This window comes from Cydia pomonella, chromosome 2 (genome assembly GCF_033807575.1).
Source record: "Cydia pomonella isolate Wapato2018A chromosome 2, ilCydPomo1, whole genome shotgun sequence".
NCBI classification, from domain to species: Eukaryota; Metazoa; Arthropoda; class Insecta; order Lepidoptera; family Tortricidae; genus Cydia; species Cydia pomonella.
Window position 1 is genome coordinate 28,200,765 of NC_084704.1, and position 144,179 is coordinate 28,344,943.

General features: G+C 36.6%; 11 protein-coding genes across 12 annotated transcripts; 6 read left to right on the forward strand and 5 right to left on the reverse strand.

Moving 5' to 3' along the window:
* The first annotated feature begins 3,513 nt into the window (after window positions 1-3,513).
* LOC133534827 (large ribosomal subunit protein uL4m) lies at window positions 3,514-4,816 on the forward strand. The gene is given in 3 exon segments (XM_061874116.1): window positions 3,514-3,787; window positions 3,790-4,309; window positions 4,552-4,816. Coding segments are annotated over 3 exon segments (855 nt in total). The 5' UTR covers window positions 3,514-3,669; the 3' UTR covers window positions 4,769-4,816.
* Window positions 4,814-8,532, reverse strand: LOC133534828 (uncharacterized). Its single transcript, XM_061874117.1, has 4 exons — window positions 7,857-8,532; window positions 7,355-7,690; window positions 6,912-7,099; window positions 4,814-5,684 (listed from the first exon to the last, which is right to left on the reverse strand). The coding sequence occupies exons 1-4, from the start codon at window positions 7,972-7,974 to the stop codon at window positions 5,652-5,654; spliced, it is 675 nt and encodes a 224-aa protein (XP_061730101.1). The 5' UTR covers window positions 7,975-8,532; the 3' UTR covers window positions 4,814-5,651.
* A 336-nt stretch (window positions 8,533-8,868) lies between these two features.
* On the forward strand, window positions 8,869-20,022 carry LOC133534824 (aminoacylase-1-like). The gene is made up of 9 exons (XM_061874112.1): window positions 8,869-9,180; window positions 11,283-11,452; window positions 12,854-13,025; window positions 15,003-15,149; window positions 15,914-15,984; window positions 17,059-17,175; window positions 17,740-17,835; window positions 18,237-18,370; window positions 18,971-20,022. The coding sequence occupies exons 1-9, from the start codon at window positions 9,099-9,101 to the stop codon at window positions 19,173-19,175; spliced, it is 1,194 nt and encodes a 397-aa protein (XP_061730096.1). The 5' UTR covers window positions 8,869-9,098; the 3' UTR covers window positions 19,176-20,022.
* A 1,909-nt stretch (window positions 20,023-21,931) lies between these two features.
* On the forward strand, window positions 21,932-58,637 carry LOC133534819 (U4/U6.U5 tri-snRNP-associated protein 1). The gene is made up of 16 exons (XM_061874106.1): window positions 21,932-22,242; window positions 27,711-27,843; window positions 29,465-29,637; window positions 29,867-29,999; window positions 30,835-30,940; window positions 31,503-31,637; window positions 32,692-32,805; window positions 34,846-34,971; window positions 35,574-35,651; window positions 36,032-36,160; window positions 36,363-36,450; window positions 52,902-53,035; window positions 53,305-53,463; window positions 53,686-53,963; window positions 56,985-57,216; window positions 58,173-58,637. Exons 1-16 carry the CDS (start codon window positions 22,104-22,106, stop codon window positions 58,296-58,298), a joined length of 2,283 nt encoding a protein of 760 aa, XP_061730090.1. The 5' UTR covers window positions 21,932-22,103; the 3' UTR covers window positions 58,299-58,637.
* Window positions 46,579-50,303, forward strand: LOC133534820 (uncharacterized). The gene is made up of 2 exons (XM_061874107.1): window positions 46,579-47,053; window positions 47,141-50,303. Exon 2 carries the CDS (start codon window positions 47,884-47,886, stop codon window positions 49,885-49,887), a length of 2,004 nt encoding a protein of 667 aa, XP_061730091.1. The 5' UTR covers window positions 46,579-47,053; window positions 47,141-47,883; the 3' UTR covers window positions 49,888-50,303.
* A 188-nt stretch (window positions 58,638-58,825) lies between the features above and the next one.
* On the reverse strand, window positions 58,826-66,095 carry LOC133534829 (ubiquitin-like-conjugating enzyme ATG10). The gene is made up of 2 exons (XM_061874118.1): window positions 65,696-66,095; window positions 58,826-59,062 (listed from the first exon to the last, which is right to left on the reverse strand). Exons 1-2 carry the CDS (start codon window positions 65,989-65,991, stop codon window positions 58,861-58,863), a joined length of 498 nt encoding a protein of 165 aa, XP_061730102.1. The 5' UTR covers window positions 65,992-66,095; the 3' UTR covers window positions 58,826-58,860.
* A 5,364-nt stretch (window positions 66,096-71,459) lies between these two features.
* On the forward strand, window positions 71,460-79,029 carry LOC133534826 (spermidine synthase). The gene is made up of 5 exons (XM_061874115.1): window positions 71,460-71,849; window positions 71,999-72,217; window positions 72,559-72,684; window positions 76,576-76,874; window positions 77,244-79,029. The coding sequence occupies exons 2-5, from the start codon at window positions 72,014-72,016 to the stop codon at window positions 77,476-77,478; spliced, it is 864 nt and encodes a 287-aa protein (XP_061730099.1). The 5' UTR covers window positions 71,460-71,849; window positions 71,999-72,013; the 3' UTR covers window positions 77,479-79,029.
* A 2,152-nt stretch (window positions 79,030-81,181) lies between these two features.
* LOC133534822 (interleukin-1 receptor-associated kinase 4-like) lies at window positions 81,182-89,370 on the reverse strand. The gene is made up of 4 exons (XM_061874109.1): window positions 88,994-89,370; window positions 88,641-88,807; window positions 82,903-83,864; window positions 81,182-81,948 (listed from the first exon to the last, which is right to left on the reverse strand). Exons 1-4 carry the CDS (start codon window positions 89,155-89,157, stop codon window positions 81,559-81,561), a joined length of 1,683 nt encoding a protein of 560 aa, XP_061730093.1. The 5' UTR covers window positions 89,158-89,370; the 3' UTR covers window positions 81,182-81,558.
* Window positions 89,371-92,956: 3,586 nt separating this feature from the next.
* Window positions 92,957-98,259, reverse strand: LOC133534830 (uncharacterized). Of its 2 annotated transcripts, XR_009802087.1 has the most exons (3): window positions 97,976-98,259; window positions 94,866-95,478; window positions 92,957-94,831 (listed from the first exon to the last, which is right to left on the reverse strand). XR_009802087.1 is itself a non-coding variant. In XM_061874119.1 (2 exons), exons 1-2 carry the CDS (start codon window positions 98,184-98,186, stop codon window positions 95,207-95,209), a joined length of 483 nt encoding a protein of 160 aa, XP_061730103.1. In that variant the 5' UTR covers window positions 98,187-98,259; the 3' UTR covers window positions 92,957-95,206. The 2 variants fall into 2 exon arrangements, 1 of the variants encoding a protein (XP_061730103.1); XM_061874119.1 differs by having other exon boundaries at window positions 92,957-95,478.
* Window positions 98,260-112,796: 14,537 nt separating this feature from the next.
* On the reverse strand, window positions 112,797-121,593 carry LOC133534832 (protein apnoia). The gene is made up of 3 exons (XM_061874120.1): window positions 121,028-121,593; window positions 114,268-114,443; window positions 112,797-113,800 (listed from the first exon to the last, which is right to left on the reverse strand). The coding sequence occupies exons 1-3, from the start codon at window positions 121,131-121,133 to the stop codon at window positions 113,639-113,641; spliced, it is 444 nt and encodes a 147-aa protein (XP_061730104.1). The 5' UTR covers window positions 121,134-121,593; the 3' UTR covers window positions 112,797-113,638.
* Window positions 121,594-133,751: 12,158 nt separating this feature from the next.
* LOC133534815 (uncharacterized) lies at window positions 133,752-141,221 on the forward strand. Its single transcript, XM_061874102.1, has 2 exons — window positions 133,752-135,029; window positions 139,998-141,221. Exons 1-2 carry the CDS (start codon window positions 134,606-134,608, stop codon window positions 140,483-140,485), a joined length of 912 nt encoding a protein of 303 aa, XP_061730086.1. The 5' UTR covers window positions 133,752-134,605; the 3' UTR covers window positions 140,486-141,221.
* The last annotated feature ends 2,958 nt before the right edge of the window (window positions 141,222-144,179 follow it).

Sequence of the window (144,179 nt, forward strand, 5' to 3'; positions counted from 1 at the left end):
TAATGATCTTTGTGCCGTGGTATTTATCACGATGTACAATAAGTGCTGTGTTGAAAACTGTGAGAGTAAACGGCAGGACAATATTAAGTTGCACCGGTTTCCCACAAAAGAGATAGGACTGAAAAAGTGGTTAAATCGTATAAGAAGTGGCCAACTTTATAATCTGAGTCCGAACGACCTTCGTAAGAAGAGGTTTGTGTGCCACAAACACTTCGAACGACGGTTTATCACGGATTCAGGTCGCTTACGTATCGGGTCTTACCCGACGTTATTTTCTGAAAGTGAGATTGCAAGTGGCTCACCATCGGTCTCTGAGGATAGTGAAGGTAAGAGAGTATTGTATTTTGAGTTATATTAAACTTACTAATATATTACGCGTATGGTAGAATATATAACGAACTAGCAAAGCTGTTAGCATATCTCTGTATTAAAATTAGTGCTCTTGATCTTGCTTACAAAAAAGCTTCATTCATTTTTTAAATACCATGTGGTAATTAATTAAACTATGTCACGTAACAGGGTCCCTTTAGATAAATACCACATGATTCATACAATTTATTCTCCTTTTAAAATATGCATTTTTTTTTATAGTTATATTAAAATAATAGTTTATGAACTGTAAAATCAATGGGAACAGTTTTAATTTGAATCTGGTTCAGAAATTATATATATTATTTTAAAAAAATACTTTAATCACAGAGGTGGCTTAAACCATTGTGGAGCTCTGGGCAGCAGATTTATGCAAGGCCCACTGCCTATTGTGTTGATTAAAAAAATATTCTTCTTGGGTTGTGTGATTCGCTGCAATAGCAAGGCCTGGGCGACTGCTCTGTTCGCTACCACCTAAGAACAGGGCTAACACATCATACTGCAAAACTTGCACACTTATGTGTGCATGGGAAGTCTGTACACATTTCAATGAGTGTGAGAGTTCCTAGGGCTTTGTCATTCAATTATATTTCAAGTTTCCGCTGTTGTAAATGATGTTTGACAATACACCAACATTTTGCATTGTTTACCTACTAATCTCCTATCAATCAGCCTCTGCAGAGTGAGACATAGCATGGCCATTCTGTATCAAATAGGTACTATTATTTATTGTGACCTAAGGCTACCGGTGTTTAAAAACATGTAATATTTTATATGTCCTAAATTTAACAAGCTAAGACTATCATCTTTTTGCTAGATTTTATGTGACATGCTATTGCTCTGTGAACGTAGAAATCATAAAACATTTATTTTACATCTATAGACTGTGCTCTATGGAGGTTCTACATAGAGTGCTTTTAGAAATTGGTTTTTATAAATTTCTATTTCAAAATTTTCAGTGGGCACATGGACTGATCACTGCTATACTAAGAAGACTGAACATGAGGACCATACCTACAATAAACCTGCTAGTGAGTTTATAGTAGAAATAACTACAATTTTATTACCTTCAATTGTAATTTGTAGCTTTATAAATGGGCATTGACTTACAATGTCTATACAAAATCGCGATCCTGTAATTCAGGCAAATGCACTAAGTATAAAAAAAATAGCCCCTATTATTTACTTACTACTATTTCACTATTAAGTTAAGGAATAAGACAGTATAACTTATTTAACCTTATTATTATTATTTCAGCTCATTATTCGGATGGGAGAGAAGTCAGTGATACGCTGAAAAATACAGCGGAGATCGTATCATTTTTTGACGACCTTTTTGATTCGTGCAACGGAGCGGCTCTTAGAACCAAGGGAAAAGATTTAAGAAAAGCTGTTACTAAAAAATCAAGCCATCACGCCTTTTGGCAAAAGGCTATTGACAAACTTAAAGACATGAAATTTGTTGACCCGCATACTGGACAAGTCCCTCGGGTGCCTCCGCACACCTTACAGAATTGGCTAGTGACTCTTAAAAGTATGCAAAGGTTGTGGCAATTTTTTGAGTCTAAAAATATAAAAATCATGCGCACCAGATATTTTAATTCTGACCCAATCGAAAACTTTTTTGGGCAAGTACGTGCCTATAATTTTAGAAATAATGACCCCAATTGCCACAACTTTACACAGACATTCAGGTCGCTCCTCATAACCAGGTTTATTAAATTTCATTCAGAAGGTTTCAACTGTGAGGATGACTCTGGATGTCAAATAATTAAGATTAAGCCATTGTTCGAAAAGACAGAAGTGCCCGAACCCCAAAGAAGTGTCGCTGTGACCGATAGTGTATTGGAGGATTATATGAGGCAAGAAAACATTCAGCTGCAAGCTCGGCGTGAGCGTTTGCATGTACACTCACGCGCATACTCCGCGGGATGGTTGGTTGGTAAAATATTAAAAAAGGTAGATTGTCCAACTTGTCGGGAAAATTTGACGACCGAGGAAACTTCAATCCATCGCTGGATTAATCATAGGGAATATAAAATTGCTAATAAAAGATAAAACTACCCCTCGGAGTATGCGGTGAGACTTTTTGGGCTTATTGTAAAGACGACGAACGAATACCTGGACAAGGAACCACATCGAAGTTACATAACTCAAAATATAAGAAAACTGGTCCTTGACAGGTATTCGTTCAAGTTTATAAAGTGTTGTTTACACAAAAAGCTTGTAGCTGAATTATTCCTGGCCATTACTATCCGATTTGCAATATACAATTGGTGCACGACCATCAACAAAATTTTAAACGGCAAGGATATTTTAAGAATAAATGTTAGTACTTTAACAAACATGCAAAAAAAGCTTTCCATAAATGTAAGAAAAAATCAAAAAATAAATCATTATCTAAATAATAGCACTTGTTTTCTTTTCTTTAAATCAACCTAAAAAAACAATGAAGCATTATAACATGGCGGAATATGCACGCCTTTGCCTACAATTTCATGCTTCAATTAAAAAAAAAAGTAGCTGTCACTTTCTAAAGTCGAAGCTCCTTATTGGCTAAATCCCTAGTACAGGAGTTGTCCGTCTGATGCGTAGCATCTCTATATAGTTTGTGGTTATGAAGGCTTCAATGTTTTGTTCGGGTATTTCGTGCAATTTCTTTATTATTTAGTGAAAATATCGAAAATAGTGAACCGTCATCAGAGTAAAGAGCGACTTTGTTATAATGCCACCGAGAAAATGGTTTACTAAGTGTGAAATATGTGGCAAGCGAGCCACTCGAGAAAATCACGAAAAAAGGGATTTTATGGCGAATTTTCCCTTGGATAAAGACCGGTACGTATTGCTTTAGATACTTTTGACCTTATTTTGGTGCAGCAGGCTTTAAACACATCGAAAATTTGATATCGATAAGAATGCGTTTAAAACAAGCGTGTAGCGTACTACACTATTTAAATCGATATATTTGAAACAAGCGTGTAGCGTACTACACTATTTAAATCGGTTATGTTGGTATTATGGTTCCTTGACAGTTCTTTGTCGTAGATTTTGGTAATGATTTGCGAAACAAATTGAGTCCACTCGCTAGTATGGAAGTCCCGTCTCTTAAAACGTAGTGATTATATGCTCTTTGCAACACATATTTATCGTATCTATGGTTGTAGTTACATTTAGCAGTGAATTTTTAGTGTTGAGGTTATGTTATTTAATTGATTTGATTACTTTGATTAATTTTAGCATTAAAAGCGATTATGGTGTACACTTTTTGATTAAAAGACTTACTCGCTGCTGAAACTTACAATGAATTCGATACTGTTAAACGCATTGAAAAACCTTCATATAACAATAAAGCCGCAAATACGAGCCTTTGCTTCGGCCAATGCTTCTATTATAACATCTAAGGATAATTCGTTAACGGTGAGCAAAAAGAGTGGAAGGTTTCCCCCCAATATACCAAGCCTCGCGAAGTATGGATTGAAAACTTGGATACGATCGAGGAACAGAAATTGGGATTATTCGAGTTGCACCCTTCGGTATATGCAACGGTGCCTAGAATAGATATAATTCATCGTAATGTGGTGTGGCAAAGGAAGTACCGGTGGGTGTCGTGGGCTCACACGAAGACCAGAGCAGAGGTGCGTGGAGGAGGTAGAAAGCCTTGGCCTCAGAAAGGTCTGGGCAGAGCCAGACATGGCTCGATTCGCTCGCCTTTATGGCGTGGAGGCGGTGTAGTCCATGGACCCCGCTCGGGCACAACCCACTTCTTCATGTTGCCCTTTCATCTTAGACTGCATGGTCTGACGTCTACACTATCTGGTAAATTTGCCCAAGATGACCTACACATAGTTAGAGACCTTGAACTGCCCACAGATGAACCAGAATATTTCACTGAGCTTATTGAGCAAAGGAATTGGGGACCGTCAGTCCTAATTATTGATGAGTAAGTAATTAATAATTTGTGATCGAAATGTCCCACTTTGGCGCTTGCCATAAGGATGAGATTTGCTTGTATCTTATCTGTCAAGGCCTCCTTATGGCAAGCAACAAAGTGGGGCATTTTGCCAGTTTCATTTATTTAATTAAACTTGATTACACTATACAAACAAGCAGGATGAGGGTATTGAGTTGCATTGTTAAAATTAACACTATTATTGATTTTTACTAATTTTATATCTTTTTCAGCACTGATTTTGTATCAAGAAATATAACAGTGGCCACTGATGCTATGCCACATGTCAATATTATGCCAGTTTATGGACTGAATGTGTACTCCATGTTGAAACATGACACATTAATTCTCACAATGTCTGCAGCTGAAAGAATTGAAGAACGAATTCTAACTCACTTGCACGGCATTACCACTGAAAGGCAGTCCCGGTATAAATTAGATCAGGTTTAAATATTTAAGGTAAAATGTTAGTATAGAAATAAAAAATAACAAACAGAAGGTATTGTACATTTTATTTTTACAGCAGGTGTGGTTTAGCTTAACTTGAAAGAATTGGTTCAATTAATTATTAAAAATCATTGAAAATTGTTACTTAACTTTACTGCCATTATACAAAGAGAATATAGACAGAAGCCAACTGTGTACAATAAATCGCAAAGATATGTTTACTTTACACTTTTGCACTTTACTTCTTTGTAATAAGGCGAAAAATGTATACATATCTTAGACGCCGACTGTGCATACTCAAATGTGTGCAACATTTTATTATGAACACAAGTCATATTTTTTTATGAAAATATGCTCCAGAAACTAACCAGAAATAATAACAATTTTATTTATGAATGTTACACCAGTCACTTAAACAATGGGCCTATTTACACATTGATTAGTGTTACACTAAACATTAATCAAGGTGTAAACAGGCAGGTAAACCATATTAGCAATATATATTCGACGACCGGTTTGGCCTAGTGGGTAGTGACCATGCCTACGAAGCTGATGGTCCCGGGTTCAAATCCTGGTAAGGGCATTTATTCGTGTGATGAGCATGGATATTTGTTCCTGAGTCATGGGTGTTTTCTATGTATTTAAGTATTTATAAATATTTATATATTATATATATCGTTGTCTAAGTACCCTCAACACAAGCCTTATTAAGCTTACTGTGGGACTTAGTCAATTTGTGTAATAATGTCCTATAATATTTATTTATTATTATTTATATTTGCTACTTTACATCAATTTCATTGAAAACTCTGGATGCCATTCCCAAGTTCAAATATCTATATCTTTTAATGTGATCCACTGATACATTGATGTTAAAAGATATTTGTCATTTATCAAATACTTTGGGATTATCCGGAATCTAGAACAAGATAAAAACAAATAATCAAATTAATAAAAATAAATATTATGTGGTGTTTACATGCACAGTAAAACATATGTTTAAATAGGCAGGTCCAGACAGAATGAGCAGCATCAAGACACACAAAGCAACTAAGTTTATGTAAAACTGTAGACATACCTCTCACAAGGTAAACACTTATGCAGCCTCAGGTAAGGCATATTGAACTGCTTTGCACAGCAAGTTCCTTACTCACTCTGCCTTAAATTTTTAACAGTATCACAAACATGATCAAGTGTAGAGTTGTGCCCGCTCGGTCTTTAAAAAGAGCGCTCCGATCTCGGTCAATCGGTCAAACGAACTAGTTCGCTCTTTTAGGTCCTTTAGTTCCTTTAGTTCACGAGCAAATCTCGAGATCTGAATGAGTATGACTAGGTTATATCTTGCTCTCGCTCGCAAATAAACAGAGCGAGAGCGTGAGAGAGCGAATTTCTTGACCTTGACTCATTCCGATCATTCGCTCCCGACCGATTTGTTACTTGTTACTGAGGGCCTACCGCGACGCTACACGTTCGACGTGTTGCCTCTCTGTCGCACTTGTAAATTCGTACGTAAGTGTGACAGGGAGGCAACCCGTCGAACGTGGTTCGCGGTAGGCCCGCTGACATACCGACTACTGAACTAAAGGACCGAGACCGATTAAGAGCGCTTAAGATGAACTAGTTCCTTTCGGTCTGTGGTGGGATTTCATTCCTTTTAGTTCTTCGGTCCTGACCGACTCAAGCCTAATCAAGTGCGAGAAAAGAATTTATTATCTCTGTCATTGTATGATGAAGGAAATTGATTTTCATTTTCCATTTGGTAACTTGTCACAATGACAATAGTATGAGGTCCCTAGCGGCTTTCATACTGACTGCCATTGAGATAATGATAAGGCATGAACTAGTAATGAAATCAAATTTCTTGACTTTGTTATTTACTGCAGTAGCTGCTAGCAATAAGCAGATTATATCTTAACTGCTAACAAACATATATGGAGACTTAAGTCTGTGCGGAAAGTGATGAGTAGTGAAATGTATTGGTTCCCTTATAGTCTATGACACTTATCTTTCCATGCAGACTGAGTGGATGTGGTATGTTGATACAATATCATGTCACACAGTATAAAGCTCAAACCTGCTACCACATAGTTCCATACAAACTGACTTATTTTCATTACACATAAATGTATTAAAATGTTAGTCTCACCTTGCTTATTTTATTATGTGTTTGGCTGGCACTACCTGCCATTTTCTGTCTCACACTCCACCTCAAGTCTGACCAGGTATTTTCTCCTGGAACATTAGGCTTGTACTTCTCCCAAAGTGATGTGTAATAATGATACAGGGATACAGGATCACATTTCTTCATTGCTGGTGGCTTTGCAACTCTTATAACTGAAATGAGCATAAATTATTACAAGGCATAATAGCAATTTTTGAAATTGCAGTCTGTGAAATTTCCACTTTGCTCCTATTTATTTAAACATTAATTAATTGGCTTTAAAGAAAAAGTCTAAAAGGCAATGTTGGAGTCTAATATGAATATCCAACAACATGTAGGTGCAAAAAATTGCTTCAAAGTATATTAGGACTTAGTGTCTTTAGATTGGTCATGGTATATTTTATTTATTATGTTATTACACTACATACTATTATTGTTTGATGTGGTAGTAGTGGTTTTCATTTGACTGGATGTAGACTCCTTCTTCTCAACTCTGACACAAGAGCAAGCCCTTCTTAACGGTTTCTCCTCTGGCACTGTCTGCCGAATGTTAGGAGCAGACTGTATATTGCGTGTGTGCAATGCCTTTCTTCTAGTCAGGCAATCTCTATTACATTTTAAATCTGTGCTATCTGACATTCGAGATCTAATCCTGGATGAAAATGTACTAGCACTATGGAGCCTTTCCGGACCTTGTGTTGGAATGTTCTCATGATCAGTTGCATATTTCTGCTGAAGATCATACTTGATTAATTTCTTTAAATCTGTAAAAGCAATAACAAAGAATTATAGTATTCGAAATACAAATTTAAAGTTATTAGGGTGCCGCCATAACTTTAAAACAAACTAGTCAATTACTTTATTAATTTATACCAAGCACTACCTGCAATACTTCGAAAATGTTTCAGTACTCAAATAATAGCACCATACCTGTAATAAAGTGTTTCAAAACCTCTCCGCTTATATTTTGAATTCCTAGATGATTTAAGTATTGCAGTACTTCCCTTGCGTCAAGTTCCGCGGTTAGCTTATGGTATTCGTCACCCATAACGGAACTATTATTACTACGATTTAAAAGTGCGTCATAAAATTTCGCCGAAAACTTGTGATTCGCAAATCTAGTAATGTAAATTACGCTGTTTAACTGCAACGATCAGGAACAGGAACTCTGACACTGACTACGCAAAGCCAAACGCGATGCGTCTCATGTTCTTAAATGACATTGACAGTAAATTTGACATTCGTCGGATTTTCGGATAATGGCTAGTCCAGACGGGATCGCTCGATATGATCAGAAAATAAATTGGCGCCTATCTCCAATTGAATCACCAATTTCAGATTTATGGTGATATTTGCACGCTGTAAATTTAAAAATGCCCCCAAACGTGTATACTAGCGTCACGAATTGATATTCTAGCGTTCACACTTCAATTTTATCGGTCGAAATTATTGGATTGGGGAAGAAGGAATCTCGTATGGACTGGCCTTAAGGCCGTGCTACATGCACGCTACATGATGGCATACAAGATGGTTTCGGTTGAACTTGAAAATGGCAAGCGCCAATTACGTCCACTCTAAAGATATATTAATCGCTATTCCGTTCCGCTGTGTAAAGATAATCGATATATAACATGATTAAAATCGACAAGTTGCCCTTGCCCACCCACCACCTATATAAAATTTTGTACTGAGAACCAAAGAGCATATAATCACTATGTATGTAGCCCTTAAATCAGTCAATGTCATTGTCAAGAGCTTGTTTCGTGGTACGTCAAAAATCTAAATCATAATATATATTATATTAAGTATCAAAAAAATATCAATATAGCAAAAGAGTTAGTATTAATTATTAAGTAAAAAAATACCCCTATTTAATGTAAAAAGATGAATTCAATATGAATATAAAGAATATGAATGAAAAAGAATTTTTATAGTGTTGAAATTCTATTTAAATTGATTGAATACACACGATTGGTTACGAAAACCTTACATGTTTGCTTTATTGATAAACTAATGGAACATAATAAAAAACAGACATTTATTACAATTAGAAGCGTATCCAATTTGTTATCTCACAAGACGACGTAGGTCGGTATATAAGGTGCGGGGTTTGAATCTGCTATCATTTCTGCCCTAGATAGAGCTCTGAATGAGTACAGTGCACCTACAGTCATGTCGTATGCCAGTAATCCGGCCATTGCAAATTTTGTGGAATATCTGCAGATACCGAGTGTGCAGCCAAACATCAATTATGGTAAGTAAGCTATATCACAATATTTAATTTTTTTATTTGAAGAAAAGCAAACGGAAACAAATGAGTGGGAGATAAGGTTGCAAATATACAGTTAAACATTCCCTTAATGGTTCTCACTAGTTTAAACAATATATTGTATATTAGGTATAACATAATAAGATCACATAATTATTTTATATTAAGACAAAATTCATGAAAACTCCTATAATTTCTTATAAGAAACATTGACAGGATGACAATATCTCCATAATCTTATCTAATATTTTTATCAATGCTTAATGTAAACTATAATTAGTTTACATTAACCTTAATACTACTATGAAATATAATTATAGATGATTTTATCTTGTAGTGCAGCCAGGACAATACAATTTGTTATATGATCAATTTGAAATAAAGTAAGCTTGAAACAAATACATTTTACATATAAAACTACAAAGAAGCAAGAAAGGAAAATATAACTAGGTAAGAAAGAACAGGCAGACTTATTGGCTAAAACGCATATGATTGACAAAAGGAAGTTATTTGTGCCTTGTTTATTATAATAAAAAAAGGTATTCCAAATTATGAGAATGGTTAGAAAACCTATCAAGAAAATAAGCTATTGAAAAATATGTGAATAGTTAGATATGCTTTCAGGAAGAACACTATAGAGAAACATTTAAGTATAAAAAATTTTGAATGGCAGAAATCGCAATCTAGAAAAAACGTTTTCCGAAAAATACCGTAAAAAAATAATCTGGAACTATATACTTTTAAACAAAAATATGATGAGAGTGAGATGATGGAGTTTAATTATTAAAAGCGCCCAATGTTTGGAGAAATTATGATAACAAACCATGCACAAAGTGAATAGATAGCATTATAGATATATCTTATACCTTTAAACAAGCAATTCTTGTGTATATGTATATTTATATATTTTGGGGATCTCTGAAACAACTCTTATGATTTTGATGCAGTTTGCTATATGGAGGTTTTCGATGGCGAAAAATAGATCTAGGTAGGTGCTATCTCTGGGAAAATGCGCATTTTTGAGTTTTTATATGTTTACTGAGCAAAGCTCAGTCTCTCAGATATTCTCATTTATTATTGTCAATAATCAAGGCCCAGTTAGATGGCAGTAACCCTCAGGATGTGCACCATTTGGCTTATACGATATAGGGCTGGCATGCAACCAATTGAGTCCATCCTGGTACCTACAATTGAATAATGAGAATAGTGCCCACTTTTGTTACTGTTTAGATAATATCTCAATGTTTTATGCCACTTCAAATGACGACATCGCAATCCATGTAGTGTCTACAATTTGGGCAATGCAATGTCTTATAAGATTATAATTTTTTTTTTTATACTACGTCGGTGGCAAACAAGCATACGGCCCGCCTGATGGTAAGCAGTCTCCGTAGCCTATGTACGCCTGCAACTCCAGAGGAGTTACATGCGCGTTGCCGACCCTAAACCCGCCCCCCCTCGTTGAGCTCAGGCAACCTTGCTCACCGGCAGGAACACAACACTATGAGTAGGGTCTAATGTTATTTGGCTGCTGTTTTCTGTAAGGTGGAGGTACTTCCCCAGTTGGGCTCTGCTCTAGATCTGGAATGACATCGACTGGCTGTGCCCTACCACACAAAGCGAGATGACATTCACAATGCCCATACCTCTCTTATGGACGTAGTTTAAGGACGTACCCGGGTCCAATTTACAAACACAAGAACCAGTCCGCGTAGCCAAGTGCCAATCGTTAGTTCTCCGTAGCGTATCGTAGTCATCTCTCTTTATCACTCTCCCATATTAGTGCTTAGTGCGACAGTGACAGTTGCGTTTCGTTAACGATTGGCACGTGGGCTACGCGGGCTGGCCAGCCGCCATTCAAGGAAGTTACGCTCTCATTTTACTGTAGGTATGCTCTCATATTCTTAGCGACAAAAAGCATTAGTGTAGGTATTAACCAGCCATAGATATTTTGTTATTTCACGTTATATCAGCATTTCGTTTCAAAATGAGAGCTTCTTGGCGGCGGGCTTAGGGATCTCCAACAACGACAGAAACTATTTTCATTATGAAAACTTGACATTACCTTATTATGTATTGTTCATCAGATGCCTGCGTAAGTTTCCTGAAAAAGCAAGCGTCATCGCTCGGTCTGGAATTCGTAGTTCACGAGATCGTACCGAAGAAGCCAATCGTCATTTTAACATGGCGAGGCTCGGAACCGGCTCGTCCTTCGATACTGCTGAACTCGCACATGGATGTCGTGCCTGTGTTCGAAGTTAGTATTCTTTAAGTACAGTCGACGTCAAATATATGATTACACTTGTACCTTATTCCTTTCTAAATAAGGCGAACAATGTAAACATATCTGACGTCGACTGTAGCAGGGTCAATAAAATTTGGCCAATAGAAAAATTACCTTAAGGTTTTTGATTGTCTTTTTTGCGTCCGTGGGACTCGGAGGGTAAGCACCATATTTGTTTACCACAACTCCCAAGGGTCTAAATTTGCTGAAATTCGAATTGAAATTTGATTATTTTTACTGACCCGATATTGCATCGATTGAAAGCGACGGGTTAACGTCACTATTGGAAGGAAGGGAGAGAAACTGTGTCATAGTTCATGATCCGACCACGGGACGGTAATAAGGTTAGTGATATTTGGTGCCATCCCAGGAATTTGCAGTAGGTAGACATTTAAGGTTCCTCCTCCCGCAAAATACCGTAAAACTGAGTTACTCTGAACCATTTTTTATATTAAATATGACACTTTCTGAGCAAAAAAAAATATATAACCATCTACAAGATATGAGAAATGATATGGTTTTTCTGGAAATCTATTTTAATTTAAATAAGTTAAGAAAAATAATCTTGAAGTCACTCCCATTTCTTTCAGTTGTGGTACTGCAACTTTTACCGAAAATATATGAAAAATTAATTTTTAACAAGCAGAAACGTCTGCGAACGATGCTATTAAGCTGAGAATAAATTTAAAAGTGGAAAAATTACTGTCTTGGGTGAGACTTGAACTTTGCTGCCTATGGATGAGGTCTTGGTGGCTCAGATGCGCTGTAGTATCTATCCAGAGGCCGTGAGTTTAAGTCTCACCCAAGACAGTAATTTTTTTTTAAGTAAGCTTATACCTCGTCTAGGCTCCTAGCATTACCCCGCTCTCGTGTGCGGGGCAAGTCGTGCGTGTTGCTAGACGGACCTGTGATACGTTGCGCGCGCGAGCAAGCGAAATTCTATTTCGAATTTCTATCGAACATAGGGCGCTGCGAGCTCGATCTTCTGCAGCGGGTGGTGCAGTGATAGGTATGAGCTCCACCCGCACGCATGAGGTCGTTGACGTCGGGTGCAGCCTTAAGTTATCGCAGTACATACTATAATTCCCTACTAGTTATGAATTGGGAGTTTTTCCTCGCGATTGTGATGAGAGCGCAGCTGCAGTGTGAAATTTAGATGTGGAAGCAAGAGATACTCAACTATTATTCAACAGTCGTGGTCAGGCCAGGATCACACAGTGGAACTAGCAATAGCTAATTAAGTTGCTTTAAGCTTTTAAAGCACTCATCGATTTTTTTCGCTGTTGGCCACTTGTATTCTAATACTACTTTTATTTATGATAGATCTAGCTGTAAACTAGTAGTAGTAGTGGTAACCATCTGTTATTATTGCAGAAAAGTTGGTCATACCCACCCTTCAGTGCCCACATCGATAAGGATGGAAAGATCTTTGCCCGTGGCTCTCAAGACATGAAATGCGTTGGTATACAATACCTGGAGGCTATTCGTAAACTGAAGGCTACCAAAGTGCAGTTGAAGAGGACTCTTCACATCTCATTCGTTCCAGGTAAACAATAATAAACCCAACTTTTCTACCTAGTAAACCTACTGGCACCTAAATATATAAAATATTACGCGTACCGTAATATTTTATATACTTTACGGGTACCTAACTCCCACAAAGAACACAACCCGTGATTTTTATGATGCCAGAAAGCAATAGATAATTTCTTAACCCTTTACTAATTACTTAACCTACCCGGGTTAGGTACCTGTAAATATAAAGTTAGCATGATCGTGTTAAATTAAATTCTTTTTAACTTAACCAGCTACAATTGACAACACATACTATACTTCCACAGTCTAAAAAGTGATAATTGTGATAAATCAAGATTTTTGACAACCATTTATTGTATTAATTTGATGACCAAAATAAATGACTTCATAAAAATTTTAGACGGATAATTAATCCAGTTTATATTTCCTCATCTCCGAATGTCGCATTTTGAGGGTAAATGCACTAATTACATTTAACTTTGAACCCTAAAAAAGTCAAATCGCTTTAGGTGTGCCTATATCCTATACAAATAGAACTCTCGATCTCGCTAGAATCCGCCATCAATTCTCACTTGATGATAACTACACAACTACAATCACAATTTTGGTAAACTACTACAATCTGTCCCGCTAAATGTGAAAAATCCTACAAAATATACAAGTAATATTCCATTGAATTGAGAATTTGATTTTGAATTAATCGCAAACCCCAAACATAGGTATTGAAATCTGAGGGTTATTGTTATAAGTTTCATGATTTAGCAAGTAAAGTAGCTAAGAAAGTAAACTGAGTTGAAGTTATCATTTCCAACATACGAGTATGTTTAAAAGAAAATGTTATTATCTACATACTAATTAAGATACCGTCTCTGTGTGTTTACTGAGCAATGATTAAATGCGTACTTTCAATGTTTGAACAAATATTGTTTCTTCGAAGATAAATAATTTATCTAGACATCTTATAAAACAAAGTCTCCCGCCGCGCGTTTTTTTGTATGTTTGTATGTTCGCGATAAACTCAACAACAACTAAACGGATTTTCATGCGGTTTTTACCTATGAATAGAGTGATTTTTGCGGAAGGTATAGGTGTAATGTTGGTTGAAAAATTACGATATTTGCTAATGAAGTCGGAAAAAATCACGCTGGCATGGAGTTTTATTCGAAAACGCTGCCCAATCCGTTTGAGATATCGCTGGCCAATATTACAGGCTTCTCTGTTTCACTTTTATCGTACTGAAATTTGAACATTTTCATAGTGATATGGAGTCGAATTTCAACTATCTTGAAAATGTAACATAGAACCCTGTAATATTGGGCCAGCGATAAAACAACACAATGCATGGTGGAATTGTCTCTCTTACATTGCGCTACAAAAAGTCCGCGATGGTATATGTCTACGAGTATCTTTTAAGGATAACATTCTATACCCATTCTAAACTTCTTAAAAAAATATCACATATAATGTGATATTAGCAAAGCTATTTACAATATGAATCATTATCAAATCAAACACGTTACTTTGAGAATTTCATACAGATTATAATGGGTTTTACACCATCTCAGAAGTAATCGCAAATAAAAAAATTCGCGCAAAAAATTTAAGCTTTCCCACACCCACTGGCCTACACCTGGTGAAACGCGCAGTTCCCAAATAATAATAAATTAATAGACAATAGACTTTCGCGGTGATGGTTGTTACTTGAAGTATGTTGATGACTGGATTCAGAGGCATATAGATCGTGTCATGCATGAAGACGCGTGCTTTGACTCGTATTGTCATCTAATTAAAGGTTAGATTTGACAAATCTGCGCGTCATCGTGGATGACACGAACTATAAAATGTATTTTATTGTCTTTTTGAGTGTTGTGTTGTTGGAAAGTGTAATGTTTTATTACGCTTTACTCCCCGTGATGCGAACCCGGGGCGGGTCTGTATATAGTCTTTAATAAGACCACTGTATATACTGTACTGATAACTTTTGCAGATGAAGAAATTGGGGGCCATGATGGCATGATGAAGTTCGTGCATACTCCCGAGTTCAAGGCGTTGAACGTGGGATTCGGGTTAGATGAAGGGATCGCGAGCCCTGATGAAGAATTCATCTTGTTCTATGGCGAGCGAAGCATATGGCGTAAGTTTTTTAAGTCTAAAAATGTGTTATTACCTATATTAAACATAAACGCCTTAAGTTGTTATAACTTATAACATTATAGTATAATGGACATTGGTCCAAGAAATTAGATAGGTGGAATACCACCCGTAGACCCAATGAAGGTTGTATTTAAAATTTTTTTCTATGAATTGGTTGAATTATCAACCTGTATGTACCTACCTATGTACGTGTGAAAATCAAAATCCTTGGTACAAACAATTACTTTTATTTTACTCCAAGTTCTTACTTCAACAATCTTAACTAACAGTAGCCTTCGTACTAAATGTTACTGGTTCAAGCGCCATAGCGAGAATGAATCTTCCACCCCATGTCGTACATGGTACGTTATATTTATACTTTCTCATGATTAGAATTGGCGGGTACGAAGGAAGGCTCATTTTCGCGAGTACCGACAGACTAATTAACAAATATTCGGGTAAACGTAATCACATTTGTTATCACTACTCACTGAATGCCATTAGTTTTACATATCTCAACACTAAATAATTATAATTTATTCTCGAAATCTTATGAAATATCACATACGTAACTCTTTAGTAGCTTTTAGATTCGTCACAGTTGTGAGAGAGATGCATAAGCTTTATTCAAATTACTTGCGAAGCCTAACCGCAGTCGAATATTGTAATCAACTTGTTTTGATTCACTTTTTGAAGCACGAGAAAATTAATAATTATTTCTACCTATTGTAATGCCCCAAATAAAGAAATATTGTGTATTTTCAGAAATTCACGTTCACTGCCCTGGAACGCCCGGACACGGCTCCCTCATTCTTCCGAACACGGCTGGTGAAAAGGTGAGGCTGTCACAGAATATACATCGCCAGCTGATGGGCTAGGGGCATACATTTAGTTAGAAAATTTGTTGGCCCCTTTGGCGATGCCCATGGATAATAGTACTACCTCTACGTACTCCCAGTCCCAGTTACAAAATTGCATACCTACGATATACGATTAAAGTGACCAGTTGAAATGTTTAACTGGACTTATGCGTCAGAGAGGGACAACGCGATTCATTGTCAAACATAGGTTTCTAAACAGTGAGAATTCCGTTGGTACATCGAGGTGAGAAAGTGCATACCCACTTTTTGAATGAATTCCATTCCTAAAATGTCTGTGCAATTTTGCAGCTCACTCTATCCGCGAACCTTGTTATGTAGGTACTTTTGTGTGTGATAACTGAACTGAATAGATAACCCTATTCAGGGAACATATTTGAATAATCTCTGTAATTATTATTACAGGACATATGGTCCTACTTTACTGCCCTAGTGCGGTAATGAGCACAATACGTGCCTATGTCGAAAAAGTAAAGAGCCACTTACTGTACAACGTACAATACACGTCCGAAAAGGTAATTCGCAACTCGTGTCGATTTAAAACACTACCTTCAGTCGTGTTTTAATTTATCGCCACTCGTTGCGAATTTCCTTGTTTTCGAACTTGTATCGTAATGTACTATTACAAGCTTTTATTTAACTTGCCCTGTTAGAAGGTATGTAAGTTTGTTAGTTAGTGTGGGTCAAATCTTGGAAGCTAAATTTGATCCACTTTCCGATATCCGTATGAGCTAAAAATTTGCATACATATGTGAGTTGGGTGACAATGCAATATTATGGTACCATCTAGCTGATCTTATAATGGAGACAGGAGGTGGCCTTAGGAACTCTGTGATAAAACAACGCAACCTAATTGTGTTTGGGGTTTGTAGAATTGTCTCGATGAGTATTAGTTGCCTGTGGTAAGAAAAGTACAGTCAGCGACAAAGGCTTGTAACAAAAATGAAATTTTTGCCAAAAACTTATTCATGTACCTATGTATAAAAAAGAAATAATTAATTTCTTAACACTAATGAGTGATGTTTTTTACAGCTGAGATATATCATCGATAAGTTTATGGACTTGCGGGAACAACAAAAACGCATCCTGGAAAGTGACCCCAAACTAACAACTGGAGATGTGACTACGATAAATATGACGCAGATCTTTGTAAGTTTATATCATTACCTTTGGTGTATAATAAATTGGAAGTACCGTAAAACCACGCTACTATACTCTTAATTTTCTCAAATATGGTCTAAAACTAACTCTAATCTTCGTTTAGGCGAAACTTATTTCAAGGACGCAGTTCTAACGCAGCGTCTTACGTCAATGCGCCGCGACGCATCGCTCCGCGTTCGCGAGTTGTTCGCTAACGTAATAATTAAAAAAAAAAAAGATGAACCGAAAAGTTTCATATTATATTAATTCTTAATTACGTTTTGAACCTTTGGACCATAGTTAGTTGGAGTAAGTAAGCAATACAATTTTATTTTTATTGTTGTTTATAGTTTATTAAAATTTAAGTCTTCATTGGAAATTATTGAGCAACGTGCGATTTATTTTCAAGCTGACCACTTAATTGAAAATGGTAAGTGGGCAGAAGCAATTAATAAATTTGCACTCCTTTTGAACCGTTTTATTTCAATTCAGAAATTATATAAAGAACTGCCTAGTAAATGACAGTATTTTCGTTACATTCAAAAGCTGATCAAATTGTGTTTTCTTCAATAGGGTGGTGTGCAATCGAATGTCGTTCCCGAAAAACTAAGTGTGGTGTTCGACATGAGGCTGGCTATTACCGTCGACCATGTGCAATTCGAGAATATGGTAAGCTCAGTAGATGTTTCTCATTGTAAATGAATGTAGAGAATGATTGAAGTCTGTAAAATTGGAAATGTTCCACAGTAGCGGATTGCCGCTAATTAGTATTGATTAATGAGTTAATTTTGATGTACGAGTATGAGCTTTTAGGTGTCGATTGAAATCGTTTTTACGACGCGTTCTACATAGTCGATAATTTAAACCCACTTTGCGCCAAAATTGGAAATTTAATTTTAAATTTTTATAATAACATATTAAGCTAGATATGTCTATAAAGTAGTCCATCTACTATAATTGTTGTACTTAATACTTAAAAACTGTTGGGAGTACAATTACCCCCTGGGGAGCAAAGTAGGCACATTTCAAGGTATTAGTTTTTTTTTTCTAACGTAAGGCTTATTTTTTAGATCAAACAATGGTGCAAAGAAGCTGGGGAGGGTGTAACTTACGAGTTTGAACAGAGAAATGACAAAGTGGAGTCCACCAAACTTGACGCGAGTAACCCTTACTGGGTAGCATTCAAAGCTGCCGCCGATGAGATGTAAGTTACCAGTATGAATTTTTTAATAGGTACTACGTCGGTGGCAAACAAGCGTACGGCTTGTCTGATGGTAAGCGATCACCGTAGCCTATAGACGCCTGTAACTCCAATGGTTTTACATGCCCGTTGCCGGCCCTTTGTTTTATTGTCACTGAGAACATGCAAAAATTATAATTACACATGAATGAATGTATACTAAACTGTGACTAAACTAGATACTGTCGTTATCACTTTGTAATATCCAAACAATTTGTTTCGTATGTGAGATAAAGGTCAATGTGATTATTAGGAATATTGACCTGCTTAAAATTTTAAATAGAAATTAATCAATTTCCCTACCGTTTGACTATTTGGTGGTTGGTTATAGATCCCGATAATAGTATTTTATTTGTTAATCAAAATTGACTCTTATCACCGAGCAATACAAACTAGAGAACACGCGCACGAAAGAGAGAATCAAACCAGAGGAATGTATCACTCACACTAGTACTATTTACATAAATTGACATATTGACTGACTGTAATATTGTCATTATTGTCTCGTTTCGGTTCGATCACACTTTTTGGTCGCACATATTAACCTCTTTGGTAAAATTTCAGGAACATTAAACTGGACTGCAGAATTTTCCCTGCTGCTACGGACAGTAGGTACGTTCGCAAAGTTGGTATCCCTGCGCTGGGGTTCTCGCCGATGAACTATACTCCAGTGCTTCTGCATGACCACGACGAGTTTTTGAAGACCGACACATTTTTAAAGGGTATTGATATCTACGTCAAGCTAATAACAGCTGTCGCTAACCTGTAGAGTACTTTTTACAAGTAATTTAAGAGTAAAGGCGTAAGGCGTATACCTAAGGTTAATACCTAACAATGTCTACAGACGGCCACACCGGACCGCGACCTTGGTGCGGCTCGGTGTACGTTTGATCGTGTGTAAGATTGTGGCGTCGTTCGTCCGTTAGGGACGCAGCTATAAGTGAGAGCGAAAAAGAGATATATAGACCGCACCACGGTCGCGGTCCGATGCGGCTGTCTGTACAAACTAAGGTAAATAATGTTTACAATGTGCCTTATTATCATGTGAATTTTATATCATTTTTTAACTACTTATATTGTAGTAAAATATTATTTAGTTATATATTATAATATTATTGGTGAAAATTATTGTTATTTTTTATGTTGTTGAGGTATGTAAGTTGGAAATGTTTTTGCTCTATGTTAAGAGTTTTGATATCCGGTAGGAGTCATAATTTAATGTAACACTGACATGTACAGTAAGATGCAGATATAACTGACAACCCCTAGTGCAGAAACTTGTTTGCTAGGAGCTTACTGTAAATATTTCGTACAGAAGTATATTGATATACTCGTAGTTTAGGGATCTTCAAACTACGGCCCGTGCAGCCTGCCAGTCTGGCCCGCAAATAGTGCCAAATTCCTGGCCGTGACCCTGGGGCCCTCAGTTCTAAATGTTTGGAGGCCCCTAATATATTTGCTAATTCATAATTATACATGTTATGTAGTATTACGTGGTTTGTTTGTAGCCGTATATAAAATTATTTTTTTAATATAATTAAAACAATTCTATCGTCAAGTTTTTTGAACATATTTTAGTCATATTTTTTGTACAACATTTTATATTTGATTCATCTAATCTACAAGAATGCTGAGTTAATTCTAAGAAAAGTTGTTAAATAGTTTATTACAGTACATATGGGGCTACTTTATAGCACTAGTGCGAGAAGTAGCATATTACGTTACTGTGTCGAACATTTAAAGGGCCATATGTACTGTAAAACATTGTACGATACATGTGCGAATAGGTAATTCGCAACTCGTGTCGATTTAAAACACTCCCTTCGGTCGTGTTTTAATTTATCGCCACTCGTTTCGAATTTCCTATTTTTCGCACTTGTATCGTAATGTACTATTTTATGATTTATTTATATCTTAATTAAACTAGAATGTTATCTTATTACTATTATGTCATTGTTTGTTCAATGGTCTTCCATAATTAATTTTATTCCACGTTAAGTTGGATATTTTTGCAAAGAATTTATTTGTTAACAATTTAAATTTTATTAAACGACTTGTACACCCTCTTTGAATTAGTTTGTTTTATATGTATGATGAATTACCTAAATTTAATCTTATCAAGTAATCACACGAATAGGTAGAATATAATACTTACCAACGGCAACGGTTTAAATCTTTAAAATAATACGTATATTTTCTACATATCAAGTCGAGACGAATGCGGTGAGGTAACAAAAAGTGATATCGCGCATATTTATGATATTTAATATAATTTGAAATGTTAAAAAATTTACAGGTCACATTTAAGTTAATTATTTTTTGTGGATTATAATTTACATTCTACTTGAAATATTACTTCACTCATGATTCCAAACTCATGATCTCATAAACTCCTAAATAAATGACTACTGGGATAAAATATTCAATCACGCGCGTTAAAAAGTGTTTGAATCCGTCCGTACACTAAATTCGATCTATCGGCCAACGCTCTAAGTCGAAAATCCAACAACGCTTGGCAAAAAAGCACCACTGCCATCGTATAGAATAAATACACGGGCATTGGCATAATTATTAATAGTTATTTGTTTTACAAGGGATCTGATTAAATACTTTGCCTCGCATGTGGATAAAATGCAACCTTCTCATTAGTTTTTGAACAATGAAGAGGGTCTTTAAATTAAATTATCATTTATTTCAGGCATAATACACCTGTAACCCATATATGTGTTAGTAACTTACATAACTTATAAAAATAATGTTAAAAACTACAATTACAGGATAAGCTAACATGCAAATTAATTACTATTTACCGGTTGGTGTGGAGAAAAAGAAATAGACGCCCAATGCCAAAGAAATATGTCAACAAAATATATGGAGCAAGCAAACTGACATTAAATAAATTTTTTGATGACACTTTTTGGTACATGGAGATTTAATTCCTTACGTCCACCTTCCATATAATTGTCCTTGAATCGCTGTCAAACTTCGGTCTTGTAGGAAGTGTCATTTCTACGGGAGGTGGAGATAAGGAACGAAATCTCCATGTACCAAAAAGTGTCATCAAAAAACTTTAAATAGGTGGCGCTACAATACCTAGAGTACTTGAACAAAAAAATCAAATCATAGACAGCGCACTTCACTCTGTGAATAACGCCTCATAGACATAGAATATATAACGCCTAGGTTCTTAGCTACTCTAGCGCTACTCTGGAGAGATTTTGAACTATTATTTATAGCTGACAGCTGGACACTTTTGCAACAGTTCTACCATAAGAGATGCCACTCCTCTTAATTCCACACTCAATAGTCATTTCATTTCTGTACGGTAGTGCATAGCATACTATAGTCTGTCAAACAATATTGTCAATAGAAAAAGGCACGAAATTGAAATTTTCTATGGGACAATAAACCCTAGATCACTTAAAATTTACCGTATTACCTACTGATGGAAAAGGCGTGACAGACTATATTATTTATTCCGTGGTTGTACGCGCTCGTGCGTTTGAGGCCTTATAATTCCGGATTTGTGAGTTTGTGTATAGTTTGTGATGTCTGTGGTATTTTCAAATTCAAAACAAGATGGCGTCATTGTATTTGATAAATTGACAGATGAAACGTGTTGTGTTTGAAGCTGTTTAATTTAGTGTTATTATCAGAAAATATAAACGCATTGTGTATTTAAATCGAACACCTTAAAATGGGTTCCAAAAAACATAAGAAGGAGTCAAAAAAGAAGAAGCACAGGAGTCGGTCACGGTCTCCTTTGGAAGGCGAAGAACGTGAACGTAAAAAGCATAGAAAACACAAGGATCGCAAAAAGGACCGGTCCCCAGACGGTTAGTTTCACCTCCAATATTTTATTTAATTACGTCTTACGCCATTGATCATCTCCTTTTTTGGGAACCATTTGTGTTGTGCAACCATAAGCAACTAAACTATTACTCTTAATGCGTTGTTTCTGTTAACCTGTGTAGAGATGATAATTGGCGGGACGTCTCCCCCGTTTGACTTGATAATGGCATTGTCTGCTCGTTATTTCAGACTCGGTGGCATTCGCGTCGGGCCCCTGCGCCCCGAGTGCCGGTGCCAGCAGGTGGGTACTGTACAATAGTTGCCTTTTCTCCAATGCAATTGAAACATTAGTTCCTTCTCTTCAAAATCACATTCACACAGTTTATACTTGTAAAAGCAAAATACAGCAGAGACTGGACTAAACAACAAAACCAGCCAAACAACACATCAACCAATAAATAATAATATTAAATCTAACAATCTTAGATGATACAGCCTAGGCCCATATAATATATATATATATATATATGAAACTAAGGCTTGGTACTAGATGACAATACATATAATGTTCTTGTTGTCCTAAGACACCCCAGAGGTGCAAAGGGCATTGACAAACTCGCACCACACCTTCCTATCTTTAACAACCCTTCTGGTTTGGCTCCAGCTCAACCCAGTAAAATCAATATTTTTTTAGATAGATCCCTACTAATATTTTAAATTTCCTGAAGACTGGAGAAGACTCTCAAAAAACCATGAGGAGTGGCACCGCCTGGAGGACGCATATGTTAAAGACAGCCTGACAAAGAAAAAGAAACACAGAAGGAGTAAAAACATAAATAAATAAATAGGTGGATACTTGTGTAACTTTAAAAGAAAATGTAAAATTAAGTGTCAGGAATAAAGGCTATTTTAATTTAATTCAAAAATATTTTGAATGTGAATGTAACTGTCTGTCTTTCCGTTACCTATCTGATATTGTCCGACCATCTGACTCGTGGTTTTCCATCACCTCTTCTTCCCAGTGGAGGTCTCCAGAACAGTACTCGCTGGCCCCATCGGTCATCGCCACTGCGACATATATTGCCGGCCCATTCCCACTTCAGCTGCATGATGTCGGTAACTTTTGTGATTGGTATATGTCCACGTTCTGAATTCTGTCTCGCAGGGATATCCCGAGCATCGCGCGCTCCATAGCTCTTTTCCAACAGTCAACGTCCATGTCTCGCATGCGTAGGTCATTACTGGGAGGATGCATTGGTTTTAAACCCTGGTTTTCAGTGACTGTAGGATTTGGACCTGAAAACATCGCCCAGCTTGGAAATGTGCCCCATCCCAATTGAATGCGCCTAATTTCAGCATCCAAGAGTTACCGTCTGGCGTTATTTTCTGACCCAAATATACATAATGGCTTACTCTCTCCATTGTTTTGCCTTCCAATGAAATGGTTGCCTTTTCAGCAGTGCTCATCCACTTTGTTTTCTCCATATTCATTTTTAGACCAACTTGCATCGACTTCGAAATATTTGGGATAAACACAAATTAATCTCTTTAACAGGATTGAAGCCTAGGGTCCAGCTTTATACTGACTAGGCTAAACACAATCAGCGGCAGAACAACAACCAGCCAATGCATTTTGTTCCTTTTGTTACTTAAGTTGGGGTGACAGGCCTTACATTTATCTACTCACATATCATAAACCCTATATGATGCCTTCAAAATCCGTAAATAAAAATCAATATTAACGTTTTTCTTATCTGTGAAAATTTTGTAATTGTAATTAATTACTACATCCAAATCGATTTGGTAATGACATTCAAATTTAGAACATGTCTGAAAAAAAAAAACAATTCAATTTAACTTCTAGTCTAATATCAGTCGAGATGCCTTTTTGTTCGAAATGAAATGTCAATAGGCGGGTATGCTCGCTCTGTATGGACCCGCCTAGTTGCATACAATTTCGACAAATCTCTGTTAGTTTGTATGGAACTCCTCCGACTCTAGTTTGTCTCTGATTGAAAAAACTACGTATGCGTGAAAAAGGTTTCATTTACCGCCATTTGACGTACAATTTATCTTTTAATTAGTTTTAAGTATACAATTAATTGTGTTTTGTTTTGTTGTTTTTAAAGTAACTATAGAAAATGTTTCTTGCAAAATGAGTGATAAAAATATTTCGGAAACGCCACTACATATTCGCGAGTTCCGCCAAGAGATCAACGATGCCCCAATGTTGGCTGTAATTTGGGTTAATGCATATATCATAGAAAGTTTATAATATGTGTGTAAATAGAATAGTGTATGTAACTACATAATTAGGCATTAAAACACTCATGTAGTCCTTTTAAGAAATTCACTTCATTCATTTCTTAAACCCACACTCGTATTTTAATGCCTTTCATTATCTCCTCCTCCTAACTACTACTATGTTAAGTACTAGTAAAATGCAGGTATACAGTAATACATTAATTTGCATTATATTTATAAGATAAATTTTAAAATTCTCTTAGTAAATATATCATAAAATACAGAGGATCTACCTAATATAATACTTTTAGAATCTAGAACCACAAACAGTATAAAACTCTTTGCCATTCTCTCTGTTAAAAGATCTACTTGTGGTCTTAAAAATGTTTACAAAAATAATCGTAAACAAAGAACCGACTTCCTTGTCCTCATTGGTCTTTATACACAGTTGTACTTCACCGATTGGTTATTTCCAGAAGTAAATGCACAAGTTACTATTAAAAATACCCAAATAACTATATAGGTGTACTTATAGTATTAGAAGATTCACGATTCCTCCATCGAATCCTGACTATGATTTTAATAGAACCTACTATAAAGCATACCCTTTCAAACAGAAAAAAAACTGTACCATAATATTGCATTATCACCCGACTTACATGTATGCAAACAATGAATGCAAATTTTAAGCTCTGATGCTGGAGCTGATCTGATGGAGACAGGAGGTGGCCATAGGAACTCTATGATGAAATAACGCAACCTAATTGTGTTTGGGGTTTTTAGAATTGTCTCAAAGTACCCTAGTTTAATCGAATTGTCGTTTTCACACGATTTTAATAAATTCCCAAACAACTTATGCAATTGTATCTGAAAAGATATATTATATCATTTGCCGCTACTGTAGTTTGCAAAACTTTTTTATTATCAAATTTCCCCCTGAAAGATGGGCTCCGATGTTTAAATTTGATTATTTACTTACATTACATAATAATATAATTCTATATTAATTGTTATTATGTTATATTTATGTAATAATATAGTTCGAATAATATTGATCATTATTAGGTATATTTATAGTTTGTATTCTATAAATATGTGGTAGTTTATATGTATATTGTTATTATTTATTTATGTAGTTATCATAAACTATGGTAGTATGGTTTGCTTTTTTTTATTCATTTAATATATTTTTTCTCTGCACCAATTCTAGGTATCTCTGTTTAGCCCTTTAGTTGACTGGTAGAGAATGCCATTTGGCATTAAGTCCGCCATTTGTACATTGTTATATATATATTTTGTGCAATAAAGTCTAAATAAACAAATAAATAATAGATATCCGTCTTTGGGTCACTTACATGTGTACCGAATTTCAACTCCAGTACTTTCAGACGAAAGGCCGTGTGAGACGATGGACAGACAGATAAGCGTGAGGTCCTAGGGTTCCGTTTTGTTTCTTTAGAGGTACGGACTCTTCATTTTAGGAATGACCCTGAAACGCAGACGCCTCTTTTTCCCGTAGCCCTTATTGACTGGCGATTTTGGGTTCTCAGAGAATTTATATGGAATTTGTAAGGTTTGTTAGGTATAGAGATTAAAGTTTTTTTTACATAAATATTCATTCAGGATATTTTGATATAAATGTTCTTTCAGGTTTTTTTATTGCTGTCATAGGAATACTCAGAGATGTTAGAATCTTCTGATATACAACTTTTTTGTCAGTCCTTTTACTAGCCGCACAACAGTTTATCAACTTATGTACATATTACTGATTTTACAGTTGTATACAATATAATAGCAGTACATAAAAAATCGTCCGATTTTTTATGTAACTACTTGGTCTGTCATGGGCGGCACTATCATTTAGAGCCTTAAGAAAACTAGCAAAACCAAGTATTTCGTCAAAAATAAACAACAAAGTCCGAATGATGGACCACTTATATACACTGCGACGAAGATAGAAAAGTTTATTTTTCTGCATAACATGGGTTTAGATGTAAAGGTTTGATTGGATGTAAAGGTAAAGGTTTGATTGGAAATAATAGGCAAGATACAACATTACATTTTACGTTTTTTTAAAAACCGCGAGTGAGTAAAAAAGCCGGTTTGCATGTTTTTTTTTACTTTCAATATTATTTAAGTAAAGGTTACAGTTAATTTTGAAATAATGACAAAAGTGATTAAATTTGTAATACTAACTGCAAACAGTGGTACAAGAACTAGGTTTCATTGGTAAAAATGTGGTAATAATTGGAATAACACTACGTAGGTACAATTCAAATTGCCAGCAATCTCAAAATACTATAATGACAGCCGAATGGAATGTACCTCAAAAATATTATAATGACCAAATTTTTTTTTTGGTGTATTTTTTATTTTCACGGTTTGTACCTATACCTCTTTTTAATCTCAAAGTGGCCCATCCTAAGAAATTATAAGAAATATGAAAACATTTGACAATAAGAGTAAATCATATAAAATAATATTCAATTGCAAAACGATTTAATTAGCATTCTTTTTGTATCAGCGCTCTGCGTACACATTTGTCCCTTCCGTACGTCACGCGGGCCTTGATCTATAAAATAAAATTTCAGGGCATATATATGCATTGTAAATCACAAGAAAAAGAATGTACACGCTATGGAAATATGTTTTAATATAGTTCTTTTTCAAAATATAGCGTCTGATTGTCTTTATTTACTTGGTCATTTCAAAATCGAAAGTTAAAACCGAAAATCGAAGTTCGTCAATTGCGGGAATTTTACTCTGTCACTCTGATTACGTCTTAGTAAGAGTAAAAGAGAAAGGTCCCCACAATTTGTAAATTTCGGTTTTCGCGGTAGGCCCCCTGGTTTCCAGAGTGCGATAAAGGAATACATACTTATATAGACGAATAAACAAGAGTAATGTGCTGTCTATGTCCTTTGCGTTGCGCTCTCGGGTAAAAAGGAATATTCCGTATTAAATGCCAATGCTAGTCATATAACGCACTCTGCACTTTCAATCTTAGCCAAGCCTGACTCTTCTTCTTCTTCCTTCTTCTTTTTACTTTAACCCCAAACTTTGCAAATTACTCAGGAAAACGTAGCGTGACGCAAGAACCAGCGCTCCCAGATCAATGCAAACTATTCGAACCGTTACGAGCGGCCTCCGTGCCCGCTGCTGAAATCCCTTGAAAGCTCGACGCTGCATCCCCCGACGAACGCGACTGGGGCAGTACACGTATACTGCGAAATGTAGGTAACCCTAATACTGTGTTTATTTGTTGCAGTTGAGGAGGTGCCAGTGGATTCGCATTTGACGGAGCGGTACGAGCCCGGTTTCGAGTCGTCACCTAGTAGCAATGGCGAGCGCGAGCGTGAGCGCAGCTTGCGGAGGGAGCGCGTGCGCGATGATCCAGTCAGGTATGCTGTAGTTTTGTGGGGGTTTAGATATCTGCCACTTTTTACGCCGAGCCAAGACCAGCACCTACGGCCTATTGATATTTATATATACACAGAGTAGATCTGTCCTTGCCTGTATCACGGGACTCTTATTTTATCTCGCTGAATCCAGAGCAGTTAAGTAATCTCGCCGAGTCTACCTTAGCGTCAACATCAATACACATTTACATATTTTTCGTGGATAAAGTAGGTTCCTTAAGGCATTTTCCTACTCCTCTACTGTTATCTGTCATTTATGCATTCATTAACACGAATATAAGAACATACATAAAAGATTTCAAGAAAAGTCTATACTGTCTATTCCTCATAAAAGCTCTTGTGCTTTTATACGCTATAACGTTACTGCGATTAATGGCTACCAACCTAACAAAACCAAAACGAATACGGAAAACTAACTGCATTGATGCCAACTTACAAAATATTCATCAATCAGAAACACGCATGTGACACCCGTAATATAGCAACACCCATAGACTACGAAGACCGCTTAGCGTTGCTTGTTAGTCTCCGTAGGCTACGGTGGCCAAAATTGAGAAAAAACTGTCCAAAAAATTAATTTAGCAAGTAGCAAGTAACAGGGCCTCATGAGTTACGAGGAGGTGTCGCCGACCGGCCGGCCGCGGCCCGGGGCGGGCCGGGCGCGTAACAAGGTATGCTCGCGCGTCTTGGCTATATACTTTTGCTGTAATTTGTTTACCTAAATTAAGATTTATTTTTGTTGACTCGTAGGAAAAATATTGTATGCAACGTTGTATAAGTAGGTCAAAAAATTCTCGTGGCGTATTCCTTTACAATGTTCGCCTACGCCTTCGGCTCCGGCTCACATTGTAACTCACGCCACTCGCCTTTTTTGACCCTTCTTATAAAACTGATGCATAATAGTATTTTATACGCCACGAGAATTTTTTGACCTACTTATACAACGTTGCATACAATATTTTTCCTACGAGTCAACAAAAATAAATCTTAATTTAGGTAAACAAATTACAGCAAAAGTATATAGCCAAGACGCGCGAGCATACCTTGTTACGCGCCCGGCCCGCCCCGGGCCGCGGCCGGCCGGTCGGCGACACCTCCTCGTAACTCATGAGGCCCTGGTACTTGCTACTTGCTAAATTAATTTTTTGGACAGTTTTTTCTCAATTTTGGCCACCGTAGCCTACGGAGATTAACAAGCAACGCTAAGCGGTCTTCGTAGTCTATGGGTGTTGCTATATTACGGGTGTCACATGCGTGTTTCTGACTTATGAAGTAATTATTTTTACTATGCAACCAAATGAATATTTTGTAAGTTGGCAGCAATGCACTTAGTTTAAAACTGTATTCGTTTGGGTTTTGTTAGGTTGGTAGCCATTAATCGCAGTAACATTATAGCTTATAAAAGCACAAGAGCTTTTATGAGGAATAGACAATATAGACTTTTCTTGAAATCTTTTATGTATGTTCTTATATTCGTATTAATGAATGCATAAATCACAGATAACAGTAGAGGAGTAGGAAAAATACTATTATAAAGGCCAAACGCTTAGGTCGCGCAGCACAGCCCGCGACAGCTTTGGACAGCTTTTCTCCTTTTTTGCAGCACGCGCGAAGTCAGTTACCCGCGGGACAGCCACTCGCGAGAATCGTCACCTCGCGCAGGTGGGAGTGCGGTGGAAAGCTCCGGCGCTGGGGAGAGCCTTTCCATTGAGGACACGAACAGATTGCGAGCCAAGCTCGGGCTAAAGCCTCTAGAAGTTCAGGAGAAACCAGATGGTAAGTAGTTGCAATGCAAGGCATAAGATGTTTGTAAGTTATTGCTTGTTATTAAATCGCGAGTATAGAAAAGAGGCAACAGTCTCTCCATATCCAAGGCCCAAGATCCTTTTGGTAAATTATACACCAGCTGCCTGAGCTTATGGCAGATCTATTTAGAAAATTGTTATTGCTCGAATGCCGCTTTATTTTATTGTTAAATAACTATAGTGATGCTGTACTTCCACAGATGACGGCAAGTTCAAAGATGATTTGGGGGAGTTCTACCACAAGCCGGCCACGAACCTCGCGCAGCAGCGGCGCACCGAAAAACTACGCGAGCGGCTGGAGGAGCGCAAAGAAAAAAGACAAATGGAAATGAAGTAAGTTTAGCTTTGTTTCTATGGATCAAGTTTTCCCGACAGATTTATTGCTGACTGACTTTTGTACCTAGGTATTTTATATATTGTAACAACTGAAAGGTGAAATGGGGAAAGGATTGCTGACCTTAGATTTTATTTTTGCACCTAAACTGGGGGTCCAAACAAAAAAAACTTACGTGGATTAAGCTTATATTTAGATTGTGACTGTAGAGCTGAATTACTGCTGCAGCGGAAACAAGGCGATGTCACTGTCCATTTCATATACTGCGTTGTTGGCGTAGCCGCATCGTTGTCGGCATTTGATCGTTCAACTCCTTCACTGATGTAGTCACCGATATTAACATTGGCGTCGCGTCGTCCTCTTTCCGTTGCTGCAACGCTGCAGTGGTAGAGTCAGACCAAGATAAGTTGACAGCGATTTTGATAACCCAGCCTGTGCAAATATCAATTAAACGTCATAATTTCATAGAGGTTCGACGTTTAAAATAACACTTGCACTGTTTGGGCTGCCAAAATCGCTGCCAACTTATCTTGGTCTGACGCTAACGCCGCTGCAGTCGCTAACTGACTGTGAGGTTAAACCTTTTGAACGCCACGGCTATCGTGTGCGGCGCGTCATCGTGAATCTTGTCGCAATGCACGAAAGTTGATATTGGTATGCAGTCATGCGCGTCAGTTGACGTCTTTGGCGGCCAAAGCGATAAACGTACATATCTTACAAAGTATTTACCTGTATATCTACGTCAAAATGCATATGACGACTTGACGATACATGAACGACACACTTCATATATCACTTTTGCCAGTTTTGGTATACATAATAATAATTTTTCAGGCTGCAAACAACACTGCTGGCAGAGGGCTCCGACGATGAAGACGCGTCGGCCTGGGTAAACAAATCCCGCGACATTGAGAAACAGAAACAAGAGGCTGCTAAGAGGGTAAATTAATACTTTCTTTTGTTCATTTTTTAATTCTCAATTTATTTATTTTATGATAGAGGAGGTAATCGAGCAGACGGATCACCTGATGGTAAGCGATTACCGCCGCCCATGGACACCTTCAACACCAGAGGGGAATGTAGTATTTATGATGTCCGAATAATAGGAAGGAAGAGCTCTTAAGAAACATTCGGGCACATTAAAATATTCCAATTATAGATGGAAGGCTAGAAAAATATCTAATGTACAGTAAAAATTTAAAATGCACCTTAGTTAACCTCAAACATATCAAATTGATTTAACAAACCAATGCGTCATCTTATTTATCAATACTCATTATTACAGTTTTAATAACATCTTCAAGCAATTTTTTCAAAACTCATTAATCACAGACCCTTCACAATTTCTCTCGCACCCCTGCCACTCCACTTTGAGAGATATACAGTGTATGATAATCTAGGGCTAGGGTTTCTGAACGAGGCTTCCAATAAGCGAGTAAAAACCATATTCACTTTTAAAATCTGGACAAAAATATTGACAAATAATTGTTTGTTGTCACCAGGCGGCCATGCTGGATGAGATGGACGCAGTCTTCGGTGTTTCAGCCCTGGTCGAAGAGGAGGTGCGTGCCGACCGCTCCCAAGCCTACAGTTCCTCTGCGCTGACGGGGCTGCGGGTCGCACACGACCTCAACTCGGTAAGTACACACTTTGGGTCGACAGATTATGCAAACAGGGCTCCCTAAGGCGTAGTTATACTTTACATATGCAGTTACCTAAACAATTGAAAAGCTGGATAATTAATTTTTAACTGACTTCCTAAATATGTATTTTGAAAGAGAAGCTTCTCAATTTGTCAGTTTTTTTTATTAATGTATGTTGTACTCGAAGATGCCGGGGCCAATTATAAAAAAAAATATATAATTATTGGTTTAAAAGGTATATTTGGGTCCCTTATTCGCATAAAATGGATTGTAATATTTTCACATAGCATAACACAGTTGGCATATCGCTACTTCGCATAAATGTTACTATAATAATGCTTCAAATCGCCTAAAAAGCTGTGTTGCTAATATATTATGTGCATGATATTTTTTGGCCGTATATAAAAATGCCTAATGTTGGATTTTTATAACATCAAACTTCATAATACATTACGCATTATATTTGGGTTACGGGCCCTATCTTCCCAAAATCACGTGATTCATTTATTGTCATATCAGCAGGTTAGGTTAGAACTGCGATCCCCACAAAGATGGACTGTATTTAGAAAAGCCGTTCCGGTTAGGTTAGGCTTGAATTTATGCATAAAGTAAACTACTGTCAAGAAGTTAATATTGGGTAACTTACGCATCAGTAATATAAGTTTTAGGATATACGGGTTATGCGTATAGGAGGATTCGACATAAGAATCTTATGACATTTAACCTGTAGGATGGAAGTTTATTAGACAAGACAAGTGTATGTGCATAAAAATTAGGATATTCGAATTTTGGCTATACAAGTTATACATAGAGAAGGATTCTACATAAGAATCTTATGACATTTAACCTGTAGGGCTAAAATCTTTTAGGCAAGACAAGTTTATGCGTATAAAAATTAGGATAATCAATTTATTCGGATCAATAGTTATGCCAAACTATTTTATGCGAAGTGAAAATAGGCAAGAGAAATGTATACCTTCCAATATAGACCCGGTATACTTTGATGGTAGTTTGAATAGTGACAGTAAAAAAGGTATTTGTTCATCAGTTAGCAGACGAGCGCGACACCGTGCTGACGTTGGCCGACAAGGACGTTCTGGCCGAGGACGCGGAGGACGTGCTCGTCAACGTCAACATCGTGGACGACGAGCGCTACAAGAAGGTACGTCACGATACAGTTACAACAGGCGTTGGTGGACAAATATCAGTTGGCGGACGACGCGGTGCTGACAGTGACCGACAAGGACGTTCTGACCGAGGACGCGCAGGATGTGCTCGACAACATCAACATCGGTGACGACGAGCGCTACAAAAAGGTACGTCACGATACAGCTACGACAGTCGGTGGTGGACAGTTATCAGTTGGAGGACATGCGGTGCTGACAGTGACCGACAAGGACGTTCTGGCCGAGGACGCTGAGGACGTACTCGACAACGTCAACATCGGTGACGACGAGCGCTACAAGAAGGTACGTCACGATACAGTTACATCAGTCGTTAGTGGACAACTATCAGTTGGCGGACGACGCGGTGCTGACAGTGACCGACAAGGACGTTCTGGCCGAGGACGCTGAGGACGTACTCGACAACGTCAACATCGGTGACGACGAGCGCTACAAGAAGGTACGTCACGATACAGCTACGACAGTCGGTGGTGGACAGTTATCAGTTGGAGGACATGCGGTGCTGACAGTGACCGACAAGGACGTTCTGGCCGAGGACGCTGAGGACGTACTCGACAACGTCAACATCGGTGACGACGAGCGCTACAAGAAGGTACGTCACGATACAGTTACATCAGTCGTTAGTGGACAACTATCAGTTGGCGGACGACGCGGTGCTGACAGTGACCGACAAGGACGTTCTGGCCGAGGACGCTGAGGACGTACTCGACAACGTCAACATCGGTGACGACGAGCGCTACAAGAAGGTACGTCACGATACAGCTACGACAGTCGGTGGTGGACAGTTATCAGTTGGAGGACATGCGGTGCTGACAGTGACCGACAAGGACGTTCTGGCCGAGGACGCGGAGGACGTGCTCTCGACAACGTCAACATCGGTGACGACGAGCGCTACAAAAAGGTACAGGACATATACACAACACGTGCACTCTGCCGTTGCGGGCAGGCAGTGAGCGGCGCAATGTTACCGGAAATATTTCTGCAACTATGCTATAGCGCCGTCGTCCTTAACTGGTAGTTTCCGTTAGGAAACAGCTGAAGTGGTGCGCTCATTTATAAACAGATCAACTATCAGTTGATTTTATTCGGTCTTGTAATAACAAAACAGGTGGTCCATGGCGACCCTGGCAACAAAAATCGATAGGTCTCTTTAGTCCCTTATCCCTTATAACCACAGCATAGCATGAACGAGGGAGAGTTTTTCAACTTTGCTTATATGTTCCTTCTGCTGCCGCAGCGACCAACGTTGTTCAGCGTCAAGGTGTTTAATGTCCCTGCTCACAGCCCTTCCCTCGACAGCAAACTGTAAATAAGGCTTAAATGTTACGAACAGATTAAGGCCCTGATTAATGATAGCAAAAAACTCCTTATTATATTATTATTCATAAATTTATGTCATGTCAGTAGGTGTTCCAGATGCAGTAAAAAAAGTCTAGCACAGAATATACACAAAACATAATACTATGCAAATAAAAGTAAAATAAATAAATATATATATATTTATAGCCTCATATCAGTAAAATTATATTTATCTATATATTTATTTTATAAATACATTTTTATAAAATAAATATATAGATAAATATAAATACATATACATATGACCGGTCTGCTCTAGTGGGTAGTGTAGCTGACTATGAAACCGATATGGTCCCGGGTTCGTATCCCAGTAAGGGCATTTTTTTGTGTGATGAACACAGATATTTCTTCCTGAGTCATGGATGTTTTTTATGTATATAAGTATGTATAGTAAGTATATCATCATCTAGTACCCATAGTACAAGCTTAATGCTTAGTTTGGGGCTATGTACATCTGTGTAAGATTGTCTCTCTCTCTTCCTCCTGTTGTCCTGGCTTTTGCCACGGCTCATGGGAGCCTGGGGTCCGCTTGACAACTAATCCCCAGAATTGGTGTAGGCACTAGTATCCTTTGTTTTATCCCCAAATATTTATTATTTATTTATATATTTTATTCGTACGCAAACATATATTTCAACATGATTTATTTCCATCCTCAGAACATCGAGTCCCGCAAGAAGGCCAAAAGCGGCTACCAGGCGTACGACGACGAAGCGGACTTGGAAGCCGCCGCCCTGGGCTATCAGAAACCCGTGCTGTCCAAATACGATGAAGAATTGGATAAGGTAACCAAGAGGATGATGGTGTATCCCCATTGGTCCCCGACGGGCACATTTGTCCCGGTTTGTCCTCGATTCATGTATGGCGGCGGACACGAGGGGCGGCGACAAATAGGAATACACTAGTATGATGAAGGAGCATTCCACTAAAGTTTAATACGTTATGTCAAAAAATTTAACGTTTATTTGTCCTACAAAGGTACTGAAGCCCGTCTAATCTAACTCTGTACCGTGTTTGATAAGATAGTGTGTGGAAGTATTTAAACGTCATCATAATTTCATAGAAATGGAATACTTGCATCTTTGTGAGCTTACGCTTAGCTTGAGCTTAGCTATGAGAACCCCCTCCTCCCCTTGTAAGCAAAAATAAGACATGTTCTTCCGTGTCCCCCCCTCCCCTAAATCTTCTAACGTAATAAACGAATGGAGCCTAATTGGAAACGAAAAAAGATGTCAAATTTCCGAAATTTTAGTTTCCAGAAATTATTATGACAACATTATACGCGCTTACTAACATTGTAATTCTTATTTGGCCATTGGTGGAACCTGTCTTTGAAGTAAGAGTTATCAATGGAATCGTCAGTTTTACAGTGTGGATAATTTAATAGGAAGCAGCGGAGAAACGTCGCGGCTTCGTTCTCGGTGACCACGCGGGCATCGAGGCGCAGCGTTTCCGAGACATGATGGTGAGCACTCACTACTTCTACTATAATCAATAGTACATCAGATGCAGATGCTGAGAATGGGCAATTCGTGGATGAGTTTCGATTTTTTCGGACGACAAAGGAAACGAATCCACGAATTGCTATTCCTGCCGAGGCCTGCATATGTAGTGCAACGGTCTTGTAAGAACGAGACATGTAAGGTCGTTTATCTTACTGTCTCACTCTATCCTATAGCTTGAAAAATAAAACAATACAGTAATGAACATCCCGTCCGCTAAACACGACAATAATGGTTTGAATTTTTTCTAATAACGGGCATAACTCTTTAAAAATTGTGCCGTGGTCGATATTGTGGCTTGTTTACTTCCATTTGAAGTAATGCCAATTACATATTATTCTAGCGGCAAGAACGGATGCGTGGCGGGCCAGACAAGAGGCTGGAATCGCTTAAACTGCCTGAACTCAAGCTCGCCTCCGACTACCTCAGCGAGGCTGAGTTAAACACCAAATTCAAGAAGACCAAGCGCAGGGTAAGTGCTTTTTTTGTAAATAAGACGTCATGATTTAAAAAATACGCGACATTAGTGCACGTACTCGGTAATAAAAACATGATACAAAACACAGTGTGTAAGCTACGCCTAGCGCTGTCACGCTCATACACCGGAGCGACGTTCATTAATTTAAAAAGTATGCATTAATATAATAATAACAACTTCTGTGTGTGTTCGGCAGGGTAAGATACGCAAGAAGGCGAAGGAGGAGCCAATAGATGTGGACGATTATGACGCTGCCGCTACACCTCTCGAAACCGACGACACAGGTACATTCGCAACTTCTTTAACTTCATTTTGATATTTAATAAATTTAACAATGGCGTTCTAAAAGTTTTAATCATGTGTCGAAAGATGGCAGTGAATTTACTGTGGCTGCAAAATTTTCTTTGACAATTAATTTCAAATTCCCTTTGATATTATTAAGGCTCCGGCCTCAAAAATAAAATTACGCATTTTTAGAAGCAATTATCAGGTTTTTTACTTGTGTACATAAATGTGCTTTATTTCATTTCAAGCATGGTGTGGAAATAACTTATTTTAAATATAATGAACATCCCTATACATAACGTTGTTAACATATTATTGCATGTGCCTATCTAAAATAGTGCGTGTTATTTAACTTAAGAGCCCTTAATCCTTGGAGCGTTCTCCGATTTCACGAAATAACGCTCGATAGATGGCGTTGGCGCTCGGTACGCGAGCGCCGGCAACGCGACGCGCGTTTCAATGCAGACTAGAATAATCTTGATAGTTTTCAATATAATTTCAAGCAACATTAATTTTAGTGTCATATGATATCATATGGGCACTCTTTCTTTTATTGTATATGCACAGTAGTTTTTTTTTATGTACACTACTCATAGAAATAGGATAGTATAGAACGACTGTCAAACTTCGAAAGTGTGACCAAAAATGAAATGTAAGTGTGTGCGTAAATTGTCTATGTGCGAACAAATATAGTGATGTCATGTTACAACATATTAATAATCTATCGATGTTTAACTGCTTTATCGACTACTTTTTTAAATATGTTTGTAAAGTTGAAAATGATAAAGTTGAAGTTGTTTGAAAATGTGTTCGGAAATAGTTGACTTTACCAAAGAAAATTTGAATTTCGCGCCTTTTCCTGCCGACAAGCTGGGTTGGGTGTGTATACGCTGTGTACAAGTATACGCTGTCTTGTGTTTCCTTGTGTTGGCGGCAAAGCCGTTGAAAAGTGGTTAAAATGTAAGTACTGTGTTGGAAAGTGAAGTTTAAATTTATCGCTGAACATGTGCACCTTCAAAAAAGGTATTATAACAATCGTTATTATTTTAAGTCGGCTATAAAGGTAATATCTTAATGATATCTTGTGAACAACTAATTCCATACCTACTTATATACCGACAAGTTATCGATACAGTCATATGAACATTTTGTCAAGCCCTACCGTAAAGTAACAGTTTAGGTTTTTACACAAAATATTCTAAATTATTGACTAATATGATGAAATATTAACACACGATTGAAGAAAAACTTATAATGAACTGTATAAATTGGTTTTTTACACTTTTTATGCTGTTAATTTGATAAAATATCGTTACGAAAATTTCGCTAGGAATATCAAAATTACCTGTGAAATGAGTATTTTCCTGGGTTTTTTGGCCTTGAAACACTACAACCCGGTACACAACATGACACCATCGTCACTAAATTACTTAATATATATTTTTCTTTATGATTCTCTTATATTTTTCACGTTAAAAAATACGGCAATATGATTTTGGCCGCCTCGGCCGCCTTCGAACTCAAAATTGGTTACGTTTTCTCATATGTAGTCTGCCTCTTTCGCACTTATGGCTTGTTCATATACGTCATGGCTTCCCTTTCGCACACTTCATCTGTCTGTCAAGCGAAGCGACTGACATGTCTCTGACACTACTACTAAGTGTACAGACTACAGAGTGTACTATAACCCTTGCTCTTTATTCTGTCTCTTTCACACTAATGGAAAATGAAGAAGTTAGTAAATGACTGCAGGTATAAATAAAGTATATTAGTGCGATAGAGAGACAGATAGTGTTTCGTTGTCGTATCGTAAACGATTGGCATGTTGGCCACACACTTGCTTAGTGCCTAGCCAAAATACCAATCGTTTGCGTATATTAGTGCGATAGAGAGAGAGAGTAGTGTTTCGTTGTCGTATCGTAAACGATTGGCATGTTGGCTACGCACCCATGATACCTAGCCAAGAAGCCAATCGATTGCGCATATTAGTGCGATAGAGAGACAGATAGTGTTTCCTTGTCGTATCGTAAACGTTTGGCATGTTGGCTACGCACCCATGCTGCCCAGCCAAGATGCCAATCGTTTGTGCATATTAGTACGAGAGAGAGACAGATAGTGTTTCGTTGTCGTATCGATTGGCATGGTGGCTGCGCACCCATGCTGCCTAGTCAAGATGCCAATCGTTTGCGCACATTAGTGCTATAGAGTTTCAGTGTTATTTGAAATCACGTTAGGGTTTGTATTATTATTTTTGACCCGAATGAAGTCCATCCAGGTTCTTATGATGGAGTCAGGAGTTGGTCACCAGAACTCCTAATCTACTCATTATAATTCCATCGTGCTTGGGCTCAAAAGATTTGCCCTGACGAACACCATCGATCTAGATGAGGTCCACGGTCTCATGACGGAGTCAGGAGTTGGTCACCAGAACTCCCCAGAACTCCTAATTTACTCATCATAACTCCATAGAGTTTGGGCTAGATTGATGAGCATCATCAATCTAGATGAAGTCCAGGGTCTCATGATGGAGTCAGGAGTAGGTCACTAGAACTCCTAATCTACTCATTATAATTCCATCGTATTTGAGCTCAATAGATTTGCCCTGACGAGTACCATCGATCTAAATGAAGTCCAGGGTCTCATGATGGAGTCAGGAGTTGGTCACCAGAACTCGTAATCTATTTATCATAACTCCATCGTGTTTGGGCTCAATAGATTTACTCCGACAAGCACCATCAAATTACCATTATGATGAATAGATTAGGAGTTCTGGTGACCAACTACTGAGTCCATCATGAGACCCTCGACTTAATCTAGATCGATGGTACTCGTCAGGGCAAATCTTTTGAGCCCAAACACGATGGAGTTATGATGAATAGACTAGGAGTTCTGGTGATCAACTCCTGAGTCCATCATGAGACCCTGGACCTGATCTAGATTGATGGTGCTCGTCAGGGCAACTCTATTGAGCCCAAACACGATGGAGTTATGATGAGTAGATTAGGAGTTCTGGTGATCAACTCCTGAGTCCATCATGAGACCCTGGACCTGATCTAGATTGATGGTGCTCGTCAGGACAACTCTATTGAGCCCAAACACGATGCAGTTATGATGAGTAGATTAGGAGTTCTGGTGACCAACTCCTGACTCCATCATGAGACCCTGGACCTCATCTAGATCGATGTTGCTCGTCAGGGCAAATCTTTTGAGCCCAAACACGTTGGAATTATAATGAGTAGATTAGGAGTTCTAGTGACCAACTCCTGACTCCATCATGAGACCCTGGACTTTATCTAGATTGATGATGCTCGTCAGGGCAAATCTATTGAGCCCAAACACGATGAGGTTATGATGAGTAGTTTAGGAGTTCTGGTGACCAACTCCTGACTCCATCATGAGACCCTGGACCTCATCTAGATCGATGGTGCTCATCAGGGCAAATTTTTGAGCCCAAACACGTTGGAATTATAATGAGTAGATTAGGAGTTCTAGTGACCAACTCCTGACTCCATCATGAGACCCTGGACTTTATCTAGATTGATGATGCTCGTCAGGGCAAATCTATTGAGCCCGAACACGATGAGGTTATGATGAGTAGTTTAGGAGTTCTGGTGACCAACTCCTGACTCCATCATGAGACCCTGGGCCTCATCTAGATCGATGGTGTTCATCAGGGCAAATCTATTGAGCCCAAACACGATGGAGTTATGATGAGTAGATTAGGAGTTCTGGTGACCAGCTCCTGACTCCATCATGAGACCCTGGACCTCATCTAGATTGATGGTGCTCGTCAGGGCAACTCTATTGAACCCAAACACGATGGAGTTATGATGAGTAGATTAGGAGTTCTGGTGACCAGCTCCTGACTCCATCATGAGACCCTGGACCTCATCTAGATTGAAGGTGCTCGTCAGGGCAACTCTGTTGAGCCCAAACACGATGGAATTATAATGAGTAGATTAGGAGTTCTAGTGACCAACTCCTGACTCCATCATGAGGACCCTGGACCTCATCTAGATCGATGGTGTTCGTCAGGGCAAATCTTTTGAGCCCAAACACGATGGGATTATAATTAGTAGATTAGGAGTTCTGGTGACCAACTCCTGACTCCATCATGAGAACTTGGACTTCATCCGGGTCAAAAATAATAATGCAAACCCTAACGTAATTTCAAGTGAAAATGCGTTTTTCAGAAAATCGCAGCCAAATAACACTAGACCTTACTCATAGTGTTGTGTTCCTGCCGGTGAGTAAGGTTGCCAGAGCTCAACGAGGGGCGGGAGGGGGGTTAGGGTCGGCAACGCGCATGTAACTCCTCTGGAGTTGCAGGCGTACATATGCGGGCCGTATGCTTGTTTGCCACCGACTTAGTATTAAAAAAAAAGTAACACTGAAAATCCATCAATAAGCGAGTCCTGTTAGGCATACTGTAAAAAATGAACTTTTATTAAGATTTTCTAATCGCAGTATATAGCACTTCTCGGAACTCCGTAGCTGATTACGATCGCAACGAATGCCTGACAATCGAGCACAGGTCCGTCCTCTAAGCGCGCTCCGCGCGGACTGAGAGCGGGGCGTCGCTGCTGCGTGATTTATACGTGTTTTAAAAAATATAAATTTACGGCAATGTAGGTCCCATAGTTACGATTTTTTTTTTATAGGTTAACATAAAGTTACAGTTTGCTATAATATTATTTTTAAAGCAAAATATGCGTACAATTTGCGGAAATAAAATATAATAAAACCCTGTTTTCGCCAAAAAAATGAAGAAAACTCGGAAGGTATTTTATCAGTTTTTTCAAATGAATCTTCGATTGTTAATCATTCCAGCCCCTCGTACGAGATATGTTGAATCAAATTGTAGTCATTCATGTACCAAATGATTCTTGTTTATAGCAAAATTGAGAACCGAAACGCCACATCTCACTGCAAAATTTGGAAAAGACTCCAAAAAAACCTCATTAAAAAAGAGGTTTAAAAGAGAAAATGAAAATTTGAACTGTTGGAGCCCCTAGTTTAGGAAACGATTATTTAAGTACGTTATCAGTTTTTGAATAAATACTAATAGTTACGTCGTAATCTTGAATGAAAAAGGAAGCATTTTACAAAATACGCTCGTCTGTAGGAATAAGGCCTCTTAATGTCAATTATTAAGATGTTGCTATATGTGAGATCCTATAATTGGCTGTGTCACTATTTATGTTGTTATTAACATTGTAGTTATAGCTGTTGGTTCTCCACGTAATAGTACATTATACACGTAAACGAGCGGCGATAAATTAAAACACGACCGAAGGGAGTGTTTTAAATCGACACGAGTTGCGAATTACCTATTCGCACATGTATTGTACAACGTTTTACAGTACATATGGCCCTTTAAATGTTCGACATAGTAACGTAATGTGCTAATTTTCGCACTAGTGCGGTAAAGTAGCACCATATGTACTGTAAAATAAATAAATAAATTGTAACAAATTTTTAAAGTGTCCTTTAGACTTATGTTCGTATTTTTTTTCTAGTCAAAAATTCAGGATTCTAATCGCTGAAGTCCCTAGAGAAAATCCTCAAGATTGCTAATTAAATCTGTTACCTTTTCACGCATAAATAGCTGGTCAGCTATTTATGATAACTCTACTAAATCGGTCGATTTAGATGAAATTTAGTATGCAGATAGTTTAAGGCTCCAGGAAAAACAGATTTGGATAGTGTTTATAAGATTTTATTCAACTTGCCCTGTTAGTATGCATGTATGTTAGTGTGGGTCAAATCTTAGAAGCTAAATTTGACCCACTTTCCGATTGAGCTGAAATTTTGCATACATGTGTACATCGGATGACAATGCAATATTATAACATGGACTTGATCTCATGATGGAGACAGGAAGTGGCCATGGGAACTCTTTGATAAAACAATGCAACCTAGTTGTGTTTGGGGTTTTTAGAATTGTCTCGACAACTATTAGTTGCCTACGGAAAGAAAAGTACAGTCAGCGATAAAAGCTTGTGCCAAATGTGATATTTTTGCCAAAAACATATTATCATAAATATGAAATCTGAAATCAATCTCATCATTCCAAGCAGACGAAGTCGCAGGCGCAGGTGTTTGACGCACACCCATTTTGCATCAGATAATCTAATGACACTACATTGTTTTACGCGGTAAATGCAGCGGTAAGCGCATTGTCATCTTGGTGAATGTCTGCTAAACATCGATTTAGTTACTTACTACTGATGTAGTATAAAGGTTATTTTAAAATCATTAACCTTTTTGACGCCAGTGGTAGATATATCCGCACCGGGGTCTAACGCCGAAGGTCACAGGCAACAACATAGACTTACGTGCATATGCATAAAGTTTAATTTCAGTTTTGGCATTTCAGTGACGTGGCGTCCGAGTGACAGCTTTTGTGTTTGACACGGCGTCAAAAAGGTTAATAGGTTGAAGTGCTTTTAATAGGTATATTGAAAGCTTTCTAAATGCTGTCATTCAACTTATGCTAATTTGTATTAAGAGCAATTCCTAGCTGAGCAACTTTTCAAATCTCGAATTTTTGAAGCTATGTTTCTGTCGCGTTGCGGTGGGCGGGAGCCAGAGCTATCTAAGTGTGAGTGCGCGCACACAGACGCGAGACTCGTGCGCTCGCTCATTGCGCGCCGTTCCGTCGACATCGCCCGCGAGCCAGACGGAATTTATTCTGCGCTGCCCGACGCAAGTTGTTTTTGTTGTTACCACGTAATATTGTTTTTCATTTTTATATTATACTGTATCTATTACACCCTAATACCAAACACAAGGGCGTCGCCAGCCGATGGCGCAGGGGGGGGCAAGTTGACTTTACCTACCACAATTCATACTTTTCTCATTCTCTATGAATGAGAAATTATTAACTTCAATATCATTTTTGAAGACCTATCCATAGATATCCCCCCCCCCCATGTTTGTTTTGTTTAAATTTTATGACGTTTTTGCCATTTGGCTACGGAACCCTAAAAAGCGCTGGTGGCCTAGCGGTACGAGCGTGCGACTTGCAATCCGGAGGTCGCGGGTTCAAACCCCGGCTCGTACCAATGAGTTTTTCGGAACTTATGTACGAAATATCATTTAATATTTACCAGTCGCTTTTCGGTGACGGAAAACATCGTGAGGAAACCAGACTAATTCTACCAAGGCCTAGTTTACCCTCTGGGTTGAAAGCTCAGATGGCAGTCGCTTTCGTAAAAACTAGTGCCTACGCCAAATCTTGAGATTAGTTGTCCCCAGCTCACCAAGCGGGCTCCCATGAGCCGTGGCAAAATGCCGGGACAATGCGAGGAAGATTTGAGCGTTGTAAAATAAAAAAAACAACGGGTACTCCGGAAGTGCCGGCAGAAGTGAAAACTTGAATAATAACGTTGCGCATTTTTGATATTTTGGAATGGTTAGGGAATAATTTTGCACGAATTGCTTTAATTATCAGTATAAAAGTACAATCATTTATGTGGTAAAAAACAATATTCATTTATTGCGCTGTCGTACACAAACATGACAATTTATATTACATTAAAAATTTAACACTTCAGAACTATTACAGTTATTTAACTTAAAAATACACAACGTTAATATTTAAGTTGCGCCGGCGGTCTACTGGCTTCAATGACATTGTAACAGTTTTTCGATCAGGTCACGTGTCCGTCTTACGAATTTTCAATCTGACGAATCTGTCGGTCACGTCACCTGTCGCGAGTTTAACATTTTTTTCCCCATCACAAAAAGTGCCCAGCGCCGCTAAAGAAGTTTTCACTTCAAAAATACTCAAAAACAAGCGTCACCAATTTGTATTCTTGCGTCCAGACCTCCATTTTATCGGTAATAATCAGTGGTTGAATTTGGCAGCCAAATTGGCATTTGCGTCCGCACGGCCTGGGGCCTGCCGCGACAACCAAAATCATTAAGACTTAATTAGAGTGACAGAGAAAAATGGCTGCAATTAACGAACTTCGATTTTCGCGGTTATAGCCCTGATTAGATCGGACAATTTCATCAGATTGGCGAAAAATTGTCTTGTCTGGACACGGGTTCAAGGGCTAGTAAACTTGGGTGCGATCTTAAATATTAATACGAATTGCAAAACTAAACTTATCCAAAAATCGGCTAGCTTAAAAAGTCACAAAAATTGCCTCAAAATCGTAAGTCACGCACATGTCACACAAGAAGGCGAAAAGTCACAAAAATGTGACTTTTGTGACCATCTGGCAACGCTGAGATAGACGCTAAAACAAAGGCGGCTGTGCGGGGGGGCGCGGGCGCCGCGCGGTTACATGTTGCTTCCCCCCTCCCCCTCTCCGCTTCAACGATAGAGTAGACCAGGCGGAGCGTAGTCGAGCGTTGGGAATATTAGGAGTGGAATTGGTGAATTCATTCGAGTTTCGACGTACGGGAATGATTGTTCAAGGCTTGAACTTCAAGCAAATCAACTCAAAGACTTAGGACTTTGGTTGTATTATATTTGGCAACTTTTTTAGAATCTCTAGGGGGGGGCAGCTGCCCCTCCCTGCCCCCCCTTGGCGACGCCCTTGACCAAACACCCTATCACCTGTACTAAATGTATTTTACACCTATGATGACGAAATAATAAATGATTGATTGATTGATTGATATTAATTACCATATAGGTAAAAACTGCAAAAAAGAATGATGTCTCAGCTTCGGTTGTCGTCGTACAGTCAAGTGCAAAAATATGTATCGAAAGAATCGTCTCATAAATATGGTACTACGCTCTTATTACACTGGAATAAGATGCTATGGGACATATTTTTGAGTAAGATGTGTACACCCATATTTTTACACTTGACTGTACCTATCCGTATCAGTAAGTTGGGAGTGATCATGGTGTGTTGTGAAATTTTGTAAGTAGGTATAAATATACCTATGGTTAAACTACAATCTATTTAACTTGTAGTACGATGGGGCTAAACTTGGGCCGCCTTATTGAAGAACGTATCGCAATGACAATCTGGGTAAAGTATGTTGGGATAATGCCGGACAATTTTGGGACCAATTGAGAGAACTCGTGAAAAAATGTTTTTTCGAGATCTCAACACGTGACAGATTCTTGAAGTACGTAGCGAATCGTTAAATAATAACCGTAGATTCGGCCTGAATTTTGGTAATCTTCAATATAGAACGGTTTTAGTTTTGTACCTGTGTAAAGATGAGACATACTTTTTTTAGGGTAATGAGTGTTTTGCCATCAAGAGAACATAGGATGGTGAAAAAAAGTTGCTTCTAATGGAAAGAGAATAAGGTATCACAAAGAAATAGGTCCGGTGTCTACCCTTTTGTATCCGATCTTAACCCTGATACAAAAATTTATAAAATTGTGGCTCTCAAACTTGATACCTATGTCATAAGGCAATTTGATAAGTAAACAATGTGCTAAGAAACCTCTTATTGTAAGGTTTACCCGAAGTAATAAAAAAAAACCACTAAAATAATAGATACGTTGCGAAGTTTTGACAATTTAAGATTTTGTGAACTGTACAGGTTTAGGGAAAATATAAATGTATTGTTTATTGAATGGAATGTACTGGAAGATATTAAGTACTTAAGTAGGAGGGACAAAAATCAAAATAAAAAATAATTGTGCCCAGTCATTTTTAATGAAGGTCGCCAAAAAAATAAGAATCAAACTTAGAAATCAAAAAGACTAAGTAGTTCTTTAAAAAGGTCAAGGTCACTGAGAGCCCATCTTGAAGTATGGAAAATAATTAAAATTGCGATTTTGTTGGTTTAATTTTGCAATTATGTATATATATAGTTGCTATACAATCTTTTTTTTTTTTGTTAAAATGTAAGGATCGTATGTAAAGAGTAAAGTAAATATATAGGAAAAGAGAGCCCTCTTGAAGCATTTTAAGGAAACTAATTTCGAAGCCCTATCTCTATTTTGTATCCGAAACTAGCAATGTATGTATGCGTGCACATCTACATATGCATCCGTATGTGTAGGTACTTTATTGCGAAAAATTGCTCATTTATTTTACTCGATTTTGTTATAAATTTCAACATGTATCATCATCCCTATACAATATAAATACTCTTTATTGCACACCTCAATAAAAGAAAACAATACAAAAGAAAATTTAAAACCAGAGTTGGACGTAATCGATTCCTTTTGGAATTAATTACACGATTACATTCCAGTAATCATGATTCCTCATTAATCGATTATTTGGGTAATCAAAATTAATGTAATACTGTACTTTGATTACGTCTGTCATCCATTCCTTTGGAATCGGTATTGTAATCCACTACTGTAATATTGATTCCTCGGTAATCAAGTACTTAAGTAATCTGAATTACTTTACTTCAATTCCAGGCTTATTACTTAATTGGCAAACCTTATTTTATAATTTTGTTAATGTCACTAAAATTGTTTTTGGTCTACATGTCATTCTAGCATTTCACTTTCACATTAAATTTTGGTGTTGAATCTTAAAAATTGGGTTAATATTTATAACACAATGACATGCATGATTGATGTGGAGGAATTTCGATGTTTTAAAATGGAACTTCAGGCAAAATTAGAAATAACCAAAATTCGTCAAGGAAATGCCAATTACGGTAAGATATAAAACAAATAATAGTTATTATTTTTAAAACCATAAAAAGGTCATGTTTATTTATGTTAGGTACCTGTTTATTTTACAGAGCCCAATTTATGCTGCTGTCTGCTAAATTTTCGTGAGAGGTGCCTGAAGGTGATGTTCAAACGAAAACACTTTTTAGATTTTGAAGATTGTTGGGAAGAAGTAATGGAGGTATTTCGAAAACACCAAGAAAAGGGCCTTCGTTACAATAAAGACCTAAGAGATGATAATTGCACATGTGTTACACAGCCATCACATTTAAGAAAACAACTATTGAAGATACCTCCACAAGTATTTGAAACATTTTGGTTTGAGGCTGTAAATAAAATTGAAAAATATGCAGACGATTTTAGTAAATAATGTTTTCCCGTCGTATTTTATGGAAATTATTCGTGCCTTGTCAACTATTTCAGGGAGAGTCCTAAAGCAAATTAAAATAGATAGGGTAAATTTTATTAATTTTCATCAATATACGATAGTAAAGTAAGTATAATTCATTACACCTGTACCTGTACTCGAACTTGAAGATTTTCCCGCAGTGAACGTGTTAAATAAACACTTCAGATACCAGATTATAATTCCCAAGGAAGTGTACAGAGTACAGATGTAGTGCATAATGTTTTTGAATCGTCTCTGCCGCTATAATTGTGTTATCAGACCTATTTAGATAACGTTGAAGAGGTCCTACTAAAATATTATAATATGCCTCACTGACAATGTCAATTGAACTTGACAAATGTAACTACACTTCAGCGGGTTTACAATCCAATAGTCCAATTTATAAATCCATCCCATAACTCCACTATGGATTTGGATTCACCAGCTGTCGGCGAAGAAACATCAGCCTCAAGTTCCGAATCTGAAATTTTATTTGATGGTACGTTTTTTTCCAAAATTACGTCTAAAACAACAAATTCGTCCACTGTGGCAGCGTGCGTGAAATGTTTACCATTAAACGTTGAAGTAAAAGGCTATAAAAAATGCTCTTCCAACTTCATTAAACACCTGAAGAGAAAACATGGACCTGACTGTGTTGAAGAATACAAATCATATTGCATACAGAAGAAAAGAAAAAAGCCGCAATCAACATCAGTTCAAAATCGTCAAGTGCTTAAAACTAGCAGCTCTTACTCTCAAGAAGAGTTTGATAGCGACGTAGTAAAATTTTTTTTACATTCGATGATACCACTCAGTTGTGTAGAAGATCCACATTTCATTCGAATCTTAAAGAGACTGCATGTCGACAGTTTGGGATTGACTATTATGAGTCGTACAACTTTGACCCGTCGTATAAATCAACATTATGATGATCAAGTTAAAGTAATTAAAGATTTAATGAGCAGGGTAAATTTTATCTGTGCAACTGCAGATATCTGGTCCAGCCGGAAAAGAAGTTTTTTAGGCCTGACGGCACATTGGATCGATCCTGATACTTTTCTAAGATCATCGAGGGCATTGGCATGTCGGAGATTCCCGGGAGTGCATAATTATGAACGCATAACTAATCTACTAAGAGACATTTTACATGAATTTGACTTAGATTTGCCTAAGATTGTTGCTATTACTACAGATAATGGTAGCAATTTTGTTAAGGCTTTTAAAGAATTCGGAGTTCACCCAGGTAGCATAGAAACAAATGACAATTGTGAGACCGTTTCTAATGTCTCTAATGATGATATCGAAGAAGAGCCCTTGATGATTTCAGATTCAAATAAAGGTTGTATTGACTTTTTAAATGATCATGCACTGCTACCGTATCATATGCGATGCTGTTCCCATACTTTGAATCTGATAGCCACAACAGATTTAAAACATTTACTTACCACTGACACTGCTCTGTCCAACATTCATAAGAGTGTAATAGATAAATGTAATCGTCTTTGGAAAATGGCGAATCGTCCCAAAAGCTCTGAAATCATCCAAAATATATTGGGACATAATCTTAGTCGACCAGGCGAAACTCGTTGGAACAGTATGTATGATGCCCTAAAGCAAATTTTATCGATTAAAGAAAAAAACAGTGTTCTACATGAAGGGCTCGGTTTGGAAAATCCGCTGCGTAATACAGATTTCAATTATATAGAAGAATATCTGTCTTGTTTGAAACCCGTAGCAGCAGTACTGGATATTCTTCAAGGAGAAAATAATACCTATTACGGTTTATTGCTACCAACACTACTGATGCTTAAAAAAAAAGTACATGCCCTACAGCAAAACAATTATCAATATTGTAAACCAATTGCGGTTCAATTATTAAAACAAGTGCAGAGTCGTTTCGACGATTTATTGAAACTTACAGGACCTGCAGCAGAAAAAGCAATTATCGCCGCTCACAGCTATCCCAGGTTCAAGAACTCATGGTACCAATGCGTGGATTCCGAACATCACGCTAGGTTAAAAAATATGTTTTTGACGGCTGTATCGGAGGAATCTCAACATCATTCAAATATCGAGCCTGAGATATTTCAACATACACATGACTTTGATGACGCGTTTTACGATTTCAGTAATTCAAATAGTGACAGCAACACTAGCGGCGGCAGCGGCGGACACTCAATCAGAGCAGAATATTGTATATTAGGATATCTATCAGATACATCACGGTCATTAGATATCCTGAACAAATATCCTGAGATAAAAAAAGTTTTTCTGAAGTATAATACACCTCTGACCTCTTCAGCTCCCGTAGAACGACTGTTCTCTTATGCGACTATGACAAATACTCCAAAAAGCAACCGATTAACAGACGAGAACTTTGAGCGACGAGTTATATTAAAAGCCAACTTGAATAATGAAAAACATTCTTAAATCTAAGAAATAATTCACTTAGCTTTGTACCTGACCGATAATTCATATTGTCAATTGTGTCTGGACCCACCTCACTCTTTTGTAATGAAAGATATTGTACAGTCGAGTTCATAAATATATGAGTATTGCCAGGGCTTCACAAATAAATGTACATGGGAAAGTTCATCATTCATAATTATACTTTAGGAAAACCTTTTTTTTATGGAAAATGCTCATATATTTATGAACTCGACTGCAAGTACAGTCAAGGCGTTACCGTTGCCGTTACCCACTAAAGGGTTAAACGATAAATTTTAAAGCCGTACTTAATTTTAATTACGCATATTTAATTTAAAGCTTAAGTAATAGCGACAAGTTTATTTTAATTTTATTTAGTTGAGTACAATAAATAAAACTAATATTTATGATTGAAGAAACTATTTTTATTTCATACATGTTGTGTGATGGATGTGGAATCAGGAATATCTTGAGTTTCTTTGAGCAATCCTTTTTTTCTCGCCGAGATTTGTATAGTGTTTTCTCAAAAATTCGCATACTTAAGTAGAGTCCGAATTTAGGGTCCATTTTGAAATCTAAGATGGCGGCACGTTTTTAGGGTCACGCAAGTCAACCAGGAACCCTTAGGTCGGCCTTACACATTGTGAATCATAATTCATATTATGAGTTCAGAATGCACGGACGGAATTGCATAAAATATACCTATATTACCTATCCATTTTGTATACGAATTAGTCGAAAACGAGTATAATAAAGAATATTGCAAAAAAATTTGCTGCCATCTTGGATCTTAAAATTGACCCTAAATTCGGATGCCACGTATGCGAATCAGTCAACACGATATTTAATTGTATGTTTGAGAAAACTTCGTTTAAAAGACACTTAACATATAGAAGTAATCTGGAAGTAATCAAGTCAACAATTCCAGTAATTTGCAATCGACAATGATTCCCAATTATTAGTAATGGTAATATTTGTATAGATGATTACTGATTCCATAATATGTAATGGTAATTTACCGTTTCACTTGATTACATTACAAGTAATCTGACACCTAGTAGTAGATTACAAAGTAAAATCAAGTAATCGTGGAATCAGGAATCGATTACGATTTGCCCATCTCTGTTTAAAACACATAAGCACAGGTAAACAACATTCGGTCTTATCGCTAAAAGGCAACCTTTGGGTTGCGGAAATTAAAAAAAATACATTGTCAGTAACCGTCGCGCTGGTAGTGGTACTGGATAAAAATAATGGTAGGAAAGTGTGATCAAGGAAACAATAAATGTGATAATTAAGGTCAGTAGGTAAATTGAAGAAAATTTAAAGTTTGATAATCACTGCTGTTTTTTAAATAGGTAACGATCTGATTGTTTCTGGTCCGATCTTTACCTGGAAGGGTCAAGATCGGATATCGGTCTACAGCAGTGCTAGGTCTGTTAACACAATTACAAAAACAAACACAGTTTCATCACAATACTCAAAATAAATTACAGAGCGAAGATCGGATAGAAGGAAGAATTCGCGAAATTTACCTTGCTCTCTGTGATTGCACATAGCACAAGCCCGACTCCCTGAGCGACGCGGGGACACTGACAGTCGAGGCGCAATGAAATGGCGTCTTACACAATGTTACCAACATTAAAAAATAAAGCCAAATTAGGAGGGAAAATGAATGTCCTACGTTCTTCACCCGCATCCGGTATTTACCCAAATGGCCCTTATTTTGATATCGGCTAGCCGTAATGTAATACGGCGGATTATACAATACGACTGCGATACTTATATATAAATCCCCTCGTCAATGTAATTTCATTAAATTTGCTATCTAGTGGAAAACATCAAAGTAGTTATCTTTAACTTGTGACGCACAAGTGTGAGCAATGTAAAATACTATATTTCTAAAAAAAATTGCCTACTACGTAATAAAAGAAACTGTGATTATTGAATTATAATACGAAAGGTGGTCAAATCGCAAAATGCTGTCGTTTTATTTAAAATAATGAAATAATTAGACCAGTTTCCGAAAGTACCGGGAAATCCCGGTTCTTTAAAACAGTACCGGTTCCGCAATCCCTAATAAGGATTTTATGCCCATCACTATTCCTTCTGTGTACGTATATTTAGAAACTGTCTCCGCCTCCAATTCGTGCGATAAGGACAACTGCAGCTCGGACCGAAATTCACTCGCAAAAAACTCAAAAATCGAGGTTTCGCTCTCGACTGTTTCCTCCTCCAAAACGCAACTAATCATTATGAAATTTTGGAAATTGCAAGAGGAAGAAATAATCTATGCCGCTATGTTTTGATTTTTTAGATATTTTTTGTCATATTTGTATACTGTGCCTTTTTTACAGCCAATTCAATTGAGCCGTTTTTGCGATTTTCGAGGCGCTGTATCTTTCTTCAAAATAAAATAATCCAAAAAAGCAAAACATAGCGGCACAGATATTGATGATATTGATCTTATTTGAAAAAATCACTGCTCTAGGTTAAAAATCCAGGGAGGAATCAGTCGAGAGCGTTTGTATGGAAAAATCGCAACTAGGAATTCCTCTTAAACAAAACCTTTGTTTGCAGGTGATATATTCAGTAAAGATTTTTTTTAGTTTTTAACCGCATAAATAACCTTGATTCATCGTATTGGTTACAGTTATTTTATTTTATTTTTATTATTGTGTAACAAGCGTGCTACGTTGGCCACCACACAATAAGAAAGCCGATGTGTGTAATGACCAATGCACACGTGTTTCATACGATGTTTTCAACACATTTGTGAGGAAAAGAACGAAACTTTCATATGAACTAAATTTTTATTGTTAAAACAGTAAAAGTCTAAAATTTCAATCCAGCCGCTGGCGGCCCGGCCGGCGCCGCGCCCCCAAGTCCATGTTGTAAAATCTTCTCGACCAATTTAATAAGGCTCCGTCTCCATACATATCATCTAGGGTTATGAGCCTAAAAGCGATTCAATAAGTTTCATGTAACGAGCAAGTGTGTTAAATGTATCCTTGCAGAAGTAAAGGTGGAGCAGCTGAAGAGTTCACTGGTGATCGACGAGGAAGAGGTGGAAGTGGATTCCGAGTTACAAACGGCGTTAGCCCGAGCGCGCCGCCTGCGGCAGGGCGCACACAAGCCCATCGTGCCTAAGGTGAGTTATAATAGCACAGATACTCAGAAATGGTTGACCGTAAGGGGGGGTCTTCCGAGTTTTTGCTTGAGATTGAGGAGGAAGATGTGAAACTTGAGTTTCAGTTGCAGGGATCGTCTGTCCATGTACCTAGTGGAAATAAGAGAATTAAGCTGCTCAGCGAGTAGCGACCGAATTTTTTGGCAGTCTTGTTGTTCATCCTGCTCAGCAGACGAGAATACTCACTCTTTTTCCGCATGTGTTCTAAAATTATATGTGATTTTCCCAAGGTGGAGGAAATCCTGGAAAAAGTGAAAGAGGAGCCCGTAGGCGAGGAGCCGGCCGACGGGGTCATGGTGCTGGACGCCTGCGCAGAGTTCTGCCGCACGCTCGGAGACATCCCCACCTACGGCCAGGCCGGCAACCGCGACCACACGCAGGAGATTATGGTACACGAAAATTATTGGCGAAACACTTTGTGGAAATAATTTTAATTACAAGAATAGGAGAATAGTGTCCTTGAGAAGCGATTCTTTTTATTATTTGATACAAAATTCTGTAGGGATCCTTATGTTTGAGCGACAATGGTTTTGTCTCTCGTTTAATTGTTTTAAGATCTGTAACGATTTATATGTATAGTAGTTAGTCAGTGATCTGTACTGGACACGCAGGACTTCGAGCTGGAGCAGGCGGAGGCGGAGCCGGAGCGGGCGGGCGCGGCGGGCGCGTGGAGCCGCGTGGACCTGGCGGAGGAGGCGCCGGCCGACCTGCTGGCGGGCAGCGCGGCGCTGGCCGCCGAGCCGGCGCTGGGCCACGGCGTGGCGGGCGCGCTGCAGCTGGCGCTCAGCAAGGGCTACCTGGAGCGCGCCGGGCCCGCGCCCGCGCCGCGCTCCGCGCTCGCGCACCTGCTCCAGGCGCGCCACTACTCCATCGAGGACAAGACCACGGGGTAACTTGTATTCACTTCTTGACGCACGAATATGCTTCGTTTTTGTTCTCATCTGTTCCTACTGGGAACTGCCACAGTTACCACTGGCACGAGCACCAACAGTACTGGACATGCGATCTTGTGGGCTACATCAGAACAATAAATATCAAATTTACGCCTCTTAATACTTGGTGTGGCCTCCTTTGGCTTTAATTGCCGCTTCCAGGCGGCGAGGCATATTCTTCACTAATGTTTGAAGGTATTCAGAATCAATATGATTCTATGCATCCTGAAGAGCTGCAAAATACGACGCTTTATTGGTTACATTAGATTCTTTATTTTTCCGTCCAAGTAGCCCCAAAGATTTTCTATTGGGTTCATGTCAGTAGATTGAGCCGGCCATTCAAGCAATGTTATTCAGTTGAATCTGGAAAAAGTAATGGTTCTCTTAGCCTTATGCTTTGGATCGTTGTCTTGTTAAAAGGTGTACTTGCCTGTTCTAAACCTGTTTTTAAGAGAGATTCTCTTCTGACTAAATTTCCCACACCAGACCAAGCAAAACACCCCCACACCATAACGTTACATCCTCCGTGTTTCACTGTCTTTTGAATGTTTAGTTCCTTGAGAGCATCGCCAGTTTTTCGCCATACTCTGACCGCCGTTTCTGTCCGAATAACTCAAACTTGCTCTCATCAGACCATAATACTTGTTTCCAATATTTGCAAATATAAGCCTTTTTTAGGGTTCCGTAGCCAAATGGCAAAAAACGGAACCCTTATAGATTCGTCAGGTCCGTCTGTCTGTCCGATTCTGTCACAGCCACTTTTTTCCGAAACTATAAGAGCTGTACTGTTCAAACTTAGTAAGTGGATGTATTCTACGAACCGCATTAAGATTTTCACACAAAAATAGAAAAAAAACAATAAATTTTGGGGGTTCCCCATACTTAGAACTGAAACTCAAAAAATCTTTTTTCATCAAACCCATACGTGTGGGGTATCTATGGATAGGTCTTCAAAAATGATATTGAGGTTTCTAATATCATTTTTTTCTAAAATGAATAGTTTGCGCGAGAGACACTTCCAAAGTGGTAAAATGTGTGTCCCCCCCCCCCCCCCGTAACTTCTAAAATAACAGAATGAAAAATCTAAAAAAAATATATGATATACATTGCCATGTAAACTTCCACCGAAAATTGGTTTGAACGAGATCTAGTAAGTAGTTTTTTTTTAATACGTCATGAAATTTAAAAAAAAATTTTTTTTCATCATACCCATACGTGTGGGGTATCTATGGATAGGTCTTCAAAAATGATATTAAGGTTTCTAATATCATTTTTTTCTAAACTAAATAGTTTGCGCGAGAGAACCTTCCAAAGTGAAAAAAAGTGTGTCCCCCCCCCTGTAACTTCTAAAATAACAGAATGAAAAATCTAAAAAAAATATATGATATACATTGCCATGTAAACTTCCACCGAAAATTGGTTTGAACGAGATCTAGTAAGTAGTTTTTTTTTAATACGTCATGAAATGAAAAAAAAATATATATTTCATCATACCCATACGTGTGGGGTATCTATGGATAGGTCTTCAAAAATGATATTAAGGTTTCTAATATCATTTTTTTCTAAACTGAATAATTTGCGCGAGAGAACCTTCCAAAGTGAAAAAAAGTGTGTCCCCCCCCCTGTAACTTCTAAAATAACAGAATGAAAAATCTAAAAAAAAATATATAATATACATTACCATGCAAACTTCCACCGAAAATTGGTTTGAACGAGATCTAGTAAGTAGTTTTTTTTTTAATACGTCATAAAATTTAAAAAAAAATTTTTTCATTAAACATATACGTGTGGGGTATCTATGAATAGGTCTTCAAAAATGATATTTAGGTTCCTAATATCATTTTTTTCTAAACTGAATAGTTTGCGCGAGAGACACTTCCAAAGTGGGAAAATGTTGAACAAGATCTAATAAGAAGATTTTTTTTTAATACGTCTTAAATTGTACGGAACCCTTCATGCGCGAGTCCGACTCGCACTTGGCCGCTTTTTTTTATTATTCTTACTAATGTGGGGCCGCTTTGATGCCAAACAACTTTTTAGACCCGAATCTTTCAACAGGGTGCGAATAGTAAGAGTACTGATGGTCAGACCAGTTGTTTCTTTAATATTTCTTCACAGCTTTGGGTTTTGCTTGGCCAATCTTATTATCGTCATGTCATCACATGGAGTAGTCAACCGTTTCCGACCATTTACAGACAATTTTGTTACGATTCCGATTGTTTCAAATTTTTTTCAAATGTGTTGTACTGCTCCAATCAATACTTCGTATTTATTAGCAATTTTTCTAAAAGACTCCTTTTTTTCTATCGCGAATGATGAGATTTCGAACATCAACTGAAATTTGCTTTCCTGCCATATTTTAAGTGGTAAAACTTGCGTTGTAATAAAATATTTATTTTATTTATACTTCTATCACTCAGTGAATATGTCCTAGCTCCGAGTATAATTTTTGTGACGATAATATTGATATCACTAGCTTCTATTTTAGAATAAGCCGATAGGAATCTGGACGTATTATTTATATTGTCCAAACCAATTGACAAACGCTTGAAAATACGATCGTTTTTTGATAAATTAATTAGAACGTCATTATTTACATTTCGTAAGTTTAAAAGACTGAAAACTAAATAATCTTTTCACAAGTAAAAAAGTTTCGATATGTTGTAAACTAATTAGTTTTACGCGGTTTTGCTTATATTTGAGAAGTGTATGATTTAATATGTCCAGTACTGTACATAAATAAGACGTGGCTTAAAACTTGGCTCTTATATCCTATCTTTTACCCGATGGTCATAAGAATTTTCAGATGCTACCAGTAATAAGAGATGAGAAAAACCCGATGATAATTTGGCCATCTTCGTAAAAAGATTAGCAAAAACCTGAAATACTAAAATCATGGAATAAGATAATCGAACAAGCCCTCTTTTATCAATAACATCTACGGTAGAAAGAGTTATTTATCAATAATTTGTGTGCAGCGACGACGATAAGCACGGGCGGCGCGAGCGCGGCGGCGGCGGCGGCGGGCCGCTGACGGAGTTCCGCGAGAAGTCGTCGTTCCGGCCGCGCATCAAGCTGGAGTACGCCGACGACGACGGCCGCCCGCTGGCGCCCAAAGAGGCATTCCGCTACCTCTCGCACAAGTTCCACGGCAAGGGGCCCGGCAAGAACAAGCAGGAGAAGCGCATCAAGAAACAGCTGCAGGAGGGGGTCAGTATACAGCTTTTTAGGTCCAATATCATAATTTCCTTGAAATGTTTAAACAAATTCAATTCCCTTTTTAACCGAGTTCAAGACTTCAAAAGGAGGTTATCGATTTCAGTTGTATGTTTTTTTTAAACGTTTGTTACTTCATAATTCCATAATTTCTCGCACGATTTTGAAAATTATTTTTTTGATTGAAAGTAACATTACATCCATTTTTTATCAAATTATTTGATAAAAATTTCTTATTATTTTAGATTGAATGAAATAAAATTTATTATCATTATTCTATTATTATCAACTCTGTTCTTATCATGGAATCCATGAGGAATCGAAGGAACTCTTCAAATCTTATATGCATGCATATAGCATATACATATCTAGAAACTTAAATTTGTACCACTGCCCGGTGTCTAATTGAGCTGAAATCTGGCATACTTGCATATTTCACATTGAATTTAGGCTTATTTGAAATATCTCGAGAAGTACTCAATAGACATGCAAAGGAGAGAAAGTACAGTTGATGGTAATTTATTTTCTATTAAAGATTATTTATTTTCAATTCCAGTGTAATCCAATGTGGATGAAAAAGTTTAACCTTTTGTTAAAAGGTTTATCTAAGCACCTTATATCAACAGTGGAATCATGTAATCATTCTGAATCCATAAATCAGTCTAAATTTAAAATGTATCTTCATGATACCATCAAATTCACTTGTCTGTAAACATTTGACATTAGTACATTACGATACAAGTGCGAAAAATAGGAAATTCGAAACGAGTGGCGATAAATTAAAACACGACCGAAGGGAGTGTTTTAAATCGACACGAGTTGCGAATTACCTATTCGCACATGTATCGTACAACGTTTTACAGTACATATGGCCCTTTAAATGTTCGACACAGTAACGTAATATACAGCTTTCTGGGTTTTACATTTTCTTTATTTTTTTTACTTAACAGCTGATGAAGAAGATGAGCTCAACAGACACGCCGCTAGGCACGCTACAGATGCTTCAGGATAAGCAGAAGGAGACGAAATCACCTTATGTCGTACTGTCGGGTGCAAAGCGCGATCCGCAGCACTAACTGTAATGTAGCAGATATCAGTAAAAGTGGATGTTAACCCTTTAAACGTTTAGCCTAGCGCCTATCCATACTAAAAAACATGTTAAATGTTCCATCATAGCTCCTAATTTAATACAATAAATTGCCCAATAACTCAAATGTTAATATTTTTGGCATTTAGGAAAAATACATGAAGGGCATTCATGTTATTAGTAAAGAAAAATATATATCAAATTCACCTGCCTTTTAAACAAAATTTGTTTGACCACTAGTGTAAAACCATGTATTTCAGTTACTAAAAATATAATTGTGATGAGTTTTTAATAATAGTATTCTGGAAATAAATTTGTTTAGAACACCTATGCGTTTTTACTTTTAATAAAATCTATCCAGACGTATATACAATACTTGACTTACCATTAAGCTTTTTATTAAAGCGCACATTTTTGGATGCCAAGGCAAGGCAGCACTTTCACCGTTTCAACACTTGCTGGATAGTCTATCTTAATAAGGTAGGATTGTTACTAAGGTTTATAAGTAGTGTGAAGTGCATAATAAAATAAACCATATATTAAAACAAATCTCACAGGCCATATTCTATTGGTAAATCTAATTTTATCAATGGAGTTATAAATCCAAGAAATGTCACAATAATGTTCTTTGATTTGTTCTTGAACACTAAGAGCAGTTCTTCAGTGTGACAAGGATGTACCATGAAATATGGACGAAAGAATAATGGGTGCTCCTGTTGGGTTATAATAGAGTAAAAGTCCTTTTCACTGATACTGAAACAAATTTTGAAAATATTACAAGAATCCTATCACAGAAAACTAAACATTGTCATTAGCCGGGTCCACACAGAGCGAGCATACGCGCGAGGCAATTTCCTCACGCACAATACGGTCAGTGTAGACGTGCCTCTGCTTAGGTGGCGCACTCGGGGGAGGAAAACGCGCGTGCCGCCTCGACCGAGGCACGTCTACACTGGCCGTTTTGTGCGTGAGAAAATTGCCTCGCGCGTATGCTCGCTCTGTGTGTTGAACTGTGCCCACCTATTGAATTGTAGGTAGTCAAATAGACTGCAGAAAAATAGAATCATTTTAAGGTAGAAGTACTAGTGCTCGACGCTGCACTAGTACTCGACATGGGCACTTTATGTCAAAGTGACAAGGATTAAGTTCGAATACAGAAAAATCTTCATTCAAATTTAACCTATATTTCCATGAAATAAAGTGCCCATGTCGATGACTTGTACAGCGTCGAGCACTAGTACTTCTACCTTATTAATAGTTTATGTTACAGTGTATTTGTGAATTCACCAGCTCTTACTATTGTAACCAAAAATTGTCTGTCCCAAGTTTTAGTCCCAAAATGTCTGTTCCTTCAGGTCTGTCAAACCAGGTCTTAATTTTTTTTTTGAAATAGCTCAAATGCGTAAGCAAGTCTGTTATCTCTTCCTGCTTAACCTTTTGAATTATTTATGTCATTAACAAAAGTGTCCCTAACACGCCTAGATTACGGGTGCAAGTGAGCTAATGTAAACTTTATTTGAAAGTATGATGGTTATTTTGACAGCATCTGCTATAACACCTATACTGCCCCCCTAAGGCTAAGAACGCACTGCGATTAATTCTTGCGGTTTCAGTCTTGAAAATGCGTGCGCTTATGAAGCATGCCCTACGTTAACACTTTTAGCCACAACCACAAGAAATTAATCTCGGGGATCTCGGGGCACTCTCAGCCAAACATGTAACACCAAGGGCGGATCCACCGTTGTGGGCACGATGGGCATGCCTAATAGAGTGCCCTATTGATTCGCCGAACAAAATTACGCCGATTTTTGTTTCGCAGACGCTTTGGCAGAATTTCACTACGCAGGGTAGTCAGTTGGCAACTTGGCATAACATTGATAGGCAGATTTACTTTTCGTAGAATAATTGTTTGGTAATCGTCACAATTACCTGAGAAACCTTTGGTCAAAATACGATAGGTAGAGTGTTTTTGTATTAATTAGAAATAAGCAATAGGAGTTTTTTTATCGTAGTTTAATAGGTATGTATCTAAACATGGACTGCAATAATTTGCTTGCGATTTTCAATACATTACCTTTTACGCCATAATATGTATATGTATGTAGTATACGAGTAAGTAAAGAGGCCCACTGATTACCAGTTCGCCGGACGATAAAAGCTAAAAATTGCGAATAACTGACAGGCCGATATCGTCCGGCGAACTGGTAATCAGTGGGCAATTAAGTACCTCAGTAGCTAAATTACTAACTAAACTGTTTTTATTATTAATTTGACTGTCACTTACTTCGAAATTAAAGGAAAAAAAAAACATTACTCGAGTAAATGCCTGCGGTAATGATTTTCCAACTCAACAAATAGCATAACAATGTTTTTTTGCAAACCAATTTTTAGACATTTCCGTATTTCAAAAAAATATGTATATTACCATTTTTTTCATCGAATTATTCGATTTATTCAGTTGCTATATAGTTTATAGGTAACCTAATCAAATCAAAACATTACAAGCCTAACAAATAATTTTTTTATTTAGTCATTTTTAATAGATTGCTGTCTTTGTTTGATATAAAGCAAAAAGATTTATCTTTAACTTCAATTAAATAGTAACTTAACCTAACCAAACAGTCTTTTTAGACAACAGTTCGTTTTTGTGGGGGTCGCAGCTCGTAGCTCTAACCTACCCCGCTTTTCCGGCAACAGTTTGTCTTTGTGGGGGTCGCAGTTCTAACCTAACCTGCTTTTCTGGCAACAGTTCGTCTTTGCGGGGGTCGTAGTTCTAACCTCACCTATCCAGTTTTTATGACAATGATTTGTCTCTCTGGGGTCGCAGATGTAACCAAACCTGCTTTTCTGGTAACAGTTTATCTTTGTGGGGGTCGCAGTTCTAATTTAACCCACTTTTCTGGCAAGGTTTGTCTTTCTGGATGTCGCAGTTCGAACCTTATCTGCTTTTCTAGCAAGAGTTCATTATTACGCGGGTCGCAGTTCTAACTTCACTTTCATTTTTAGGGTTCCGTAGCCAAATGGCAAAAAACGGAACCCTTATAGATTCGTCATATCCGTCTGTCTGTCCGATTATGTCACAGCCACTTTTTTCCGAAACTATAAGAGCTATACTGTTCAAACTTAGTAAGTGGATGTATTCTATGAACCGCATTAAGATGTTCACACAAAAATAAAAACAATAAATTTTGGGGGTTCCCCATACTTAGAACTGAAACTCAAAAAATCTTTTTTCATCAAACCCATACGTGTGGGGTATCTATGGATAGGTCTTCAAAAATGATATTGAGGTTTCTAATATCATTTTTTCTAAAATGAATAGTTTGCGCGAGAGACATTTCCAAAGTGGTAAAATGTGTGTCCCCCCCCCCCCCGTAACTTCTAAAATAACAGAATGAAAAATCTAAAAAAAATATATGATATACATTAGGGTAGACCGGGGACAATTGAAACAATTTGCCGTTAACCGCCTGTGATCGTTATATTTTGATGAGTAGAAAGATCTACGCTCAAAATATTTCAAGGTTAGTTATCTGGTTCCTAAATAAAATGTATTTGGATGGTCTATAATCCATAGTTTTTTGACAATAATGTAATAAAGAGAATGGGGCAGTATGGTTCAATTGACCTCACATGAGTGTCAATTGAAACACTATGTGAGGTCAATTGAAACACTCTAATATCTTCGGCACAATGAAAGTACTAATATCTGTTTTAATTTTTTTCATCACTACCTCGGCATACAATGAGCTCATCAAAAGTCCGCAAGCATAACATAAAAATTTCTCAATTTATGAGCATCTGAACATCTCGACTAAAAAACTTGAGAAAAAAAAAGAAAATACGACTTTTAGTTGTCTTTGTCGCTGCTACCTTTTAAATTTACCTTAACCAAAGTAGTTTCAATGCAATTATAAAATATAACGATATAGAATCGCAGAAAACAAGCATAATTATGTTTCATACAAAAGTGCTTGTTTCAACTATAACAATGTTTCAATCATAACCATTCCCACACACTCTGTGACAACGAGTGTTGCAGACATCGGGATGTAAAATGAAATAATAGACGCAATAAAATAATCAGTATAAATTGTTTTATTACGTAAACAAAAACATGGCGATATGCCTATCAAAAAAAAATCCTTAACTCTCTCTGATATAAATTTTAGCAGTTACCTGTTAATAATCATTTGGTCTATACACAAAAAAATTCTCCAGAATATGACAAAAACTTTTCTGAAAACCGCATCAAAATCGGTCAAGATGAACGCGAGATAATCGTGGACAAACATACATACAAACATACGGGTCAAACTGAGAACCTCCTTTTTTATGAAGTCGGTTAAAAACAAATGTTTACATTATCTCGAATAAAAAACTGCAGATTAAAAAAAACTTCGTGTATCTTCGTATATCTTCAAATAAATGTCAACATTAATAGAATAAACATGTGCATCGAATACAGAACCTTATATTTTGAAGTCGGTTACTTTTGGGGACGATTAAAACACGAGGACGATTGAAACGTTTCAATCGTCCACAAGCAAGTTGTTTCTATCGTCCCCACACCACGTTTTTCACTTCAAGGTCAAATATTATGTATAAAAAAGACTCGAACGCTGATCAACGACCATTAAAAACATTCGTTTATTCCTAACTATAACACCAAAATAATTTGATTAGTCAAAATACAAGAGTAAAAGAAGTTATAAGAAAATATACGAGAGCACAAATAATTACTTTTTACCGCGAAAAACTGGTTTGGCTCGTGGACACTCCCGTCTCGCACCGGCGCTCGAGCGCTACTGGCCAAGGATTCAAACATGGCCGACCGCGTGTTCCGAGTGTTACGTCAGACGCGTAGGTATTATAGTTTTCGAGAAATTTGACTTGTTTCAATCATGACGTGTTTCTATTGTCCCCGGTCTACCCTACCATGCAAACTTCCACCGAAAATTGGTTTGAACGAGATCTAGTGAGTAGTTTTTTTTAATACGTCATTAAATAAAAATAAAAAAAATATTTTCATCAAACCCATACGTCTGGGGTATCATCTATGGATAGGTCTTCAAAAATGAAATTAGGTTTCTAATATCATTTTTTTCTAAACTGAATAGTTTGCGCGAGAGACACTTCTAAAGTGAAACAATTTGTGTCCCCCCCCCTGTAACTTCTAAAATAACAGAATGAAAAATCTAAAAAAATATATGATATATATTACTATGCAAACTCCCACCGAAAATTGGTTTGAACGAGATCTAGTGAGTAGTTTTTTTTTAATACGTCATAAAATTAAAAAAAAAAATCTTCTAACCCACACGTGTGGGGTATCTACGGATAGGTCTTCAAAAATGATATTGAGGTTTCTAATATCATTTTTTTCTAAAATGAATAGTTTGCGCGAGATACTTCCAAAGTGGTAAAATGTGTGTCCAAAGTGGTAAAATGTTGAACAAGATCTAGTAAGTAGATTTTTTTTAATACGTCTTAAATGGTACGGAACCCTTCATACGCGAGTCCGACTCGCACTTGGCCGCTTTTTATTTTAGAAACAATTCGTTTTTATAATTATTGTTGTTAAAAATAAATATATATATAAATAAAAATAGACTAAACATTACTATGGAAAAAACATCGTTTTGTAACGTTAGAAGTTTGACAAACTAAAAATTGTTAAATATTTTAAATCAGGTCAAACATTTTGGTCTAATGAATGTTGTTGAATTATTGTTAAGGAAATGATAATAAGTATTGGGTAAAATTGGATTGAAAAATGTACAGCTGGAAAAATATTTGTTGGGAAATGAAATTTGGTTAAAAATATTTTGGTAAAATAGCAATATCCCACAATTCTTCCAATAATGTACATATATTCTGTTAATTTACACAAAAGCGAATTGAACGGTATGTGAACCAAGACTACCAAACTACAAAATACTTATCTGTTTTGTAACCATTTGGTTAGTCGACAAAAAGTTACATCTAGGTACGAATAAATTCCTCTGCGAAACGATGTTCGGCGAAACTTTGTCAGGGAATCGATAATCTACTAAAAATTGGTCGGGGAATCATAGACTCCCCCTTATAGACTTGTGACGTTACACTTTCACGGTCTATCGAGATCGATAGGCTGATGAACGTTCATGAGGGAGATCGTACTCCGTCTCGCACTTGGCCGATTTTCGGGTAGCTGTGACCACAACCTTTCTTGAGGGCTGGATCCGCGCCTGTGTAACACCACTGGAGTTGCAGGCGTCCATAGGCTGCGGTGATTGCTTACCATCAGGCGGGCCGTATGCTTGATTGCCACCATCGTGATATAAAAAAAACTCAGTCAAACATTTTTTTGGAAAATGGAATTTTCAATTTTAAGAACTAAAGTCCAATGTTAGCAATGAATTTTCTTTTGGATAGCAGTATTTTGGCTTAGTAGGGCAGGATAGTTGTCCTTGGCGCTGTGGGCATGCTAGTGACAACGAATTTTGGTGTTCTTGGCATTCAAAAGGTTAAGCTGCTGAATCAATCAAGATGAAATATGGTATGGAGATTGTTTCAAGCCCTAGGAAGGACAAAGGATAGTTTTTGTCAAAAATCATTATTATCATCATACCACAGACAAAGTCACAGAAAGAAGCTAGTTATCAATAAACCTTGAGTAATGGCAAAGAGTTCTGTTAATGATTGAGTTAGGAAGGATGGTGCAAAAAGTTTAAGTTACTTTGGGGACAAGGTACTAGATGGAGGCACAGAATAAGTAATAGTACTACCATACACTAAAGAAACTTCCAACAATGGACCCGGGTACATCCTTACACTATGTCCACAAGAGAGGTATGGGCATTGTGAGTGTCGTCTAGCTTAGTGTGGTAGGGCACAGCACAGTGGATGTATTCCAGATCTAAAGCAGAGCCCAACTGGGGAACTACCTCCGCCTTACAGAAAACCGCAGCCAATTAACACTAGACTCTACTCATAGTGTTGTGTTCCTGGTGAGTAAGGTTGCCAGAGCTCCACAAGTGGAGGGAGGGTTGTTAGGGTCGGCAACGCATATGGAACTCCTCTGGAGACAGACTGCTTACCATATGCTTTTTTGCCACCTAGTATAAAAAAAACTGAAGTTTGACAATGATTCAGGGATGAATCATGCTGTCCCTTTCTTATGTATGGTATTATACCTTTTGGCTATTTAGGGTTGTCAAAATTCAAGTCATTATCTTATCTGTTGTCATACATGCAAAGGGAAGTCAAGTTGTGCCAACCCTAATAATTGCTTGGAGCAATGCTGAGCCCAATGGAGCCGAGAATGACCGAAAGGAACAGTTTCGCCCCCCTGGTGGAGGGTATGATTGTAAACAACCCAACCAAATCAAATTCTAATTTTACCTGATAAAAGACATTTGTCTTATTCTCTCCAAAGTCAGTAGGGCTCCTGTTGAGTTCCAAACATTAAAACTAAATGATGGTACTCCATAGCTATGGTTGTAAAATATGACATATTCAGTTTTTAGAAGAGTGGAATCACCTGTTCCCTCACACACTTTAAAGCTCTCTTTCTTGAGATATGTCTTACTTTTATCTTCTTGTAGTTGCAACAGTTGCCATCCGTCGTTTATATTTTGCGATATTTTTAAAAACTCTTCAGCAGCATTGATAAAATCGTCATAAGATATTGCCCTCATACTGTACAAGTCATAATGAAAGCAAATTTGTTTCAAGAAACTAGTGTTATATGGGGCAAAACTCGAAAACACAACGACTTCGACATAGGGTAACAAACAAAGAGCATATATATATAATCACTACGCAGTGTTGTCACATACAATTTTGCCGAAATGGTAGAACAGGGTGCAAAAATAGGTAGAAATGGGTGGAATTTAAAATGAAAAATAGGTAGATCTACCTCTCAATAGAAGTATAAGTTTGTCAAAGGGCTATCTCATTTCAAACATAGACAGAGGGAGTCACACTATCTTTGTCTTACACTAGTACTAGCATCCAAAAGAAAAGGATGAGTATAGTTTTTTTTGTTCTTATTTACTGACAAATTGGTTCGACCAACTATACATTTTTATGATTAAAATGTTTTGAATTATTTATAAGTTTTTAATATTGTGACGTTAGTACACGTGTTCATTAAAGAAATTGAAACATAAGTTAGGATTTCCATTGTTTGTAGGTAATAAACCTGCTTGTATAATCTGTTTCTTTGGCAAGTTTTCATTAAATCAAATCTAAATTCGGTAGAAATTAGGTAATGTTCCGTCACATGTATTGAAAATTGCTTACAATTGTACCATTTTGAAAAATAGGTAGATTTCAGGCCGAGGGAGGTAGATAGGTAGAACGCAGGTAAAATAGGTAGATCTACCAAAAAGTAGGTAGATGTGACAACACTGTCACTACGTTTTAAGAGACGGGACTTCCATACTGGCGAGTGGAATCAGTTTGTTTCGCAAATCATTACCAAAATATACGACAAAGAACTGTCAAAGAACCATAGTACCAACATAAGCGATTTAAATAGTGTAGTACGCTACACGTTTGAGATTCTTATCGATATCACTAAAATGGGGAGGGTTGAAACATAGGCACCTGTCTACAAATTTTGTACTCGAAATCAGGTTAGCATCGAGTCCACATTTAAGTTGTATGTTATATAGTGGATAGTTCTTTGAGTGGACTAATATCTGGTCGGGCTTAATGTGGACCCGAATTATTTTAATACAGTTTTAAGTCGTGTTTTTTTTATTAAAAGCTTTATTTTCAAAATGATCTGCACATACATGTTTCAATAAATGTAACTTTTCGTTGGGAAGATGTATCAGGTCTTCGTTCCCAACAAATTTGACCCACTGCCTGCATCTGAAAACATACACCCTTGGACAAGCATGACTTTATTTACAGTTTATATTCCAAGTGAGATGATCAACTGATTATTTAGCGCTAATATGCATCTATAAATCATGTTTTTCGGCATCCAGTTATCAACAACCCTTTATCAATGCTTTAACTTTTTATGTATTTATATGTCTGTTAATCATGCGAACCGGTCTGGCTTAGTTAGCAGTGACCCTGCCTATGAAGCCGATGGTCCCAGGTTCAAATCCTGGAACGGGCATTTATTAGTATGAGGCATGGGTGTTTTCTATGTATTTATAAATACTTATATATTAGGTATATGTAAATATATATATATATATATATATATATAGTTGTCTAAGTACCCGCAACACATGCCATGCATACTTCATACTTTAGTACTAAGTAAGTCAATTTGTGTAATCATGTCCTATAAAATTTCTTTATTTATCATAAAAACAGAGATTATTTTTTTACATTTTAGGTTAATTGATTAAATAATGACTAGATAAAAAAATATATGTTAACTAATGACCATTAATGCATAAGTTATTAATAATTTATGCATTATTAATTATGGTCATATTGCATGCAAGTTCTCAGGAAATTTCACATATTTAATTAAATTATTTACAGTGATATACAAATAAAACTACAGTCGATATAGTACATCCCTAGTTCATAACGAAAAAGAATATAAAATATCTAATTTTCGATGTGTTTATAGCCTGCTGACCCAAAATAAGGTCAAAAGTATCTAAAGCAATACTTACCGATCTTCATCCAAGGGAAATTTCGCCATAAAATCCCTTTTTTCGTGATTTTCTCGAGTGGCTCGCTTGCCACATATTTCACACTTAGTAAACCGTTTTCTCGCTGGCATTATAACAAACTCGCTCTTTATTCTGATCATGGTTGACTATTTTTGATTTTTTCACTAAATAATAAAAAAATTACACGAAATACCCGAACAAAACTTTTTTGTTCCTAGTTGCTAGTTGCGTTCCTAGTTACAGTCCAACGTCAAAAATTATACGAATTTCGATTTCATTATACGAAAACGATTATACCCGATTTTTTTAATACTTCAAAAACCGTCTTGTATTTAGTAAGTAGTAACTAAAATCTCTGAATAAGTGCGCCGACACACAGCACAAAAAAGTAAAACACGTCTCACATATTAACAAACACCCAGCATATAGAACACCAAACCGATCAAATGGTGAGTCTAAAGAGAAAAAAAGCGGCCAAGTGCGAGTCGGACTCGCCCATGAAGGGTTCCTTTATGACGTATTAAAAAAACTACTTCCTAGATCTCGTTCAACATTTTACCACTTTGGACACACATTTTACCACTTTGGTAGTGTCTCTCGCGCAAACTATTCAGTTTAGAAAAAAATGATATTAGAAACCTAAATATCATTTTTGAAGACCTATCCATGGATACCCCACACGTATGGGTTTGATGAAAAAAAATATATATATTTTTATTTTATGACATTAAAAAAACTACTTACTAGATCTCGTTCAAACCAATTTTTGGTGAAAGTTTGCATCGTAATGTAATTTTTTTTTTTAGATTTTTTATTCTGTTATTTTAGAAGTTACAGGGGGTGGGGACACACATTTTTTCACTTTGGAAGTGTCTCTCGCGCAAACTATTCACTTTAGAAAAAAATTATATTAGGAACCTAAATATCATTTTTGAAGACCTATCCATAGATACCCCACACGTATGGGTTTGACGAAAAAAATTTTTTTTTTTAATTTTATGACGTATTAAAAAAAACTACTCACTAGATCTCGTTCAAACCAATTTTCGGTGGAAGTATGTATCGTAATGTATATCATATATTTTTTTTAGATTTTTCATTTTGTTATTTTAGAAGTTACAGGGGGGGGGGACACACTTTTTTTCAATTTGGAAGGTTCTCTCGCGCAAACTATTCAGCTTAGAAAAAAATTATATTAGAAACCTTAATATCAGTTTTGAATACCTATCCATAGATACCCCACATGTATGGGTATGATGCAAAAAAATAAATTTTTAAATTTCATGACGTATTAAAAAAAAACTACTTACTAGATCTCGTTCAAACCAATTTTCGGTGGAAGTTTACATGGCAATGTATATCATATATTTTTTTTTAGAATTTTCATTCTGTTATTTTAGAAGTTACGGGGGGGGGGGGGACACCTATTTTTACCACTTTGGAAATGTCTCTCGCGCGGGTGCGTCCTATAATATATACGCACTTTTGGAATAATTTCAGTTTACAAACGTTAAAAATGTATACTAATCTTATGTATAATAAAGTAAACGTATACTTTCAATTAGTATAACATAAAAATAATATAACATACGACATACATATGGCTGTTTGGTATAATATACATATAAGTTAAGCTCATTTCATATAACTGTCATAATATATACATATTAAAATATAAATATCATCTTATATAATTAAGTACTAAAATTAGTAGGATGACCTAGAATTTCAAACCTCATAGAACACACTACTAGAAAAAAAACTGCTAAAAGTGGGTTAGGTTAGGTTAGAACTGTGACCCCCTAGATAAATAAATTGTTTCCAGAATAGGTAGCAAGTTAGGTTAGAACTCTGAGGCTTCGGAAAAAGGAACTGTTAACAGAAAAGTGGGTTAGGTTAGGTTAGAACTGTGACCCTCTAGATAAAGAAATTAGCACCAGAATTACCACAGAAAAAAGCTGCAATCTGTAATAGATAAATACGGAGCAAACTACGTTGAAATATAAATTCGCATAGTATAGATGTTTCAAATACATTGCTCATTTCATAATAATTTAAAAACTGTATCTGTTCATTAACTAACACACAAAAATATATTTAAATAATGTAATTTCGGTAGTGAGAAAAAAAAACAATCGATTATGCAATGAAAAGTACATTATATTTTGCAAAAATACATGCAGTTGTTATTTTTAATGGATGATATTTGTTTTGTATGTTATATTATTTCAACGTTATACCTTTCTAATGTTATCGTAAACAATGATATATGTAGTGTTTATTATACAATTTACAATTATAGAATTCGTTGTTATACATATTGCATGTTATTGCAATTGAATGTTATTCCGATCAAAATTATACAAATTGAATTTATACATTCAGAGTGATATATTATAGGTTTGTATACGTTCTACTACTTACCCCTCTCGCGCAAACTATTCATTTTAGAAAAAAATGATATTAGAAACCTCAATATAATTTTTGAAGACCTATCCATAGATACCCCACACGTATGGGTTTGAAGAAAAAAGATTTTTTGAGTTTCAGTTCTAAGTATGGGAACCCCCAAAATTTATTGTTTTTTTTCTTTTTTTGTGTGAAAATCTTAATACGGTTCATAGAATACATCCACTTACTAAGTTTGAACAGTACAGCTCTTATAGTTTCGGAAAAAAGTGGCTGTGACAGAATCGGACAGACAGACGGACATGACGAATCTATAAGGGTTCCGTTTTTTGCCATTTGGCTACGGAACCCTAAAAACCACTCAAACCGTCACCGCAAAGAGCATATAATCACTACGTTTTAAGAGACGGGACTTCCATACTAGCGAGTGGAATCCCTGTTTCGCAAATCATTACCAAAATGTACGACAAAGAACTGTCAAAGAACCATAGTACCAACATAAGCAATTTAAATAGTGTAGTACGCTACACGCTTGCGTTTCTTATCGATATCGATAAAATGGGGAGGGTTGAAATATAGACTCTTGTCTACAAATTTTGTACTCGAAATCAAGTTAGGATCGAGTCCACATTTAAGTTGTATGTTATATAGTGGATAGTTCTTAATTGGACTAAGTAAACCGTTTTCTCGGTGGCATTGTAACAAACTCGTTCTTTACTCTGATCACGGTTCACTATTTTCGATATTTTCACTAAATAATAAAGAAATTGCACGAAATACCCGAACAAAATATTGAAGCCTTCATAATAAACAAAACAATTAGGCTGACAGTTGACTTGATGTAAACTTGACATATTAAATAGCACTGACGTTTTATTTTTCTTCGTTGGCAAAGATTTGCGAAACAAGTTCCATACAAAACTTATTTTGTTCCTAGTTGCGTCAGCCTGCGTCACCGTATCATATTATCAAGTTGGCAATCCGTCCTTCATTCTCGATAGCTATACATAATAGATACGATAATCAGTCTGATTATACGAAATTCAAAATTACGTAGGTTGTTTTCGATATGTTGTCAAGAATTTTAAAAGGTGGTTTTGTTTGGCGTATTGCGTATGTTCTGTCTCTTACGGGCGCACGCGTGTAGCTCATCTAGTTGATCCTAACATCTATGTATGAAGTAGAGTTTCTATTTCATTCTTTGATTCTCTTTTACAAATGTCAATAAGGTTTTTTGCGTTTAAGAGGTTTTATTTGTATCTTAAATACTTTGTTAGGATCAGCTGAAACATGCTTGTCAAATTGTTAGTGTCACTAACACTGTCAAACAATAGTGGATGCGCACGACCCGATACAAGTTACGAAGTGAAGTTCACAAATTGCTCGTAGTTTGATTAAACTTGTGGTGAGGTTTCAACGCATCCTGACGCTTCAAGAGTTATTAATTTTGTTCATAAAATCATTTCTCTGCTCTGACTTTGTTCTCATATCAGAAAGTAAGTCTATATTTTTTAAACTGTAATTAATAAGCGTGTTGGTACATTTTTTCTGAAATAATTAAAAAAATCCTTTTTTATTGTTCAATTATATTCTAATATGAATCAGTATTTTTTTGAAGAATACGTGAATTATTTGTTATTTCCAGAATTATTTTCTTGCAATGGACTCTCTTAAAAAGAACTGGTTTACTGAGGCATGCGAATTATGGCCTGGAGGCACGTTTTCGTTCGAAGTGAAGGAGGTGCTTTGTGATGAGAAATCTGAATACCAACACGTTCAAGTTTTTGATACTACAAGTTTAGGCAAAGTTTTGGTACTGGATGGGATCATACAGTGTACTGAAAAAGACGAATTTTCTTATCAGGTAAATTTTAGTTGTTACAGGACCAGTGGAAGTAAATCGGAAATAAACATTGTGATTGGAAATTTATTTACATTCAATAAGTACAATGGTGGTTAATTACAGTGTTAATTGAAACAAAAAGAATAATTAATAAAAAGTTGATTCACTCAAGTTGTAACATACGTAATTATGTATGTATTCAAAATATAAGAACAATATTAAAATTATAGATTTTTGGAGTATTATGGACCCAACAAATTAGTTGAGTTTTTTTAAAATGGCTACCTGTTCAAATTACTTAAGTTAGATTGTGTATACTTAAATAATATTATGTGATTTAATTACCTGTTTTTTTTTTGTAGGAGATGATATCATTCCTGCCTTTATGTTGCCACAAAAATCCTGAAAAAGTACTAATTGTGGGTGGAGGTGATGGGGGAGTAGCCAGAGAGGTGGCCAAGCATCCCAAAGTGAAACAAATTGTACAGGTAAGCTCTATATATTTATAGCATGGAACCGAAAAAACCTGCTGACTGTACTTAGTACTTGATTATTGTATTGTCATCTGTATTATATATTATTGCATGGTTTCAAAATGATATGGCTAGGTTAAAATCAACATGCTAGATTTTATTACATTGTTTGTGACAAGTGAAGTTGATGTATGTTAAAAATATGAATGTAATGATCAAAAAATGACACTAATACAATGTCTAATTTAAATAGGCGGGTCCACACAGAGCGAGAATATGCATGAGGAAATTTCCTCGCACGCAAAACGGCCAGTGTGGATGTGCCTCGGCTTAGGCGGCATGCTCAGGCGAGGAAAACGCGCGAGCCGCCTCGGCTGAGGCATGTCTACACAAGAAAATTGCCTCACGCGTATGCTCGCTCTGTGTGGGCCCACCTAATGGTAAATTAATTTATAGGTAAGTACTTATTTGTATTTGCCTGAAATTAAAATAACAAAAAAGTCAATCATTTATTGTTAATTATTCTATTAAAATATAATAGGTATAATGAGCTGAAATAGACAAAAAAAATCAGCCAAGGGCTTGTTGGGCCATACTCAGTGTAGGGTTCCGTAGTGTACCTACACGGAACCCTACCCTACCCTAAAACAAATTTTCCTTGTACTTTTATTTTGCATTCTTTCGCCATTGCATCTGTGCATGATTTTTGTATCCATGCCAAATTGCAGCTTTTTAGCTCTAACAATCATGGAGAAAAGTTGAAGATGGACAGACATGGCGAAACTGCTGGCTTTGATTTGTTCACAAAGATGTAGAATAAGTCTTGTTTACAATTTCATTAGCACTCATTACCATTAGTAATTGCAGTAACTGCATATTAACTCTCAATGTACTATGTACTTGTACTTAAACCAAAATTATTTAAATTCCAGTAAAAAAAGTAAATTAGATAAGGATTGAAATAGTGTCAATACCAACATTGTTAGTAATAAAGCATAGATAAAGTATTAGTTTACTTAGACTGATAGACCATTAAATGTGTTGTTATCTGAACTTGGAATTGGGAAGGTCGGGTGGTTATCTCTGTTATCAGTACCCATGGCTGACCTGGTAACAGGATGTTCCTATATAGACAACTTATTGAGTCTGCTAACTTTGAAATGACGGATTCTCGATTCACCTAGCAGCATACTTACCATTGTTTGTATATCATAGTGGTACGTTTCAAATTTGACGTATATTGGTTTTTAAGTGAGACATGCCCTTGCAGACAGGACACTAATACTAGTAATTTGTCTACTCATAATTCAGAGACTTACTGAAATGAAATGATTACACGACCAACGATAACGGTGGTCAACCAGATAATACCTAGGTATATTATATTTAAGTAATTATACTTGGGCTAGATACAACATTTATGGCCATTGAAGTATTTACTTTACTTTACACTATCAATAATCACTACCTATCGCCCAAAAGAATGAGGTAGGTATGTAAGTGTATGTCTTCAGCTCCTCTCAAGAGATGTTTTTTTTAAACAATGCCAGAGTCAAGTGCTGTGTTAAGCATTGCTCGTCGTTTATCCTAATTCCGAATATGTCGCCTGGGAGGTTCAAATGCCATCTTCCTTCAAAACTTCGCCTACCCCTAGGGTTGTCACTTTAACCAAAAAAATAATACGTGCTGGTTGCGTACTTTTTCCTATTTCAAAATGTGTTACGTACTTAAGTTTTGTTGTTTCTCTCCTCTACCCCTATCCGTTACATTACTGTGTAGTGGTAATGTTATGCAAAAAAGGATACTATTATGTACGAGTTATTCGGAACTTATGTACGAGTTATTCGGAACTTATGTACGAAATATAATGATATTTACCTGCCGCTTTTCGGAAATCGGACTTATCCCAATGAGACCTAGTTTACCCTCTGGGTTGGAAGCTCAGATGGCAGTTGCTTTCATAAAAACTAGTGCATACGCCAATTTTTAGGATTAGTTGCCAAGCGGACCTCAGGATCCCATGAGCCATGAAAAAAAAATGCCGGGACAACGCGAAGAAGATCACGATGATCTAAATATATACCTAGATAATACTATGTATACTACGATTACTACGTTACTACGTAATACGGGTCCATGTTTATTTACCTTAGTAATACTGAAAATGTAATCATTATACTCATGATTGATACATTTATAGTCTATCCCATTCAAAACCTGAACAAAATATACACATGACTCAGTTATGTGGTGTTTTTGTTGACATTATTTTTTTAAGGGCTATCAGCCCAAATTCGCTATTTTTACGTCGCTATAGCATGCTTGAAGGTTGTATAAACAGTTAAGTTCTGTACACAATATTTTAGCTTGGTAATTGTTCTTTAATTAGGTCTACTGACATTTCAAAAAAACATACCGTATCACAAGCAAATATTTTTTCCGTAAACCCTTTTCTCGAATTAAAATCTGTATAAACTCCCTTATTATGCAACGCTTAGACATGAAACTTTAACCAATAGTGATTAATGATGTACACTTCAATTACGTCTACTGATTTTTCAATTATTTGAATAGTTTATGAAAAATAGATACTATTCAATTTCGTGTGTTGCCCCGGCGCGCGGGTGTCTGCACGGACTACGGGAGGCAGTCACCGCTTGGCCGTCGGACGGGGAACCTGTGTCACTCGACGCGACTCGCGCGCTATTATTCTCTTTGAATTTATCGTCTGATTTTGACTTGTGAGAGTTTTTAGTGACAGGACACTATTTATTAAAATTTAAAGTGAGTGTGTGAACGAACGGACGCAAGAATTTGTTCGCTTGTGCAAATTCAAGTTGTCAAGGTGAAGAACGAGGAAGGGGGGTCGAAGGAGTTGGAACACGCGACGTCATTCAGATAGGGGATGACCTTAAAGACCATGTGTTTAGAAATGGATTTTTACAAAGATATTTTCTTGTCTCATGGTATTTTACAAGATATCTTAAGTGTGATAGTGATATAAAATATTTAGTTACTTATTGGGTCATTTCAAATCTTTGTTTTTGATCATGCACACCCAGCTGCCAAATTGCGTAGAAACTTTATGAATGAATGTATTCATGATTTGTACATGCAATTATGCAGTTTCTTTTATCTATATTTAACCTAACCTATTTTTATTAAATATTCAATTAATATTACTCTTTAAATACATTTTGTGGTTGAGTTTGAATTATTGTTTTTTTTCCTATACATGCTTTATGACATAAAAACCAGAAATCCTCTTTAATTGCGTCAGTTGGGGGAAAACATGATTTTTGACAACCCTGACATGTATGAAAACACGCTGAATGTCTTCCTATCTTCGCCTATGATTAAAAAATGTGCGTAATAGCACCTTAATTACACCGGCGTACGATTCAATATAAATTACGTGAATCATACAGAGGTAAGAACTTGATTTTAATGGCGTGTGCTTATTGTTCAGGCATGTTTGATAGGGTAGGCGAAATTAGGCAAAAAGATGAAACTTCGCCTATTGTCTTTGAACTCCTTTTTTAGGTATAAATATCCACAAAATTGGGTTATTTTATCAATTAAATTTAGGTGTTATCGTAATATATATCTTAAGAGAAAACTTAAAAATATGTCAAAAAGTAGGCGAAGATAGGGTGTTTTTCGGTAAATAAAAGCAGTTTTTTTCAAAAAGTTTGCACATAGTCATTGAAATGGAAAGTGGCTCAACTACTGTTTGTGATAGAAGGCATTAGGGTACCGCGGCGGCAGGGTTTTTTTTGTAACGCAATAGTATCGTTGACGCAGATTTACCAAACGTAAACCTTAATGCAATTGAATAGTGTCTACCAACAATCAGTTCATTTCGTAGCTGATACAATAATCTGCTTATTGTTTTTTTTTTTTCAGGTGGAAATCGACGCAAAAGTAATAGAAGTATCAAAGAAACACCTCGCCTTCATGGCCATAGGCTTCGACAGTCCAAAGCTGACGCTGCACGTGGGCGATGGCTTCGAGTTCATGAAGCAGCACAGCGCAGAGTTCGACGTGATCATCACCGACAGCAGCGACCCCGTCGGCCCGGCCGTCAGTCTCTTCCAGGAAAATTACTTCAGCTTGATGAAGAGTGCGTTGAGGGAGGGCGGGATTGTGTGCTCGCAGGCGGGAACTATTTGGAATGATTTGCAACTTGTCAGGAGTACGCTGAGGTAATATAGGTTACATCTTTCTACAAGCTTTATATTAACCGCATAGTCGTCATAGCGTCAGTATTTAATATGGCAACGTTTTCTTGAATATTTACTTACCGGCTTCTGTCTGACAAACCAATTTTGTCAGTAGAAGCAAATTAAAAAACTATCCTCGTCCCTTTTTTGACGTTTAAATGCTAGTGTAAGAAAAAGACAGCATGATAGGTATTCTCCATTTAAGCTCCACTGACAAGTGACTCTTGTCAAGTTGTAATAACAACTTTTTATAAGAAATAACACACAAATCCCGAAGGCCTTGGATTTAACAGAATTTTATTAGGTACCTACTGTTTCTAAAACCCTCGTTTAACACACTTTTTTTTACAGCCATTGCAGAAAACAGTTCCCCTCGGCGGCCTACGCCTACGCGTCAGTACCGACCTATCCGTCCGGCCAGATCGGGTTTGTGATCGGCTCTCTTACACCCAACGCGCGCTTCGACGTTCCCACCATTACCTTTACTAAAGACGAGGAAGCCGCCATGAAACTGAGGTACTACAACTCGGAAGTGCACAAGGCTGCGTTCGTGTTGCCGACGTTCGTTAAATATCAGCTCGCGTAGGTACTTAACTCGGAAAGGTTCTAGAAAACGGTACATTTAAGCATAGTTGATGAATGATGTATAACTTCATTGTACAATGAACATTTTTTACTTAGTTACGAGTTAAATATGGTAATGATAGTGCATATCGTATACTCAACGTTAATGTACCTACGTCATGTGTACCTATACTCTTTAGTTTTCAAGCGAAGCCAGTTTTCAAAAGAAGGTTCTGTTTATCCATTATAATTCCTATGACCCTAGGCAGAATAATGAACTGTACATCCTACTAATCAGCGGTATTTTATACCTGTCTTATTATTAGCGCGTGCCGGCTTAGTCCAGTACCTACATTTCATTATGTATCTACTGTTTAGGGCCGCAGTGATGACCAATACATTTTATAAAACAGTGATTTTCATGCGGTTCACCTATCAATAGAGTGATTCTTGAGCAAGGTTTAGGTGTAAAATTTGTTAACCCGTGCGTGCCGGGGCCGGTCACTAGTGTTAGATAAATATTTAATAGCTTTCTGAATCTTTTTTTATAGCGACTTCGGTTTGCGATTTCTGATACAATAAAATCTCAAACTAGCTCAGCTTGTAAACAGACTACTTTCGTAGCGTGTGCCGCTGTGTTAAGCGAATTTTATACGTACCTACTCCACTGACTCTAAATTATGAAATAACAAATTGAGTATTTTCTCTCGTGCATGAACAGTTTTATTAGAACAAAATCAAATGTGAAATACCCAAGTTTTTATACCCATTAGGTATAGTGAATGCATATGAAAAGGCATTTCATTCTGTTGTTGTTTTTTATAGATGTTTTCACTGTTGGCTAATTGTTAATTTTTACTTATTTGTGTAGTCATTCCATTTGTACCGCTCCGTACAAAACTTTCACAAGCGATTTTTATGTATAGTATCTAAAAAAATATTTTTATACAATTGTTCAAAATTGTTCCATCTATTCGGAATCGAAGGTACCGATATAATTGACATACTGATATATCTAAGGACGGGCCTTACGGACAATAAGAATGGGGCCAGTACAGCGGTGTCACGCACACGAATTCGAACCAATCGTGCAGTCTAACGCCGCCACACGATTGGTTGATGAGTTCGCACCACGCGCGCGATTGGTCGTAACAGTGACACCACTGAACTGGCGCCATTCTTAGTGCCCGTAAGGCCCGTCCTACGTTATACGTCCTAGGTTATATGTCAATAACCGATATATTTTAATAGGGCCATGGTTATAGTGTAAGACTGAATCTTATAAGACCATACATATTTGCGCTTTGATATTTACGAGGACGCGTTTGAAGCTCGTCTCATTGCTGACATTCCATGTTTTTATAGGTAATAAACATAACGTACAAGACTACAAGCATACTTATAATACATAAGTATACAATATAATAGTGAATTTAAGAAAATAAAATGCATTTACACTAATAGGAAAGATTTGCTCAGAATCAATATAATACGATATTTTTATACATAATTTTGTATATTTATAAAACATTTATGTAAAAGTTAAATCGATGACAATAAATTATGTTTTTTATTGTGTATTTTTTTAAGCCAAATATACCAGGTAAGCTTGGGTTCCTAAAGCATAGGTTAATATGCATGCATAGGTCATAAGTAAATATGCTAGGTATGAGGCTTTAAGTATGAACGTGGTGTTCTGGTGGTGTTAGCGACTGAAAGACGGCCAGGCACTCATGATAGGTATGTAATAAAGATAGTATATATGGCTCATTATAAAAGTAAGTAGTTATATGTATACAATGTACTAAATACTTGCTTTTAGGGCTCATTACATTATCTCCAAAGATCTATAAATGACTACCTATTTAGTTTTCGTTTTTAAAACTTAAAGAATAATGTTATGTCACGTCAGTCAGTGTCAGTAGACTAAAAGATTTCTCGTGAGAGAATTTTTTTTTTTTTCATACTTTTATCTTATATCGCTGTGATGTGCATACATGTTTAGTGAGTGATTGTGGACATTTTAGGAACTGCGTATGACAACAGAGCTACTATGCGTAAGTTATTTTCTCTATCAAATAACCACCTCAAAGAAAAAAGTCATTGGTACCAGCCGGGGCGGGTTCGAAACCACGACCTCAATTTTGGAACCGCACGCCTTATTGCCAAAGGCTATCTGTAAGCCCAAAGCTATCTGTAACTATTGTTGTTTCTTTTACACTATCGTCCTCCTAATTTGTTTAATATTGATATTTGTAGTTATCATTAATATTCCGCGAATATGTATTGTAAAACCAAAGACTATTTGAAATAGAAGTAGATTGTGAAAGAAAATTTTGTAACCATGGTAAATTTACTGCCATCTTTCGACACATGAAAAACGCCATGTGTTAAATATCAAAAAATGGCGCCATCTTACCGGGCATCAGCTAAAGGTTGTGGCGCCATCGCTCGAAACGATGCCGTTTGCCTTTGGGTTTTGATCCATTAGATGGCGCGACTTTTTGATATTTAACAAATTTAACACATATCAGTGAAATAATAAGGATCAAAGTCAAATGGCGTTCTAAAAATGTTAGTCATGTATCGAAAGATTGCAGTAAATTTCCCTGTGGCCACGTAGTCCGACTAGTCGGACGACGTGGATTTATTTTTCCCGTTGGTTCGTCTATCGGACTATAAGGAATCGCAATTCCACCCCGCCCGAGTAATCGGTCTACTTGGTCTTTTTAATTCCAGTTAGATAGATTAATCGGCCTGCATGGATTCGCATTCCGCTTAGTTCGAGTGATCGATGTACGGTCGAGGAAATTGATTCTTTAGCAGTTTATGGTTCACTTTACATTGGACAGCTCTTAGCATAAGTATGTGCAACCAAATTTACTTGAACCGCAAATTGCTAAAGAATCAATTTCCTGGACCGTACCTGGCCTTTTTTTCCAGTTAGATAGATTAATGGAGTGGAAGTGTAAGCGGAGTGGAATTGCGATTCCTTATAGTCCGATAGACGAACGAACGGGAAAAATAAATCCACGTCGTCCGACTAGTCGGACAAAGCAGTCTGACTACGTGGCCACAGGGGTAAATTTATTGTGGCTACAAAGTTTTTTTTTTGACAATCCACCTCTATTTCAAATTCTCTTTGGTAAAACGCAGCGAAGGAAGGCCACCAACAAGGTGTTCTGTCTGGTCAAGATCGCAAACAACCGTTGGAGAAACAAATCATACACTGGCTGTACGCTGTATAAGTGCAGCAGTGGACGTTTCATAAACCAAAGCTTTTGGGCACCATACCTACGCAGGCAAAGAGCGGTAGCTGGCAGCTATTACCTAAAAATATTTACTGCACAAAGTAAAGTATGAGTCAGATCTAAGTTCGTCACTTTTTTCTCTAGCACTGTTCTAATTTCCTGTTGAACGAAGTAGGTCTGGGAATCTAAAAAGTAGGTATTCAAACATTTATTCTAAATCACAATTTATTATCAACTTAACAAACCTTATTATAATAGAATTATTTGCTATTACCTGTAGGTTCATATTTCTCTCTCAAACTTACCTATAGGTACATATATAAACATTTTAATTACCTATAGGTACATATACGAGTATAAACATTTTAATATTGAAATATGTAGGTATAATATAACTCTTCTTCTTCCTCGCGTTGTCCCGGCATTTTGCCACGGCTCATAGGAGCCTGGGCTCCGCTTGACAACTAATCCCAAGATTTGGCGTAGGCACTAGATTTTACGAAAGCGACTGCCATCACACCTTCCAACGCAGAGCGTTAACCTTGTTGGGGTTATAATATAACTCTTTAATTAGGGTTTTTTCAATTTCAGTTTCGCATTAAATGCGTTTTTATGCATAAACAAATTATGTTTTGAGTTTCTGTACTGTCACAGACTTTAATTGTTGAGCCATTTAAGGTTTACTTTACATTGGACATTTCATACCGTTAGTATTACCTATTGACATTGACAGCCAAATTAGCTTGAACCCAAAAGGCCTTAATAATAAATAATAAGTGACTATCAAGATAAATATAGACTCAATATACAGGTCCTAGGTTCCTAGTCCTTTCCCACAGATGGATAGCACCTCAATTGTCATTGAAGGCATTCAATATATTACATATAGCTTCACTAGTCGGCCGGTCATGCCTGTTATTCTCTAAACATTTCTTAACTAACGTAAAGATATCTTCGGCCTTTGTCCATTGAGTTGACTGGTCCAGAAATTCATGAATACTTTTACCACAACTCGTACTCTCATAAATGTAAGTCTTAATGTCTATTTTTGTATTGCCTGTTAAGACAAGAGGTTTAAGGCCAGTTAAGAGTTCTAGTAGGACGATTCCGTAGCTAAATATGTCTGATTTTGGAGTGACGCTGCCATGCATCGCCTCGGGCGCCATGTAAACTTGAGTTCCGAATGTTGTTGGCACGACGAATGTTTCCTCGTATGATTTCGTTAGGCCGAAGTCACAGAGCTGTAACAAAAACATTTTGTTTTTAATCGGTATTAGCCGGGTCCACACAGAGCGAGCATACTCGCGAGGCAATTTCCTCACCCACAAACCGGCCAGTGCAGACGTGCCTCGGCCGAGGCGGCGCGCTCGGGCGAGGAAAACGCACGTGCCGCCTCGTCCGAGTCACGTCTACACTGGCCGGTTGGTGCGTGAGGAAATTGCCTCGCGCGTACGTGCTCTCTCGCTCGCTCTGTGTGGACCCGCCCATTGATTAACATAAAAATAAAACAACATATTTATCTAATTACTGGAGTATAGTCTATTATAAAAAAAAGTGTGCGAGTGTCGTGGAGCACTCGGTTGGAACAAAGTATATTATTATCGATAAACGTAGTATATTATTGATTAACAAATACAAAAAAAAACTTAATCGACATAACAATAATTATCGAAACTGCTCTCAAACTTTCACTTACAGGCAGGTAGAACAACTAATCATAAGGTAACATTTTTGTAAAAGCTTGAGTTCCACAATCGCTTATTCAATCAAAAATATGAAATTCAAGTGCAAAACATACAAAAACTAATAATATGTATCGGTATATACGTCTGCCAACTGCGCCACTATAGGATATAAGTACATAAGTTGGTGAAATTAGGCTACTTATTCTCGAGAAAGAATTTAAACATAATTTAGTAAAGCGAGAATGTAAGATCAGAAAATATTTGTTACTGACAAATGCTATGATTAGTTCTACATGGAATGAAAATTGGTCTAATAAATAATACATAATCAACTATGTATTCTTTATATGTAAGTACAACAAGGTCATAAAACCAAACGTTTAAAATTATATTTGTATTATTTTTAAGCTCGATTTTATGTACATTGTCGAGACTTTATGTACTATTGGCATGAAAGCATTAGTTTGCATCAACATATAAGCGGATAAAGTTATGTAGTTCAACACAAACCTTGGGGACAAAGTCTTTTGTAAGCAAAATGTTTGCGCTTTTGACGTCACCATGGACAAAGTTAATTCTGGAGACATTTTGTGCGCTTGGGTCTGTTGCTGATGGTGCGTTAGGATGGTCAGTTCGGTTACTGTGTAGGTAGCGGAGCCCCTCCGCCGTTCCCTGCATGATAGCTATCCTCTGCCTCTCATTTAACACTTTTTCAGCTATTTTCTCAATCAAAGAACCACCTTCAATGAATTCGCAAACAATACAAGGCACAGGTCCATTTTTAGAGAATCCCAATATTGGAACTATGTTAATGTGGCGAAACTGCGAAAGATACCGTACTTCGGAATTAAATGTTCTCATTACTTCTGCTTGGTTGGGCTGGTTGTGAGTTTTCTTGACGGCCAGCATGCCGTGTCTGGGATGAGGAGCTTTGAATACAATCCCAAACCCACCAGATCCTATTTTACAAATATCAGAAAAATGATTTGTGGCAGTTTGTAATTCCTCATAATCAAAGTGTGTCAACTCTGGATCTTGAAGGATTGATGAATCTATTTTACTACTCAGGGTCAGACCTTCAGTTGTTCCTTGAAATATAGGAATATTTGGCACAGAAGTCTGAAATTGCTGATATTCAGATTGATAATCCAATAGACGACTCGAAGGCTGGAGATTAGCTGGTTGGAGATGGGGTTGTTGGTGATCATTCAATTGTTCACTAAACTGTTGATTGTTGGATTTTTGTTTATAAGACTCATCACTGCCAATAGACTTTGCTATTAATTTAAAGTTAGGTATGTTATATACTTGTTCAGTACTCTGTCCTTGTACGTCATTATTAGTTTCATTATTTTCAGATTTCATTTGTGCAGTTGTGTCCCTTATTTCTGAGCTGCTCTCATTCAATAATAGTGAGATGTTTTCAGTTACAGGAGCTCCTGGTCCTTTTGTTGGTCGCGGGGGATGAGGTTCTGGAAGCGTTAATAGAATAGAATAGAAATGACTTATTCGGAAGCACAAACACATTAGAGGTAATATTAAACAACAGAAAAACATAGGGAAAAGAAAGTGCCACAAAATGGTCTCATCTCAGCATGATACTGGCAACTTCCAGGACTGATCTTCTGATGAGACCTTTATTTCTGAGCTGAGATGATTTGAGACAGAATGAGATGTTATGATGATTTTCATTTAATTCACAATTAAGCTTCATTTACTTTAAAAGACATTGCACCTTCTTGATTTTTCTGGTCTAGCCCTTGGTTGAATGGTAAAGCATGCCTTAAGCCATGAAAAGCTCTATTTGTATAATCATGTACCTATTGTGCAATAAATATTAAATAATTCTGTTACGAGGGCTGCTATTTATATATCCGGAAACCGGGATTACAGTCTTCTTAAATAGTATATTTGACCTCCATGGTAAAATTTGGACTTTTTTAAGTACTGGCCGGTATATTTTTTCTTTCTTATTAACGCTAGTGTTTTGTTTTTGACGGGTTTTAAATGTCATCTCGCTGCAAGAATGGAACTCACTCTTGAAAATATTCGTGCTATGATTTATTATGATTTTCGGCGTGGTTTAACGCAACAACAGTGCATAGATCAACTAACTTCAACTTTTGGTGATGAAGCTCCATCTAAAACTACTGTGTAGGTATCACTGGTTTAGTGAGTTCAATCGTGGACGTAGTAGGCTTACGGAAGAAGTTAAGGCAGGTCGCCCGAAATCGGTCGTTGTACCACAAAATATTGAGGCTGTGCGAAAACTTATAATGGACGACCAACATGTTACGCACCGCGAGATAGAGGCGACTCTGGGTATTTCTATAACTAGCATTAATAGCATATTACATGATCATTTAGCTGTAAAAAAAAATTGTTCGCGTTCGATACCGCACAACTTAACTAGGAGCAAAAAGATGCTCGCGTCGAATGGTGCAATAAAATGTTAAAAAAATATAACCGTGGTGACTCAAAGGCCGTTTATAACATCTATACAGGTGACGAATCCTGGATCTATGCATACGATCCCGAAACGAAGCAACAATCAACGGTATGGGTGTTTCAAAATGAGCCGAACCCTACGAAAGTTACTCGTGCAAAAAGTAGGTACATTGAAACAAATGGTGGCCTGCTTCTTCGGTATTAATGGCCATGTAGCTACAGTGCCACTAGAAAACCGTAAAACGGTTAATTCAGATTGGTACACGACCATTTGCTTACCGGAAGTATTTGATACTTTTCGCAGACGACAGCACGGTATTTATAAAACATGATCAAGACTGTGACTTTGAACTTGACATTAACACAACTATTTATAATATTATACAATGGCTTGTTGATAATAATTTAAAAATTAATTTGGAGAAAACGAAATTCATGCAATTTACTCAAAGGAAAACAGTTCCAGACATAAGAATTAAATACGAGGGACACACTATTAACAAAACCCTAACACAAAAGTTTTTAGGAATCCACATAAATCATAATATGTCGTGGGAGTCACACTGCACAGAAGTATGCAAAAAAATATTTAAGTTTTCCTATGCTCTATATCGATTAAGGAAGACAGCCGATCGTAGTACTGTACTAACAGCCTATCATGGTTTTGTTGCATCCACCTTAAGATATGGTATAATATTTTGGGGCAACTCAACATATAAGAATGTATTATTCCTAGCGCAAAAGAGATGTATAAGAGCAATATGCGGATTACAACGCGTGGAAAGTCACCAGACTCTTTTTAAAACGTTAAGTATATTAACATTGCCATCTCTCTACATATATGAGTGCTGCGTATTTGTTAACTCTAACCCTGATCTGTTCCAAAGGAGAGAGCCACCACAAGATTTCAATCTGCGTCCTAGAAACCCTGGTGTGCACCTAGAAACGTGTCAAACTAGCCTTATGCTCAACAGTATTGTGACAATGGGCCCAAGGCTATATAATAAACTGCCTTCTGACTTCAAAAGTACTGGCTCGAAGAAATTTAAAAGGTTGTTGCGCAAATTTCTTTTGGAAAAATGTTACTATAATGTTCAAGATTTTCTATGTGATAGTAGTATATAAATATAGTGACATCGAATTTGTTATATTATTCCTAAATGTAATTTAATATTAAACTGGCTGTACATTCTTATTAGTAATTGTAGGTGTAGTATGTAAGGTTTATTGACATTTTTTTTTATTTATTTGCTTTTTTTTCTGTTTGTAACATGTATTTTAATTGTAAATTAATTTATTTGGGTAGTTATGTTTTAAAATGTCGTACGCCGGAAAGGTACATCATAGTTGCTACATGAAAAACACCCTATCACCTGTACTAAATGTATTTTATACCTATGATGACGAAATAATAAATGATTGATTGATTGAACAAATTCGTAAAACTAACCAGCGACGAAGAATCATTCTTCATCATGACAATGCCAGCTGTCATACGTCACGCGAAACAACTCTATTTTTGGAAGGTCAAAATGTGGAATTAACGGGTCATCCGCCGTACAGCCCTGACTTGGCACCCAATGATTTTTATTTATTTCCCAATATAAAAAATAAATTACGCGGTCAACGATTTTCGACCGCTGAAGATGCTGTCGACGCATTCAAACAACACGTTATGGAGGTACCTCAGGCGGAGTGGCAGAAGTGCTTCAAAAATTGGTTCACACGAATGCAAAAGTGCATAGATCATCAAGGGGAATACTGAAAAACAATAAAACCATTTTCAGCCGTGTACGTTTGTTTGTTTTCTTGTTTCCGGATACATATGTAGCAACCCTATATGTATAGGACAAACTAGGAAACAACATAAATACATTAAATACACTGACCTATCACACATAGACAGTTAGTCCTCATAAGGCTAATCTGCCAAAAGTTAAGCCGAAACACGATCGATGTGTGCGTGCGACGCTCGTGTCTTACACTCAGCGACACACACATATATACAAAAATGGGTTGCCAGTGTAAATTTATTCCCCTCAAAGTAGAGGGATTTTAACCACATCCTTATACTTGGCTATCAATCATTTGGAAGTGTGTATGTAGATATTAAATTTGTAGGAAAAGCTTTCAAGGTTTCTTTTCGGGACTTTGCATTTCTGTACTTTGTGAAATAAGGTTTAAATAAATAAATGTTTATTTTTTATTTTAGAAATGTGCACAAAATAATAACATTAATTTTCTGAGCCTATTTACAAAGAGTGACGTTAAAATTCTGTTAGCAACATATCAATAGCCCTGAAACTGGGCCATTACCGGGAAAATCGAAGTTCGTCAATTGCGGGCATTTTTCTCTGTCCCTCTAATTACGTCTTAGTGGGAGTAAAAGAGAAAGAGTCGTACTCTAACTGTCAATGTCACATTCTACCAAAACCGCAACAATACTATCTGTCACTTGTCAAACACTTAACCAAATAAAACTAAAAGATCGTTCGAGATATCCTTAATATCTACGGAAGGTGGAGATAAGGAACGAAATCTCCATGTACCAAAAAGTGTCATCAAAAAACTTTAAATAGGTGGCGCCTACCTGGTGGTGGTACCTAGCGTACTTGAACAAAAAAATCAAATCATAGACAGCGCAATTCACTCCGTCAATAACGCCTAGGTTCTTAGCTACTCTAGCGCTACTCTGGAGAGATTTGGAACTATTATTTATACCTGACAGCTGGACACTTTTGCAACAGCTCTACCCGAAGAGATGCCACTCCTCCTAATTCCACACTCCATACTTAATATCTAACAATTGGCTTCATAGCAAAGAATATAATACTCACTAGGAGAAGAACCATAACTCCATACAAAATTGAAAGTACCTAATAAAAGTGAAATTTTCGAAAAAAAGTACCTAATAAAAAAATGCAAAAAATGTGCGGCCTCTTCAAGGTCTTAACTTTCTTTAGATATATAATTTGTATATTGGACTGCCAAAATTGCAACTGAACATGTTTTACCAAACATACTTGCTGGATGGCAGTCAAAACTAAGCATGTTAAGGATAAGTACCCTAAGTTTGAAGGGTATTAGCTGAAGTACAGACTTGTCAGAGAACTAAATGCTGGTAATAAAATAACATTCTAATAAAGTAGGTTCACACAAATAAACAATTGTACCTGTGCTATTAATGTGACAATCCCAAAGTAAAAAAATATCTTATTTTTAAAATAATTATATTGTTTTGATTTGATTGAATGAATGAATGAGTATAAAACGAGCTTTCAAATCATAGCTACAATGTTTATCAGTCAAAACCTTTGTGACAGAACTTATGATGACTAAGTAGAAAATAAAAAATGATTAACCCTTGACTGCATATGCAACCGTATATGGCAGTTATAATATTCAACTCTATTATATAAGAAATATTTTTAATACATGCATTAAGGGGTTAAAATTCATTTTACTACAAGTCACAAAGTTTGAGAAAAAGGATCTGAAAGGCTCAATATCTTGAAAACCATTTATTTTGGACTCATGGTTAATAGGATCTCATTTTTTGCAAATTAACCATAGTTTTAGCTCCCTTGATAGGGTAAAAGTGTCAAAAAACACCAGCCTGTAACATCATCTTATTTGTATTTTTTTTTCTTATACTGGATGAGGACGAGGACTTTTAGTCTTGTCCATTAAAGAGTTAAAGGAATACATTGAATTACAAATCAGCCTGTAAACTTGTTGTGCCTTTGTCACTTTCAGAAGTAAAACAATCATGAAAAATATATTTATTACATATGTATTACCTCCCAAAATGTCAGCTATTTCATCCGCAAGTCGAATCATCTCTGCTTTCAATGCTATTTGTTGCACAGTCTTCAGTGTGGGCCTGATTTGGCCAGAGGTCCCCCATTCATCAAACAAAATTTTGGCACATTTTTCATTAACAACACTGGAATGCTCCTCAATCAATCTGCAAACAAAAAGTTCAAAAGCGAAAGGTACACATTAGAACAGTGGTTCTTAACCTTTTAGCGATGAGGACCACTCTACAATTTTTTTATTTGCCAAATACCACCAACTACTTGAAGTGTTAAGCGAAAGACCATTTTAAGTTTTATTTACGATTTCTATTTCCATTTTTCAGTTCGTGACTCACCTTATGTGCTCACTATTGTATTTACGATCGGAGTTTTCCTTCTGAGGGTCCATGGGTATAAAACCCATGAATTTCTTCCAATCGTCTTCTACAATATGCAAAATTTTTACTATCGTATCGAGGGTGCCCTCTTTTAAATTTCGAATTTCTGTATTTGCCAACATGACCCTTAACAAAACACTACTTTATTTTTAAAACTTTAGCACACCACTTTTCGAATAGTGCTGAACGCACTACACAGTACTTTTAACGTTTAAACAACAGTAATTAAAGAGGTTTGTGGAATTTAAGAAACGTTTTTATTATTATCTCTTTAGGTAAACCCTAAAGATAAAAAGGGTAAAACCCATGTAAAACCCAGCAAAACTAAATTCTCAACTCTGACAACAATGACATTTTTGACATTTTAACCGAATGTGACGTATGCAATGTTAAGGGCCAATTACATCCACACTTTAGCAGGACCCGATTTCGGGCCCTAAAAATAATATTTTTCCGTTTCACCACATATATCTATCAGCACATCGTTTAGAATATTTGAAATTTAATAAAATGGTTCATATGCAAAACTACCAAACATTGAACATTTTTGGTAATTAGAGACAAAGTATTTTTTATACTTCAAATATTGTTAACGATGTGCTGTGGGCCTACCGCGAAAACCGAATTTACAAATTGCGGGGATCTTTCTCTTTTACTTTCACTAAGACGTAATTAGAGTGACAGAAAAATGCCCGCAATTGACGAACTTCGATTTTCGCGGTTGTAGCCCTGGGGGCCTACCGGGAAAATCGAAATTCGCAAATTGCGGGGATCTTTCTCTTTTACTCTCACTAAGACGTAATTAGAGTGACTGAGAAAAATGCCCGCAATTGACGAACTTCGATTTTTGCGGTAGGTCTCCTGATGTATATCAACTTTTCGATTTATAAATATAGTCTGTCAAGTTAGGAAAAAAAGTGACAAATTTAAAAAATGTAGGTGCGAAGGGTTGTCCTCCCATATTTTTTTTTCTACTGAAAAACTTGTTTGACTATAATAATCCAAATAGTTTAGCCTAGGATCTTCCAGGATCCTTCGGAAGTGTTTTAATTTATCGCCACTCGTTTCGAATCTCCTATTTTTCGCACTTGTATCGTAATGTACTATTATCCGGCCCTAAATCTGGGCTATAACCGCGAAAATCGAAGTTCGTCAATTGCGGGCATTTTTCTCTGTCACTCTAATTACGTGTTAGTAAGAGTAAAAGAGAAAGAACCCCGCAATTTGCGAATTTCGGTTTTCGCGGTAGGCCCCCTGATATCAGGCCTGATAAAGTATGGATGTAATAGGCACTTTATGCAAAGGGGCCCGATATTGGGCCCGACGTCGGGACCGAGGAAGAGATTTTTCCGTTTCATCAAATATCAGCATATCTTTACAGTATTTGACATTGACATGTAAAAAATTCTTTATCTCTAATTGCCAAAAATGTTCAATGTTAAATATTTTTGTATATGAACCATTTTTTTACATTTCAAATATTGTTTAACGATTTGCTGAATTTCTGTGAAACGGAAAACGATTAACAGGCCCGACATTAGGACTGGTTTCGGGCCCAATATCGGGAAGTGTGTGGCCCATAAAGAGCCAATTACACCTACACTCGTTATCGCCCGATGTCAGGCCCGACGTAGGGCCCTAGAAAGAGTATTTTTCCGTTTTACCAAATATTAGCACATCTTTTGTAATATTTGACATGTAATTTTTTTTGTCTCTTATTGCCTAAAATGTTCAATGTTGGATATTTTTGCATATGAACCATTTTATTACATTTCGAATATTTTTAACAATGTGCTGATATTCCGTGAAACGGAAATCGATTTTCAGGCCCGACATCGGGGAGTGTGGATGAAATTGGCCCTTTTTTTGGTTTATACTACGTCGGTGGCAAATAAGCATACGGCCCGCCTGATGGTAAGCAGTCTCCGTAGCCTATGTACGCCCGCAACTCTAGAGCCGACATGCATGCATGCGCGTTGCCGATCCTAACACTCCGCACCCTCGTTGAGCTCTGGCTTTTTACAGCACGTCCACGTAGTGTCTGAGGCAAAAACAACATAATGGCATATTCTGGCTACGGAGACTGCTTACTATCAGGCGGGCGGTATGCTTGTTTGCCACCGACGTAGTATAAAAATAATAGAGATTAGGTGGGAAAGTACTTGGCCGGGACCTTGCTTATCAACTGTGTAGAGAGCACTTTAATCTTTGGAAAATAGATTGTGTACGCTTTAATAAAAGAAAATTGTTTATTTTTTATTTTATTTTTTATAAATAACAATAAATTAAACTTATCTATGTATGTACAACAATAAGACGTATCAAGAAGTATAAATACAAAATGCCATGAATAGATTTTCCCCGTCACTTTTCGGAAATGATTGGATGTAGTTTGCTTAACAAGTGGATTGGAAAATTAAACATTCGTGTGACTATACGAAATAGACTTATATGAACGTTCATAACGCCACAGAAATTCAAGTGGCTGAAAGTTGTCAATCTATTAATGGCCTGGGTAGACCTAATATGAAAATGTTATCTTCTGTAAAATAATTATATGTAATTAGAGTTAAACCAAGATAAATTGGCAGCGATTTTGATAGCCCAGACGGTGCAAGTGTCTAGTAAACGACATAACTTCATAGAAGTTTGACGTTTAAAACAGCCCTTGCATCGTCCGAGCTATCAAAATCGCTGCTAACTTATCTTGGTTTGACTCTAGCTATGCTATTGCCGTTTATGTGTATCCACATGAAGTTGTGGGCACACTAACAACACACTTTCAACCCCTTTTTAATTCTATTAGGGCCGGATTTATCAAAAGCTCTAAAATTATTTTTCGTACATTCTAATATTTTTTCTTCCTACTAATTTCAAGTCCCAATTCAAATCGCTCCCCTTACAAACTTTCAACCCTTGTTTAACCCTATCGGGGGATGAATTTTTATAAACGCTTAAGATTTTCTAGTATTTTATGAAAATGTCTTATCATGAAGTTTCAAGTTCCTAACTTAGTATAAAACTTGATCCCCATACAAACTTTCATTCCTTTTTTAACCCCCTTAGGGAATGAATTTCCAAATACGATGAAATCACTTTTGTTTTAATACAATACTTTATTACGAAGTTTCAAGTTCCTAACTTAAAATAAAACTTGATCCCCATACAAACTTTCATCCCCTTTTTAACGTCCTAGGGGATGAATGTCTAGAAACGCTGAAATTGCTTTTCTTTTATTTTAGACAAGTCAAGTTCAATAATTCAAGTAAAATAAATCTTGGACGTTATAGAAACATTCAACCTCTTTTTAACCCCCTTAGGGGTTGAATTATTAAAAATGTCTTCTCATTTCTTGTACACTTTATAAATGCAACCAAGTGTGCAAATTTCAACTTTCTAGTTTTTGTAGGTATTCATTTATATCCTCACAGTAGGCGTGAGAAACGCTATGAAGTCTCGGCCGAAAGCGCAATAGATGGACTTGTATCTTCGAGGGAACTAACCCATCCATTTATTTTTGTATAATACCTATATAAATCCATACAATTAAGACGTTTCGTATATTAAGCGGAATTGCCCAACTCGACACGCAAGTCGCATTCAGGGAAAAAACAACAAAGCAATCGAGTTCAAGTGATGGAGATTAATTCTCGGTCATTTTTTGTATTGAGCAAAGTGGAACGCAGACCAACCGATACGCGATCTTATTTCCTTTAATAATAAACGTAAAAAAACTAACTTATTTTCACCTTATAGCTAGAATGTCTCGTGAAGACAAAGCAAAGTACAGATATAGTTAATTCCAATATTTTTATCACGTAACATAAACAAGTAATAAAATAAATCAATTCAGAAAACAGTGGTCTATTTGTCTGTATGGCAAAGTCTATAATAATATAGTAATGGTCATACGCAGCATCATTTCTGGGGTCTAATGTGTTTCTTTATTTTTAGAAAGTTATAGCTATACTGGCTAACGACTGCTACAGTAGGTACATGCTCTGAGAAACGATCTATATTAAGCTATTAATAAATACTTAGAAATACTTACAAAGAAAATACGTTATTTACATAATTAATGAGATAATGACATAGTTAATTAAAGCCTTTACATAAATGTCGATAATCATGGCGGCGTAGCGTATGTTGGCACCCGAGGCGGTTTTCTTTGAGCAAACCAAATGCTAAATATGCATACGTGACTCTATTTAGTTACAAATTTATTATCTTACATCATCGAAAGTTGTAAATTTCTTGTCTCTGCTATCCCTCTCCCCCGTACGCCACCACTGCCTCGATAAAAATACATCGTGATACAATAGTACAATACACCTCGTGTGTAATGACCAATGCATACGCGTTTCATACGACGTTTTACCACACACTTGGGAGGAAAATAAATAAAATTTCATATAAATACAATTTTAATTGTTAAAAAGTATGCACTGCAGTGTTGCATCACTTGCATCTATCATACTGCCTGCCGGCGCCCTACCCTGCCGCTGGCTGTGTACAAGTGCGATAGTATTATTATATTATCGCACTTGTACAGTAATCGCATTTACTTGGGATCTATTGTGAACCGAAACAGAACTTCGATTCCAATCTTGGAGGTTGAAGTGTCCTAAGAGTCAAATAAGATAAAATAACCGGACAAGAGCATGTCGGGCCACGCTCAGTGTAGGGTTCCGTAGTTACTCTTCCGTCACAATAAGCTAAACTGGAGCTTAAAGTATAGTAAATTGTTAACCAAGGGATGAAACGGTACCTTTCACCCGAGTTAAACAAATAGGCAAATTTGCATAATCAGTACCTAATTAAAGTAAGTCTTTTTACTATGAAGGGAAAACTTTTTGCGATAACTCAAAAACAGCTAAACTGATCATATCCGCTATAGTTTTCATTTAATGTCTTTCTTAAGCTCTACTTCCACGATTTTTTTTCATATTTTTTGGACCTATGGTTCAAAAGTTAGAGGGGGGGGACACATTTTTTTTTCTTTCGGAGCGATTATCTCCGAATATATTCACCTTATCAAAAAATGTTTCTTGCAAACCCCTAGTAGTTTTGAATAATATCCCACACTCGGTTGAAGCGAAAAAAAAATTTTACCCCCACTTTACGTGTAGGGGAGGTACCCTAAAAAAAATTAAATTTTTAGATTTTATTATACGACTTAGTCGGCTTTATTGATTTATATATCCATGCCAAATTTTAGCTTTCTAGCACTAACGACCACGGAGCAAAGCCTCGGACAGACAGACAGACAGACAGACAGACGGACATGGCGAAACTATAAGGGTTCCTAGTTGACTACGGAACCCTAAAAATGTAATCTATATTCCGTAACATAAAAATCTCTTTTTACCCAACTGCGTTAGAAGGACCGTATGTATGTTTCTTTTTCACGCCCCACAGCCCAAACGGGTCGACGGTTTTTGACATAAGAGGTATCGTTGAATTCGTCAGATTTGTGGTAGTGACATATGGTGAATGATATTTGGAATCCTTTTTTGTTAAAAAACACGTGTGTAATGACTAGGGTTATGATTCTAAAAAGGAAATAGAAATAAAAAAGAAAATAAGCAGCGAAATAAGTTCTACGTTACGAGCAAGTGTGTCGAATAGTCAGGTTACAAAATACTCTATTCATTTTATGTAATTTTCATTATAATATTTGGTATTTGTATTGGCCAATACAAATACCAAACATATATATGTACTCGTCCACATCCTTTTGTTGAAAGTACAGATAGGTATTTAATGAAAAGTATCTACACAGTTTTCTGAGTAAACCTTCTAAAGTATCTAGACAGTTTTCTGAGTAAACCTTTTAAAATACATTCAATACAGGTCGATCTTGGCCTTGTTTCATGTCAAACTTATATAACTACAGCATTCACATTAGTACCTACATAATTCTCGTAGCATCCCGATTAGAAAATTATTAATTACTTTCATTAACTAACTGCTCTGTTTGTATGCAAGATACGTATTTTACTTGCAAACCATTTTCAACCAATTGTTTCTATTGAAATAGTAAATTGCATGACTAAAAACAACAATTAATAGTACTCTGTGGTTGAATGTTGCGGTCGTTCTACACACACCGACTTTTTTCAACTGAAAAATAGCTTCTTTAAAGTCCCAAATTTGTTGATGTAGGTACCCTCAATTTATATAAGCTCCGTATTCCTCCATTTGCCCGTGGTAGCCGTAGTGGACATCTGCCATTTGCTCCTCCTTTCTTCCTTTGAAGGTGTTGTGGTTTCTAAACGCATTGAAAATGATTAGGGCCAAGGCCACCTTGCCGACCATCATGGACTTGAAGAGCATGAACTTGAGCATGCTGAGAAACATGGGCACGATGGTGGACTGGATGATAAATGGCATGATGAACATTGGCAAGATGCGCTCCATCAACTTCTTCTGCTTTCCGCGACCTGGAAACAGTAAGAAATATAAATTAAGCAAGGACGCTATCAATAAACTTAAGCATTTATTGCTTTATTAAATGATCCAGAAAAATTAAGAGTTTCACCTCGGAAATATCGGTATTTCGCAGATATAAGTTTCTATAGCTTCACTGTTGTTTTCATCTAGGTAGGAATCGAGGAACATAAAATTAACTACAAGTTGTATTTCAACCATTTTATCATGCGAGTAGCCGTTTTCATGATATAGGGCACAGAATGCTCAGAGTGCTATGTTGCATGGTCCGCTGATAATCTCTATGAATATTTAATATGTTCTATAAAATTAGTTAATCATTTAAAGGACATTTATGAGTCACACAAAGATTTTAAACAATAATTGTCTCAACTGTAGACATTACTTGATGATAGTATGACATAGGTTAATACTTATAAAGAAGTACCCCTTTATTCGGGTTTAAAAATTAAGCTTTATAACCCTTAACATTGGGTATTTCTAAAGAAAAGAAGTAGATTTTAACAGCTATACATAATTACATATATTCATTTATTTTTGACCCCCGGTTTTATTTGTTTTTGGGTTTTATTTGTTGCAAAATTAACTCTAGTAGACTTAGCTCCTTGAAGAAATACCTCGAATCACAAATCAGCCTGTATAATATATAAAATAGGTCAATAAATAGTATCTAAGTATATTAATTTTAATGTTCTGCTTCCCGCGCCCTCGGTTGGTGCAATAATGCACTTACTTAACCGATATCCATACATGTATCTACAGGAAACGAAATTTGAGGTGACCAAAGTAATTCTTATTATTTATTTATAAAAACCACATACCTATTACATGAACACAAACGACGCCTTGATATTCAGATTTCCTGCCCTCTTACACTTTACACCTAACAAGAAAGTGTTAAGAGTTGTGTACTAATCGTATGAGTGTCATAATTATTAAAACGCAGTTGTAAAAAAATGGAATGTACATAGCATTTCACTTTCTTTGCAGATGGTTGATCGATTTAATGACGGCGGCATGCCCGGGCCGCGACGGCTGCTCTGATTATTATACACGTCAGCCTCGAAAGGCAATTTCTACTTTCTCGTGGCCAAATTTCGTGGCTGGTTTACAAAGGACGTTATTGTGAAAAACTTGACTTTCCGCAAATCCAGTATTTTGTAGACTTTCAAGCTTTATAACGGGCCTTTTAGTGTTTACTCTTCTAACATGATCTCAAAATATTATTGGACGAGTCCAATAATGCGATGGCAGCATAATTAAGTTAGCCGAGTAGAGCTTATGTAATCGGATAGGTAAAGTTAGACCAAGATAAGTTGGCAGCGATTTTGGTAGCCCAGGCGGGGCAAGTGTTAAGTAAACGTCATAGTTTTATAGAAATTTGACGTTTAAGATAAAATAAAAGTCTGGGCTATTAAAACCGCTGCTAACTTTTCTTGGTCTGAATAGCATTTTTTTTCACGTCGGTGGCAGACAAGCATACGGGCCGCCTGGTGGTAAGCAGTCACCGTAGACTATGGTTATACGTGTCTTAGTTTAGTTGTGAGTGTAATTTAGGGGAACGATTGCAGGTAGAAGCGAAAACGTGCATATTTGAAGTTATTAATTTATTTCGGTTCTATAAATAACTGGGGAGGGAACTATTACTAAGTTTTGTGACGGTAAAATCTATTATCATGCACTTTGCGCTTATAAATCTAATATAATAGACGAGTTAAATTAAATGGTATTTATCATATAAATACTATTTTATTCAATTGCAATTCGATTTCAAAAACTCATTTAAATTATTTCCTACGTTTCCTACCTACTAGTCGGATAATTAAATTCCTAAATTGGAATTCTTCCAACATCTGCTATCTTACATAATATATTAAATCTGCTTTCATCTCTGCTTTTGAAACTAAGACTAGGCAGATACACAGAAGCATACCCACAGAGCATACCAGTGTTAAACATTGAAGCGGGAAAAGGAATATTTCAGAATAACCTAACGTAGCCTAGCCTGTTATTTTCCATTGTTTTAATCTAGTCGTACAAATTTGATAAAGGAAAACAAATGAATTGCGAATCAGATGTTTTAGGTACAATGCAGGATATTTTTCATTATCGTCTGAAAAAGAGATTACTTACCTACTTTTGTTAAAAGGGTTCTAATCTAACGTAGTGTTAAATAAGCCCGCTGTTCACACAATCCTCTTTCGCGGGATTTGTACCTATCTGCAGGTAAATAACATGACTCACTTTACGAAGGAGTTGTAGTCAATAATGACTAATGAAAAGAACACTTAATTTTAGTTGGCATTAATTTTGACATGACTGCATGTGATGTAAGGATATGTTTGTACGATTCTTTCGACACGATTTTATTTAAATAAAAAAATATCTCATTAACTTATGACACGTGCATGTTCCATTAAATACACTTTTATTAATTTAACTAAGACTAAATAAATAAAGAATTTTAATAAAATAGTTTTCTACACTCACCTTCCTGTATGCTTCTTTTAGTGTCCATTTTAAAGGAGACTATTGCATTCTCAATCCTGTTTGTGGTTTCGGGTGTCGGTAAGTGCATGGTGAGGCCATCGAAAAGTTCAATTTGTTTTTCGGCACGTACGGGCACATTTTGCGGCGAGGCGCCGCCGCCGGCGCAGGCCGCCAGTAGCGCGAGGCAGAGCAGCGTGCGCGGTGCGCCCATTCTGCCGGACACTTTGGCAGTGTACTGGCGCGCACACTCCCCCCTAACAGACCAACAGCTTCGAACTGAATTAAATTCATTCTCGAGCTCGAGATCTCAGAGCTTGCATGGAAAATTTCGGAACGAGTTTGCATGACATAACATGCATACGTATAACGTGTGATTTAGTAAATTGCTATCACGTCACGGTGATATAACTTCAATAAAATCTAATGAATTATTCGCGTATCACACGCAGCTGTTTTCACGCAATTTATCATAAATCAATTGAGCATTCACCTTACTTTCCCAAATACGTCTGTGCTGATTTGTGGTATTTTCCTTCGGTAGAAAATATCGATTATTAACTTTCATTCAGCATTTATTTTCTATCCGAGCGATGAGTATGTATAGTAGTACTGAAGAGGAAACATTAGTGGTAATTTTTCCATACAAACGTTCTTGACATTTTCCTCTCTGGATTTCGGCCCTACCTAGATGATTTTTTAAAATATGAATTCAATATTGCCAGTACCTGTGTCTGTACGTTTTGCTTTAATTGATATTCATGTTTCTATAAGAACTCAGCGAGGGCGCGGAGTGTTAGGGTCGGCAACGTGCATGTAACTCCTCTGGAGTTGCAGGCGTACATAGGCTGCTTACCATCAGGCGGGCCATATGCTTGCTTGCCACCGACGTAGTTTTTTATAAACTAGGTTACTTTTAAAACTGACCAAATAAATGCGCCCTAAACAGACGCCTAACATACAAAATCGGCAACACTAAAGGCAAAAATCAAAACAGTCTCACACGATAATTTCTTTCTCATCCGTTCCCAAAATTTCGGTACGATTGGTTGGAGGTGGAAAATGTCGAAATCGAAACCTCGATTTCTGAGATTTTTACGCAAAATTTTTCACCTAAGCTGCAGTTCTCCTTAAGTATTGTACTAATTTTAGGAGCCGCCCCCAGTGCGACGGATATATTTACCTAAAATTCTCAAATCTGAGAAGGAGCCTAGCTAGTATGTCCTCTTAATACCTAGTACTATAAATACAGTAGGTATTAAGCAAGTTAATGCACGTAGTTAAGCTTTAATACAAAAGTTTTCTAATATATATTGTTTATTAATATACAATCCAAGAATTTGGATGGGCACAATTAAAGTATAAAATTTTCTTTTGTTGTTTTATTAGAATTAGAAACACGTTTAAACGGTCTATTTATTTGCTACAAATCGTAATTTTACTGACTGTGCCTGAAGTGTACAAAGCTGAACAGAGATAACACGTTATCTAAAATATTCAACTTTCTCAATCCTAGGATTATTGCGCTTGCTAAAGGCCGTCTGTAGGGAATACGTACGGAACCTGGGCGGAACGGAACCGCTGGAACCTGTTAGAAATTGCGAATAAGCTTTATATCTCGTTCATCGACCTCAATAGCTTCGCTTACTTGCGTTTCACCTGTTTAGCTAAGTATAAACAATTACAGTTTTATCACAGGCTAGTAATGAAAGAAGACCGACATTCTCTATACAACACCGCGTGCGTCATTGTTTAGTGGTGCTATTTACCTACTACCTAATATTGTTAAAATGCAACGTAATGCTTAGTGCGTATAAATTGTCGCTCTACTGCTATTAATGACTTCGGAACGTAAAGTTGGACTTGATTGAACGCTGGCGCGATTGCGCCATTAACGTTTCAAAATTATAGTTAAGGTTAAGATTTTCATAACCCAAATAACTATTGTTTACATTTTAGTAAACATATTATTTAGCGCCATCTATAACAATGACGATTCTCACGACGTTATCCAACGAAGTTTAACAGTCTTCACCATTGAAATAGCGTCTGGTTTTAAGTAACGCGCTCGTAAAACCATGAGATTTTTTTATTAGATAGAAACATACGAGTAACATTGACCGCAGTCTCACATGATGGGATTTGTCGGCAAGTATACAGATCATGAAGCTAAGGTGTGGAAGAAATTGAGACGTATAATATATGTATGAAACATACATATACCTAATATATAATAAAGCCTAGAATGTGAGTACTGTATTGCTAACGTATAGAAGCCATTATAATGTCGTTCTGACATGGTACCAACTCATAATATTTTATATTACTTTTTCGTTATCTCGCACAAAATATTGTAATAACAGAGTAGATTCCTGTTATTATTCGATCGAGTACATTTCATTGGTTTATTTTAGATACATTTGATTTGAGGAAAAATATGAGCTAAGACAGATTTTCAGACCGCCTAGCATGAGTTGCGTTCTCGCGCGCGATTCCATACATCCTGCGCGACTTCAAGTATGGACTCGCGCTCGAGAACGCGACTCATGCTAGACAGTAGACGTCTGCATGATATAAATATGCAGGTTATGGCGGTAATTGCTTAAATCTGATTGAATTCCTTTCTTTTCACTGAAACTCGTATTTAATTCAATTTTTGTCAAATTCTTAATAGTATACTCAGGTACATTATGTTACAAGTGTTCTTGGAGTTATTTGCCAAGTAAACTATTATATTATTTTTTTGTATCTCCTTGAATTAGTAATATTTATTAGGAAACTTTAAAAAGTATCTATAGGGGTGGCAAGGCAAAAAATATAAATACGTAGACCAGTTTCATTTAAGGTTTCAATAAGAATGTATTGGTAGATCGCACAGGGTTTCGTTAGTAAACAGGAGATCTTGGGTCTAATCAAGTTGGCCACCCCTGATCTATGTAATAGAAAAATGTTATTATTATGTCAATGAATTCGTAGCAGACACAGATACGATATGAAGGTACCTAGTTGTACATAGTTAAACTTAGTTTAATTTGTTACTACTTACATGCTACTTATATATCCGGAAACAAAAAAACAAACAAACGTACACGGCTGAAAATGGTTTTATTGTTTTTCAAAGCATTCCCCTTGATGATCTATATGCACTTTTGCATTCGTGTGAACCAATTTTTGAAGCACTTCTGCCACTCCGCCTGAGGTACCTCCATAACGTGTTGTTTGAATGCGTCGACAGCATCTTCAGCGGTCGAAAATCGTTGACCGCGTAATTTATTTTTTATATTGGGAAATAAATAAAAATCATTGGGTGCCAAGTCAGGGCTGTACGGCAGATGACCCGTTAATTCCACATTTTGACCTTCCAAAAATAGAGTTGTTTCGCGTGACGTATGACAGCTGGCATTGTCCTGATGAAGAATGATTCTTCGTCGCTGGTTAGTTTTACGAATTTGTTCAAATACTTCCGGTAAGCAAATGGTCGTGTACCAATCTGAATTAACCGTTTTACGGTTTTCTAGTGGCACTGTAGCTACATGGCCATTAATACCGAAGAAGCAGGCCACCATTTGTTTCAATGTACTTTTTGCACGAGTAACTTTTGTAGGGTTCGGCTCATTTTGAAACACCCATACCGTTGATTGTTGCTTCGTTTCGGGATCGTATGCATAGATCCAGCATTCGTCACCTGTATAGATGTTATAAACGGCCTTTGAGTCACCACGTTTATATTTTTTTAACATTTTATTGCACCATTCGACGCGAGCATCTTTTTGCTCCTTAGTTAAGTTGTGCGGTATCCAACGCGAACAAATTTTTTTTACAGCTAAATGATCATGTAATATGCTATTAATGCTAGTCTTAGAAATACCCAGAGTCGCCTCTATCTCGCAGTACGTAACATGTCGGTCGTCCATTATAAGTTTTCTCACAGCCTCAATATTTTGTGGTACAAAGACCGATTTCGGGCGACCTGCCTTAACTTCGTCCGTAAGCATACTACGTCCACGATTGAACTCACTAAACCAGTGATACACAGTAGTTTTAGATGGAGCTTCATCACCAAAAGTTGAAGTTAGTTGATCTATGCACTGTTGTTGCGTTAAACCACGCCGAAAATCATAATAAATCATAGCACGAATATTTTCACGAGTGAGTTCCATTCTTGCAGCGAGATGACATTTAAAACCCGTCAAAAACAAAACACTAGCGTTAATAAGAAAGAAAAAATATACCGGCCAGTACTTAAAAAAGTTCAAATTTTACCATGGAGGTGGAGAAGATTGTAATCCCGGTTTCCGGATATATAAATAGCAGCCCTCGTAAGGACCTAATTAGTGTAGATATTGCAACACCCGAATTGGGTAGCATGTCCGAACTTCTTGTAATACTTATTTAAGAATAAAATGAAATCAAATAAAATGCCAGACTTCGTGTTCAGCCTTTACCGTACTTCCGTACTTTCAACCATCATTTCAGCTCTTTTGGGAGTAAATACAAAAATAAAATGTCCTTTTCCAGGTTATAAACTAGTGCACATTTTCATCGAAAACTCTTTGTGAAATTAAATCCCATTTCACGGCATTGAAAGGAGAGCGATTGAACGGAGAGTGCATAAAACGCAGTTACGTTTCTTTACGTTAAAAATGAAACTGTATGGCAGACCTCAGAATACACGGGCACGGACTCGCCGTCGTTATGATTGATTTTCGCAATTCGCAGCAGCACTCATTTACAAAACGAGGGCTGAACCGTGAACGGGTCAAACCCATCTCAAACTCGATAAGTAAATGTTATAGAGCTAAATATTAGATTAACTCTTTTCGGCTTGCGCTGATGGGGTGAAAACAGTTTATCAGATATGATGTGTGTTATGGAATCAAATTCCTATCTCAGCGACGCGGATTGCGTGCATTCTTTCGTCCATGACGCTGACATGTTTTCTGCACCGAAATAAAAAACAAAACACGCAGGCGCGGCATTCTGTCTGTGAAAGTTTCGGCAAATGGAGTGGTCGAATGCGTTTTTTTGATCTTGTTCATTATCTTGTTAATGACGTACTTACTTAAAATGATCTTATGCCTAAGTTACCATACCTAAATATGTTTTCGCGTCGCTGACTCTGTATGACGAATTGACGAAAGTAAAACATTCTCGAATTTCATAAAGATCCTGTAATAATATCATAAATGTGAAAGTGTTTGTGATAATTACAATATTTAATCTGAAGTAGGTTTGTAGCGATGAAAGTACTTTGCAAGAGATTTTAAATATACTTAAACTTAACTACCAGAGTGTACTGAATTGCAACAAAAACGACAAAATGTTGCGTAGGACGTACCTACTGACTGAATTGTTTTATAAGGAAAAATAAATAAATAAATCCTTTATTTTTACTAAAACATGAAATATTTTCATTAGGACCTATATTTACTAATGCTCTTAGAGTTTGTGTTTATATCTAATACCTATATACACACTACGTATACACGCTTGACGTACCTATTACATACACCTAATAAATTTCTCGTAGGTGGCTTGAAATAATTTATAATAAAATGAAGTACCTAATAGAGCAAGATCCCAGAGCCGCCAGACCTTACTTATTTTCTCATGAATAAAATGTATGGGATAATGTAGTGTTAGTAAGTACTTTTAATGTCTGCATACTTGCTATATTGGCTCAACGGCCATTTGTCCGGTACAAGGTGCTAATGATAGGTAAAAATAACACTAATTTTTCTTAAATGCTCGTGGCTGTTTTTAATGTATGTATTAAAAAATATTGTTAAGAATTGATAATCAACATTGCCAGACCATTTCCGTCGGCGGCAACGTTTACCAGACGCTTTAAAGCTGTCAAAAAATATTGTACCTTGACTTACTTATATTCTCATTCTTGATTTTTATATACGGTTTACCGGTATAAGCCTAGAACGGTAAAAATATTTGGAACTTCTATCTTTAAGCAGTTTACGTCAATTGTATCTGGTTCAGTAACGTTTAGTGACCACTTGTTACTAACATAAGCAATTACTCCGCCGGATTTATTTATGTATTTTTTGGTGCAGAAAGATGTATATCCTTGGATTTGTTTAATAGTAGAATTATCATTAATCCAACACTCACTAAAGATAATTACGTCAAAAGTAATATTTAATCTAAAAAATATGAGAAAGAAATACGATATGATAATATAACATGAGCAAAAAATTGTATTACGTCTTGATCAGAATAAAACAAGCTTTCAAATCATGGCAAACTTTTTTTTATAAAAAGCTTTGTACTACATTTTATCAGTCAAATCTTTGAAAGAACTTATGACCTAACTAAGTAAGTGTAGAATGATAGCTAATTTTAAGATTGGTTAATACGTAGTTATCAGTAGTAATTTTTTTACATTTGCACATAATTCAAGCTCTAAAACCTAAAACAATGGAGAAACTGATTTCTTAAGAATCATTGTTCTTATTGTTATCAGATTTCACCATTACTTGCTAATGGTAATGTCTATTTAATTTCACTTGTTTAATTACACAAAACATCACAGTATTTATGATTTGCATCATCTCTCGCTTTCAATTCATGTGCAATTACTGTAGCCCCGCGATAATTATTGCACATCGGCGTGAGGAAGGAGACAATTGCTGTTCACGACGATTCCCAAACACTGGCGACCGTCCATCCATCATCGTATGAGAGTTTATTAAGGGTCGTTTCATCCATACTAATGTAATAATAGAGATGCCCCGAAATGTATAAATAGAGATGCCCCGAATAGTGGTTTTCGTCGGCCGAATATTCGGTCTCTCTCGGCCGAAGCGCCGAATATTCGAATATATGAACATTTTGAGTCACATTAATTACGAGTATGAAAACTGTTCGCCAACAACGCACAACATTAACTAAGATTTCATTTTTATTGCTCAGAATCAGACAATGTGGCTAGAGTCAATCAAGTCACATCCATGATAAAAATAAAATTATCTGTAATGCTCCAAAAACGGGTACCTATTCGTATTTAACAACTTTCCAAGTACGTATTAAGTATTAAATATAGGTAGTGGTTTTCGGTTATTTTTTTGTGTATTTCTTCATTTTAGCACAGAATAAATTCAATTTAGTAGTACTACTGTACGGTGATACAGAAATGACACTTCCTACATAACCGAAGTTTGACAGCGATTCAGGGTCGAATTATGCTGTCCCTACTATACTGGCATTATGCTGTTCCTTTCGGCCATTTAGTGTTGTCAAAATTCAAGTCATTATCTTATCTGTGGTCGTGCACGTGTATATAGGGACGTCAAGTTGTGCCAACCCTAATAATTGCTCGGACCAATGCTGAGTCGAGCGGAGCCGAGAAAAGCCGAAAGGAGGAGTGTCGCCCCACTGATTTTAGGTAGGTGCAACAGACATTCGGTATTCGAATAGGCCGAATACCGAATAGTTGCCGAATATTCGTGGCATCTCTAGTTATAAATGAGAAATTAACTCTGTCTGTTTGTCTGTCTGCTCTTCACGCTTAAACCGCTGAACTGATTTAGATCGAGCTAGTTGGAGGCCCTGGGAAGGACATAGGATTGTTTTTAACAATCTGAATCATCATCATCATCATTCAAATGCAGACGAGTTGCGGGCAGAAGCTAGTATCTGACCGAATATATTTCATACTAAAATTGCGAGTTAAATAAACACAATCGCTGAAACTGGGACGGGAGATGGGATATGCATCTCAACGTATCCGGCGAATCGCTGGGCACTTAGAACGTTAATAATTTTGTTAACTGTAAATAAATATGTAATATATATTCTTACTGTAAGTAAGAGACCGGAATAACAGCGTGAGTTCATAAACGTTCACGCTCCCGTGGTGCTCAATAAGGTCACTTTTCTTTTCCTTGTTTTAGAGGTAATGCTAGTAAATAATTCAGTCGCCTGTTAATACAATATACAAAGAAAGCCTGTGTAGTCATCGCGTAAATACGATATCGTCTTGGCTCGTCTCAATCGTTTTACATCAAGTTCTTCAATTCGTCCCGTTCTGCTTTCGTCACCCATTTTTCATTGGTTACTTTCGTGGGTCGTCCATATCATCTTTGGTAATATTGGTTGTTCTATTTCTTATTCCAGCTCATTTGTATTCGTTAACATCATTCGTATTTGTATTTGTATCTTCTTCGGGCATGTTCGATATTAGTCTATGTTGTTTTTAGACTCACTCATTATTTGTCCTGTCGTTTTTGGTTTTATTATAAGTTGGTATTTTTCTTATTTCGCCTCTTTTGGAATTTATATATTTCTTTGTTGGACACATGTATCAGAAAATAAAGTTTCTTGATTATGTCTCCGTACATCACTTCTTGCCCTAGGCTAGGAAAAGACAAACAACAAAGATTACAAAGACTACCAGTGAAAGTAACGAATGCAGAATGAAATGAATTACGAACTTGTCAAAAACCGAATAGGACCAACAACGAATTTACAAAAAACGAGTGAGTCTGAAAACAACATCGACTAACATCATGCTAACATCGAACATGGCTCACGAAAGTGATGAAAGAAGAATGGGTGACGAAAGCAGAACAGGACGAATTTAAGAACTTGTCAAAAAACCGATTGAGACGAGCCAAGACGAGACCGTAAATACCTGCTTTTGTTTTCAAATCTATGTATAACGTGAAAATTCTATTTTATAAATTTAATAACTTTATAGAAGGTATTATGTACAACGATTGATCTTTTATTACTGTATTTATGTAGATGACCGCTGTGCGTTCTTCGCCCTCTACTAACGAGGTACTAACTTGTCGTAATCTTTTTTGCGTTACAATTTTTATACTCATACCTAGATGTGAACATTACTAGAGCTACAGAAACTTCGATATTCGTGAAAAACCGGTTTTTCTGACCTTTAACCTTGACTAGCTTCTGGTCCAGACATGAGATTTTCTGTGAAATTATTTGACTGAGTCAATATAATAAGATTAATCTAATATAGTCGGCCCGGAGACTTATTGGTTCCTGAATGCCAAACAGCTTCCTGAATTAAATTAATGTATATCTTTCTACATATACACCACGAGCATTTTTTGACCTACGTATACAACTTTGCATACAATATTTTTCCTACGAGTCAACAAAAATAAATCTTAATTTAGGTAAACAAAGCAAAAGTATATAGCCAAGACGCGCGAGCATACCTTGTTACGCACCCGGCCCGCCCCGGGCCGCGGCCGGCCGGTCAGCGACACCTCGTAACTCATGAGGCCCTGGTACTTGCTACTTGCTAAATTAAATTTTTGGACAGTTTTTTCTCAATTTTGGCCACCGTAGCCTACGGGACTAAGAAGCAACGCTAAGCGGTCTTCGTAGTCTATGGGTGTTGCTATATTACGGGTGTCACATGCGTGTTTCTGACTTATGAAGTAATTATTTTTACTATGCAACCAAATGAATATTTTGTAAGTTGGCAGCAATGCACTTAGTTTAAAACTGTATTCGTTTTGGTTTTGTTAGGTGGGTAGCCATTAATCGCAGTAACGTTATAGCGATTAAAAAAAGCACAAGAGCTTTTATGAGGAATAGACAATATAGACTTTTCTTGAAACCTTTTATGTATGTTCTTATATTCGTGTTAATGAATGCATAAATGACAGATAACAGTCTACTGTAGTCTCTGTCTGTCTGTCTGTGTGTGTGTGTCTGTGTGTCTCCTCTAGGAGTAGGAAAAAAATATAAAAGGTCTTTGATTTTATTAAGCAGTATTCGCACGATCTTACACGACGGTCTTACACGACTCTATGCTTTGAGCTCATTTGAGCTTGAAATGATGCTGATCGGGTCGTGTAGACGCAGCCCGCGGCTATATTAATCGCCTGTTTGCGTTTTTCTTAGTGGATACATGTTTTTAAAAAGTCACAAACAGTACAGTAATAACTTCCCGTCCGCTAAAACACGACAATAATGGTTTGAATTTTTTAATTTGAGTTTGACCATAATTAAGAACTTCCTGTACTATTTTTGCTACAATAAGGTGAACATTTCCGAGCATATTGGAGAAAAAGTATTTTGTTAAATTATAAAATAAATAGTTTTAGCGTTTTAGAAAATTCATCCATCATCAGGGTTTTAAATGGGGATGCAGATTTGTATGAGGTGAAAGTTTTTTTTCGTTAAAAGGTATATAATAAAAAACAATAAAAAAAACATTGCGTTTTTGAAAATTAACCCCTAACAGGGTTACTTCATAAAACGGCATATTACTGTAATACAATAAAAATAATTTTAGCGCTTTGGTAAATTCTTCTTCTATGAGGGTTGAGTGGGAACATATTTTTGAGTAAAAGACTTGAAACTGCGTAGAAAGACTAGAAAGACATTGTGAATTTGTGATTGTGACCGACAAATGTCACGTCAAATTAACAAATTATCTTACTTACTTATCTTTTGTTGCACAATATATTATATTATCCAACTGCTATCTTTTGCTGCACATTGTATAATGTTAATGAAAATAATTAAAATAATAACCAACATAAAAATCCACGCGTACGAAGTCGCAGGCAACAGCAGTTATGAAATAATTCCGTTCCGCTTTGGGCCAGCATGGGGATTATAGGCCAATCCCTCACGTATTTGAGAAGAGGCCTATTCTTAGTGGGACGTACGTAGGCTACATTATTTCCTTTATTTAATTATTTTCATATAATTCCTTTCTTTCCATCCCTCGGCAACAATGTACTATTTTCGTATACGAAAAGTACGAGTGTTTAACTCGAGTTAAAGGTACCCATTTTGACTTAAACTTCGAGTATTAGGTCCTTGCCACACTTGACGGAAATTCTGTCGCCGAACTTCCGCGGCGGAACGCCAATACATTTTATTGCATATAAAATACAAATAGCGGGCACACTTCGCGGAAGATCGGTCGACAGAATTTCCGTCAAGTGTGGCAAGGACCTTAGAGCTCTTGCTTAGTTTCAACGCCAATAGGTATTTGTACAACAAGAGAACAAAGTTTGATATTTCTTCGAGTGCTTATTTTGAGTCCCGTGCAAGCGAAAGATCTAATAATTTAATTTAGAATCTTGAGCGTAGTAAGGGACTCAAAAGCGCTCGAGATGTAAATAACTTTGATTTCGTGTAGTACACAAAAATTTACACGTCGGCAGTGGGAACATATTTGGAAGGTAAAAATACAACCTGAAAAAATTTAATCCGTCTTCATCACTATTTCACTCATGTATTCAAGGTATTCTAACAATTAAGTTTAATTACCACAATAAAACAAAACGAAAGAAATTTCAATAAAATAATACGAAAATAATGAAATAAACGTCAATTGAGAGTTCAATTGACAACTTTTTTTGTAAAAAAAACTTTGTAAGATACGGTCCGAATTGCGGATACTACTTTTGTCAACTATAGGAGTGATCATTAAAAGTAAAATTATTTACTTTGCATGCGTAACAATTGGGTAAATTTTTATAGGTTAATTGTTTTGATTGTATAGTAAAATACGTAAAATATAGTGTTTTTATTTTTATTCAGTTTTGAGCTTTTATTTCATTAATTAATTATTACGAATGAAGACTTGTAGGGTGTTTTGGAACAATGCGTTCTGATTTATTTCGGGGGTCTATTATTAACCGTCAATATACTGTTGAATTACGTGTGAACGTTATTTTGTCTCTTTCTTTTTGCCAATGACGTGAAAGGGACAAAGACAATAGAATCCACATATTTCGAACTTGTATAAGGCCACACACGTTGAAATGACATTCGAATATAAAGATCACTTGAATGTTATTTTGTCTCACTCAGGTTTTTTGTTAAAAGAAAACTATCAAACTATTTATTCGCGAACTTTTCTTAAAACAGTTATCCTATATCCATCCGGGCATCCGCAACAAGGTAAGGCAGTATTTAACACCTAGGCAGCTGTTCGACCTTTACCAAGCACAAGTCCGATCGTGTGTGGAATACTGCTCACATCTATGGGATGATTCAACCAAATACCAGCTTGAGGCGCTCGAGTACGTCGAGAGCATCGTCACAAGGATGCCAGCCTAACGATCTTTTATAGGATACCATCGGACTACCAGACAATCGGCACTTCGGCATCGATTCATGGTAGGTATTCCACAAATACGCACGAAGCGTTTCGCTTCAACATTCCTTATGCGAACTGCCAAGGAGTGGAATGCCCTGCCCGAGTCTGTGTTTCCGCATGAGTACAATCTGAATCTCGTAAGGCTAGAGTAAATAGGTATCTCATATGTAAGCGTGCTCCACCGCAGACCGCATCATCACTTACCATCAGGTGTAATCGTGGTAAGACTCCTACCTATCCGTCATAAATAAAAATCTAGACTTTAAACTCTGAGGTTGCATTGTTCCTATGAAAATTTTTGGTCTCCAACATCAAATTAGCACGATAATATCATGATTAAATCTCGAGGTTCCTTCACTCCTGGATTACCTAATACCTACTAAAACTTGAATTGCGCTCTAAAAGATTTCTCGAATTTATAAGCCCAAACTTGAACATATTTTGTTTCGTTACCGAATCGCACAGCACGGCATTCCGCGCAGTAAAAAAGTGCAAATGGCGCTATCATTTATATTATAATAATAAATATTATAGGACATTATTACACAAATTGACTAAGTCCCACAGTAAGCTCAATAAGGCTTGTATTGAGGGTACTTAGACAACGATATATATAATATATATAATATGTGTATGGGTGTTTTATATGTACTTAAATACATAGAAAACACCCATGACTCAGGCACAAATATCCATGCTCATCACACGAATAAATGCCCTTACCAGGATTTGAACCCGGGACCATCAGCTTCGTAGGCAGGGTCACTACCCACTAGGCCAAACCGGTCGTCAAAATGAATATAATGAATATAACCTATCTATAGTTTTATAATATCATTGGTTCTCAAGAGTTTAGGAATGACTTCAGAATTGATAAAAAGACTAGAGTGCGGGAAAACCCAGGCAGCTTGAAGATGTTGATGTCAATTTTTGTATTTCTTCGGAACCACGAGTACAATGTCGCGCTCGAAACATTGAATGTCATTTGTCATTTTTAATTATGAATTGACAAGTGTCTCATTGGTCTCAAACTAATTTGCTATAGTTTTAATAGTTATGAGGCCTTGTCACCATTCGCCACAATGCCAATAAGTCGCAATGTTTATCGTCAAAATGTCAGTGTAGTATACATTTTTCTAAATTCTAAGGAATTCCTAAAAATAGTGATAATTGATAATAACAGTGTACCTAATCTAGTGACTTTATACATTAGCATTTGCGTCAAATCCAGATGCTAAAATTTTACTTGTTTATGATGTTGGCCCAATGAATAATACCTCGAGCGCCGAAACTTTGTCAAAAATAGGAAAAAAATGTTCTTTTTTTTCTTAGATTTGTGTGATTATAACCTTTTCCTACTCCTCTACTGTTATCTGTCATTTATGCATTCATTAACACGAATATAAGAACATACATAAAAGGTTTCAAGAAAAGTCTATATTGTCTATTCCTCATAAAAGCTCTTGTGCTTTTAATCGCTATAACGTTACTGCGATTAATGGCTACCCACCTAACAAAACCAAAACGAATACAGTTTTAAAGTAAGTGCATTGCTGCCAACTTACAAAATATTCATTTGGTTGCATAGTAAAATTAATTACTACATAAGTCAGAAACACGCATGTGACACCCGTAATATAGCAACACCCATAGACTACGAAGACCGCTTAGCGTTGCTTGTTAGTCTCCGTAGTTTAGCCTACGGAGACTAAATTTAATTTAGCAAGTACCAGGGCCTCATGAGTTACGAGGTGTCGCTGACCGGCCGGCCGCGGCCCGGGGCGGGCTGGGCGCGTAACAAGGTATGCTCGCGCGTCTTGGCTATATACTTTTGCTTTGTTTACCTAAATTAAGATTTATTTTTGTTGACTCGTAGGAAAAATATTGTATGCAACGTTGTATAAGTAGGTCAAAAAATGCTCGTGGCGTATTCCTTTACAATGTTCGCCTACGCCTTCGGCTCCGACTCACATTGTAACTCACGCCACTCGCCTTTTTTTACCCTTCTTATACAACTGTTGCATAACATACTATAAAGGACTATCTTTTGATAATATCTTCTTAGGGCGTTTTTAAAGAATACTAAATTTTCTAGAATGCGAGTTTAGAACTCTCTGTAGATCTAATAGTTTCCGAGATGAAGCATTTCCAAAATAAGTAAGTATAAAGTAAAGCAAAAGCATAATGATCGTATATGATTTATAATTGTGACATATTTGCCGTGACTTATTTTTCAAAAGTGTTTTACAATAAAAATATATTGTGAATTGATCGTCCGGTTTTAACTTTTGAGCGAGAGATAGGACACTGTTTATTTAAGCTTAAAGTGAGTGAGTGTGTTTTAAGTGAGCGAACGGACGCAATAATTTGTTTGCTTGTGCAAATTCAAATTGTCAAGGTGAAAAATGAGGAAGGAGGGTCGAGGGAGTTGGAACGCATGAGGTCATTCATATAGGGGACGGCCTTAATACTATTGCAATTGCATCAACTCTGAAATTACTAAATCTTGGTTTCCAAACATCGTGTGTCATATCGAATCGAACTTTAATAGGTATTTGGGTACGCGTCCGATCGTCACTATATGAGCGAGAGAGAGGCGGACCCGGCGTGTGTAATTAATATCGTGGATATTAATTACAAACGGAATCTTTATACGTGGTTCTCCTGTTTATCCTATTTGATTGTGACGGGTCTAAATTTTTTACTTCAATTTTAATAGGTCGAGGACCGAGGTCTACTGGTAGAGGTTACCAATAAACTAAACATGTTTAATAATAGATTTATTTATTTATAATATACTTATCTAACTAGGCTTAATTAACATTGTTTCGTCGTCTGTCTGTCACAAAACGGGTTCGTGAGAGACAGACGATTCTAATACCTGTCAGAATATTCTAAACGTAGGTACAAGGTACAACTAATAAATAAATAAAATAAATTAATCACTTATCTAACAAATGCAAATGTTTAAAAAGGTAGGGCTTATAACTATTGAGGTATGTTAAGTCAAAGTGTGTAGAATACCAAGTTTATCAATCTATTTAATTCTAAAGACTTGGTTGATAGAAAAGAAGACCTTTTTATCAGTTCTTACTAGAAATTCTAATTTAATTTAAGGATAAATAAATCCTCTTTGTTTATTGCGTTTTCGTAAAGCAGGAAACCGTATAAAAAGTATCCTGTATTTTAAAATTCCTGAGAATCTTAATCAGATTGCTAAATCAAATCAACGTAAAATACGAGTAATTACTTTTAGTTCGACTGTTTGTAGTTGCTACGGGCAAATGGTACCTACAGATAATAAGCTAACTCATTTAATTTCAGCTCTAGTCTAGCTAAAGTTTCGGAAACATTCGTCTTAATGTTCGAATACGAGTAAAATGACAGTCTCATTGTTTTTCATATGACCCTGCGAATAATGTACTTACAGTGAGCTACAAAATTGCGAGGAGTTCATTCCCTAAGTGGCATTTTAGGGCTGAGTGTAACAATGTGCAAAGAGGCGTAATGAATTCTAATTTGTAGGTATCTGGCTGGTTGGACTTCAGTAGTATTTAGTCAGAGATAGTAGCGTCGTTGTCGGATCGGGCCCAGGGCGAGAGCAGGGGCCCGGGCGCGGGCCATGGCGCGGCCACGGGCGCGGGCAGCAGCTCGGCGCGCGGGTGCAGGTGCACCAGTGGGGACGGCGCCGCAGACAGGAACAGACGCGACACGGCCTGAAGACAGTAGCCAGCATTAGGGTCGGTTGCTAAACTTTATTGTATGGGAAATTCCAAAATTCCATATTGCAATGCTGAGTGGCGTTTATAGTCCATCAAGTGGCATTCGTGAGTGCGTGTTTACTTTAAATTTTATGATTTCAGGTGTTGATGGGTTTTAAGCAGCTACAGGGAAATAATCGAGCAGTTCTGGAGTGTGTGTCTGGCGTAATATGCTGAATGATAAAAATGTGCAACAGGCTTAAGGCTGCGTTCCCACCAGAGATTGGCGAGGATGTGTACCGAGGAATGTGTTTTTAAGAACCAATAACATGCTGTTCACTAGAACTGCGCTGAGCAAGGATAGGTAAATAAAGTGACTCTATTGGTTCTTAACAAACGTTTAGGTCCCTCGCACTCTCTCGCATATCTCTGGTGGAAACGGAGCCAAAGCTGATTATGATGATGAACTTTTGATCATATACCTGACTGACGGAGACAATGAGCAGCATAACGCCGATGGCCAGGTTTTTGACGGAGATGACGGCCAGCGCCATCAGCAGCGTGGAGATGACACCCAGCGTGAACATCACCGGCAGAAAGATGAACGACAGCCTCTTCAGTGCGTTGTGGCCGAACGTACGGCCTACACTCTCCTCAGCTGTAAACACATAAGTACATTATCTCAAGTTCTTAGATGAATAAAAACGAATTAAATAAGCTTAAATAAATTATACCCGCTACGGCAATGAGAAGATTCTACAAAAGTAACGACGTGATCCTAAAAACAACTAAATGCTATCTCTGCGTTTGAAATATGTCGACTTGAATAGGCAATTAGATACAGGTCGTCTTCCAAAAAGCGCGTGTCCTTGTATGTGGAGGTCTATCTTAATTCTCAAGGTCGAGGGCAAAAGAAGGCGAATTTAATGAGAGACATTTAAGTACCTACCTTTTACTTAAAAGGAAATATTTAAAGTAGGTACTTTTTGAAATATACACCCAATATAATCTTAATATAATATAAATACCTTTTTCTACTCCCGTACTTTTATTTGTCATTTAAAGGGTCGTGCACACATCTTTAAAGCCCTATCTTACAGTTGTCAAGACAAGTCTTTAGTCTATTCCCCAAAAACGCATTTTTACATACACGCAGTATCTTTTTGGCAATTTTCGATACTTCATGTAGTGACCACTTAAAAAATATTGTATGAAATACATTGTTGCCAACCTTATTTTAAATGTCATCTTTGACAAATAAGTGAGCCACAGACATTTTTTTTTTATTTAATTCATTCATTTTCCATTCTTTGCTACTTCTTGAATGTGGTTATTGTGGTTGTCAAATAAAAACTTAAGTTTTGTGTTAAAAAATAGTGTCTTTCAAGTTAAAATGGATGAAGACGAAAACAGTGTTTACGCCTGAAGAAATATCAGTGATGTCCCAAGAAGTCACTAAAAATTTGCTGCCTTCAAAATCGCGATCGATGACATGAAAAATATTTGTTAAATTAAAAATTTTATTTTAAAGTAAGTGCTTGGTCCTAGAAAAAGTATTGTGTGCAACGTTGTTTAACTGAGTCAAAAAATAATCGTGGCGTCTTCGCCGAAAATTGTTACTCACGCCTCTCGCCTTTTTTGACCTCTCTTAAACAACGGTTGCATAAAATACTATTATTCGATTCCGTAAAAAAATGCTGTTAGGTTAAAAATTACGACTGTAGCTTTCGGCTTTAAATTATACTCAAAGATAATTCTAACGTGCTCAGATTCGATGGCAATGCCAATGCATTACCATCCTCTGTAAAAAAAACATTTTCGTTCATCACCAGGCATCAATGTCACCGAAGTTACATAATATGTGCCTTATTCTTCTTCCTCGCGTTGTCCCGGCATTTTTGCCACGGCATGGGAGCCTGGGGTCCGCTTGACAACTAATCCCAAGATTTGGCGTAGGCACTAGTTTTTACGAAAGCGACTGCCATCTGACCTTCCAACTCAGAGGGTAAACTAGGCCTTGTTGGGATTAGTCCGCTTTCCTCACGATGTTTTCCTTCACCGAAAAGCGACTGGTAAATATCAAATGATATTTTGTACATAAGTTCCGAAAAACTCATTGGTACGAGCCGGGGTTTGAACCCGCGACCTCCGGATTGCAAGTCGCGCGCTCTTACCGCTAGGCCACCAGCAACATAATATGTGCCTACTTAATTTTAATATTTAATAGGACATTCTTACACAAATTGACTAAGTCCCACAGTAAGCTCAATAAGGCCTGTGTTGAGGGTACTTACACAAAGATATATATAATATATGAATATTTAAATACATAGAAAACACCCATGACTCAGGAACAAATATCCGTGCCCAGGACCATCGGCTTCATAGGCAGGGTCACTAACCACTAGGCCAGACCGGTTGTCAACCTACGTAACTCAGATTTATTATAAAGGTCCTCCAGGATCCTCAGATATCGATTTTCATCTTGATCAGAGCAAACATGCAGAAATTCGTAAGAACACCTCGTCGTAGGAAAAGTTTGTATGGGAAAATATCATATTGTTTTGACTTTTTTTCTTGTATTCTTTCCATAGTTTTTCTCCGTCCAACCTGTCCCTGGACCTAAAAATATTGTAATACCAAAATTAGCTAAATCGGTCCAGTCGTCCGCGAATTTAACGAAAAGTTAAATATAAGTTAAATAGCAGCGAGATACCAGGACTTAGTAAAAATTTACACATAAAAAAGCGCCACCTAGAACGACGATTCGTATTTACTATTACGAATTTAAATTATCAAAACAACAACCTGAACAAATTTAAAAAGAAAGTTTCTTAATATCAACGATTGTTTAAAATGCATAACATCATCCCCATATAAAACCTGTTTTGATCAAGAGAAATCAAAATAATATGATCCTATCTAAACTATACGTGAAAGGTAATCTCATATTTTTTCCAGTGTTTGTTGGAACGACTAGCACATCATTTATCCGCACAATAAGGCATATTTATTTTCTTAAAGATATTATTTTAATACTTCTCGCTATGACTGTGACAACGGGTCGCCATTTGCGAACTAAACAGCTCCACGGCACAAAGTTGACGCTCCGCCTGCTTCGGCACAATGTGTGTGGGCTATAGTTCGTCATCTATGTTTATTATCAATCGCTGATTTTGATCGCATTAAAATACTCCGAATTAATATCAAAACAAAATTATATTTTTAAAGGAATTCGACTTTTGGATTGTTTGTAGCAGAGACATACCTACATAGGGGTCAACTAAAGGTAGGCATATTGGTCATAATTTTTAATACATCTAAAATCTTCTTCGGGACCTGCTTTAGCCGATTTAAATATTAGACTCCAGTATTTTAAACTTACTACGGAAGAGACGATTCTTGTCAATTATGAGTGGCCTTAGCTTCTCCGTGATTATTTAGGTATATTATACAGTGTGGTTATAATTCCAATACGGGCGTATAATTAAACGGTGGGCAGCATAGGATCTAAGAAGTATATTAAGATAAATTTTGCTTAGAAATACAATATTAATCATACATAATAACTATCAACGCTTGTTGGCAGTTACTATAAAAAGCTCGTATATATCATGTTATGTCTCGTAATGTTTGCAGTACGTGGCTGCTCCGTCATAATTGAGAGTTGGTTAAAATACTTCTTAATTAATGATTACAAGGATAAATTACATATTTAGTTTAATTTATTGCCCGTATTGGATTTACACACTGTATGTAATATACTTATTAGGGTTCCGTAGCCAAATGGCAAAAAACGGAACCCTTATAGATTCGTCATGTCCGTCTGTCTGTCCGATTCTGTCACAGCCACTTTTTTCCGAAACTATAAAAGCTATACTGTTCAAACTTGGTAAGTAGATGTATTCTATGAACCGCATTATGATGTTCACACAAAAATAGAAAAAAAACAATAAATTTTGGGGGTTCCCCATACTTAGAACTGAAACTCAAAAAATCTTTTTCATCAAACTCATACGTGTGGGGTATCTATGGATAGGTCTTTAAAAATGATATTGAGGTTTCTAATATCATTTTTTTCTAAACTGAAAAGTTTGCGCGAGAGACACTTCCAAAGTGGTAAAAAGTGTGTCCCCCCCCCCGTAACTTCTAAAATAACAGAATGAAAAATCTAAAAAAAATATATGATATACATTGCCATGCAAACTTCCACCGAAAATTGGTTCGAACGAGATCTAGTAAGTAGTTTTTTTTTTAATACGTCATAAAAATTAAAAAAAAAAATTTTTTTCATCAAACCCATACGTGTGGGGTATCTATGGATAGGTCTTCAAAAATGATATTTAGGTTTCTAATATCATTTTTTTCTAAACTGAATAGTTTGCGCGAGAGACACTTCCAAAGTGAAAAAATGTGTGTCCCCCCCCCTGTAACTTCTAAAATAACAGAATGAAAAATCTAAAAAAAATATATGATATACATTGCCATGCAAACTTCCACCGAAAATTGGTTCGAACGAGATCTAGTAAGTAGTTTTTTTTTAATACGTCATAAAAATTTAAAAAAAAAAATTTTTTCATCAAACCCATACGTGTGGGGTATCTATGGATAGGTCTTCAAAAATGATATTTAGGTTTCTAATGTAATTTTTTTCTAAACTGAATAGTTTGCGCGAGAGACACTTCCAAAGTGAAAAAATGTGTGTCCCCCCCCCTGTAACTTCTAAAATAACAGAATGAAAAATCTAAAAAAAATATATGATATACATTACCATGCAAACTTCCACCGAAAATTGGTTTGAACGAGATCTAGTGAATAGTTTTTTTTTAATACGTCAATAAATTAAAAAAAAATTTTTTTCATCAAACCCATACGTGTGGGGTATCTATGGATAGGTCTTCAAAAATGATATTTAGGTTCCTAACATCATTTTTTGTTTCTGGGACGGCGATGATACAATTTTATATATGTACTTATGTAAAACTAGTTTCTGCCGCGACTACATCTACGTGGATTATAATTATTAGTACCGTATCCCATTTTATAGTAAATTTTACCTTTCCCTTCATATCTCCTTATGGAATGATTTCTGTAATAAAAACTATCCATTTTCCTTTTTCGCAATTGAAACTATCTCCATTCTATATCAACGTTTATTATATTCAAGGAACCGTAAACTTTCACCTGTGTATTTTTATCTCAATTTGTATATGTATAATTAGCATAAAAAAGTAAATAATTGTACCAATAAGGAAACTGAACTGAACTGAACATTGGCCGAGGTTTTCGACAGAGGGGTAAACTCTTAAAGGCGACTCCAGTTGTTAAATCCTCCAAGGTTTTGGTTTGTTGTAATAAAGCTTGTTGTAACTATAATAAAGCAGCAGTGGCGGGGTATGAAACAACCGTTGAAAAACCCGGAGTTAATAATTTCTTAACCACAGACTTAATTCGAGTGGGATATGAAACCTGTTTCTTAACCACAGTTCCATACGGGACAAATTGTAAAAAAGGTACCTACTTCATTGTTCGCATTCCTCATTTTACAGTAAAAGTATGAGAATTCTTAAGTTCTCTCGTAATATAATAGTAGTAATAAAGGAACATTAAGAATGTCTCATGCGAACATATCGTTGCATGTTTCTAACTAACAATTTTCCCATATATTTAATGTATGACATTGTACAGTATAATAGCTCATGCAAAGTAAAATTAAGTAGATTAGATACTAGGTTGGCATGACACTCGTAAACTATGGTAGCTTATTTATGATTACTGAGAGTTAAATTAAGGCTTTCTGTTGACGGACAACAACTGAAGTATAAATAACTATTAATTACTGCGTAATCTTTTTAATTGCTAGCCACACTGTGCGAATAGCACAGCTCTCATTTACACGCTCATTAAAATCTTTCTAGCCAAGTAGCCAAGTGTGATATCTTTGTTGCCATGTAAAATTAACGATGCTATATACAAAGTTAATGTTTCCTAAAGTTAAGGAAAATTACGCAGAATGTGGTTTATACCTATATGATTAAACAGATTATTTTAGATTAGTCTACAGTGACGAAACTGAGGCGCTAATTTAAAAATACTACATTTTATTGCAATTGTTTGAAAAATATTTTAGACGACGACAATGCCCAACGTGCAACAGTCAAATCAGTAGATTTGGGCCATGAAATACTGCCTATTCATCATATTGCCACCATATTCTCTAGATTTGGCACTATGTGTTTTTTTACTCCCCAAACATGAATAAGAAAGAGAAGATGGCTCAATAGAAATTTTCACCAAATGGTAAAAAAAAGGATATTTTTCAGGGTTATTAAATTCTTTTTCCTACTCCTCTACTGTTATCTGTCATTTATGCATTCATTAACACGAATATAAGAACATACATAAAAGATTTCAAGAAAAGTCTATATTGTCTATTCCTCTTAAAAGCTCTTGTGCTTTTATAAGCTATAATGTTACTGCGATTAATGGCTACCAACCTAACAAAACCAAAATGAATACAGTTTTAAACTAAGTGCATTGATGCCAACTTACAAAATATTCATTTGGTTGCATAGTAAAAATAATTACTTCATAAGTCAGAAACACGCATGTGACACCCGTAATATAGCAACACCCATAGACTACGAAGACCGCTTAGCGTTGCTTGTTAGTCTCCGTAGGCTACGGTGGCCAAAATTGAGAAAAAACTGTCCAAAAAATTAATTTAGCAAGTAGCATGTACCAGGGCCTCATGAGTTACGAGGAGGTGTCGCCGACCGGCCGGCCGCGGCCCGGGGCGGGCCGGGCGCGTAACAAGGTATGCTCGCGCGTCTTAGCTATATACTTTTGCTGTAATTTGTTTACCTAAATTAAGATTTATTTTTGTTGACTCGTAGGAAAAATATTGTATGCAACGTTGTATAAGTAGGTCAAAAAATTCTCGTGGTGTATTCCTTTACAATGTTCGCCTACGCCTTCGGCTCCGGCTCACATTGTAACTCACGCCACTCGCCTTTTTTGACCCTTCTTATACAACTGTTGCATAAAATACTATTTTTTATGGATTGTAAAAGCTGGAAAATCATTGGACGAAATGTATTGTGTTGAAAAGAGAATATGTAGAGATATATAATAAAAAAAATTACAAAGGTTGTTTTTTACTCAAAGTCAATGACTTATCAAACGGCCCTCATACTAATAGAATATTAACAAATGTTTGTAAGTAGAATATAATGTATTTACCACTGTTCAATATTTCCGTCAAATTTGAAGCATCTTCCTCACATTGCACTACGCTTACAAATATAGCCACATAGGCTAGGGACAACACGATGAATTTGTTACACATCTTGGCCACTCACAACACTTCTGCACTGCAATTAAAAGGGAAGACGATCGCCAGTCGGTCGCTAAAGTATGACTGATTGTTTTTTGACATGCAGCCAGGATATAAAGTGTCCTGCGAAGACAATGGTCGGCGAGACCAAAGTCACGATGGGTAAAGAAAGTACAGTGCGTGACTGTTGAAATTGGCCCCGATTCCCGGCCCTGATCGACTAATGTTGAATCATTAACGGGCCCAGTGCTCCCCATGGACATATTGGACATCGACAACGACTTCTGATCCTTATCGGCATAATTGAAAGTGAGAAACACGGACGCGTGAGTCCATGTCATTATCGCCGCGTCTACTTACATATTCATAAACGAGCTCGATAATTAGATATTCCATTTGGATTAAGCTTGATTTTTTTTTATCTAGAGCTTTAGGGTTAAAGTTAAATAAATAAATGCGAATTTAAATGATAATTTTTGCATTCGGTTTAATTAAATGTTTGATGCTAATACTAATTAGATCTATTTCATCTCGTGTTTTTACCGATACTTCCACTAATCTCATTCACCTGATTGGGTCCCCCGCCCATTAGCAGCAACTTTCCGTTCAATATGAAGTTGGCTAACGACGAATACTTCGTTACCAACGCACCTGAATTAATCTGATTGTCCTCCGATTATCGATTATGCAATTCCGCATTAGTATTACTAATCTCAAAACCATGCTATTCTAGGTATGAGCTGGTGATAAAATAATTGAATGAATGGATGATATCCAGGTGATTTCAAAATGATAATACTAAATAAATAATTTATGTTTTACACACATTTTTTTGAACTAAACCCCTCTACTAGTTCCCTTGCTGCTAATTAAAAGAAATTTTTCATGAATTTTCTATTTATTTCAATTTTTTGGCTTAATTGTGGCTGAACTCTGCGTTTAAATTAAGAGGTTTAAATTATTTCAAGTTAACACTTTTCCCTTTGGTTACTTATCTGACACATCATTTATGAAGAGAACGTTTGTTGATTAATAATTGGGTACTTGAAAAATGTTGAATATTATAACAAAATATAGCTAAATGAGAAGAAAATGAGCCATCCATTATAAAAAAAGACATATTGAGATTTGAAAAAATACAAGGCTCGAAAGTCTCAAAAAAAATATTTTTTTACTTTCAGAAAGAAAAAAGAAAATAGTACCATTCGATTCCTTACATTTTATTGAACAATAGTTTTTAGGACAACTATATACATAAACGCAATATTTCAGGGTCAAAATAGCAATTTTCATGATACATTTAGTGAGACGTCACATTACAATATCATTTTGCTAGAGACGTTTCAACTGTCGAGTGCGAGCGTCCGATTTTAAATCTCATTTCTTACCTTTGTGTTGCTTAAATGCCATGAGTCCTATATAGACATTTGACCTCAGGAAAATCAAGATCGATTGACATTATTTACAAAAAACTGTTACTGCCATTTGTTAATTGTCAAAGATTTTTCATAACAATTTATATGACGACCTATTAGCTATTTGGCCTAGTCGGTAATCACCCTGCCTATGAAACCGATGGGCCCGGGTTAAAATCCTGGTAAGGGCATTCATTTATGTGATGAGCACGAATATTTGTTCCTGAGTCGTGGTTGTTTTAATATTTATACCTATGTTATATATATCGTTGTCTAAGTAGGTACCTACCCACAACACGAGCCTTATTGAGATTATTGTGGGTCTTAGTCAATTTGGATAATAATGTATAGGTATTTATTAATTAGTTATTATTTATTTATTAAATTAATAAAATATTGCCTTGAGCTTATCCGTATTTAACAAATGAATATCTTAGATTTTTATTTAACATCACATCGTACGTACGTCACGTACTGGCCTATGCCAGGCATTGAATGCAAAAAAAATATATAGGGGGAAATGCTTGGAACAGGAGGTGACCTTCGTTGACCGGTACCGTGGATAGGGGTTACTTTTCAAAAATAATATGTAATTATCTCCCCGAATATGGAATCTAAAAATATCGGTTTTTGCTCCTCTGTCGATTTCACTAATAATATAATTTTTATTTTTTATGTATCGCTTGAAATAAAATAAAAAAGTGGTGATCAACTTTAAACTGAACTTAGGGTTAATTTGATACCCCCATTTTTTTCGACAGAATTCGATAGTAACCCCTATAGAGAGTAAAACTTCAAAACATTAAAAAAAAATCCGTTCACAGGTTTAGGATTTATAAGGATTTTTGTGCATTTGGGGTTACTTTGACAAAGAAAAACAAGGATAGTTTAAGAAAAATCAACTTTATTTCAAAACAGTGTCATATTTTCGTTATTTATGTTTAGAAACATAATTATTGAACAATAAAAAGTTATCAAACTTTAGCAACAATATTTAATCGACAACACCATGATGTTCGGATGCTTGGCGTATCAACTGCCTGGCTTCAACCTCTTCTGTCACAGGTTTAAAACTTTTTCATAGTAGTTCCGATATGCTAATCGTTTTTTTTTAAATAAACGAGGCATTCTTCTAAAACAATAAAACAAAAATCAGTTAAGAAACCATTAATTAACTATATAATCTTTAAAAAAACTATATATCACGGGGTGTCTTTGATCTGTGATCAAAGTAAACCCTTATAAGCGATCAATGACACCCCATGTCACAAAATCCGAAAAAATACAATTGGCCGCCATGATTATGATTTGCAACAAGCATCGATGTTATAGGCCGATACAGGCCTGATTCACGGATTTACATCAAATGTATGTATTTACTATATAGAACATAGTACATATACAGGCTATTAAAAGTACACAAAACTAATACTTACATATTTTAATTTTTTTCTCAGCGATCGACGTGTTTTATCCCTCGAACATAAATCACAAACTGATGGCAGTGACGTTCAATCTTGCCAACCGTAAAAAAAAATATCCAAAGGATGCGTTCAGAAAGCGTAATATTTGAGTTTGAACCTGAGGTAAAGTTTGTATCAAAGTAAACCCAGGAATCAAAGTAACCCCAATCCACGGCACCTACTCTTGTACTAATTTATTAATCAGAGCTGGGCACCGTTAATTAACGTTAACGCGTAGTAGTTTAATATAAATATAACCCCTATCTATTAATAAACGTCACTATTGTACTTGTGCCCCGGGTTAGCAACTTAGCACACGTATGATTATCAGAGCCCCTAGTGTAAATTTATTCGATTTCGAAACGTGACGTACGCGTTTGCGTTTAGTCTCATTTAGTATGGTATTTAGACATAGCGCGGCAAGCGGAACGTTTTGGAATCTCAAAATCCCATACAAAATGAGACTTAACGCAAACGCGTACGTCACGTTACGCCATAGAATAAATGTACACTAGGGGTACTGATATCTTCTTATGTTTTACATTGGTTTTTTTTTTTGTATTTAAATTTTTGACATTTTAATTTAATTGATGTTATATAAAATATTTACGACGATAATATTAATTTGTGATAATGATAAAACATATTTTATTATATTTTAATTTACGTTTATATCTTTTCTATAATGTTAATATCCAGAGAAGAAATCGAGAACTACGTTTGTATGAAGAAGCGGTCACGTGTCGTCGTCCCCATTCCTCTCAACTAGGCGTACGGGGCGCCTTAAATTTGGTACTACCGGGAGCGGAATCAATCAATGGATGTCATTCGATACCTCCCTGGAAGGGAAGTATGAGTGGCCGCTTCCGCCTTTCGGCTGTGGCGGGTCGCTCCCCACCGATGTGGGGAGGTCTATTGACCGTCATTTGGAGGATAGTGTGTACTGCTGGTGTAGGCCAGCTCTTCGTTACCGATCGTTACCCAACCCCATGACCCCTAGCCTGGTGATACCGTTTGAGCGGGGCCAGGTTTCGGGGCCGCGGTGAAGGCGACCGATAGCTTAATTAGCTGGCGTGTACCGGGAGCGTTGACGGTGAACCAGCTTTAAGGCGAAAATCTTTTAAACGTCTTTGGAGGCGGTCAGGCGATAACACGGAAGTCATATCATAATCAATAGCATGATGGCACTCAAAAAAAGGTCTGGTCAGGTAGAGTTTATTGCCGTCATTGTCTTTGTAGTGGCCGGCATTTGTAAACTAAGATAATTCTAAAATCTAAATGTATCCTAATTGGCGAAGTTTAGCCTAATCAATAGCAACTAAATTGTCCCTGCTACCTAGATCACTGCCCGATAGTTAGTGCACTGCTAGTACAGTTATTAAAAGTTGGTCTTTTTTAGTTAACGACCACAACTACTGTTCACGTAAAATACGTTATTTTATATTTGTAATGACGCGAGCAAACAGAATCGTCAGCTAATTGTCGTTAGTTGGAGCCAGATTTTCTTTAGAAATCAAATCCACATTGTTATTAAACTTTTTTCGGCTTTGCAATTAGTCTTTCGACTGTAAAAGAGATTAATTCAGTCGCGTCATGATCTGTCATAATCAGGATAGAAGAGGAAGAAAGTAAAAAAGGCTTTAGATTAGTGGCTGAGCGTCGGCGTCTAGTCAGCGCTATGGAAAATGACGTCGCTGCGCAGTTGCGCCAACGTTGCGTCGAGCAGCAGCATAGAGTTGACTAGACGCCGACGCTAAGGAGATGCTAGTGAGGTGGCCCTAGAGCCCATTGTGATGGCGTCACTCTATTCAAACTCATTTGTAAATTATAACCGGCTTAATTTTGATTATACCTACATGAAGATTAGAAAGAGAAAATTATTCGTTGAGATAGTAAATGATTAGTTATGAAGTACGTTTAATTCTTAACGCATATACTGTACTACTGGAAGACAAATGTTTACTTAAATATGATATTGAACTTTTTAAATTTAAAGTTGTCTATTTAAATTCTAAATAAGGGTAGGTAGGTAATAACTTAGGGGTAACGGCTCTAAATAAACCGTCTCATGTTCCTACTATTTTAAATTGATCAGGTTCCACACTATCGGAAATAGCTTAGGTGTTTCCAATTAATTTTATTTGCTCGTGACCGCAAACAATTAAATTCTCACCGATTTCAGCCACCTACCCAATTGTCAGAGTTGTAATCAAATCTACGAGTACCAATTGACCTGTGTTCGGAGATTTTCACTTGAATTAAAAGGGAACAAAAGAGAACGAAGTCACGTTACCGCTTCTCCATTATTATTATTAGGGGTGTCGTGGGCCTTCGAGCCACGTCGACCAAGCAATGATCTATTGTGACGGCCCTTTAAAGTTCATTACTAATGCCCGTTGAATCCAGGAAATTCCAGATTTTTTGGGCCGTAATGCTCTGTGTATCTCATAGGATTGCAATACGTACCGCCCTAATTAGATACTTCTTTTTGACATCAGTGGTCCACAGGAACAGAGAATGTGCATTGCAGTCTCCTCTGACTCCCGGCAGAACATGCATGTCGCATCTTCTTTCTAATTCGAAACATGTGTTTGTTCAACTTACAGCGTCCAGTCAATATTCTAGTCACCGCGCAGGTTTTGTGTCTTTTGAGCTCTAGAAGCTCCTTAGCAGTTTTGCTGTTGAAACTTCTTGTCCTTTGACGAACTTCCACCAACCGATTGTTCTTCCATTACTCGCTTTTTATGACTTAATAAGCGAGACTTATGTTCAGCGTTGAATAAAAAGTATAAATAATGGAGATACAGTTCTGTAAGTAATACTTTTTGATGAAAAATTTCCTCCTCTTTAATAATATTATTTTACTTAATATAACTTTTTATGAGATATTAGCGAAAAAAGATTTTTTTCCTCAAAATTTCGCTTGCTCGGGTATTAATATTAGCACGAGCGGTTAAACAACAACTTTGCCCCCTTGTAAAACAAATAACTATTTCATTTCTAATGCTCTGAAAGTGACTCACTGTTTGATTTATGAAGCGAGATAATTTACTATTAACAATAAATAAATCGGTTCATTTGTCATACCTATAATTTCCAGCCGGACTCCGTAAGTAATGGTCTTTTTGCCTCAATTACCTATCCAACGACAATTTTTTATAAATAATTCATAAACGTATAAAATCATTCACAAATCTAACAAACCGTTGATAATCATTTGTCCCTATCCGTCATTTTGACATTTCTGTTTGTTAGAAGGATACAAAATTTAACCCTTTACCAGGCCAAGGGATATATTCCACCCACATCTTATATCGGTTACCGTAGTCAGGTTTTAACTCCAAACCACCTACAAAATATTTTGTCAATCCCTGAAAATATTATTTTATGATCTTCATTCACAACACGCTTCTAAATTGAGTAATATATCTTTGGCAGCCGTTTAAATTCACTTGAACGCTAATTTCAGTAAACTACGGAGAAATTCGAACACTTTCCATAATTTCTATGAAACAGAAGTACATAGGTCGAACAATTTTTTGATATTTTGTAGATTTTGAGTATTGAAAGCTAATGTAATCGTAAACATTGCTAAATATTCATGCATTATTGTGTATGACCAGAATTAGGATGTGGGTTGATATTATCCCATGGCCTTATTAGAGTTTAACTGTGTGGGAGCTATTTTTCCCATGGCCCGGTAAATTGTCTTGTCATGTCATAAAAACTCACGTAAGTAAGTGATTTTTTTTCAGTGATTGATATAATGTTTCGTAGGAGATTTGGAGTTAAACCTTGACTATTATAACCGATATAAGATGTGGGTGGAATATATCCCTTGGCCTGATCAAGAATATAATAAGACAAAATCTAGTATGACAGTTCACTACTTAGACAGGCGATGGGATAACCGTAACCCACATTTTTATTTCTGGTTTAAAGGAAGATCTCCGACTTTCATAAATACATTTTTTACAAGGCGTTCAATACGGTTGCAACAGCGTATAAAGTACGTATTAAGACACGCTGGTTCTTCGGGGCCTGGTAAAGGGTTAACAGAGGTTTTTAAGAAGTTGCTATATTTTATGAATAAGGTAAGGGGTCAAGTCTTTTGCAAAATACCCATGTATTTTACTGTTCTCGTCATTCACTAATATGTATAGTTCGTGTCATCCACGATGACGCGCAGAATTGTTAAATCTAACCTTTAATAACATGATAATACGAGTCAAGGCTCGCGTCTTCATGAATGACACGATCTATAGGGGCAGACCATTCATCATACAAAAGAAAATTATAAGGAAAATGGCACGGGTGGCACCTGATGCACCAGCTCGTCAGTTATTTATGGACTTCCATATTCTAACGCTACCTTCATTGTTAATTCTAGAGGTAGTTAAATATGTTAGGCTAAATTTAGAAAAGTTTCCAAGGAAAATATGGACCAGCAACCGCTTCCAGGACCAGAGGCGACATGACCTAGAATTGCCGAAACATAGATTAAGAAAACCTGCTCTCTGCTTACACGTATTAGGACCTAAACTTTATAATAAGATTCCGATGAATATAAAAAACGCTCGCACCAAATTAGGATTTATATTGAAAATGAACTCGTTTCTAATCCGGAAGGCCTATTATTCCGTAGCTGAATTCTTGGATGAATAGCCTATTAATGTATAAATTTTAATTATTCTTTATAATGACATATTTTGTATTTTTATTGTTGTATCTTCCTTTGTACTAATGTAATTATGTTTGACATCCATCTTGCACCTATGTACCTAATTAAAATGTAACACTGACAATGTATAATTAATACAAATAAACGAATACGAATACGAATAAATTGTGTCCGTGCTCCGTGTTGACATCTGTCACGGAGATAAGGGTAAGGCTAGTTTCACACGGCGTTATTTTTTCCCGTATACCGTATACGGGATTTTATCGAATACAGTGACAGTACCAAAGCGCTGGTGGCTTAGTTGTAAGAGCTTGCGACTTGCAATACTGAGTTCGCGGGTTCAAACCCTGGCTCGTACCAATGAGTTTTTCGGAACTTATGTACGAAATATCAATTGATATTTACCAGTCGCTTTTCAGTGAAGGAAAACATAGTGAGGAAACCGGACTAATCGCAACAAGGCCTAGTTTACCCTCTGGGTTGGAAGGTCAGATGGCAGTCGCTTTCGTAAAAACTAGTGCCTACGCCAAATCTTGGGATTAGTTGTCAAGCGGACCCCAGGCTCCCATGAGCCGTGGCAATATGTCGGGACAACGCGAGGAAGAAGAAGACCACAGTCACAGCAAAATTTGTATGGCAACTTACAAAATCGTTTACACGTAGTTGACTTTCTCGCATAGACGCCGCAAAGTTCACGCAGTCACTCGTTAATGTCAAGTGCCACCTCGCGGTCGCCTTGCTGATGTAGATGGTGCTGTACCGCTCCTTACGTATTCAGTAATTCTGGTTGTCAAAAGTTGACATTTGACAATACATTGACTAGGTACATAACATAATAAATGCCGCAGTGCAGGGCCATCTATTTTAGCTGTCAAAATAGGGGGCACAATTTTTTTTAAACTTTACATGTCTTCTACAGTCAACAACTTCGCTAATACTTAAAACGGAAGGTGACTCCACGCAAGATAAATTCCTATAATGTCGATGCTGAATTAATGAGTTATACCTACTTACCTAATAGTATTAATACCAAAGAGTATCATATGTATAATGTAATCTAAAGGCGTATAAAAGTAAACGTAAACATTTCATTATTTTTAGCAAAAGTCAAGTACCTATAAAAATTGGCAATGTTGACGTTGATTTTTACATCAAGTACTCGTAGGACCGCTCCAACTTATTTATTTTTAATTGAAATTTGATTTAAAATAGATTTGTTATACAAGTTCAATTCTGATATTTAACTCCCCATTCCATAAATAACGATACATTTACCTAAATGGTTAATTGAAAGTACCTTCAAGAAATGCTATAAGGATTATACTTAGACATGTTTAATAAAAACATGTATTTTACTTTCCTCGTATAATGAAAAGTAGAGTGTTTAACTCCAGTGAAAGGCATCATTTCAGCATCGGATTGTTGGCACTATCACATATCTGCTTTGTATACTTTGAACGATACAGATAAAATAGAAGAACGAATTAACAAAGTGATTAGCTGTAGGTCCTCAGGTCTCTAACTCTAAAAAGCCTTAATTGGCATGATGACAAATTTTTAAATCCCCTTAATAGGTACACTTACACACACACACCACACTTGTATTGGTCCGTTTGTGACGTCACGGTTTAGTTGGTGGTAGATATTATTTACATGAGTACTTTACACACGAATATTAGTACATTATGATACAAGTGTGCTAAGTTGGTCATTACACACGAGGCGATATTGAAGCGAGCGCGCAATAAGAAAGCCGACGTGGGTAATTACCAATGCACACGCGTTTCATACGACGTTTTTGAACACACTTGCGATGAAAAAACAAATCTTATAAATTAGTTTTTTTTTGTCAGAACAGTAAAAGTACAATCTTCAAAATAGTGGCTTACAGTTTTAACATCGAATAATTGCACCAAAGCGTGGGGCTTGTAGGCACTTATTCGCCAGTTCATTGAAGTAAGCTACCAACACGTTTTCCAAGAAAGATTGGGCGTTTTTACTGATTTTCCATTGAATAAAACTGTCATATGCGGCCAATTATTTTACATCCGATTTTTATAGTAAAAGGCTATCGTTCTCGGCTCTTGCCTCTGTTAGTATTACTGGCAGCGTCAATTTAATGTGTTCTTCATTTTCAATGCTTGAAAATCACATTTACAGTACATATAGGGCTACTTTATAGCACTAGTGCGAGAAGTAGCATATTACGTTACTGTGTCGAACATTTAAAGGGCCATATGTACTGTAAAACGTTGTACGATACATGTGCGAATAGGTAATTCGCAACTCGTGTCGATTTAAAACACTCCCTTCGGTCGTGTTTTAATTTATCGCCACTCGTTTCGAATTTCCTATTTTTCGCACTTGTATCGTAATGTACTATTTCGTCAATATATAAACTAAAAACATGCAAAACTATTCCAATTTTATGACAAATACGGAAAATGGCGAGCGCGTTTTTTTTTACGCATGATTCCATTGCGTGCGCAAGGGAAAGGCGCGAACGAAATCGACAAACAGCCAATTAATAAAAAGGTAAAAAAAGCGGCCAAGTGCGAGTCGGACTCGCCCATGAAGGGTTCCGTACCATTTATGACGTATTAAAAAAACTACTTACTAGATCTGGTTCAAACCAATTTTCGGTGGAAGTTTGCATGGTAATGTATATCATATATTTTTTTTGAATTTACATTCTGTTATTTTAGAAGTTACAAGGTGGGGGACACACTTTTTTTCACTTTGGAAGTGTCTCTCGCGCAAACTATTCAGTTTAGAAAAAAATGATATTAGGAACCTAAATATCATTTTTGAAGAGCTATCCGTAGATACCCCACACGTATGGGTTGGATGAAAACATTTTTTTTTTTAATTTTATAATGTATTAAAAAAAAACTACTTACTAGATCTCGTTCAAACCAATTTTCGGTGGAAGTTTGCATGGTAATGTATATCATATATTTTTTTAGATTTTTCATTCTGTTATTTTAGAAGTTACAGGGGGGAGGACACACTTTTTTTCACTTTGGAAGTGTCTCTCGCGCAAACTATTCAGTTTAGAAAAAAATGAAATTAGAAACCTAAATATCATTTTTGATGACCTATCCCTAGATAACCCACACGTATGGGTCTGATGAAAAAAAAATTGTTTTAATTTTATGACGTATTAAAAAAAACTACTTACTAGATCTCGTTCAAACCAATTTTCGGTGGAAGTTTGCATGGCAATATATAGCATATATTTTTTTTAGATTTTTCATTCTGTTATTTTAGAAGTTACGGGGAAGGGGGGGGGGGGACACACACATTTTTCCACTTTGGAAGTGTCTCTCGCGCAAACTATTCAGTTTAGAAAAAAATATATTAGAAACCTCAATATTATTTTTAAAGACCTATCCATAGATACCCCACACGTATGGGTTTGATGAAAAAAATTTTTTTGAGTTTCAGTTCTAAGTATGGGGAACCCCTAAAAGTTTTTGATTTTTTCTATTTTTGTGTAAACATCTTAATGCGGTTCATAGAATACATCTACTTACCAAGTTTGAACAGTATAGCCCTTATAGTTTCGGAAAAAAGTGGCTGTGACATAATCGGACAGACAGACGGACATGACGAATCTATAAGGGTTCCGTTTTTTGCCATTTGGCTACGGAACGCCTAAAAAGCAATCATAATATTTTCGTGTTTCTATTCGACGGATGGAGATCAAATCGATAAAATGTTATGTTTATTCATTAATGTAATTTACGAGATAATTCAATCTATAAATTATGTTTGGTGTGATAAAACCTCTTTGAACTAACATTTGAAACCTAATAGTTGGTTAAAAAAATGTATTACTCGACCAAATTAAGAAGGCTCCGTTTCCGTTTTGAAAATTACTTTACATACTTACATTACAGTTACCATTATTTCCATGATTCTTTGTTACTGTCATCATGCCAATTATGAGACACCAACACCACGTCATTTACAGTCATAGAAAAAAATATGAAACTTAGTGCAAAAGAATAATAATGAATGCGTAGGAATTCAATAAAAAATCGAATAATATTACATACATATAATTACGGCCTTGAGCAAAATTAATGATTACGACTAAATTAAATGCCCTGACGCGTGAACAAACAATATATCAGTGCCATTAGAAGTGACGATTTGTTTTATCGTTTAATAAAACATATGAAGCGTCGCATTGTCTCGTTGTCGCATAATTAGAGACGAGTAATGAAGTCGCCGCACGTAGCGGTGGTAGAGAAATCCGAGCAGTGCGTCGGCGGCGGCGCGCGACAGCAATCCGTCCGTGACCGGCGGCCGTCGTATGCTAATGCGCTCGCTTTTGGCAATATAGGCCATTTCCTGCTATGCCGAGAATGCCGGACAGTGTCCTGTCAGACTTCAAGCCTTGCGTAGTCCCTATTTTCCTCTATGAATAACATTAACATTATTAACCTTTTCGCCGCCACGTCAATGAAGTAATAAAGTGCCATCAACGGCACGTCATAAATTGCACGTATACCAACATTACCAACCTGACCAAAACTACGACTTGATATGAAGTCGTGGCGTGTGGGCACGTGGGGCACGAAATGTACTGACTTTATATCAAGTCAATGGCGGCGGAAAGGTTAACATTATAGAAAATATTTTTATATAATTTGATGTCTACCAAGCACAACTATGCACCTTCATGTGACTTTTTTTTCGCTTGTATTAATCATCATAAGAGTTAGTAGCTTTCAAAAATATGCTAGAAAGTTTATTTCGCTCGTTAGTCTCATATTCAATAATAAAAAAATCGAATAAAGCCTAATGAAGGGCTAAAGCTAAGGGTCATTATACCTACATCAAATTGTGTAAAAATATTTTTCATAATATTAATATCCAAATAGGAAAATAGGGACTACGTTTGTAAACAGAAGCGGTCGTCTTCGTTCTTAAGTACCTAATAACCTATACAAACAACAGAGACTGAGGGGGCCTACCATGAAAAACTAAAATTTATCGTAATCTGCCTCTCTCTCTCGCTCTGGCGTATTCGAGCGAAAGAGAGACAGACAAAGAAATAAAAAATGTTAGTTATTGTTTTTCGCGGTAGTGCCTTAGTACGGTAGTGGCTTAGTAGCGTTGCAGAGCGTCAGTGCGTAGAACTCGCTTCTCTAGTGTTAAGGGATCGAGCATGTTATCCGACGGATCTCTAAGAAAAAGCTTATTAAATTAGCTCCGGCTCGCGGCTTCCCCAATGGTTATGTTTGACGCGCCAACATTGACTGGTACAAACATAGTACAGTCGGCAATACTATTCGCTTAGCACTTTTGCATAAAAACTTCTAAGCAAGGGGGGTCCACTTTTCTCTGCAGTTGACTGTGCAAGATACGATGACGGATTTACAATAAATAAATAAATATATTTGGGGACAATGGACGGTGGTGGCCTCCCAACACAGGCATTTATTTGCTCTCCGAGTGGCTCCATCCCCTGCATCATTAACATGTATGTTTTCATGAAATAAATAATTTTGAGTTAAATATAAATTTGTTGTTGTTGTTGTTAAGTTAAATTAGTAAATTGTGCAACGAGGGGGGTAAGTGAAATTTTGTGAACGAGGTCTTTAGGATGGATGTATTTGACTAACCGAACGTTATATCAAAACCTCATTTAAGTGTAATAAATGTAACATGATAGAATTGATGATCTACTTTAAATTTGCATATATATCAACAAACCTAATAAAATAGTATAATAATTTATAAAACCGACAGTGTCAAGTTAAAACCTTTAAGCATATCTGCGAAAGTCTTTCTTAACAGGTGCATACTGCTCGATACATAACAGAATGTCAGTGGCCCGACCGGCAAAAAGTCCCTTCCAAGTGGTGTGAGTAGTACGAGCGACCGAGTTATCTTGCGGTTCAGTCCACGGCGATGCGCGCTTTCGTTGCCATTCTCACACTCGCCTTGTGGCCGGTGTGCGCTCACGCGCTCGACGTGCCGCCCGGGGTACTCGCCGCGCTGCGTATCGAAGGCACGCCGGTCGGGAAACTCGTCACATGCGGCCAAGCACTCGGTCCCGCGAAATGCCTGAGCGCACTGAGCGCCTGGCGCGCTTCAAACGCCGCCGACCATCTACTCAACAACAAGGAACAAACATTCAACCTAACAGAGGACGTCGAGAGATTTCCATGGCAGAAATACGCTAATGCCTCTGACGACCAGATTTATTCGGAACTGTGTGATGGCGCGGAAAAGTTGCTTCAGTTTAGATCGCTGAAGTTAAATGTAGGATCCGGGTACTCGTTACAGCTGAACTCTCGGGAAAACGGAGCTCTCAATGTGGATGTATATTCAGGTAAGAGTTATCTCAGATTCAATTTTAAATTCAGTATTACATATATGATGTGAATGGAAACAGAAAAAATACGACTTACAAGTATTACCTAATTCCTAGCTCTTCCTAAGGACATACGTATTTACCCTACATTGAATTCCACAAAGCTTAGTGTTTTTTAGTTGAATAAAGAAACAGAAATGCGTCACATCTTGGTATGATTAAAAAGCTTAAGTATATTAAAGGATAACAATGTAACGTTCTTTACTACTGATTCCTGTTTGAATGATCGAGATACTTATTTTTAATTAAAATCACTTGGCTGCAATTTTATCTAATCATACTTAGTTGACGCGTTTAACGTTGAAAATTATATGCCACATCAAAGCATGCGTCGAGTATGCTATGTGTACGCTAAAAATTCAATTGCAGTTTCGAAATCGCTCCAAAATCGGTCACCATAATGGAAAGCGATCCACGATCCTATTTATAGCACAAAAGTTTACTTTCCATTTATATCAAAGCAGTTTTGACCATGGTTTATAAATAAAATGTGATGTTTATGTGAAATCGTAACTTTCTGTTTAATATAATTAAAATGCATTTATTCTGTTTGAGACATAATCGGATAAAGATTACGCGTAGGTACTTAAAAAATATGGCCATGAATAATCACAAAGCTTTCGAAATTTTATTATATAATGAAATTGACTCATTGACATATATTGTTCATAATGGTACTTATTCCAATTTGTAACGAGATTAATGTGACCGTATGGTGACTATATTAATATAATACACTGAAATTACAAAAAAACCTGATCTTCATACAATCGAAATGAACTTGAATACCTACTGGGCTATTTCATCACGATGACAATTGACATCTGATGCTGACAAATTTTATCATTCCATTTTTGGGTCAATAAGTGTCAGCGTCAATATTTACTTATTGGACGAGCGATGTAAAGCGAATTGTCAATGTCAGGTCTACCGGGAACACCAAAGTTTAAAAATTGCGGGCATCTTTTTCTGTCACTCTAATTAAACCGTAATTGAAGTAAAAGAGAAAGATGCCCGCAACTTGCGAACTTCGGCGGCGGGTCAGGGTTGCTCTCATAACAAAAGTTGCTTACAGTAATGAGTACAGTCGTATAGGGTTTGCAATCCGGATCTGAAAATGTATGTCTTAATCTTGGAAGCTAAACTTGACACTTGAATTTTAGTTTACATATGTAAATCGGATGACTGTAATATTATAATCAGGGGTCGGACAAAAAGTGCGAATGACGTCAAACCACTTATAGGATGATTTCAAATAGTATTTTTGATTTTCATAAACAATTATCACTTATCATTTATCAACCTCTTTATTAAACGATATCGCCACTTGAAATGAGTAAGTACGTTTTTGACTGACACATTGTCAATCAGATGAACAATAAATTGACTTCGTTATTGTTTAGCTATTGTATCTTCACGATTATATTTAGCTAAAATTTATATTTACTAATGTATAAGAAAACGCTCTAAAATGTCATCTTTACTCGAATATTGTGTCAATCCCGCAGACTTGTTCTAACTAATTTCAAATAATTATACCTTATGGTAACGTATAATTTAAAATTGAATCTGAGATAGATTCAATTTTAAATTCAGTATTACATATATGATGTGAATGGAAACAGAAAAAATACGACTTACAAGTATTACCTAATTCCTAGCTCTTCCTAAGGACATACGTATTTACCCTACATTGAATTCCACAAAGCTTAGTGTTTTTTAGTTGAATAAAGAAACAGAAATGCGTCACATCTTGGTATGATTAAAAAGCTTAAGTATATTAAAGGATAACAATGTAACGTTCTTTACTACTGATTCCTGTTTGAATGATCGAGATACTTATTTTTAATTAAAATCACTTGGCTGCAATTTTATCTAATCATACTTAGTTGACGCGTTTAACGTTGAAAATTATATGCCACATCAAAGCATGCGTCGAGTATGCTATGTGTACGCTAAAAATTCAATTGCAGTTTCGAAATCGCTCCAAAATCGGTCACCATAATGGAAAGCGATCCACGATCCTATTTATAGCACAAAAGTTTACTTTCCATTTATATCAAAGCAGTTTTTACCATGGTTTATAAATAAAATGTGATGTTTATGTGAAATCGTAACTTTCTGTTTAATATAATTAAAATGCATTTATTCTGTTTGAGACATAATCGGATAAAGATTACGCGTAGGTACTTAAAAAATATGGCCATGAATAATCACAAAGCTTTCGAAATTTTATTATATAATGAAATTGACTCATTGACATATATTGTTCATAATGGTACTTATTCCAATTTGTAACGAGATTAATGTGACCGTATGGTGACTATATTAATATAATACACTGAAATTACAAAAAAACCTGATCTTCATACAATCGAAATGAACTTGAATACCTACTGGGCTATTTCATCACGATGACAATTGACATCTGATGCTGACAAATTTTATCATTCCATTTTTGGGTCAATAAGTGTCAGCGTCAATATTTACTTATTGGACGAGCGATGTAAAGCGAATTGTCAATGTCAGGTCTACCGGGAACACCAAAGTTTAAAAATTGCGGGCATCTTTTTCTGTCACTCTAATTAAACCGTAATTGAAGTAAAAGAGAAAGATGCCCGCAACTTGCGAACTTCGGCGGCGGGTCAGGGTTGCTCTCATAACAAAAGTTGCTTACAGTAATGAGTACAGTCGTATAGGGTTTGCAATCCGGATCTGAAAATGTATGTCTTAATCTTGGAAGCTAAACTTGACACTTGAATTTTAGTTTACATATGTAAATCGGATGACTGTAATATTATAATCAGGGGTCGGACAAAAAGTGCGAATGACGTCAAACCACTTATAGGATGATTTCAAATAGTATTTTTGATTTTCATAAACAATTATCACTTATCATTTATCAACCTCTTTATTAAACGATATCGCCACTTGAAATGAGTAAGTACGTTTTTGACTGACACATTGTCAATCAGATGAACAATAAATTGACTTCGTTATTGTTTAGCTATTGTATCTTCACGATTATATTTAGCTAAAATTTATATTTACTAATGTATAAGAAAACGCTCTAAAATGTCATCTTTACTCGAATATTGTGTCAATCCCGCAGACTTGTTCTAACTAATTTCAAATAATTATACCTTATGGTAACAAGTTTCGTGAAATTTATTTTATTCACTACATCACCCTACCACCTGTATTATTAATTCCATGGGTTTATTTACGATTATTTTGTTACTTCATTAATGCTACTTTGTTACTACATGTCACACGGAAGTTTAAATACAATCTCAAACATCATCCTGTGTGCAAGATTACGTCATTTTTACGTCATCCGCACTTTTTGTCCGACCCCTGTATAATAACTCCATGTCATGATGAGAAATGTACAATTTTTTTGGGTCGGATTAGGGCTTCCAATCCCGCAGCCTATCTTTAATCCCAGTACCTGCGGGACTGGATATTTCAATCCCGCGGGATCCCGCATGAAAGTTAAAACTATTACTACAAGGTTGACAACTCATTGAAATAATCAAACTATATAGGTATTTCCACATTTCAAATCGACCATAAGATCAAAGATAAAAAAAATACCTTCATAATAACTACGAAAATCAGAATACTAAATATTATTTTTCATTTTTAAAATATAATTTACTTGGTCAGCTTTCTGTTGAGAATATTTGCAAAGAAAACATAACATGGATTTTTCCACAGGAAAATGCATACCAACGGCTTCCACGCTAGTTGACGGATTACTTTCAAAGCATAAATATTTGACAATGGACATGCCACAATAATGATTTCACAATTCCGCAACAAGCGGGATTGAAAAAAGGCGCGGGATCCCGGAATACCGAGATCTCGGAATATCGGGATTGGCAGCCCTAATCCGGTTACCCGAATCTTTCCATACATTTCAGATCCATCGTGCAAACCCTAGTCGCGTACTTATATCTTGTATCACTTAAAAATTACTCCCCGTATAATATACTGAACGAAAAGCAATGACTCAAACCCGTTAATGCTTAGGCCATACTGAGGAACTTTTGCTATGGGACCAACCACGAAATCGCGAAAAATAAATTGACTCTCCCATAGGAAATTTCAATATCAGAACAGCAAAATGTATGAAACAGCATTTTTTCTCGATTTCGGGGCTGGTCCCTAAAGTAAAGTATAATAAGTTGCTCAGTAAGTATGACCTAAACATTAACAGGTTTGAGTAATTGCTTTACGTTCAGTTATGTAGATACTGTATAGTATTGCCTTACTGTGCATAGCAACTGTAATAATATCTAAGAACTCATTCAATTGTTTATCGTCTGCTCGCACAATAAGTAAATTCCAAATATAAACGATTTTTACAATATTTCTTTCGGTTTTTATGCATGACTTCACTTTTTCAGTGTAGCCACGTTCGGACAGAATCTTGCTATAAAAATCATTTTTTACTTCCTCCTAAGAATAAGGTCTCTGCTTTATTTCAGATACCTATTTAAGCTCGCGAACGTAATGCTAATAACATTAATTAATTTAGTACATACATATTTCTAAAATCTCAGGAATTATTTGTATTTAATATTTTCCTCGCGGCTATAGAAGAAACGTTTCGCTCAGCAAACTTGTATGTCTCTCATGCCTTAAAAACCGCAAAATGCTCGATATTCCATTTTGTTAGCTTAAAATATCAGCACGACTAACTTTGCACCATTGAATAACATTTAATCATATTATTGTTTTACTACGGAGGATAATATGCGGAGCGGAGGGACTGCTGCTTGCATGGCAGTCCCTCCGCTAAGTTAAATACCTCCTTTTCCTCCTTAAAGCTACTCGGAGTATAATTTTTGGCATTATTTATGTTTTGATAATACTTACTCGTATGATATTTGATTAGGCACATGATATGTTCGTGTTTAGTTTCAGACAATGAGGTAGAGTCTGCGCGCAGCTCGATGAAGAAATTGAGAAATCGATTCTACTCGATAGTTCCGCTGCTTCTCATACCGGGTCTCATCATGTCGGCCATCCTGCCTTTCGTGCTGCCTGCGCTCAAGATGATGGTCATGGGCACGGTCATGCTCAACAATATGGCGCTCTCCAGCGCCGTCTTCACGCTCCTCCGGAACAACGCTTTCAACGACAACTACCACCATAAGAAAATCATCTACACCAACGACGGCTACAAGGACAAACATTATGAACACGAAGAAACGCAAAACTATGAGGCCGCCAACAACTATGAAGAAATAAACAACGGAGAAGAATATAATATTGTCGAAGAACCGAACCACAAGTGGATGGATGAATTTTTAGGTAATGAAAATAAATTCGTTAACATTCACGGATATAGGAATAGGAGGATTGGCAATAAAAAACGGAAGAGGAATCGTCGTCATAGAAACTAGATATTTATTTTTATCATAGTACTCAGTGCTTTAATTTAAATAATTTTGCAAGAATATTACAGTCTTATCTTAAAGTGTTAAAAAAGTAGCTGATATATTTTTTTTACGTAGGTAAAACTTGAAATAAGTACCTGATTAGTGTATATATATTACACTGTATTCGTGTCATCCAAGATGACGCGCAGATTTGTCAAATTTAATAACGAACATTAAGAATCAAGGCACGCGTCTTCGTGAATGACACGATCTATAAATAGGTACTATTATTTATTCAAATAGGCTTAGCAACTTTTTATTAATAGTCATGTAAGAGAAAGTATGTCCCGGTTAAATGGTATCTGAGAAATAACCCGGTGATATTAACTCTACAATGAAAACTGAAAAAGATAGTAACGAAGGCATGTAAGCATAGACTAACAAACATTTTATTTAAAAAGTGTCTGTTGTGCCTATTTACCTACTTGTATTCGTTCAAAATTCAACACAGCACGGTGACCAGAAAGCTACTTTTTCTCTTGTAATCTCAAGTCCAGTCGAGGTGAACACCGCCATGGAAGGCATTTGAAAGGTATCTAGAACAGTCGGTACTTATAGTTGAGCTTAGCTTTGTATACTTTTGTGTGATACATATACTTGCCTTCATACTTAATGATAATTATAATGTTTGATTATACTTACAATCTTAAGAATTGCCATTTACCTACTCACAAAAAAGAAAATAAAGTCTTCAAAAATGTACAGTCTTATAATTATTTAATGTCTCTTTGATTAACAAACTACACACCACGTAAAGCCGCAAAAAGATGCTTAACACTTTCACTGTCCCCAAACAAAATGATATGACAAACACATGTCCAAGTGTGCTTCCAGTGGAAGCACGTATTCCTGAAAAAAAAAGCTTCATGACCCTAAATTGGGGGCACCCAGACAGGGAACGAGTTAATTCGTAAATTGTGCCAATGTGAGGAGCTTTCAAAAATTCATTTTCGAAAGCGGAGTAGGTATGCATTGCCTGATTAAAACACGGATACTCTAAGCATTTCTAGACCGTGGTACTCCTCACCCTAGGGTCATCCAGATTACGTCGATTTATCAGAGCTAGCATGAATGAAATCAACGGAATAACATACTCATATGCCATTGTGTGGGTGGGACAGCTAATTGATTTCAAAACCTGCCTTGATTCACTTAACAATGAAACCCCAGGCCGCGTAGCAAACGTTCATACACTCGTTAACGCTCCGTAGCGTAGTCATCTGTCTCTATCAGTCTTCTTTATTAGTGCGACTGTGACAGTTGCGTTTCGTTCGCCACGGAGCGTGAACGATAGGCACGTTTGGCTACGCGGGCTGTACTCTTATTTATAACATGGCATAAAATTTAATATGTAATATGATTAAAACAGACTATACAACGTGCTCAAGAGTAACCCGAACGTTTTGAACAGTGTATTTTTGACCATAATTAGAGACTAAAATGTGGTATGAGTTTTTTGGATTTGGCCTATTTTCAGGAATAAAAAAAAAACACTTCAATGTATGTTGATGATATAAGTGACTGAGTATTAAAATACCAAAAACCAATTTAATGTTTTATTGATGGAATTGATATTGAGCTAAAGTCACACTTAACATCTGCTTTTGGCCTCAGGGATGAACGGTTAAAATCATTCGCGTCCCTCGTGTGCGTGGGTAATTTGCAAAATATCATCCCGGGCGTGTTGCACAACACAAGTCAATAAGGATACAATTTCCCAGCGGATGCTGTTTTCTTACGATAGATTTCATGCTATGATATACTATTATGCCTATAGTTACAGTGATGCACAAATTTCATACTTGAATCTATTACAAATTGTACAGGCGTATTCGAATTTTAGTTATTCGATCTGGTTCCGATATGATACTAATTTGTCAGAAAATTTTAATTTATTCAACCAAATACGTCACTTTTAACAGTATCACATCGGAAACATAGAATAACTAAAATTCGTATACGCCTGATAGTTAAATAATCTCTAACCCTTAAATGCAGAGTGCATAGAATATGCACGGGGCATAGGATATGAGTGCGTAGGATGTAGTCTATGTAATTAAAAACTGACAATGAATATAACAATCGGTTCGTAGTAGTTATCTTGGCAAATAAAACGAATTTTTGCTTGGCCAATGTCTCACACGTCCATTAGAGACTCGTACGGTAATAATAATAAAACATATCTGGTCAAAATCATCAAACTTTCCGCAACACAATTCGGAAACTGTAAGTTCTAGCAACATACTTCAGAGATATATCTATTGCAGTATATTTATTGGAATGTATTGTTCCTTGGCAGCTTACAATACAATACAACTCTTTATTGCACAACCAAAAAAAAGAAAACAGTACAAAAGAAAACAGAAACACAAGCAGAGGTAAATATCAGGCGGTCTTATTCCTAAAAAGCGATCTCTACTTCTTCCTTTGGGTAGCGGAAATTAATAAATTTACTTATGTCAGTATGTCTTGTGAATGCAATGAAAGAAATCTTTCACTAAATGCATAGAAAACAGACAAATTACCGTGCAAATAAAAATAAACAATATAAAAATACGAGTACATATACCTAAATAAATACGTGTGCCAGCCATAGATAAAGATAAAGAGTAACCAGAGAAAAGTATCAAGGAAGAGATAAAAAATGGAGTTTAAGTAGTTCCTTAAAAGAGTTAGGAGACGGAGCACACCTTAAGTCCATTGAATGCGGAAAAAGATCCTAAATTGACAAGAACTTTTAAATAACTATGTATTTGTGTAAGAAATATAATTCATTACTGCTATTCAACCACCAACGCCGTTTCCATATAAAAAGTGCCTACGAAAAAACTAGCCGTGTCATTTTTAGGTAGAGTAGATTCCATGATAAAGGAAAATATTACGTGTTGTCAAAAAGAATAAAAATAAAAAATAAAAAAAGAAAAAAAAATGTGAGTCTTAAAAACTTTATTAAATAGGTTTTAAGAGGGAAGAATAGCTTTGCGATCCTAACGAAATAACGGTACTTTTTCTATGAAATTCCATTTCGGGAGAAAACGTTTTCCACTAAGAAAATTTTAATAAATCACTTTGATTTTGATGTCTATCTCTTCAGCATAATATATTCTAGGTTTCGCCTATTTGAAAAAAAAATGTGTTACACATTTTGAAAAAAAAAAGAAATAACGTACTAAAATCATGGAGAATAGAAAATATATAGGTATAAGGGGTTTTTTTTTGTGTGGACGATCACGAGATCTACTTCCCTCTTAAGAGTTAAAATAAACATAAGTAACACATTAGTTAAGGACCAGTTTCACACTGACATATTCGCTAGCGTGTGCGTAACTTACTTTCTATGCATCTCGCTCGTACTCGCATATTATATATTAGTGCAAGCGAGGTGTTGGTATATAAAGTAAGTTATGCAGATACATTAAATTGTAACACTTTCAACTCTAGCGTTTTGTACACATATTTAACGTCATTAACGTCCACACCACCAAAACTAGTGCAACCTGGCTGAAACGTCTGATAAAAGGTAAAATGAAATTTTAGCGCGTAAGACCCGTTAATAACATTAAATATGCGTTATGCAAACGTTAGCGAATATATCAGGTTGACACTGCCAAGGCAGTCGTTGTAAGGCTACAGGTATTAACAAAAACAAGTTGCTTTT

Bases quoted from the DNA above. Each gene is read 5' to 3' on its own strand.
- LOC133534828 (XM_061874117.1), bottom strand. From the start codon at position 7,974: ATGGGTGACGAATACCATAAGCTAACCGCGGAACTTGACGCAAGGGAA. The intron at 7,691-7,856 runs GTATGGTGCTAT...TTGCTTTTACAG, and splicing joins TTTGAAACACTTTATTACAG to ATTTAAAGAAATTAATCAAG. The intron at 5,685-6,911 runs GTGAGACTAACA...ATCTTGTTCTAG, and splicing joins CACATAATAAAATAAGCAAG to ATTCCGGATAATCCCAAAGT.
- LOC133534824 (XM_061874112.1), top strand. From the start codon at position 9,099: ATGTCGTATGCCAGTAATCCGGCCATTGCAAATTTTGTGGAATATCTG. The intron at 17,176-17,739 runs GTAAGTTTATAT...TTTCTTCAATAG, and splicing joins TAAATATGACGCAGATCTTT to GGTGGTGTGCAATCGAATGT. The intron at 17,836-18,236 runs GTAAGCTCAGTA...CTTATTTTTTAG, and splicing joins ATGTGCAATTCGAGAATATG to ATCAAACAATGGTGCAAAGA.
- LOC133534819 (XM_061874106.1), top strand. From the start codon at position 22,104: ATGGGTTCCAAAAAACATAAGAAGGAGTCAAAAAAGAAGAAGCACAGG. The intron at 30,000-30,834 runs GTAAGTTTAGCT...ATAATTTTTCAG, and splicing joins AAAAGACAAATGGAAATGAA to GCTGCAAACAACACTGCTGG. The intron at 57,217-58,172 runs GTCAGTATACAG...TTTACTTAACAG, and splicing joins AGAAACAGCTGCAGGAGGGG to CTGATGAAGAAGATGAGCTC.
- LOC133534820 (XM_061874107.1), top strand. From the start codon at position 47,884: ATGGATTTGGATTCACCAGCTGTCGGCGAAGAAACATCAGCCTCAAGT.
- LOC133534829 (XM_061874118.1), bottom strand. From the start codon at position 65,991: ATGAGGGCAATATCTTATGACGATTTTATCAATGCTGCTGAAGAGTTT. The intron at 59,063-65,695 runs GTAAAATTAGAA...AATTTGTTTCAG, and splicing joins AGACAAATGTCTTTTATCAG to TATCAGTGAAAAGGACTTTT.
- LOC133534826 (XM_061874115.1), top strand. From the start codon at position 72,014: ATGGACTCTCTTAAAAAGAACTGGTTTACTGAGGCATGCGAATTATGG. The intron at 72,218-72,558 runs GTAAATTTTAGT...TTTTTTTTGTAG, and splicing joins AAGACGAATTTTCTTATCAG to GAGATGATATCATTCCTGCC. The intron at 76,875-77,243 runs GTAATATAGGTT...TTTTTTTTACAG, and splicing joins CTTGTCAGGAGTACGCTGAG to CCATTGCAGAAAACAGTTCC.
- LOC133534822 (XM_061874109.1), bottom strand. From the start codon at position 89,157: ATGTTGGCAAATACAGAAATTCGAAATTTAAAAGAGGGCACCCTCGAT. The intron at 83,865-88,640 runs GTAATACATATG...TAACGCTTCCAG, and splicing joins AATAGCTGACATTTTGGGAG to AACCTCATCCCCCGCGACCA. The intron at 81,949-82,902 runs GTTTGTGTTGAA...TTTTTGTTACAG, and splicing joins CAAAAGACTTTGTCCCCAAG to CTCTGTGACTTCGGCCTAAC.
- LOC133534830 (XM_061874119.1), bottom strand. From the start codon at position 98,186: ATGGGCGCACCGCGCACGCTGCTCTGCCTCGCGCTACTGGCGGCCTGC. The intron at 95,479-97,975 runs GTGAGTGTAGAA...TACTGTTTCCAG, and splicing joins TAAAAGAAGCATACAGGAAG to GTCGCGGAAAGCAGAAGAAG.
- LOC133534832 (XM_061874120.1), bottom strand. From the start codon at position 121,133: ATGTGTAACAAATTCATCGTGTTGTCCCTAGCCTATGTGGCTATATTT. The intron at 114,444-121,027 runs GTAAATACATTA...ATGTGTTTACAG, and splicing joins GACGGAAATATTGAACAGTG to CTGAGGAGAGTGTAGGCCGT. The intron at 113,801-114,267 runs GTATATGATCAA...TACTGTCTTCAG, and splicing joins TCATTGTCTCCGTCAGTCAG to GCCGTGTCGCGTCTGTTCCT.
- LOC133534815 (XM_061874102.1), top strand. From the start codon at position 134,606: ATGCGCGCTTTCGTTGCCATTCTCACACTCGCCTTGTGGCCGGTGTGC. The intron at 135,030-139,997 runs GTAAGAGTTATC...GTTCGTGTTTAG, and splicing joins CAATGTGGATGTATATTCAG to TTTCAGACAATGAGGTAGAG.